General features: G+C 38.0%; 3 protein-coding genes across 3 annotated transcripts in view; 2 read left to right on the top strand and 1 right to left on the bottom strand.

Moving 5' to 3' along the window:
* The first annotated feature begins 14,839 nt into the window (after nucleotides 1–14,839).
* On the top strand, nucleotides 14,840–52,989 carry CENPF (centromere protein F). Its single transcript, XM_018085369.3, has 19 exons — nucleotides 14,840–15,022; nucleotides 16,293–16,489; nucleotides 18,717–18,832; nucleotides 20,930–21,021; nucleotides 23,817–24,084; nucleotides 25,614–25,816; nucleotides 28,495–28,620; nucleotides 29,376–29,504; nucleotides 31,104–31,226; nucleotides 35,219–35,354; nucleotides 36,268–39,713; nucleotides 41,215–43,512; nucleotides 44,067–44,207; nucleotides 45,266–45,442; nucleotides 46,150–46,311; nucleotides 47,480–47,666; nucleotides 48,365–48,841; nucleotides 49,763–49,953; nucleotides 52,521–52,989. Exons 1-19 carry the CDS (start codon nucleotides 14,861–14,863, stop codon nucleotides 52,728–52,730), a joined length of 8,841 nt encoding a protein of 2,946 aa, XP_017940858.2. The 5' UTR covers nucleotides 14,840–14,860; the 3' UTR covers nucleotides 52,731–52,989.
* Nucleotides 52,990–55,625: 2,636 nt separating this feature from the next.
* Nucleotides 55,626–89,755, bottom strand: LOC108641755 (spermatogenesis-associated protein 7 homolog). The gene is made up of 10 exons (XM_018084974.1): nucleotides 89,695–89,755; nucleotides 84,776–84,868; nucleotides 81,864–81,911; nucleotides 70,235–70,356; nucleotides 68,337–68,845; nucleotides 68,184–68,244; nucleotides 66,889–66,953; nucleotides 66,201–66,272; nucleotides 65,672–65,729; nucleotides 55,626–55,850 (listed from the first exon to the last, which is right to left on the bottom strand). The coding sequence occupies exons 1-10, from the start codon at nucleotides 89,753–89,755 to the stop codon at nucleotides 55,725–55,727; spliced, it is 1,215 nt and encodes a 404-aa protein (XP_017940463.1). The 3' UTR covers nucleotides 55,626–55,724.
* A 37,035-nt stretch (nucleotides 89,756–126,790) lies between these two features.
* The window catches only part of KCNK2 (potassium two pore domain channel subfamily K member 2), a 107,725-nt gene continuing 104,982 nt past the window's right edge, over nucleotides 126,791–129,533 (top strand). Inside the window, exons 1-2 of the mRNA XM_018085389.2 lie at nucleotides 126,791–126,818; nucleotides 127,502–127,694. Coding sequence (XP_017940878.1) covers nucleotides 127,661–127,694 — 34 coding nt within the window. The 5' untranslated portion in view covers nucleotides 126,791–126,818; nucleotides 127,502–127,660. The remainder of the gene's footprint in view (nucleotides 126,819–127,501; nucleotides 127,695–129,533) is intronic.

The following is a 129,533-nucleotide window of genomic DNA, read 5'->3' as shown; positions in this document are numbered from 1 at the left end:
TTCTTTTCTCTTTCTCCTTCTTATTTTTTTTTCCCTTTCTTTTTTTTTTAACTCTTCCCCCCTCCCCAAGGAAGGGGGAGGGCTGAAACCCACCCCGCGGAGGAGGGAAAAGGAGGGAGGAAGAGGAGGGCGCAGGCTCCTGCCAATCCGAGCGGGTGCCGGCGGCAGCCCTCCCGAGGAGGGCAGAGCTGCCAGGTGCGGGGTGCCGGCCCTTCCCGCCTCCCTGCCGGGGGGAGCCGGCCCCTTTCCCGGCCCTTTCCCGGCCCCTTCCCCGCCCTCCTGCCGGGACCCGCCGTGGAGCTCTGGGCACGTGTCGTCCCGGCCCGAGCGGGAGCGGGAACACCCCCAGACAGACCGGAGTGGGAAGGGACACGCAGGGACCTGAGGCGGGCTCTACACGCGTGGGCCTGGAATATCCTGAGATCCTCCTTCCAGACCTCCTGTATGAAGGCGCGGGGCCGCCCTGCTTCTCTGTGTCCTCTCCTCTGCCCTTCCATAACCCCCTGTTTCATCTCCTACAGCCTTGCGCGACAGCATCGTTTCTCTCCATCCCTCCCTGTCTTTGCTTCTCCTCTTCCCATTTCACCCCTTTCGGTGTCCTTCTTACTGTGTGACCCTCGCTTCTAGACGGGTGGTTATCCCTGCTCTTCTGGCTGCACAGAGGGCAAAACACTCGTGATGGAAAAACACCCGTGGTGGTGCCGACCTGAAGTTGACTTGAAACGTGGCAGTTGATAACTGCATGAAATGCCCGGGATACTTGGTGCTTGGCTGATGTGAGAAAGCCCATCTGATGTCTGCTGTAAAAGAGAGGAGCAGGAAACACACCACGCTGTAGGAGTACTGTCGGGAAGGTTGCAACTACCAACAGGCGTTGAACATAACACACCAAATCAAGTAGATTTAAGAAAAATGTGAATATTAGAAATTATGCTCTTGTGCATCGTAGCTGATGGGCAATTTGCAAAGTTATTTTTGCCTTAATTTACATTTATTTAAAATTATCCACATTCCAAAAATAATCCACAATCCAAAAATAATCCACATTCCAGAAAGTGTATACAAATACCTCTGGTACCAGTGGGCATCTACAGAAATGTCAAAGGGAGGTATCCCTCTAAAACATCTGTGACACCAGAACTTAAGGACTCTAATAAACACATAAAATTATGAAAAATAGTGCTAAATGAGAATTGATACAATTTTTGTGTTGCTGTTACTGTTTGTTACTTGTACACCTCACTGAAGGAGTAAGTGAGCAGATCCATTGGAGTCAGGATTATTCAGATTATTAATGGGAAAAGGATCAGGAGCTGAGAGAGGGAGAAATAGCACAGATTCTTGATTTTGATAGATAAGTAATTGTATTTAAATACTGTACATGGAATCACAGGCCTATGCCTTACCTCTGGCATAATATTATAATTACATTTTGAAGCAATCCTTTTCATCTGAGACTCTCAAACATTTTACAAACACCACACCTTAATGAAGTAATTATCTGCATTTTACATATGCTACACTGAGGCATTAAGAAGTGACACGATTTAAGATTTAAACTTGAATTGTACTTGACCACATGTAGATAAAGAGCTTTGAGTAACAATCTGGAAGAAATATCAGGTGTCAGAATGAGATGATGAGATGCATCATAGAGCCACTGTGCTCTGACTTGATAACAGAAAACAGATTACCTGTACTGAGTAGAAAGTTGCAAAAGAGGGTAGCACACATCAAAACTAGGGTTTAAATTATTTGATTTCTATCCTGTTCTCCCCATGTTAGTCCAGGTGTAAGGATGATTTTTTTTAAGACAATAAATACTGACTTTTGCATCTGTGCCTCAAGGTGGTGTGCTCCCTACCTAAAGTCTTTTAGTCACATTCCTGCTTTGGAGCTGGTTACTTTCACTTTCTTAAATCTCTCTGCATTTGAAGTAACTTTATTTAGGGACCTTTACTGCAAAGGAAGCAATGTGGCAAGAAGTGTGTACATGCTGACAGGTGGGAAAATTTCGAGGGGAAATTTTGTGTATTGGTTACCTGCAGGATTGGGTCTCCTAGAAGAAATAAAATTAACTAGAAGAAATAAAATCACACTGCTTGCCGGCAAGAGCAAGGTCGGCTCAACAAACTCTGCAAAATGAAATGCATTTCAAATTTACCAAACCAAGAGAAGCTCCCAAAACTGGGAATGATGATCATTACTTTTCTTGAGATTACTTAACGCAGTGCTCAATGTCTGTATTAAACTATCAGAGACTGTAGCAGTAGGTGCTTTAAAAAAACAAGCTTCCCAGAGATAGCCAGTTCCTGCAAAGAGGTTTCCATAAGCAAATCTGTTTTGTCGGTACTACTGCAGCTTTCTAGGACCATTGAAACCTGCAATCTTTACATACATCTTTGTTCCTCAAGAGCTGTCAGGAGTATATGAATTTAGGATTAAAACTAACAGTACATACCTGCTAATTGGGAAGTGATTTAATAAAATACTAAAACAAGGTTAGGTGTTACTCAAACTGTTTCAAGGATTGGATGTAAAAATGATACAAATTATTGATTTGGTTCCAAACTCTTTCGCTGTTTCTAATTTGTCCAGAAAACTTTGATGGTTAATCTTGTGTCAATTGTATGTAGGCACTATTATGTATTGTCTTTCTATGCTGCTAGGGAATCACTTTACAGCAATTTTTTTTTCTGAAAAGATGACACCTCTAAATTATATTTAGAGACTTTATTGACTTGCTGTAATATTCCTTCTGCTCTGTTATAATTTAATTTTTATACTGGATCCTTCTACAATATCACCAGAATTATTATAATTAATACTCTACAAAATAGAAACATCTAAAGTACAAATGGGAAATAACTTATTGACATAGAATTGTACCTCAGTTACCTTAGCTACCAGTCCTTGTTCTGATCTTGGGCATGTAGCAGCACATCTCTGTGTCTTAGTTTCTTGACTGAAAATTGAGATAATGATAGTGATCTTAAGAAGGTGCTTTTTGATTTCCAGATGAAAGCAATTTATGGGAGAGAGACATTATTTAGTTTTTTTTCCCCAAACTGGGGGTTTGACAGGCCTGAATGTTGTCTCAAACCCTTGTAAAGCTAAAGCCCAACACCATTCATCTTGACCAAATGGTTAACTATCAGCAGACAAAAACTGACTTTATCTGTGTCAAAATATAGAAGACATTTATTATGAAGCTGTGCAATGAATTTTAAAGTGTCCTGGCACCTTGCTAGCAAAACCTGTATTAAACATATTTTGAATGTGCTTAAGAGTCTTGTTATAACATGGAAAAATCTCAGTCCTTGTTGGTTGGTGAAACCATGTCATAACCTGTTTCGTATAAAACTGTCTTTAAACTGTGCTTAAGCAACAGCTGGTGGTTTCTCCTGTGAACAGTAGATGATGTTTAATTAGCCTTACAGTCATCTACATTACAATCAAATCAAAGAATGCAGTTGCAACACATTCCCGATTTGTATTGTAAATGTGACCCTAACTGTGTTCCTAAAATCTCTGTCATGTGCTACAGCTGGATACACTGACCTGATTGTAATGTAAGCAGAAACTTAGTGCACTAGCAGAAATTCCCATTTCTAAAATCATACTAGTTCTTTACAAATAGATACATTTATTGTTTGAAGCTTACTACCCAAAAAAAAAAAAAGTTTACTTCTCTAGTATGCTATGCTCTCATTAATTATTCTGTTTAATAGTGCTTCTCAAAATCATCTCTTAGAAAAGGAATTTGGATTACACAATTTTGGAAAACAAACCTGTTGCCACCAAGCATGAGCTAACATGTTATAGTACTCTACGGCTTATCACAAGTAAGCCAGCACCCAGTTTTGTAGTCCAGAAAAAGTCTTGGTTGATTATCTGTGCAAATAAACTACGCTGTGTTGAATATTCTAGTTTGCTTAGAGTTGTATTCTGCCTGAGGACTTATTTAATACCTGTGTCTCTTTTCAGCTCTCCAGTAAGGGTTCTAAAATGAAAAACTTTTTAGCATTTTTGAGTAAAGTAGTGAACTTTTGATTCCATGGTTCCAAGTACTCAGAATGGGTTTTGGATGAGTAATATAGCTCACTATGCAAGTGTTACTGCTGTCCAAGCTAGGGTAGTCCAATGACAGAATGAATAACATTTTTACAGTTTTCATGGACTACAAATTTGGATACTTTTGAATGTACCATTTAGGTATTAGGTCTTCAGATTTCTGGAAACAGCGGTCTTCTAAACAAAAAACAAAAAACAAAACAAACAAACAAAAACCCAAACAAACAAAAAAGAGAAACCAATGAACCAAATCCCTACCTTTTAGCATAAGTTAATTTTTCAGCATGCCTTGAAGTCAGTATACACCACTGATTTGTTGGTGCTTTAGTGGCTGTCTACTTCTGATGATCTTTATGCATCTCAGCATAGATTTACGTGTCCGACTGCGGGCACCCAGTTGAAAATATTTTGTTGCCACTTAGAGATAAATGGTTTCTTGAGAAAGCAAAGAGCTAGTGTCATAATCTAAAATGTGTTTTGGGTAGTCACAAACCTGTGTAACTTGAATTGATAATGTTTTCTTATCTCTGTGAAATGGGTCTAAGACCATGCTTGGATATGAGAGTACTCTGAAACTCTGGATTTCGAGGTTTTCTGAAATTGATAGTCAAATCTGCTGTAAAAGAATAAAACTTCAGCTAAATGTACCTCAGCTTTTTGGACTCTCTATATCATTTCTAAAAGAGCTCTGATTCTCATTCTCACTTTTGGTCAAAATTAATGGGAAACTCACTCTTAGTTAGAGCAATTCGGGAATGCTGAGGAGCATATATATAAATATTATTTTCTATTCTGACTGTCATTTACATGATACACTAAATACTCTGGAAAGACTTAAAACACGTACAAACTTTTTCCTGAAAAGGATTAATACAAAAAATTGTATAGGGAAGACCAATAAAACTGTTGGCATTTAAACTTGGAAGAGGTGAGGAGATCAAGTGATAACCAAAGTCATTAAGATGTAGAATGCAGTTGTTTTCTCCTTCTATACTTATTTAGTCTATTGGATCATTTCAGTTAGTTGTTCATAAACTATAGCTGTTTGAGGCAGGTTTCCCACTGCAATTAGTTGGGTGACTGAAAACTCACTCTAGAGCTTGCCTGTAAAAATGACAGAAGTAATGTTGAGGTGGTTAGGATGAGTGTAAGATAAGGAGGTGTACTTTTGTCTTATCTAGTCAAACACTTCTCAGAGAAACACTGGAAGATTTTGAGACAGCATAAAGATAGGTAGAGGCTAATAAGTGATTGGCTTAGTTTGTCATGAATAGTATAGGAGACATTCTTAATTGTTTCACTGACTGATAAAAAATTGGCCAGTAGGTGAACACAATACAAAACAAGTATAGATTCTCAGATAATACCTACATAAAAGTAACATACACATATAAATATATGTACATATCACAAATATATGTCTATAATAAATAAATACATGTATAATAAATAACAGTGGAATTTCCTCCCAATGAATTCATAGTTGTTGGAAGACCAATATGTCAGCTTAAACACTGGGTTACCAGCTGCAGACACATTGTGTATTTAAAGCCATGTAAGTGGCCACATTGAGTCAGATGGCAAGCAGTCGTATATCAGGGGCTGATATGGCTAAAGACTTAACCTTTTAACAGCAATAATGATGAGTGGAAAGGCTTGTCTAAGTCTTGCACTGAGAATGGAATTGAAAGCTGAACAGCAGACACCTGCAGATAAGCTATCTGATACATGAAAGAATTCAGAGTGCCAAACATCTCCTTTGGTTTTGTCTGGAGACTCCTGTCAAGCATGAGGGAAAGGTATTCTCTCAAGGATGATCTAGTAGTGTGCCCAAGCAGGTGGAACACCATGTGGAAAGGTATCCAGTACCTGAGAAAATTAGCTGTGCTGGAGGTAATCTATAAGGATTAAAATAATGAACAGTCCCCTGTAGATCCATATGAGGTCCAGTGTACACAATCCATGTGATGGAAGTTTGTATGGAACTGCCTTTCTCCACCTCTGGGAAAAAAAAAAACAAAGAAACAAAAACCAAAACAAACAAAAAAACCTCCCAACCCACAAACGATTGTCCACAGTTTGTTTTCTCCCGATTGGAGGCCAGAGTAGACCAGTTATGGTGGTCAGTATGGCCAAGGCTGAGATGATGTTTCAGGGAGTCCTTGTATCTTCTCTTTGGGGCTCCTCTCTTGTGGCAGCCAGTGGCAAGTTCACCATAAAGCAAGATCTTAGAGAGGCAGTGGTCCTTCATCCTGGAGACGTGCCCTGCCCAGCACAGCTGTGTTCTCAGCAACATGGCCTCAATACTTGTGACTGCTGCTTGTTCTCGAACAGAGGTATTAGTCACATAATCTGACCAGTGGATGTTTAGGATTGTACGGAGACAGCGTTGATGGAAGCGTTCTAGGAGCCACAGATGGTGGCAGTAGATGACCCATGATTCAGATCCGTATAAGAGAGTAGACAGCACTATGGCTCTGTAAACACTGATCTTGGTACTTTTCTTCAGGTGTTTATTTCGCCAAACTCTTTTATGAAGTTTTCCGAAAGCACTGTATGCCTTTGCTAACCTGTTGTCTATCTCTCCATCAATCTTACCATCCGAGGAGATGAGGCTACCAAGGTAATTAAACTGCTGGACTGATTTGAGCTCTGCTTTGCCAATGCTGATATGGGGATGAAGGAAGACTTCCTGAGGTGCAGGTTGATAGAGAACTTCTGTTTTCTTTAAACTGACTTCCAGCCCAAAGAACTCAGCAGCGTCTGCAAAGCAGGATGTTAAACGCTGCAGAGCTGCTTCTGTGTGGGCAACAAGGGCGGCGTCATCAGCATAAACCATAAAGATGGTTTAAGGTCTTGGTGTGGGCCTTCAGTTGCCTTAGGTTGAATAGGCTTCCATCAGTACAGTATTGAATGTAGATACCGTCCTGATCATCAAGGTCTGCTGTGGCCCTTTGGAGCATCATCATGCTGAAAAAGATTGTGAATAGGGTTGGTGTGAGAACGCAGCCTTGTTTCACACCATTAGTTATTAGAAAGGGCTCAGAAAGTGAATTGCCATATCTGACTTGGCCGTGCTGATCCTCATGGAGTGAGATGATCATTTTAAGGAACTTGGGGGGACAACCTAAACGTTCCAAAATCTGCCACAGACCTTTTCTGCTCACAGTATCAAAGGCCTTGGTGAGGTCGACAAAGGTTACATAGAAACCTTTGTTCTGTTCCCTACACTTCTCTTGCAGTTGTCTGAGGACAAATACCACGTCTGTGGTGCTCCTGTTGGCTCTGAAACCACACTGACTTTCAGGAAGGATTCCTTCTGCTATAGTGGGTATTAGTCTGTTCAAGAGTATTCTTGCCAGGATTTTGCCAGCAATGGAGAGCAGAGTAATACCACGATAGTTTGAGCAATCTGATTTAATTCCTTTCTTCTTATACAAAGTGATGATGACTGCATCACGTAGGTCTGATGGTAGTTCACCGAGCTCCCAACAGCGCACCACAAACTCGTGAAATTTGGTGTGGAGCGCAAGGCCCCCATGTTTCCAGACTTCAGGTGGAATTCCATCGACCCCAGCTGCCTTGCCGATTTTCACCTGCTGTATGGCCTTGAGGGTTTCTCCTAAAGTGGGGGCAGTATCCAATTCATACTTTACTGGTTGTTGTGTGATGGACTGAATTGCTGAGTCTTGGACTACACGGTTGGTACTGAAAAGAGTCTGAAAGTGTTCAGACCATCGATTCAGAATGGAGGTTTTATCTGTTAGAAGGGTTTGACCATCAGCGCTGAGTAGAGGGCTTTGAACCTGGTATGTAGGCCCGTATGCTGTTTTCAAGGCCTCATAGAAACCTTTGTGATCACCTGTATCTGCGCATAATTGAGTTTTTTCAGCTAGATCGATCCACCACTTGTTCTGGATGTCACGGAGTTTCTGCTGGAGCTTGCTGCATGCGAGATGAAAGGCCATTTTTCTTGCATGACGGGATGGCAGCGCAAGGTGTGCTTGGTGGGCGGTTCTCCTGGAACAGGCTCCCCAGGGAATGGTCACGGCCCCAGGACTGCCAGAGCTCAAGGAATGTTTGGAAAACGCTTTCAGGCACAGGGTGGGATTGTTGGGGTGTCTGTGCAGGGCCAGGGCTTGGACTGAATGATCCTGGTGGGTCCCTTCCAGCTCAGGATATTCTGTGATTCTGTGAAAGGAGAAAACTGCCCCATTGATGAGCTTTGAATGTGGATTATGAGTTAAACTTGTACTGTGTCAGTGCTGACAGAAGGGAAAAGCCAATTCATATTGGATAAACGAGGAGCTCAATATACAAATGTGTATGGATACACAAGGATCTCAATATACAAATATATCTGGATACACCTGGATCTCAATATACAAATGTATATGGATACACATGGATCTCAATATACAAATGTATATGGATACACATGGATCTCAATATACAAATGTATGTCTTTATGCACCTTAATATTTTAATTTTGAAACTATTTGTTACTTGTTCAGAAGCAACAGCAAAGGATCAGACAGTCTTGTGGAAACTTGGAATCCCAGAATGGTTTGGGTTGGAAGGGAAATTGCAAATCAACTTCGATGGCAAAAAGCTGAAACTTGCATTCTTATGTGCATCCCAGACCATAACAAAGTACAAGCTCAAACCTTTAATATATGTAGTTCAAAGGAATGGGATGTTCAAGTTGCAGAATAGGCATAGCAAGAGTAGCCATGATAAATGATCAAAAACCTAGAATAGAGAGGCAAACAAAGAAGCAAAACTCAGACTTCTGAAGGCAATCATGCAGATGGCAGCAATGAACCACTGGGAGAGTTGTCCTGTGAGGAAAAGAGAAATTGAAAAGTAGTTAAAAAAAAAAAAGTAGTTAATAAAGTAGTTGAAGGTGATAGAGGGAGAAAATCATTGAATGTAAACCAAAATAAAAACAAATCTAGAGAGCCCTGACAAGAAATAGAAGTAACCTGACTTACCAGTGGGCATTTTCTACATTTCCCATTTTAAAAAAGTGGCGGTAAAGATGGAAAGAGTCAGAGGCGGCTACGAAAGGTACATTCCTTTTAGTTTAGATGTAGTACACTTGTGTGTTAGCTGCTTTTCTCTCTAGTTAGAACAAACTGATAGTCACAATAGATGTACTTGTGTGTAGTGAAGGGTACAAATCCTAACAAAAATGGGGGCCAAAGAAGATTCAAGCTATGGACTCATGGAAGTCAGAGAGGAATGGGCCATAAAGGAAATAGGTTCCCATGTTACCAAATGCCCCCTGAAACCTGATAACTCATTGCCCACAAGATATAACAATATTTGATAGTATCATGAATGTATTTTTTTTGTGCTAACATATGTAGTGTGAAACATTTGCTTGGTATCACTATTTCTAGTTGGCAGCAGAACTATAAAGAGGGGGAAATTACCATTAAAAAAAAAAAGAAAATGTTCCAATCTTATTTACAGTTCAGTAACTTGTAATTTGAAGCCCTAGACAACATGGACATGATGTGTCATATCATAATGTAATTGCTATAATTATTTATCATTTTCTTCACTGCACATCAATTGTTTAAGCATTATGCTAATGGCTGTATTCATAATGTTTGAAAATAGAGCGTTAGGAACAGGAAAGAAAAATATAAATACTTTTTCATTACTATAACTGTTGCTATAGCTGCAAACCATTCTTCGGGTCAAGACAATATGCATGCACTTAAATAACAAACATTTTTTTTTGTATGTAAGCTTTCTTCCTCCACCTTTACAATATACTAAGAAGTGTTAAACAAGTAACATTCACATTTTAAACCAACATTTACTAACATCACCTGACGAGTCTATCTGTGTAACTGCTCAGCAGTTTTAAATTCAGAGGTTAACACTTCTGCAGAAGTTTGTAGATTATTAAAATAATCACAATAATGCTACACTGTATGCAAAGTCAGAGAACGTTTTCCTGTGATGAAGATTATTCAGAGTAATTGCCCTAAATACGTGAGAGGCGTAAAGGAAAGCAGACGCTGTAAGATAGCTTTATACTTGCAAAACACACTGGTTATAAAACACAGGAATGCATGTACTGTGGGAAGGTTTCTTACCATCATTTATGACAGATAGGTTTTAGGGATTACAGCTCAGGAATTTAGGGTCTTGTTGCATAATGTTTTAATTCATCTAAGCTGGTGCCGCCACAGCCCCCTCCACTCTCCTGCATATCCCTCTTCCACCCACTGAGCTGGGACTGACATTTATCTGACCACACAATGCAGCAGTTTGCAGATGAAAAATGCATACCTGCTGATGCTACGTGGAAGGTATTGCTTGATATAATACCCCTGGCCTGTTTAACCATCTCACCTGGCAGTTCAAATCAGCACCAAAATTGTCATAAGGGAGCAGTGGTAGCACACAGGTGGGAGACAGGAGGGAAATTGGGAATGTGGCAAAATTGCCTTGAGGCGTTTTAAACTGCCAGGAACTGTACCTGTGCGTTCCTGTCCAGCACCTGCATGTGCTGTGTCACCTTAGACAAGCCAGGTAACTTCAGTCACCTTCTCAGTACTAGGACACCTCCCCACTGGTGTTTAGTAGGCTGGACTAGCCAATGCAATCCCAAACAATAGAGCAGCTGTAGGTATTTTATGCCTAATATGTTCATCCAGGTGCCTGTAGCACTGGAGTCAACATCAGCACTTTGGTAGCAGTTTCCATTAGTAGGTACGAAATACTGTAATCCTGACTAGAGCAACACCTCATTTCCTTTGGGAACAAAGTTATAATTTATAATTTGTGATATGCTGTGGTCCCTGGTTTGGTTAATAAACTATGAAAAAAAGACTGTGAGGTAACTTCAACCTCTTTTGACAGCAAAAGACGGTTAAGAAATCTAAGGTGTAAGGTTCTCTATGCACCCTAAGGCACCCTCCTTTACATTCATTCTATACACCAAACAAGGTATGTGTTCTGTGAAAAACTGCGTGAAGAATAGGAAATCTAAGGGTGTATTAGCAATCAAATGTACTGTTTTACAACAGTAGCCCACTAGGCTTTATTTGTTCAGACTTAACCTTGCAGCTCCAGTACTGACACCTAAACTGCCATCTTCTTAGTTACCTACCCACATTGGCAGAGGTGGAGAATGTTGTATTCCAGAGGCAAGAGGCATCACTTAGTATGGGGTGGGGTTTGGGTGAGGCTAAGGAAAATGATCCGTCTTTCTTCTCTTTCACACCCAGCCTGGCAGTGTCTGTCTCTAGTGCCTCGACAGGGAAGCTGGGAAGCTAAAACCCCATCAGACACAGAGTGCCTGGCCTATTTATCTTTCCCCTGGGTGAAAGGAATTGCTCCAGCTCCTTAGGAACTCTTTGATGTGTGTGCATGTGTATACATATTTATATATATACACATACATGAAATAGATTTTACCTGATGGATTCTGAGTCTGGCTGGGAAGAATATGGGGGAAAAGCTCCATCTGGTTTCTGCTTCTTGTAGTATCCAAGCAGGGTGAGATTTTCTCATTGGACATTCTTTTCCTTTCTTTCCCTTCTGGTTTTGTTCCATAAGCTGTAGCAATACAAATTCAACCTTTAGTGGCTTTTGTATTCTACTTACTGTTCTGGCCCTTTACCAAAAGTTATAGTAAGGAACGCAGGTGATTTTTAACATTTGGCAAAAACTGAATGGAATTTCAAGGACAGAGAAAAGCCACCACAAAACTGAGGTAGTTTTCTCTGCTCAAAATCATGGGGAACTCTAAAGCAGGGAGTTGTGAGAGCCTCTTGGAAAGACCTCAAGGATTCTATCCAGTAGAGAGCAATGAAAATAATTACAAGTGTTAGGCAAATTGATGGTTGCTATTAACACCCCTTATAACTTGCTATTAATTTTTCAGAATATTTGACCTTATTTTGTATCTTATACCTCAATCATACACTTACTAGTACTTTTATTCTTATATTTACATCTGATAATGAATATCTTGATACTTATGAAGCTATTGTACAAAATAAGGTTGATATGGCACAAGAAAAAACAAGTTTCTGTACTCTTCATGAGTTCTTTTATCTTTCATAATAATTAGTTAATTGCTGCAATAGTTAATTGCCAAATATGAAAGGATGAATTTGTAAATCATTACCTACAGAAACCTGGTACAAACCTGACAATTCTCAGAAATCACCTTTAGAACAAGTGTTTTCTCATATTTAAGTTTACAACAGTGGTCAGGTTCCTTTTTATTTTAGCCTCAGTTATCCAGATATTAATCAGACTGCATCTTAAAAAGCTCTGCATGCACCAGCTGATTTCCATTTTTCATGCCTTTTAAGAACTCTGAAGGCTGTCTCTACCCATTTTTCCCCTTCTAAAGAATATGACACTGATCTTGGAAGTTGAAGCTGTTTCACTGAAGCCTCCCCTGAGAGATTAATCATGATGAACTAGTTTAAATGCTAGGGCTCCCTGTCGGTCAATGATCCCAGTACAGAAGCTGAAAACTCTTCAGCTTCTACAATTGATTAAGTAACATTTGTTACTGTCAAATGAGAAACACTTACTGAGTATAACATGTGAGCATTTAATTCTTACAGAACATTTGCTGTTTGTCAAGTGCGGGATCCCCTTCTGTTCAGACTGGTCCTCAGCTTTCACAAATTATTTGGCAGTACTTGGTGAGGAATTTCCATTCTTCTACTAGTTCCTGCTCCACTGCTGTTCTGTGAACAGCCTGCACAAAGTTCACCATGGAATTTTCTAGCTTGCTTGGCTTTTTTTTTGTTTGGTTTTGTTTTGGTTTTTTTTAATTGTCGTTTGTGAAGAGGTATTTATGATGGATCAGTTCCATCATTCCGATGGCTTGTTTTGTTCTGGAGATAGTTTGGAGATTTTATAACAATGTGCTAGTGAGTTTGTTGTAACGTATTTATTTATAACCAGAGCTCTCACCAGCCGACTGGTGAGCTGTTTGACTTATCAGGGAATATTTGTTTAACTCAGTTTCCTAAATATGATTAAAAGAACAGTGTTTGAGTAAATAGTCTCAGAATAATTACGAGAAGCAGGACATTTAATTAGGTGGAATGATAATCAGATCATAGAATCACAATTCACGGATTCTGATGGAAAGGATCACCGTGCTTAAAATCTGACCCCTCGAGCCCCCCCTGAGAGGCGGTCAGGGGGCAGGGAGAGGAATGCCAGAGGCTTTGAAAAACAAGCCACAGATACCCAGGGAAGTTCATAGGAGGCTTAGAATCCTTCAGCCTTCGCTGTTGCCATTTCGATTCTATGCTCCGTGTTAGAACACACTTACAAAAAGTGTTCTGATTTTGTATGTTTATATTTCTGGGTAGAAAATGTGCAATATTGGGCTGAGTTACCTCCCCCGCCCCAAAAAACTAAAACCCAAAACAAACCCAATCCCCCGGAGCAGCTGGGGCAGACACTTCGGGATCCTTCCGCAGATCTTTCCCAGTGAACGGGTGATAACCGGGGCAGCCCAGGGACGCGTTTCGTTCTCTGTGGGATCGGGAAAGTGGGTTTGGATAAAGGCCTGACGCTACCGTTACACCCCGACAGCCGCTGCGCTTTCCTCTTCCCCATCCCAATCCCGCTCCATCCTTCCCGCTCCATCCTCCCGCTCCATCCTTCCCGCTCCATCCTTCCCGCTCCATCCTTCCCGCTCCATCCTCCTCTTCCCGCTCCATCCTTCCCGCTCCATCCTTCCCGCCCGCCACTCGCTCCGCCCAACTGTGGGCACCGCCCCTCGGGGCCGCCCGCCCAACTGCGGGCAAAAAAGCCTCCGGGGCCGCCCCGCCCCTGCGCCGCCGCCTCCAATGGAGTTTGAACGCTTCCGAACCAGCCAGTCGTGAGGGCCAGCGGCCCAGCGGCGCGCTCTCATTGTGGTAAGGCGAAGGGGGCGTGGCGAGCGGCGTCGCAGTCGGGCCAATCAGCGCTCTGAGGGCCGCGTGGGGGGGCGGCAAAATTCGGGGCGGTGGCGGCGGGTTTGAGGTGCGGCGGGAACCGGGACCGGGGACGCTTGACTGACAGGGACACGGGACAGGGACACGACGGACACCGACAGGGACGGCGACACGAGCCGCCGGAGCTTGGGTCACTGCCGCCAGGCTCCGGACGGCATTTAACAGTGAGTGAGTGAGTGGGCGAGCGAGCGACCGCTCGGGGACGGCTGGGGGTGACAGGCAGCCCCCCGGTCCTGGATGGGGCCGGTCCGCTTGTCCGTCGTCGTCTCTAGTTTTAGTTACTCTGAGGTGCCCCGGTTTCATCCGCGTTGCTTTGAAAGGCTTCTGGGAATAAAGAAGCTTCGCTGACGCCTCTCACAGAGCCGCGAGTTTTCGCAAGGCTGAGATGCCACCGAAGTACAGCGTGAGCGGCGCTGGCTCTGCGACATCGATATAAGACGTGGAGAGAAGCTCTCTGAAATACAGCTGTCAAACGCAGCTGTAAGGGTATAAACCCCGCTGTTGCAGGTTGGGGGTTGATTAAAGCGAGGCTTCAAAATCCCCCCCGCCTGCGTACAAGTGTGTCAAAATAGGACTTAATATTTATAAGTTGGTGCTTTATTTAAAGCACTAATATTTAAAGTTTAGATCAGGAAGCCTGCACGATTATGGAATGCTGCATTCTAATCGCTGCTAAGCTTAAAAGTTCAGTTAATTTAAAAGCAAAGCTTATTTAATATTTTTTAAGGTCTAATTGTAGCTGTCTTTGTGTTTCAGGCATAGTTGTTGGAAACAAGAATCTGGTCAATATGAGCTGGGCTGTGGAGGAATGGAAAGAAGGCCTCTCCCCCAGAGTCCTTCAGAAGATCCATGAGCTGGAAAGTCAAGTCGATAAGCTTAAAAAGGAGCGCCAGCAAAGACAATACCAGTTAGAGACTTTGGAGGCAGCTTTGCAAAAACAGAAACAAAAGGTAACCTAAAATGCTATTCTGCATGCCAAATGCAGTTATAAAGATTTATTACCTGGTTGTTGTTAGGGGATGGGTTAGTGTTTTGTTTCTTCCCACTGACTGATGGGAAAGGTAACACAGAAATATTAACTGTTTATCTTCATTTTACCTCATACTCATCATATTCTCCCCTTTGCTTAGTTCTCATTGATTGTTAATAGAATTCCTTCTTCCTATCTGGCATGGTTGTCCACCTCCACGTGTTTACGTGTACTTTGAGGTTTTCCTACAGCTCTTTATGACTGGGAAAATAAATTTTTTATTGTTATACCTATTAAAAACCTTGATAACGAGTGGGCCTGCTTTAGCTAACAGACCTGCAGAGTTGGCAGTGTCTTCCTGTTTCACCTTGACCACAGATACCTATAATCTTTTACTTGGTTTATGTAATTCCCTGGTTTTTTCCCTGTAGAGACTGGGGTTTTGTAATTTGGTGTTACTTTTCATTTTTAGGGCTATAATTTTACACCTTGTCTGATTCTACCCTGTCAGCCCTCTAACCAGGAAACCAGAGACCCTCTTGGTCAGGGTTCTACCATGCTTCAGACAAGTGTGACCCATTTGGTTCAGTTTTTGTTTTGTAATATTTGACTACAGCTCAGAGGCAATTTAGAAAGGTTGCCTTTTATTTAGTTTAGGTTGCTACAACTTTCTAGCAAATGTCTTAAACATTGTAGTTTCCTTTTGAGTTTCTTCCCCATGACTTTCCAGGTACTTACTTCAACCATTCCAAGGAACTGTTGTGTTCTCCAAACAAAAAGAAGCTTTAAAACTCTCAGAAGCAGCAGCTAATATTCACTATTTTTCAGTCAAAAGAATTAACATTGTGCCAAAAATGAAGCCTGCCCCTCACATGCTTCTCCAGAGAGGAGAAGGACATCTTTACTGCCAGGCTCCATCTTCAAAGCTGTGACTCTTGACTCACTATACAAGGACTGTACAATGATTATTAGTTTTTACGGACTAATGGGCTTTTTGATGAGTTTGTCTCTAATCAGTAAATAAAAATTTTTAAAGTCACTGAGTTGAATTTTAGGAAATGTGCTTTTTTTTCCATACCTGAAAATAGTTAAACAAAGTGTATATCTGAAGGTTTTTAGAGCTGTCAGGATTTTGAAATGTTAGGAAGAAAATAACACTATGTAAACTTTGTGTTACTAGAATAATCGTAATTGCACAGAAGGATGGAGAGGACTTTATAATCTCAAAGATGTCTTTATATTCCAACTAGGTTGAAAATGAAAAAAATGAGTCTGCAATACTAAAAAGAGAAAACCAGAGCTTGATGGAATTGTGTGATAATCTTGAGAAAGCAAAGCAGAAAATTTCACATGATCTTCAAGTAAAAGAATCTCAGGTCAACATTCAGTCAGGTCAGCTGAATTCCAGCAAGAAAGACATTGAAAGGCTAGAACAAGAACTGAAAAGGTGAGGACCTATGTACAGTGGTTATTTTGACATGTTTTGATTGTTTAGTATGTCTTTCATGGTCTTTTAGTTTCCCTTCATATCATACTTCATTCAGATTTTGTGACTGAAATCTCAAAATATTTTTTATACAGACACATGCATATACAGACTTCTACACAAGCCTTTGTACCACTTGAAGCAGTTAGTACCTGTAGTTCCTGTTTAATTCAAGAGAATTCTGCAGTGTCATGTGAAAATAGAGCCATTCATTCTGTGGGTTTTTTTTTTTTTTTTTTTTAACAAACAAAAAAGCTAGCACAGCTGAGATACTTGGTAAAAATAACCTGCAAAGAACTTGGAGTTGTGAGGAAAGTACATGGACAATTCACTCTGTAAGGTGAAGTCTACCAATAAAACATGAGCACTGAAGGAAGGAGGCATGAACATCTATTGGAGTCTAAGAGGAAGCTGCCAAAAGTAATGGGCCTGTGCCTGAGTCACAGAATCCAGTTGCTTTGGTAAAGTGGTGCCTAATTTATAACACCTCAACTTGTAAACACTGCTATTGCTGAGGTAGTGTCTTGTGTACTGTCTGTAGAGGTGGAATGCAATTCATACAACAAAAGACTTCTGTAATGCAGACACATCTACCATCCCTTGCACTTTCACACAGTGAAGGGAGTGCTCTCATCTGTTAAACTTGCTCTCATACTAGAGGCACCCTCCATTCTTGAATAAAAGGATTTCTGAAACAGTGTGTGTCATAAGGCTGAGTGTCCTGCCTATGCAGTAAACCATTGTCCTAGTACTAGTAATGCAGAATTATTGCCACAGGGAGGGGTAAGTCTGGGATACCAGCTTTCTTGATGGCTTGGGGTATTTATATCTGTTTGGTGGGTTTTGGTTTTCTGGTTTGTTTGCATTTTTTTCAGGGCCTGAAGTATGTCTGCTTCCTTTAACTTTTGCATGGCATGCCTCATACATGTCCTAATAGAAGCAAATAAAGTGGAAGCTGTGTTGGTCTTTCTGTTTGGGTTTCTCTTTGCCCCTTTTTGGGAAAACTAAGGATAGTTGAAATGTTTGATTGCTGTGAGAAATAATACAACAAAATAATTTGTGTCACGTGGAAACACCAACTTTGTGCAAGGAGTTGCTGGATCCATCAACGAAGAATCTAGTGAGATTCAACAGAGTTGCTAGAACCACACTAACGTTTTCTGTATCTCCTGTCAAATGGTTGGCCAAAGAGATTGTGAGTTAAAGATGCAGGTTCCACTTATCTATTCCCAAAATTAAGTCCAGTTTGCTGAGTTCTCTCCTTCCTGTTATATTACTTTACAGAGCTGTCCACTACAAAAGATCAGTGGTTACTACATGTGGCTTGTTATTGGCAGTTGTTTCTGGTTCTGTATTTGGCTGCATTTTGTTTTATGCTGATACCTGATAATTTACCACTTCATACCAACTGACAATCTACTGGGAGAGGAGTTCTTGGTGGTGTGCTGTAAAAGAGGGGAAAATGGAAAGGCAAGTTGTGGAGTCCCTAATGCAAGGGGCTACAGCCTAGAACTATTGTCTTATCAGCCTCTGCTCACTGAGGAGGACGAAAGTTACTATGTAGCCTCTAAAATAGTTATATGGTTTCGTTGGGTGGGCTTGTAACTCTTCATGCTCACAAAAGTCCCTGGAGTGCTTGGTCTGCTGTGTTGTTTACGGTGGTGATGTAAATGGAATACATGAAAACTACGCTGTCAAGTGGAGAGTTATTGCCTTCTGTTTCCATGAAGTATGCATAGTTTTCTCAGTGTGCAGTATTGGAACATAGCATATAAGCATATACATTGTGTGTTTCCTACCATAAAGATGTTTACTGAAGAGTAAGCGTTTCAATGATCTCAGTGTTTACAGTGCTTTGGGTCAGGGTTAGTTTAGCTGGACTGCAGCTTCATACAGTGAGACCTGAAGCAGTTCCAGCTGATTTTCATCTACTTGGGCTTTGGTTTTGTTTTTTAACTTTGACTTCTATATAGTTGATCACATATGTTGAAACTCTAAATAAAATATATTCTTCATATTCCTGTGTTACATGACCTAAAAATTTTCAGTGGATGTATTTTGACTTGATCTTTAAACTAAGTTCTTAGAATTGTATAATGTATTAGTGTATTTTAAGCTCTTAAAAAAAACCACAATTGACCTTTTAGTTTCCAATATTAATTTGTGCTTCTGCTTCTATCCTAAACAGATACAAATGTGAGCTAGAGAGGAGTCAGCAAACATCGATTGCAGGAGATGTATCAGTCAGTGGCACTCCACAGCAAAGTTTTACTGCTCCTTTAACACCAGTTCAAAGTAATAATGGTAAATGATTCCTTTCTTCATCTAGTACAAATAGTTAACTGTCAGTTTTCTTGGAAGGTGGAGTATTTTGAGCAGTACACTTGTACTGAGTTGCCTAGGCTCTGTTATACAGGTTATTATGAGAGTGTCTAATTTGTAGCACACAGGTTTCAATTTTAAAAATTATTAGTGCAGATTGAACACATCACAAATATTACATCTTTTCACTGCTACATTGATGGACATGGAATAATAGGAACATCCATCAACAGACTGCAACAATCTTTTGAATGCCTGTTCCTAGCATCAGCTCTTCCCTTCATGTAGTGGGGAGCAAGTTTCTTTCTTCATGTACCACAAGTACTTTAACTAAAATGCAGTCAACAGTCATATGTCTTATTCCCTTGGAAATTTATATTTTATTTGGGCTATTATTGTGCATGATAACCTGCACAATTTATACACTACACATTTCAAAGCATCACTTCTATCTTAAAATTAGCGACATCAAATAGATTTAAAATACTTGAACTTTGAACTTTGATGTGTTCAATATTGCACATGCTGTTTACCTCTTTCTGGACTGTGAACAAATGTTCTGTGAGTTTGGCATCTCAGTCTTACTCCATTGGGGAATCTGATGTACTCTCTTCCATTCTTATTCTTTTTACTTTCTTTATACATACCTGAAAAGGAGTGCAGTTAGTGGCAATGTCAAGTATTCCACTAAGCATGGCATTCCTGAAGTGGGGATTAGATTAAAATTATTTAAATAACTATTTAAAATTGTATTCCTGGGGAGATTTTTTGTCCTCTGAAAGCTGGAGTTTTAAATTCATTAAGATCATTGAATCCTAGAATATTTCAAGTTGGAAGGGACCCATAAGGGTAAAAAAACCTGTCTGGATTGATTAAAAAACTGGCTGGATGACCAGGCCCAGAGAGTAGAGGTGAATGGAGTTAAATCCAGCTGGTCACTAGTGTTGTTCCCCAATGTTCAGTATTGGAGTGAGTTCTGTTTAATACCTTTATCAAGACCTGGGTGAGAGAATCGAATTCACCCTCAGCAAGTTTACAGATGACACTGAATTGGACAGGAATGCTGATCTGCTTGAGGGCAAGAAGGCCCTGCAGAGGGATCTGGACAGGCTGGATCGATGGGCTGAGGCCAGTTGGATAAAATTCAACAAGACCGAGTGCCGGGTCCTAAACTTGGGTCATAACAACCTCAGGCAGCACTACAGGCTGGGGAAGAGTGTCTGGAAAGCTGCCTGGCAGAAAAGGACCTGGGGGTGCTTGTTGACAGCTGAACGAGAGCCAACAGTGTGCCCAGGTGGCCAAGAAGACCAAGGGCTTGTGGCCAGCAGGACTAGGGAAGGGATTGTCCCCTGGTACTTGGCACTGGTGAGACCACACCTCAAATCCTGTGTTCAGTTTTGGGCCTCTCACTTCAAGACATTGAGGTGTTGGAGTGTGTCCAGAGAAGGGCAATGGAGCTGGGGAAGGGTCTGGAGCACAAATCTGATGAGGAACAGCTGAGGAACCTGAGGGTGTTTAGCCTGGCAAAAAGGAGGCTTTGGGAGTGACCTTATAGCTCTTTTTAGGATCAATCCTAAACAAATTCTTTGTCCAATTCTCCTTATATTTTAAAAATCAAGGAAATCAATTTGGAATCTCAAGGAAAAGATACAGCCTTATTTTCTTGTAATTTCTTAGCAATATTGATGCTTTTGAGCTGCTGATAGGAAAACTTCAGAAGAAAAGAAGAAATCTATATGTGTGTTTATATATATAACATAACACCTCTGTGTTATATACATTTTTTTTTTTAATGTGTGTCTGCATTTTTTAGAAAGGTATTAAAAAAATGAAATTCTGACCTTGGACCCCTACTTTTATCAGTTGTGTTTTCATTCTAATAGTAACTTTCAGATATCCCACCAGTGTAGTTTGAGGTCCTAAATTACCGAACATAATGTATATACAGTTAATTTCTTCCTCATGATCTGACACTTCTGATAGCTATTCTTTTTTATAATTCCTGTGATAGCAGTAGGCTAGAAAAGATTACCTATGTACTAAAGCAGATTTTGAGAAGTAAACATCATGTCTTGGTAGGTGCTAAGTTTGAAGAGCTAGAAGAAAAATACAAGAAAAAAGTACAAGAAAATAAAGAGCTAGAATTACAGCTGAGAACCATCCAGCTTAAGGTAAGTACCTCTTACGAGTGGTATGTGTGATATCTAAGAAAGTAACTACTGAGTAAACTTGAAAAATGAAGTGGAAAACTAGTGAAATATATTCTACATGGCCTAAACTATAATTAAAAAAACAAAAAAAGAAAAAGAGAGAGAATTAATCTGTGTGTACTGTCATTTGGAAGGAATCTTGGAGAATTCAAAAAAGCCAGCATCTTTGAATAGTAAAGAAGGACATTAAAAATGAGAACTCATCCTTCAAAAACTGGAAGTCTCATGCAATCAAGGACAAGAGAAAACAGGGTCACTTATGCCAAGTTAAATACGATAGCGTAATAAAATTGCCTTGAAAACTTGAAAGAAATAATTCATACCTAGAAAATAGAAACACATAAATCATTCAAGCACATAGGTAGGAGGAACTGTATTAGCTAATCTCCGAGAACAAGATGAATAAGTTCTGAAAGCCCTCAACGAAAAAGCCATTGCAGAAAATGGGAAATAATTTTTTTATTTGGCATTTACTATGTAAAGGTTTAAAAACTTTTCTTCACTGGGGTTAAATCTGTGGCATAGCTTCAAATTGAAAAGTCAGAAGTAGTTTTAAATTAGATCGATAAAATGAATAGTAATTAAAAAAAAATCACCAGATACAGAGAATATTTACTCATTAATTGATAGGACACTGCAGTGTGGGACTACTGAATCACTGTGATTTGCAACTTACCTCATTCTTCTCTTGACACTGGAAGGGGGCAAGGATGATGATATTAAAAAAAAAAAAATAACAAAAATAATTTACAGTGCTGATTCCTGGAAATGTAGTTTAGTCAGGCCAACATTTTGTCCTGGACAAATTGTTAGAAACATGAACCAATATGTTTATTGGTGCTTGAGTAGGTGTGGTGTATGGAGAAAAGATCAACCGTTCACTGGTAAAGGGAAATCATGCCTTATATATTTTCAGGCCTTTTGAGTTTTTTTAAGAATAAATCAGAGCATGTATGAGTTAAGTGTGATTCAGTATAATATTGTTGGATATCCACAAAACATTGATAAAAGGGAAAAATTTTGATAAGGGGAGATCTTGCAAATTTAAAGATTGAGCTCAGTGGCAATAAATGATCAGTTTTTAAAGCTGGGGAACGATCAACAGAGGAGCCTGAAAAGGCTTGGTAAAGAGAACTGTGCTACTCAGCATATTCATCAGCGTTCTGAAAAAGAGTTGAATAATATGGTTAAAGACCACACAGTATTTTGCAACACTAAATAATTGCAATAATTAAGATGGCAAGTAAAATTTGGCTTAAAAAAAAAAAGTAAAGTAATGCATATGGAAAATATAATTTGAAAAATGAATACTTGATACATTCAGATTCCAAATCTAACTACATGATTCCAGGAAACATTTCAGTAGTCATTGTGGCCAGTTCTCTGAATACTTCAGTATTGTGTTCAGCAATAATGAGAAAGAATTTTTTTAGGGAAAGCATTAAGAACTAATGAGAAAATATTCTTTGTCCATATGTAACCAAATGGCCCTCACATCTTGAATATTCCTTGCCAATTTGTTCCTCTCCAAACACATGGTACAAATGGATGGTACGAAGAGGAGTGAGGATCAAGAGAGGAACAGGGAATGGTCATTTTCCTAATTTTCATAAGGCATAAAGTACCTGCTCTACATGCTCAGAACAAATCCTATTTTATAACATGGCAGAACTCTTTGTCAAAGAGTATTGTAAAAAGGCCAAAATACAAATAGGTCCAAAAAAGAAAGCACACATGAAGTATTTCAGTAAAAATGTGTATCAATTTCCTCATTAATTTCCTGGATTCAAAGTTTTGTCTCAGAAACTCCGTAAATTTAAATGGCATATAAGGGAAATGATTACTGCATGCATGGTTAGGTTTTTATGCTCTTTATCTGTTAATAAGTTACTTTACAGGATTGGACACAGCATTCTGGACAATATAATGTAGATTTCTGGTCTTGGCACAGTTTTTCCTAGATAACACTATATTCTGTCATTGCACTGAGAAGTCACACTGGGTATTACATGGTTTAGGGATTTAGTTTAAGAAAAAAGTAATTCAAATAAGAGGCATTTGAAAATCCAGTAAAAATTCAATAGGGTCTTTACTGTTTGAGGTTTTGTTGGTTTGGTGGTTTTTTTGTTCTTTTTTTTTTTTTTGCATTTAAGAAGGAGAAAAAACCCTACTGTTTTGGCTCTGTTTAATTTTTGTATGGGAAGAGGTTGCAAGCTGGTACCTGGCGTATTTTATTCTTGCAGTTTTGGGGTACTCTGTGTTTATAAGTTTAAATAAATGAATCTGTTTTGAATTTACCTGTGTTTGCCCAGAAGAAATAAATGTGGGTAAGATATCAGATATGTTAGTTCAGACTTCACTTTTTTGCATCTTACTTGTGTCAGTACTTGCTTGCAAAAACATAGGCTTCAATTTTGAAAAATTTAGGATGTGAACAATGGGATATCTCTTGAAAAAGACAAAAATCTGTGTTATAAAGATATATTATAAAGATATACAGGTAAAACTACTTTTCTGGAGATCCTGGTTTGTGTTTACAAGTATCAGCTATCCTTGGATACTTGGGCTAAAGTTATTTAATTTATATAGCATAAAAAATAATTACGTGAATCAGTAGTTTGCATTGGTGGATGTGACAGTGCAACAACGTGAAATGATGATGACCTATTAGCTACTTAATAATAAATTAGTTATTTAGTTATATGTTAAATATAGAAACATATGTAAAGGTGCATCCTTTTCTTTTTTGGACACAGAAAATAAATCAGCCTCATTCTCAAAGCTCTCTGAGTCACAGAGAGATTGCTCGGCATCAGGCTTCCTCATCTGTGTTTTCATGGCAACAGGAAAAGACACCATCTAGAAATCGAGAAACACCTGCAAGGGGAAGTTCTGCAGCATCCTCTTTTCTAGGGGAAAAGGAAACGAATTCTAGTATAATATCAGAGAAGAATGAGTTTGACAACAGCTTTTTTGAGAATTGTAATTCTTCGCTCGTGATTCAGCTAAAAGCACAGAACCAAGGTATCTGATTTATTTCTTCAAGACCCAGTGGCAGTCTCCCATATGGTTTCATGAAAGCTGGTGTGTGGATAGAAGCGAGGTATTGAAATGAGTGCTTTAGCAAGGAAAAGAGAAAGATACTTGTTGTTGCCTTTGGCAGCTGGCCCTGTTGGCTGCTGATGTGTTTATTGTCAATGATCAGCCAGTGCTCAGAGCTTATCTACAAGCTGTGGTATCTTCTACGTAAGGGGTGTGAGAACTAGAAGGGAGCAGTTTGTATTTTTGGGGTTAGTAGGGGACATCATCTAAAAGGAAAAATATCCTTCTCCATTAATCCCACTGCTCATGGAGCAATTCTCTTAAAACAGAGTTAGAACACTTTTCAGAATATCATTACATTTTGCTGTTAAGTTCTATCACATTGCTTCCTTAATTTTGTATACTGTTGAGATTTATGGCTAAGCAATAATTATATTAAAAATTCAGTGTTTGAACATGCTTAATGCATAACTGAGTTGATTCATAAGGGATGCTACTGGAAGCACAAAATGAAGTATGATGCAAAAAGTACAACGAAAAAGCAAGATATGGTCTTGTATTGCACATATAGACATGAAGGAATTCTCATTCCTGATATCTGATAGTTGTAAGAGAGAAAATAGTTGTTTTCTTGTGGATTAGGTGAACATTTGCTTAAGCCTACTATTTAGACTCTTTGAACAGCTTTTACACTAACTGTTTCTGTACTCTCCAAACTGTTCATTCAAATACCTACACGTACAATAATTTAGGTGACATTTTCAACTTGGAAGCTATATAAACTCAGAAACAGGAAGACAGGAATTTTTTTAACAAAGGAAAATTAATTACGAAAAACCCGAAAATAATTCCGTATAATGCTCCATGTAGCTGACTTATGATTTCTACTGTAAATTATGTTATGGCTTTTGGAAGATAAGATAAACTCTTGCTGATATATATTGTGACAAGACTACTTGGTTTAGCTTTGAGACATGAAAAAGATTGAAATATGAGATAATGCATTTATAGATGCCCAATATTTGAAAAGTTTTCTGGAAGCAAAGACTCACAGTTGCCCCAAACAAATGTTTGTAGTGGATATCTTTCCTTTTAAAAATAATAAAAAAATATAATAGTTATGTCAAATGACATGTTTCTGCATGTTTAAAACCAGGAACAAAACCAAAAGAAACCACACCAGCAGAGGAACAAATTGTCTTTGTCTTTGCAGCATTTGTTCCTAAACTTGCATGTTACTGTGTTCTCACAAAGTGGGAATTATTGATTTAGAGTCAGCTGTCTTTAAATCTTTATAGTTTTAGTCATCCATGTAGTAGTAGAAGGCAGTTAAAACTTTTGTTTTAACTTGCTGAACATTTTAGAGGGTGTCTACCTGTGTCAGGAACTTGGGTACTTATCAAATATACTAAATATTTTAGAAGGTGTAAGACGCTTGGAAATTTGAGTACGTGGAAGACATACCTTCCAAAGCAGGAAGTATCTTTAATTTTTACTGTTTTAAAATTCAGAGCTAAATTCCACTATTAAAGACCTTGAACAACAACTGCAAGCTCAAGAAAAAGTGAACAGATCCCATGTGAATAAACATCAAGAGACTGAACTGGAGCTGGACAGAATGAAGTTAGAATTAACAGAGAAGGATAAAGCTCTGAACAAAACCAGAGATAAACTGACTCAAATGAGAACACAACTGGATCAAGCTACCACACAGGTAAAATGCTGCATTACACATCTGACTGTCCTTACAATACATTGCCAGTATTCATGTGTGTCAGTTTTCAGCCATTTTAGTAAGAACCAAGGTTCTCAAGACTTAAGTTTCTTGAGCATTTGCTGAGGATCAAGTTTGGAGAAGTATATGCTCGTTTGATATGTATTACCTGTAAAAACATTAATACTTGTAAGTAGTTGCCCATTTTCTGGAAGGTTCTTACATGACCTCAAGAAATATTTTTTATACTCAGGTAAGACTGACTTGAATTCTGAAAATATTTTCTGATCAAGTTACATAGAGCAACAATGACATCTGGTGGCAAGTTCTGGCCTGAAAGAGACTGTCATGCGACTTCGGTGAAAATCAGAATCTTTTGCTTTTACTACAGGATGTTGTGGGGGCATAGTCTTTGTATTGTAAATTGCTTGTGTTAAATAAAGTCTAGGTAAAAATGCAATGCAAGATTGAGAATAGATGCAGTTTCTAAATGGAATTTCACAACTTAATTCTAAGCAGTTTGGATTAATAGTGAAAAACCAATAGGATAGTACAATTTGCTAAGTCAAAAATTTACAGAGCATATATATATAAAAAGATATCTGTGTATGAAAATCTGATATGGTTCAGGTTTTTACTCATAATCATGCAAAGAGGAGGAGAATGCCAGTGCTTAAAATAATTTAATTCAAACTGCAGAAGGTAACAAGTAAGAAGTTTTCTCTTTTTGTTGATTAATTAAGTTGCATTACCTACCTAAAGTCCTTTTTCACAGCACTTGACAAATTTGAAATTAGTACACAGATGTCATAATTCCCCGAATCTCCGTATTTCCATCTATCTTTTTAGGGTTTTTTTCCCACTAGTTTGGTTCTTCTACAGGATAGGGAAAAAGATGTTTCTGTGTGTATCTTCTCTGGGTATAATAATTGTTATCCATGTTTGCCAGCAAGTTTCTTCATGCTACCAAAGTATGTTGGTAAGCTTCTTCTTCACACAACTCCTGTATTGGTCCTTAAAAAGAAAACCTTTGCATGTTTGCATGTAAACCTTGATCACTCTGCCTTTTCAGAGAGACATCAACATTTGACTATTTTTTAGCTCTGTGAGGAACTGGTTTATGGGAAGTCTTGGCTGGGAGTAAGATAAAATCATACTCTTGACATAGTCCATTGACTTCATAAAGGCACTGTCATCACGGTGAGCTTGTGAGAAGACAGCTGACTCAATCTGACATCTCAATTTCTCTGAAAAAGTCTTTATTTTCTTTATTTAATTTAATTCCCCAGATGACTTGATTCAACTTCTTAAAGGATTAGCATATTATGTATTTAGTTTTGCCTTGTTCGTTTTCTACAGGTTTAAGAGAGCTGAATTGTTTTACTAAGGAACCAAAGGAGATTAAATCCAGCAAAAGGGAAGGGGCAGGGTTATGGAGCTAGAAACATGCCTGGAGAAGGACAAGGAAGAGTGGCATTGCCACCATTTGAGTTGAGATGCAGTCCATCCCTAAGGTGCAGCGCAGCATCTTGCCCCAGAAGGTTCCTTTGGTCCTGCCATCTGAAGATGACTCCTTACTGTTCTGTTTCTTCTTTCTTGCATTGGAATTGGATCTCTGCCTGCATCCCCTGGACTTTGGATGTAGAACTGCACTGAGATTTTGGATTTTAGTTTCCTGCCTTGTAGCCTGAATTTAATACTGGCTTGCCTCTTGTGCACTTGTCTGTCACTGGTGCTGTTCACAGACCTTGACCACAGCACCACCTCTGTGTTATCAAGTATTTTCACTTCTTTTGAGGTCTGCAGCCTTTCTGCAGTCAAGTTTCCATGTTATCTTACAGGAGCTCATGATCCCTGCAGTCTGTGTCTAATAACCTGACATCCCAATACTACTACCTGGTTCTTATTGTCTTATGACTGCTGTTTCACTAACTCATTAAACAGCTCTTGTGGCTGGAAAAAGAGAGTCCCATTAACCCTTTGCCATTTTTCTTACTCTCGGGGGGGAAAAAAGTACATATTTTGCCTTAACAGATTGAATTTGGAATAAAAATAAATTTTTCTTTTCAGGCAGTTAGGTGGGGAATGCTTCACTCTGTTGGGTGACATAATATTAACGTAATCAAGTGAGTTAGATAAGAAGCTGACATACTTTTAACATGGAGGTTGCCTAGAAGATAGGCTACTGACTTTTATTTTTTTAATTAAAGTTTAAATTTTGAAAAACACTCTTTTGTTGTTGTACACTAAGATAGTTGCCTCTTTTTTCCCTATCCAAATCAACATGCTGAATCACTCTGAAATTCAGTGGAATGTCGAGTTATTTTCCATCTAAACATGTAGTTGCTTAGCAGTTAGCAGTCATTCTTTATTTGTCAGCAAACTGAGATACTGAAAATATAGTCTATTTTTAGTGCCAGATACAGTATATTTCCATAAACTGTCAAAGACAGTGTTTTTCTGAAGGTGTTTTTATTATTGTGTCTGTATATATATATTTTTTTTTTCTCACTAACATAAGCAAATATGAGCTTAATACTTTGCTAAGAATTAATATGGTACCAGCTAAAGTTATGCTGGTTATATGAATGCTAAAACATTCAGTAGCTGAAAGCAGTCTTTTTTATATGACTTTTTTACATCTTTAACACTTTTGTTTGATAACTAAATTATTATAGGTCCAAATGATGGAGCAAAAGGTGAAAAGATTGTCAGAAGAACTGAACTGCCAAAGACAAAATGCTGAGAGTGTTCGTCAGTCTTTAGAACAGAAAATAAAGGCAAAGGAAAAGGAATACCAACAGGTAAGGCAAGGAGAGCTTTTTAATTTTGACTTCCCTAGGAGACTAAATCACTTGTTTTATCTTGTTTTACATCCTAATAAACCTCTGAAATCTGTGCAGCATCAAAACTATAAGATCCAAAGGCATAGGAACAGACCTCATGAGAAATTGCAAGTACAGCTGTTTAACCTAATGGATGTCTACTTGTCATGTTTAAGATCCACATGTATTATATCATCCTTCTATAGATTTCAGAAATTCTGTTTTGGGAACACTAATTTTTGTGCAACTTTTGCGGCTGCCCTTGTAAGATTATCTTGTTTCTAAGATTATCTTGTTGCTCAGTTCTATGCTAGGTAATATGACTATTTTCTTTTCATGAGAAAAAAAAAAAATCAACCTTCCAGTATGGTACGTAATAGCAGAAGACGAACTTGTCCACATGTATTGTAATGTAATTCTTATAAGAAATGTATCTTTAATATGAAAAATTTGAATGCTATTACTTTCACTGGTTTTAGACTTTTTTTTTCCCTTTCTGTGATAGGACTGTTGCATAATGAAGTTCTTAAGCAGATGACATAAGTTGGGTTAAGGCCATTCTTGCCTATGTGACATTTGCAGCTGCTTTTAACTGTTGTTTGCTGTGTAAGACAAGTGTCTCTGAGCAGGCAGTACCTCCTAATAAAAATCAGTTGTTATTGCTCCAGTAACCAAAAGAGAGACTTTTTGTGGTCATGTGTTTATTTCTTTGCTACCATACCACTGTTTTCTAGGAACTCTCTTCTCAGCAACGTTCCTTACAAACACTGGATCAACAGTGCAACCAGATAAGAAGCAAACTGAATCAGGAGCTACAGCAAGCCAAAAATGACTTCAACATTCTGCAGGCAGAATTTGACAAAGTAGGATTTTTTTTAATATTAAAACCTGCTACTAGAGATGGTATTTAGTTGTCTCAACATTACTGCCTTCATTTAATTATACCTAAAGGAAAAAGTAATTAATGTGCAGTCTTGTATTAACGTTTTTACAGTTTGTACTAGCTGTTTTGTATTTACCATTTCTCACTGAAATATTATGTATTAAATGTGAATTATAGCTTTTAAAATTTGGGCCTAGTCCACTTTTTACAGGGAAGGAGATGTGAATGCAGACAGTGCAGGTAAAATAAATCTGTTTGAGAGAGAAGCAGCTAAGGCTGATCACAAGACAAACTTTATGTAAAAAACATGCAGAGGAGCAGCTTGATGATAGAGCTGCTGATTGACAGGTCTGTTGCCTTTGGAAAAACAACCCCTTTTCATATACTCCAGCCCATGCACTCCTGGTACTTCTATTTTAGCAATGCCACCCCTCATGTGATCCTGCAGAGAACTGATAGAAGACATAAAAGAGCAAGGAAAATATTATATGTAAATTAGCACATGTGTATACATATAGATAGCCCAAGTGTTTGCAATTAATTTAACTCCTTGAAGTGGTTCTCCACAAAATTAGATGAGTGTCAGGGCTTGTGTAAGGAGGAATGTCAGTAAGAAGGAGGTCATCCACAGCTTTGGCAGCAACTAGCTATTAGAACACATTAGTTGTCAAAAACTCACAAATTGCAGGAAGTTAGAAAGCAGCACAAGCCATGAGAGTGGGTGACCAGAAAAGAGGAGTGTTTTAAAATCCTCAAAAAACTCGAGAGCACCTCTCAAGCAGCACAGCTAAATGAATTTCTAAAAGAGACCACAAGTTCTTGAAATTTATATTGAGAAGCCCCACTAACAGACAGCCTGAACTGAAACAGCATTTCCAAAACTGCCTACAGCTTTCTTGCAGGCTTGTTTTATTTTAGAAATATAGGCATGGGAATACATTCAGTCAAATGTTTTCAGTGGAGGCTTCTTTATGTGCACATTCTTTTGTATATGCTTACCAAAGGAAGCATGATTTCATGAAGAGGAAAATAGGTACCTTCTAGTTCTTTCTTCAAGTAAGGTAATTTATTACCTAATGACCTCAGAGTAGACTTTTTTTTTACTTTTTTGGCCCAATAACAGCATTTCCCACCTTGTTAATTTGGAGCATTATAGGACTATTTTGAAAGAGCTAAAACCTGTTCATTTTTTATAAAATCTGTGTCAATGGAACAATAAGTGCAGTTATGATCCTAGCTTTGTAATATGCTGTGTGAATCAGAAAGGCCATTCTCACTTGTATCCTACAGATATCAATGTGGTGATCTAGCTGCAAGTTGGATATATTAATCTGATTCCAGACAGTTTAGAAATACATGTATTTTAGAGACATACCACCTTTTTTGGTCAGAGGCGAAGGAGTGAGTGGAAAGGCAATAAGCAACTATTTTCTGAACAACAGTAGAGCAACCTTTGTTTCATGTTGGGATAAAATGTAGTTTCATTTTGTAATAGAATGTTGGAGTTCAAGAATGGGAGTTTAAAGAAAAAAGTTATATATGCCTGTGAATACAGTGTCCATTTTCAATATTGTTACAGGTAATGGCAGTGAAACAACACCTGGAACACGATACCAGTGATCTCACCCAGAAGCTGTGCAGAGCAGAGCAGGCTCTGTTAGCAGCCCAGGCTAAGGAAACTGATCTGACAAAAACCTTTGAGGTAACAATGCAGAGGAGTATTTGACAGAATTAATGCATTGAATTGGCAATTTGTAAACACTTAATACTATTGAGCATTTACTCTCATAGCATATTTTTCCATAAGCAATCTTTAAACACTTTTACGGATTATCTTAATAATATATCTTAATTGTAACACAAAATGAGGCCTTCACTAACTTTGTGGAAATCAGTGCAGTTTTTGGCATTGGCTGCATGCTTAGGATTCATTGCTGTAATGCTGCTGATATGGTTCTAATTCACGTTGGACTTATCTTTTACCAAATATAGGTTGTGTTTCAAGAGATTCTTGCTTTTGGTTCTTAAATAAAAAAATGTCAATGCTTGTTTGATTTTAAAACTAAATTCTAGAATCATTGACTACTGCTTTGATTCATACTGCCAAACTCGATGATTTTGTACAAAGACTCACTATATCCTCTTCAAAAAAAAAAATAAAATGCATCTTTCTTAGAAGAGACACTGTCTAAAAAATATATAGTGCTGGAAAAAATTTTCCCGCAAATGAAGATAAATTCAGACAGGTTTCTGGATGCTGCCACACAGCTCATATTCACACATGCAGATACCTTTTCGCTTTAAAGTCTCCTTTGTCTTCTCAGTTACATTGTTTTGTTTTGGTGGCAACTAGAGCAGCTAGACTTGACATTGTTACAGTTTTGCCATTAGAGACCTCTCAATGCAAATTTTATCCTTTATTTGGAGAATCAGTAGTAAATAACAAAAAGAACTCAATACCTATGTAATCCATGTCGCAGTTTGTTTTATGTAAACACTCTCATTTTTCTTGTTGGCTGCTGTCATCAGCAGATACAATATAATCTGGCATAGTTTCTGCCAAAAATTTACCTGTCAAAATTCTCTGCAAAAATATAAAGTAAAATAGTGGGATTTGTTCAGATCATCACAAATGTTAGTAGAGGTTTAGTATACTGTGAAATTTTAGGTACATTCTTGCTGGTGGTTTGCAATGTCTGGGAGCAATCCCAGCTGTTGGAATCTGACTATTGTTACAACAGCACTTTGCATGGCTTTGGCCCAGTTCACTAGCACTCTTTCATACAATTCCCAGGCACAGTTTAGGAGTTCACATGAGCCTGGGAATCTTCCCAGCAAGTGGTTTGATTAGAGCCACCTGTTTTGGGAGATAAAAGACTTTATGGTACAGATATGGGCTGTTCCATGCCACTTGGCCTCGATGCCAGATAAAGGTCCTTAAAACCTATTTAGTAAATAAATCTAACCAGTACCTTCAGTGGTAAGGCTAATCAAGACAATTTTGTTCTTCCAATGCGGAGGAGGAAAGCCTTTGTCAAGCTTCTGTATATTCTTAGTATAATCTTTCATATTTTTAGACAAATGAGCAAAAAAAAAAGAAGGTAGTTTATGTCAGATATTGTGGGCTTATACCCTTTCTATATTTGATAGTGGGTCTTTGAGATCCTATTGTCAGAGAGCATCTAATTTGTGGAAAGATCTTCTTTACTGCAAATTCTTAGGAGTGCTTCATTTTATCTACCAGTCTTGTATCCATCTTACTAGGCTGTAACTATAGTTACATTTTTTTCTTTGTATTTGTTTATCTTGGTCAGACAATTGAACAGCTGGTGACAGTGATGTTGTATTAGTACATGACCAACAAATTTCTAAAGAAGCTTAATCAGGGGAGATTGTAATAATTTAAGAGATCAGTAACACTACCATTCTCTATCTTAAGATTTGCACATGAAAAAGCACAGTATGTGTCTTCTTCACTCTCATAAATAAGTATACTGCAAAAAATTACATTGAATTGCTTCAAAGTCTTGGAGATTTTGTTGAGAGCAGGCTTTTTTATAGCTGAAGAAAACAAGAGTGAGATTGGTACTTTTTCCCCTTTATTAAAGGAGAAATCGTTGCAGTCTTACACTACTTGTCTAACTCTCCAGCGGAGAATACAGTTGTTTTCTGCTGGTTGATCCACTGCCGTGTTTAGTCCTTATTGTATAACAAGACTGGTGTTCCAAAAAAGCTGCAAAGCAGGTACATGTGAGAGATATACAGGATACTCTTTTGAGAGCATATAGGATATTCTTAGTCTAAGGACTACTGAGCTTTGCAATGGTGATATCTCTTCTGACATCATAGTGTGTGGTTTACATTTCGATGGTGCAAGCAAGCCCATAACTATTCCCGGAAAAATTGGTCGGTCAGTCCATGAACTGCTCATAAGCCTGCTCCATGGAGAGTTTCTCCAGAGTAATAGTACCACCTGTGCATAGGTTCTGGAATTTGCTTTGGGTTTTGCCCTTTTAAGGGACAATTGCAGAATGGCTAGCTTGAGTAATGCAATGTACAAGTAGAATTGATAACTGAATTGAAAGCAAATCAATTGCTTTGGAAATAGCTTTGGAAAGTGTAAACAGCTAGTTGCTCTCAGATACTTAATCCACCAAGTTATGTTGAGTGCTATTTATTGGTGAGACCCCATCTAGAATGCTATGTCAGCTCTGGGGTCCCCTGCACAGGAAGGACGTTGACTTGTTGGAGTGAATCCAGAGGAGGGCCACCAAGTTGATTAGAGGGATGGTGTACCTCTACTATGAGGAAAGACTGGGAGAACTGGGATTGTTCTGCCTGGAGGAGAGAAAGCTGTGGGATGACTTAATTGCAGCCTTCTAGTACCTGAAGGGAGCCTACAACAAGACAAAGAAAAGAGGGACTATTTGCAAGGGCATATAGTGACAGGATAAGGGGGAATGGTTTCAAACAGAAAGAGGGTAGGTTTAGACTTGATATTAGGAAAAAATTCTTTATCTAGTCTAGTGAAACATGTCCCTGCCCATGACAGGGGGTTTGGAACTAGATGATCTTTCTGGTCCTTTCCAATCCAAGCCATTCTATGATTACTGGGAATGTTTGTACCAAATCAAAATAATTGGGCATTTCAGCCATTTTAATTTCTTCAGCTTGTTTTTTTTTTCTTTCTATAGATCACCCTAGATTTTCTGATGAATGGGCGTGTTCAATTCATGCACTCATATTACATCTGTGTATGGTACTTTGAACACAAGGAGTTTGGATGCTTGTAGTTCTTTGAAAAATTAGGATTGGTAGAAAAGGTTATTAAAATTTATATGTAACTGGGTTTTTCTTTTTTAAACTGTGAGTAGGGAAGGCTATGAGTAGAAGGGAAGGTAACTGTTAGTGACAGTGACAATTTTAATCATGTTCTGAGGGTGATTTATTTATGTTGTTGCAAAACCAAGCCTGCCAAGCTTTTAAATTTTTTCATCCAGACCTTTCCATTTCTTGAGCTTGGCTTTTCGGAATTGGTGCCCATCTGCTAGTAGTAAATGGATGAATAATTGACGATATGTTTCCAATTGGGCCATGCCAGTTCCATACCCCATCTGTTGTCCAGAGCACATGAACTTAGAGAAAAAGGATGAGTTTCCTTAAAAGAACTTTTATTTGGCTTCCTAGATACAATTTAGTTACATAGTTTTTTGTTATTGTTTGTTATTTTGTTATTGTTTGGCTGTTTTTTTTTAAATCAAGTTATTTGAAAGAAAATGCTGTTAATGGCAAAGCATCCATCTGAAAGTGTAAGCACTTCTACATAAAATATTTTGTGCTAATTTTGATACTGTTGCAGGGATTTGTTTACTTAGTTTTCTTCAGGACTGTAGCCCAACTTCATCAGCTCAGATTTTGTAGGATCTATCCTGACCTATCTGTTTGGGGCAGGTCACCTGTTAGTTCTATGCCAACAAGGGGCATGCTGACTATGTCAACTGGCAGCATCTCTTAGGTGCTGTCAATTAGTTAAGAATAAGTTCAGCTTAAGTTCCCAAGCAATGCTTAAGAACCCAGGCATAGCTGCCCAAAGACTTACTAAGATTTAATGGAATATCTTTATTTAAGTGAACTGAATTCTTTGATCTCCTTGGCAATTTAGATGAAATATGGTCTTATTTGGTTTTGGTTTAGGAAGTGAAGCAGGAGAAAAATCGTCTTAACTGTCAACTTGAAAAGAAATTGCAAGAGATCCACCAGCTTGAAGAGGAACTAAATACAATCAAGCAGTCTCTAAAGAAAAGCCAGAATTTTGCAGAAGAGATGAAAAGTGAGTTACAATTTTAAATATGCAGAACTCTTTTTGTATGTTTCCTGCAATAGTGTAAGTTACATTGTGAATTAAGTGAAAAGTTTCTGCTGTGGGATATGATTAGTGTTTTTAAAGAACATTGAGTTTGTTGTAAATGGAAAGGAATTTATTGTCTATCAACATGTACAGTTCCGGAAGATACAAAATTTTGAAAATAATCAAAGTGTACTGAACTTATCAGCTACTTGAATTTCATAAAATCTATTTAAAATAGAAAATTTCTGGTTTGTAATTCCTTTGTGTTTCACAGAGTTGAAAAGAATTAGGGAAATGCTACATAACCACTGATATTTCAGTCTTGCTTGCAGTGTTTATTTTTAGTTGAGAACACAGTTTTTCAGGAGTTGTTGAAATACACCTTGTAGTTCCAGGGAACTACTTAAAAGAGGATAGATTCCCTGCTTTTTTCTGTGCATTGGTCAAACTTCATGTACGATTTCAAAATGAAGCTTTTGTATTTGATTCTGTTCCCCTTAATGACTGACCCAACTTTTCTTTCTGGGTAGAATTAGACATTATTTGGCAGAAGTGGAATATAAGGCAGACCCACACGAATGTCACATATTGAAGTGAGATCTGCCCTGTTAAAAAAAAACCAAACAAACAAACCAAAAACCACCTACAAAATGAGTACTACTTTTTATAAAAATTTGATGAAAGTGAGACACAGAAACAATGTCTGAGTACATAGTGTCTGATAGCCTAAGGTGATATAAATATCCTTTATCCAGTGATATAACTTGAGAGTAATGCTTTGCAGTAGAATGAAAATTGAAAATAGTTAAAGTAAGTAGTAATACTTAATCTAGAAAATTATCTGCAGAATTGCCAGTATTGACTGGCAAAGATTTGATGATGTTTTCATTTACAGATAAGAACACTTTTCAGGAAGCAGAGCTGAAGTTACTGGAAGAGAAATTTAAAAAGCAAGAGAGTTCCCTTTCACTGGAGAAGCTGAAAATAGCTTTAGCTGACATGGAAAAGCAATGTGATTCTATGCAGGACCTACTCAAGGAAAAAGATAATCATATTAAAGAACAAGACAGTAAAATACGTAAAATGGAGGAAGAAGCAGAAGCTTTGCAGAGGATCATTGGATTCAAGCAGAGAGAATGTGACGAATTGCAAAAAGAGGCTGCTGCTTTTTCTCAGTGGAAAAATGAAACTGATCATCTTATAGATAAACTTAAGTCTGAAAAGGAAGGTATGCTGGCTCAAATTAGTGACTTGGAGAGTTCCCTTCAAAGTCAGCAAATCAAAAATCATGAGCATAGTGAGACATTCAGAATGATGCAAACTGAAAGTGACAGGAAAACCGCAGAGATTAAAGAACTTAAGGATATGCTGGAATGTAAAAGTGCAGAATTAGAAGAAAAAAAAAAAGCTTTCAATGAACTTGAGTGGAAAGCAGAATGTTCTGATAAAAAGTACTGTAAAGAGATGGAAAATATGTCCTGTAAAATATTCCAACTTACCAACCAAGTTGCTGAAGTAGAAGAAAAGTTACAGTTAGCAACAAGTGAAGGACTGCAAAGGGAGCAATGTTATCATGACCTGCTTGGTGAATATGAAAAAATCTGTTGTCTTGTAAAAGCAAAAGATACTTCAGAAATGACAGAAGATGGACAAGTTAATTTACAAAGTGGTCAGGATAAGACTCTTTCAGGCAATACGCAACTTGCAGCAAATAACTCCAACCCTGATGATCACAGATGTGCAGGAGCTCTTCTAGAAGCAGGAAAAGCTAAGGATCTGGCCAATTTACGAGAGCAGATCTCTTCTCTTGAGATTTCCTTAGTGGCTCAAAAGCAGCTGAATTCAAATCAGCAACAGCAGTATGAAGACTTACTGCAAATAAAGGGTGAAACAGAACAAAGATTACATGCAGTAGAAGAGATGCACAGAAGCTTTGTGATGGACACTGAACAGCACATCAGTAACTTGCAGGCGGATATTTCAGCACGTCAGAAATCAGTTGAAAAAACTTTAGACATTCTTAAGGAAAAGGACATGCAACTGCAAACTCTGAATGAAAGATTCAAAAACAGACAAGCTGAGCTTCAGGATTTAAAGATCAATAATAAACTGCTTGAGGATTCAGTAAGACACCTGGAGCTCATGTCTGGAAAATGGGATTCAGAGAAGAAGGATTTGTCTTCAATGATTTGCTCCTATAGCAAAAAAATTGACGAACTTACTAAAGAAAATGCAACCCTTAGGGATTTAAACAGTGCTTTAAAGCAAGAACAAATAACTTTACTGGAGACAAATAAAAATATTTATAACAGTTTAAAGGAAAGAGAAGAAATAATTTCTGAAATGTCCGCAAAACACGAGGAGGAAAGGCAACATATTGAATCAAGAACTGAAGAAATCAAAACAGAGCTTGAAGCTTTGCAGGCAAAGTATAAATTGGTAGAAGAAGAAAATGGAAATGTTATGAGCGTTCTGAGAGAGGAGGCAACTGAATTTGAGCAAAAGAAAGCAAAACTAGAACAAGAGAAACAGATACTTAGTGAGAATAAAGATATCTTACGTAAACTAATAGCCTCAGAAGAAATAAAAAAGGATTTGGTTCAAGAACTTCAGCAACTGCAGTCAGAATTTTCCAATGTCCAACATGTGCCTTCTATGGAGCTTGACTGTTTAAGTCAGGAAACGTTAAATGCCAGGGCAACACAAAATACAATGCAAGAGAAATGTGGCCTTGTATTTCAAGACAAGGAGCAATTGGGGAAGGAACTACAAACAAAACATGAACCTCTAATGTGTGAGGTTAGTTGTGAACAGAGACTCTGTTCAGAACGGTTGAGAAAGTCCATGGAAGAAAAGGACATTGAGCTGAATAAATACCAAGTTAAACTTGAGCTTCTTCAAATGGATTTTGAGGACAGTGAACTCTCCCTAGAGAACTACAGGTTAGAAGTGATGCAACTGGAGACTGCTTTAAAAGGCATGGAAGTAGAACTTGAGAAAAGCATGAGAGAGAAAGACAGACTGCAGCAAGAACTACTGTCTGTTAAAGAACTGAAAACTTCAGATTCTTCACTTACTGTATTAGAGGAGGATGACAACTCATTGAGGTATAATTATAATAATGTTTCCCAGAATTCTGGCAAAAGAGGAATGGATGAAAGTTATTCATCAGTCTTGCTGGCATCCTCTTTGCAGGAAACAATAAACCATCTGAGTGAGCTTGAGAAAATGTGTGAGATGTTGCAGAGTGAGACCACTGCTTTAGCCTCTGGATTTAGAGACACAAAAAACAATGGCATCACAAGTATTAATAAAGTAGAAGAGGAGAAAGAGAACATAATGAATACGGATAAAAATTTAAAAGCAGAGAAAGCTATTCTTCCTGATGAACTTATGGATCAAAGTGATCACAGTGATCTGAGAATGTATTCTGATAATAAGGAAATATCCTTCAGACTTAAAGAATGCAGTACTCCTGACTACAAAGATTTAAAGTTGTCCAGGAAAGCAGTTAAGATAGGCTTTGCTGAAATAAGAGAGAGGCTCTCAACTTTCCAGAATGAACATATAAAATTATATGAACAGCACTGCAGTATGAGCTCAAAGATATGCGAGCTACAGTCTTGTATTGAAATACTGAAGGCAGAAAATTCTGCATTGTCAACAAGTCTGAGCAATGCTCATATAGATTCTGTGAGAGTGTCACTATCCTCTAGCCGAGATGACACACTGTCTAAATTAGATGAAACTAAGTCCACATCATCTTCCTCAGATCTTTCTGTAAATCCCTATTTTATAGAAGTCACCAAGGTGGTTGATTCTCATAACAGTGCTGCCTGCAAATGGACGGAGGAAATGAATCAGCTGGAGAGTTCTGCAGAAGTAATTTCAGAAGGTACAACAAAAGCTTTGGTTGAAAATTGTCATAATGATCACAAATTGGACTCTGTTACAGAGCTCAGGAGTATTACTCCTAGAAAATCTAACCTTGAAAATAGAATTGAAGAACTTCAGATGCTGTGTCAGACATATGAGAAGGCCATCAAGGTGCTTGAAGATCAATTTCATGTTCAAGAGAACATGAAAAATGAGGAAATACAAGAGCTGAAAGAAGTCATACTTTCTGAAAGGAAAGAGATAGATCACCTCAAACAACAAAATCTATCTGACAAGGAAGAATGGCAGCAGAAACTGAATAATGTGACTATGGAGATGGAGTGCAAACTGGCAGCAGAAAGAAAACAAACTGAGAATCTGTCTTTGGAGCTGGAAGCAGCAAGACTGCAACTACAAGTTCTTGATTTAAGTTCTCATTCGCTGTTGTGTGCAGATATTGAAAATGTAAGTAATTGCTGTCATGCAAATCAGTTTTATGTAAGTCTTTTGATTTATGGTCAGCTGAATTTAAATTTTGCAATTAAACCCATTTAAAATTTTGTCCCACAGAAGCAGCACTATTCTTTAGAGAAAGTACAAAAATAATCCATACCTTGAGTTCTTGTTTATGTATCACAGGCTCATGAGGTAAAAAATTACAACAAAACCAACAAGTTTATTCTATTAATGTTGTGTAATAATTTGCACTACTCTCTTGGTTTTTCTTCAGGTCTATGTCAGTATGGATCTGGCTGTGTTAGTAGGTGTCATGCACTGTGTCTATCTGTACTGTGTGTACCTGTACTGTGCTTAAACACTTAGACTTTTCATTTAAAGTCATTTAAATGACTTTAATGGTCATTTAAAGATGCACACACTTCCCATGTCCCTTCATGGAACAAGCAGACTAGGACTGCAACCACACCTCTAATTCTTTCAGTGTTGTCAGCAGTAGAACAGAATGAGCTGGTAGCAAAACAGTTAAATTTCATTTCAACCTGAATTTCCTCAAAACACATAAGGGAACAAAAATGTGGGAGTCAGCACTGTCTTTTTTTTTTTTTTTTTTTCAGTGCTGTGGGTGGCATGCAACCAGTGAGCTAGATTTTGCTGCTCCTTGTAAGGAGTGACAGAATCAAAATTTATTCAGAATGGTGATAAAACAATCTAGTGTTATTAGATAATTCCCCTTAAATATAAATGGAACATCTTGAATCTCTACATTTTGGGCAACTGTGAAAAACTGAGCAACTGTTCCTTGCAGAGAAGAAAATCTTTAACTTATATGTGTTGCTTGCAATTCACATGGAGCACCCACACTGATACACAGACACTAGAAGGAAGAAATACTCTTCCTTACCTTCTATAGCTGGAGGTTTCTAAAGATGGAGTGTGCAATTTAGATCTTTGAGATGCTGCCTTTAGACACAGTTCTTTTCTGGAGTCCTCAAGTTTTGAAGTTACACATTTTTGTTTCAAATGAGAGCATCAGGTGGCGCCAAATACAAGCCCAGCTCTGACAGCTGGGCTTTGGAAAAGGTATTGTTTGAGGATTTGGGCTTGTGTCCCTTGAAGATTCTCTGGTGTCCAGTAGAAGGTGAACAGTAAATTTTCCCCCCTTATTGATACTAGCAGTTTTTCACATTGTCATGCAGACACCTATTGTCCCAAAATACAGAGATATGTGGTACCTTTGCACTTAAACTTTTTGTAAATTTGGCTGAAATTTCTCCCTCAGTATCTTTAACCCTTTTAGCCAAAGATGCATGTGTGTATAAATAAGTGTAAATCCTTTCCACAAGAAAACAGATTGTTAAGTAGAGAAGAATGCTATCTATTTATTTCACATGAGCAGGAGCTTTACTAGTTGAAGAAAACTTTTTAAAGTCACCTTGTTTTTTTCTTATATGTATTCTTTTTTCCTCTCCCTTTTTCGTTTTAATGGATTGATTCTTAATCCTTGCAGAATGCAGAACGAGAAAACAACAGTTCTTATCGATTGAGAGTGCCTATTGAAAACTCATCTCTGAAAAGCAATAATCTTAAAACAATACCCATTGAGAAAATGGCTGCAGGAGATGCCTCTGTGTGTGAAAATGTAACCAAGACCACTGAAGTAAGATTAATGGAAGATTATACTGAGAAAATTTCTGGAGAACAAGAGTGTATAAATATGTCAGGAAAAATAAACAGCTCTTCGGTCCATGGCAATGCATTGTCATTTTCCAGCAGTAGTTTTTTGGGTGCTGGGGATTTCTACGAAAATCAAATAACCACTGAAATGCTTCAGGAAGAGGCAAACCAACAGACTGCAGAAAATTTGAAGCTGATCTATGAGACAGAGGAAAGCCACAAACGTGTTGATTTAATAATAAAAGTTGAGCAATTAAACTCAGAGCTGAACTTTCAGAATGCACAATTAATTTCAAATAGCTCAGCTTTTGCAGAACTGGAGGAAGCTACTGCAGTTGTTAAGGAGGAAAACTGTGACATAAAGGAAAAACACAAATCAGTTTCTGTCAATAAGCAGCAATTATCTCTTCAAGTAGTCTCGTTAGAAAAAGAACCTGTGAGTGTAAAGTCTGAGGTGGAGCTCTACAAAGTTAGATCGTCTAATGCAGCAGACATGCTCGATGATGTAGAAATGACAAAGAGAGATTGTCATGAACAATTTCTTGCAGTTGAAAACGAATGTAGGAGTCCAAAATCTGATCAAGTTAATACTGAGAGCCATGCCTTGTTCACAGAGCATGACATCGAAATGCTTCAGGCAAAATGTCAGCAATTAGAAAGGGAGAGGGAGGTTAATCTGAAAACTATTTCTAGCTTTCAAGAGCACCTTGTTTCAGTCACAGCTGAAAGAAACCATATTGGCCAAGAACTGAGTATTTTGTCTGAAAATAAAAAAGAACTGGATCACAAGTATCAAAAGCTCCAAGAGAAATTAAAAGAGCTAGAGTCAACTAAGGTAGATTCAACTGAATTCATTAGAAGATTAGAGGATGAAGTGAGGACACAAGCAAATCTGCTTGAGACTGCAAAATCTGATGTAAATCAATTATCAAATGAAAAATATCATCTTCTTCAGAAGCTGCAAAGTTTAGAAAATGATGCTGTGTCTTTTGCCTTAGAAAAAGAAAAATTCCAAAATGAAGCAGCAGATTTGAAGAAGCAGAAAGAGCTGATGGCAACAGAATTGGAAATGATGCAGAGTAAATTAAGTTCATCAGAAATAGAAAATTCAAAGCTTTCCAGATCTTTGGAAAGCTTGTTAAGGGAAAAAGGTGAACTTACTTCAGGATTCAGTGTAGCACAGAAAGAAGTAGATGAATTGCGATGTGGAATTGAGAAGCTGAAAGTAAAAATTGAATCTGATGAGAAGAAAAAACGCCATATTACTGAAAAGCTGAAAGAGAGTGAACGGAAAGCTGACTCTCTTCTGGATAAAATAGAGAGGCTTGAAAGAGAATTGGAGATGTCAGAGAAAAATCTAGAAGATGCAATTATTCAGGTGGAGACTGCTAAAGCAGAGGCAGAAACATTAGCAACAGAGATGGAAGAGACAACTGAAAAGCTGAAGTGTTCAAACTTACAAATTGATGTCCTCACCTCAGAGAAACAATGTCTGGCTAAAGATTTAAAAGAAATGCAAGAAAAATTCCTTGAACTAGAGTCTGCAAATTTGACTACAGCAAAACTGTTAGAAGAAAAGGAGGAAGAAAAGATGCAAATCAAGGATGAGTTTGAAAATACTGTGATATTGCTGAGATCTGAGCTCAAAGATATGACTGAGAAATTAGAGTTTTCATGCAAGGAGGAAGCAGATGCTAAAGCAAAAGAACAAGTCTTGGTTAAGCAGGTGGCTCGTCTTGAGCAAGATAAAACAATATTATTACAGCAATGTCAGGAAATAAAAGATGAAAACATCAAATTGGATCAAATGAAGGAAGTACTTGTTCAAGAATTGATGGACTGTAAACAAAAGCTCAATGAAAATGTACAGGAAAATGGTGCTCTTCAAAAGCAGGTGAAAGAAACAGAAGAGCTGTCTTTACAGCTGACACACATGCACCATGAGCTTGAATGTTGGCACCAGGATAAAAAAGGGCTGCAGAATTTGATTGCTGAGTTGAAGCTGAAGGAGCAACATTTTTCTGATAACGAAACTTTTCCAGATATCCTGAACATTCTAAAAATGTCTTATAAGGACCTTGAGAAGGAACTGGAATCTACACTTTGTGAAAAGAACACTTTATGTAAAAAGGTAATACCCTTTCCATTAGGGTAGTGTTCCCCTTTTAGGAGTGAGGATAAAGTGTCCTCTGGGTTTACCATTTCCTCAATAAATTATATCCTAAAATAATTTTAGCCTCAGACTTTTACAATAAACTTCCTATTTTTAGAATTACATTTTCCATACAATCATGGCTTTTCATTGAAGTTAACAGAGCTGGAAAGCATGGCATTATTTTGCATGGGATGAATGGAAAGGTGGCTTGAAAGTAGGTGTACAAATTTAAGCAATGAAATAATGCAGGATAGTTTCCTCTTTCCTGTAGAAGCAAAAGAGTTAAAACAAATTGGTATTGGGAGACTGTTTTTGTATCAAGAATAAATATTTTGGGATCTCAAAAGAAAGCGAAAAAACAATTGGACACTTGCCATGTGAAAACATTACCTTGTTGTGACTCTTGCTTGGAACTGGACTGACCATGGGAATAAAATAACCCATCTTTAAAACTGCTTGTTGCATATAAGTAAATTCCTTGGAGATCATGACGCATGTATTAAAAATAATTCTGGAAAATTTAATTTCAGGTAAATGAACTGACTGAAAGTCATACTGAGCTGCAAGTCAAGCTAAGTAATACTGAACAGATGATTTCCAAATTACAGGAAGAAAGAAATAAGCTTGCTGAAGAAATACGATGTGTTCAAGAACATTCAGAAAAGAACAAAGTAAGTTACTCTGTCTTTAGTATTTTTGTGTTCGAGGCCAGATGCTCAAGTACAGTATTTGTGCGGAGTCTGGCCAAGGAAGCTCTGATAATGTATGGTATTAGGGGTTCTTGCTTCCAAATTTAAAAAAATCCAGTGTTCTCTTCTGAGATAGAATGGTTAGTTAACAGGTTTTTTCCCCAATTCCTTCTATCAAAACCATGTTTTCTTGGCGTAAAGGCCACAGGTGGATATCTAGAAATTTTTCAATGTCAAGAAATTATCTTTACTACAGCCATTCAATCCTCAGACTGAGGATGTCAGATTAAAAAAATGTAACATTTCATAAAACTACTTTCACTGTTTCAGTAGGGCTAAAGTACTTTCAGGATAAAGTCAAGAAAGAAACAGTTTTAGAGCCTTTATTTTTAATTAATTTATATTTAGTTCTTGAAGTCTGTTTTATCATCTAGACAACTATAGGTCTTATTTGTGAACAATATTATTTCTTTAAATCAGTTTATGTGGTCTTCTCACCTACTAACATTATTTTACAAAATTTTATAACCAGAGGCTTGTTTCTATCGTGGTGTTAAGGATTTTGAGTGGGAAAAGAAAAGAGATTTCTGCAAATTCTAGAAATCCAATATGGAAATACAAGCAAGCTGTCCCAAAAGTACAGTTACAAAAGTGGATCAAAATGAAAATGCTTAGAAAGTTTTGTCTTCTTAAAGAGGGTGAGGAAAGTGACCCTTAATCTCTCAAGTCACTTTTAGAAGGAACAATGGTTGGAGAGGTTAAGCTCTAATTTAGGCAGTGCTGCTTGATTTAAGCGTTGGCCAACTTGCACTCGATTACCTTTAAGAAAACTTTGCTTTGCCTCCTGTTCTACCTTTTGTGTTCAGATGTTCCATTCTTTGATTACATTATGTTTAGCCACTGTTAAATACTTTTTTCTTACCAAGTTGTTTTTGGCAATTGAAAAACGCTTCAGATGTAAAGTCACATAGTTTAATGGGTCAACTGTTTTTCCGTTGAGATGATTCCAAATACCAAGGAATGTGCTGTTATGTTTACAGATCCAGCTGCATCTAACTATGTCAGAAAAAAATGAACTGACTAAGAATTTGGAGATGGTCCAGAATGAACTGCAGGAAAAAGAAAGTGAAATGAAAAGAGAAATATCAGAGTACAAAGACAGACTACTTCAAGCAGAGAAAGAGCATCAAGGTCATCTGACAGAAGCAAACCGAAAGGTAAATCAGAAAATGGGAAGTGGGATGCTGTGAGATTTTGATTCAGTTCTATATATTTTACAAAATTTTGCTGATCCTATTTAAAAAGAAATTGTTTTGGTAACAATATTTCCAAACTCTACATATACTTATATTGAAACTAAGTAAGTGTTAAAATAACTCTTTTCCATATAGTAAGCAGTGAAAGGTGAATTTATATCACAATTTAGCAAGTATTTAGTCTATATATAAATTTATCTGGGACTATAAACTTGAGAATGTTTTGGTAGGAATGGGAAGAAACCTTGACCACTTCTGGATAGAAGAGCAAATTTGTTGGAAATGCATTTCTCAGCCATGCTATATGCAAAGAGTCGCCAACTTTTCTGCAGAAATGTCTATGAACTTTGAGGCCAGTAAGACACAGGAAAATAATTTCCTATAATTATTTCTTAATAATTTTCATTCTTGTTAATATAAAGTAGATGTAAGAGCAAGTTACAGTAAAATATAAGGACATTTTAATGGCAGAGTTCTTAGAGGCAAGATTCTAGTATTCAAAATGTATACTTAAGATAAATTGCTTTTTCAGTTTAAAACTCCTCAAAACCTATTAAATTTGCAGTGGAATTCCTGTGAGTTTGTGATATGCTCTTAGGTGCATCTCTAAAATACAACTCAATGTCCTTTCTAGTACCATAGTAATTAAGCATGTTTTCTTTCTTTAGAATGAAGTAGAAATTGAGGCCTGTCACAAGAAGATTAGTTCACTGGAGCACTTCATCAGCTCACAAAAAGTGGAAATTGAACATTTGAAGTCAAATAAAGAGCAACTAAATAATTCCCTTAAAGAAGCTAATCAAGCCTTAGGAGAACTCCTAAAAATTAAGGTAAGAAAAAAACCATAAGCATGGCCAATTACATGAGATCCAAGGCTGTGTAGTAAAATTACTTTACTGTGTAGTAAAATAAACATAGGTTTTTTGAGTGCTGCAGAACTTTGGCTTGACTTTGATACAGCATTTTTCTTATTTACTGGGTTGGGGTTTTTTTGTTGTGCTTCAGTCTGTGATTGATATCTGGCTCCAGTTCTGTACTCCCACTTAAGGAATGAGTATCTCTCTAAAGGCACTCTTGAAGAAACGTAGTCAATTCAATTTACTTTCAAGTAAACACTGAATTACAATATTACAATATGTTCATTTTGCTCAACAGTTCCTTATCCTTAGGGCCCTCCACTATAGTGTTAATTTGTTTAATAACAACCTTGCAATGATAAAATACTGTAGGATGTGTGCCAGTGACAGAAAACAGTACCCATGGTTGTGTAAAAGTACCATAGGAGGCTTCCAGCTGTGCTCAAGGTATGGTGTTTGCACACAGGTTGGTACCAGACCAGATAAGCAGGGAGCAGCCCAGGAGAGTGGGAGAAAGAGGAAAGGAATGATCTGCTGCTGCTGGGAGTAGTATTTTTGAGCTGGAACGTAAAGTGCAAAGCAGGTCTGAGTTATCTTGCCTCTGTGATAATAAGGTGCATTTGGGATGAAAAGAATGAAGGAGATTTGAACTTAGGAGAGAGCACTTTAAAATTTGGAGTATTGGTTTGAAATCTGTTACCTGGAAAGTAGCACTCTATTATACCATGTCAGTGAGGTGATATCAGTTATTGCTCTCTACAACTACCTGAAAGGAGGTTGTAGCAAGGTGGGAGTCAGCCTCTTCTAAGTAAATAGCAGCAGGACAAGAGGAAATGGCCTCAAGCTGTGCCAGGGGAGGTTCAGGTTTGACATTGCAAAGAATTTCTTCACTGAAAGGGTTGTCAGGCATTGGAATGGGCTGCCCAGGGATGTGATGAAGTCACCATACCCGGAGGTGTTCAGGAGATGACTGGACGAGGCACATAGTGCTGTGGTTAGTTGATAGGGTGGTTAAAGGTTGAACTCTATGATCTTGGAGGTCTTTTCCAACCTTAATGATTCTATGATTCCATTTGACATTGTAATGTTTAAATGGAAGAATTATGTTTCTAGTGAAATAACTAAATTTCTTATTTTTTAGGCTGATAATAGTAACGTTTTAGTTCAGCTAAAGAAGGAAAATGAATTTGCCCAAAGTGAAGTGCAGCTGTGGATGAAATCCTGTAAGCAGATGGAACAGGAAAAGGAAATGTTGCAAAAGCAACTAGTTGAATGTGATGAACTACTAAAGAAGAAAAATTTTACTATGTCAAAGGATAAGAAAGAAGGTAACTGAATCTAGATTCGGTCTTAGTGCTTTCTTAGCAGTGCATTTGTTTGTAAATCTTTCATGTTCCCTAAAAGGTCCACTTGCATGTGCAGCTCTAATACAGAGCATGATTCTTAAGTAGGATAAAAAAGTACAACTTCAAATTTGTCAAACATTTTCAAAATCTAGTTAATATGTTTTTCTCTTAAGGTGAGAGAGACAAATCTGGATTATGAATAAATATTCTAAGTATTACAGTTTTGTGGTTAAAAGTAATTTACAGAAGGAGTGGAGTACTTTTCTTAATAATTAAAGTTTGTACGCGAGTTCTTTCATCATTTTCCAGCGAGCTTTTCCCTCTGATTGTCATGCTTTGTTCTTTATATTCTGGCTCATCTCATGAGATGCACTGTATTGTAAATGATACTTAAAGAAAGTTTGGGGTAGAAACTTTTGTGTTCAGAAGGTACAAAATGACAGGGAAAATGTTTGCCCATGCACTGGTCAAGGATTCTGTTCAGAATTTGCATGTTTTCTCTATTTAACAAGTAAATTATTATGTCTATCATTACTGAATTTGTTATGCAATCATTTTTTTATAGTTGCACTGTTACAGAACATGTGTAATTAAAAGGTGTGTGACCATTGCATCATAAATTCCTACATATGCGTCTTTTTTTTGTTAGTTATGTGAATAATAATGGTTTTCTTTGAAAGGTGATGCTGATGTTGCTGTTGCAGAAGAAATTAAGTTAAAACTGGAAGAATTACAGGAATCTACAGAAGTGAAGACAAGAGAAGCAAATGAGAACTTGGAGAAATACTGCTCTCTAATTGTTAAATATTATAAACTAGAGGAAGAAAATGAGATGCTAAAAACACAAGTGAATTTGCTGAGTGCTCAGCTGAAACAGCCAACAAGTGATGCTGTCAGCACTCCTTTGCTGAATTCTGATCACTCATTAACTGTAAGCAATCAGTCTGTCAAAGAGATAAGGTCAGATGAAGATACTACTAAGCTTTCAAATAAAAGGCAGAGATGCGAAGACAACAGGAAAGACAACAGAGAGCCAAGATCTCCTGCTCCAGAGACTTCATCAAAAAAGAAAAGGAAGTGTGATATCTCTCAAAATCTGCTGGGTCAGGAGAACACTGACAGCAAGCTAGATGGGCTTCCAGAAGTAGTGCAAAAAGGTATTTATAGTGTTTTATAACAGCAAACGTTCTCTGAGTACAGCAGGTGTGCTTTTCTCCTTTGTTTGTTGAATTAGTTTCACTCTATGTTAATTTGCAATACATTAAACCGATTAAAATTCCCTGAGTCAAAACCGTCTTGCCCACAGCAGTAATATATTATCATCTTCATGAGAGTTCACTTTCAATCTGCTCTGAATGCAATGAAATTAGGTAGACTGATATGCCATATAAGGGTTCACTGTAGCAGAAAGTAGTTGAGAAGATTGTACAAATCAGGGCTTGAAAAATACATTGTATGTTCAACTACCTAGTAAGTAGCCCTTTATAATAAATGTAATTGCAGTCATTGAAGGACAAGCCATAGGGATACTGAATTGCCTCAGCTTTGGTGATCACTCCCAGAAGTTAGGATTTCTAAGGCTAAACATTGCATTTCATTTTCTTACCAGCATTACTATTTTTCTTACAATATGCCTATTCTGAGAACATGTGAACCAGTTAATGTTTGACTTTTAGGCTAGGCAGAGGGATAACAGACAATCTATAACACTCTAGTTCTGCAAGAGAAAAATATTAAAAACCAAGGGTATCATGTCATGGTATCATGAACTAACAAGTACATGTCTTCAGACTGAAATTGTTCTCCACATAATAACATACCTGTAAAGAAAAAGACCAAACACTTGTTTGAAATTTTTTTCTGTTGTAATTCTATGGTTGTATTCCATGGTTTCCAAGTTTTGCATATTAATTTTGGAATACACATGATCTATTCAGCAATCTTTTTGATGCATTTTCTTCAGTAGAACAAATGACTTATTTTAATCAGCTGGTTTTATCTCTGTTGTGAAAAAGGAAATCCGTTTGAGAAAGTTTAATTTATTTAGCTGGTTTTAATAGAAGCTGTTTATTTTTCAGGATTTGCTGACATCCCCACTGGCAAGTCTAGCCCTTACATCTTACGTAGAACAACGCTACACCTCAGAACCAGTCCCCATCTTACTTCGGGTGAGAAACAGCCTTTACCTAAACAAGACTTACAGAGGTGCAGACCAGATCATCTTGGTGAGCGCTCCTGTCCAACACCTGGTGGCAGCAAACCACAAAAGGTAACTTGAAAAATTTTATCTGGATATGAAAGTCGTGGGGAAAACTTAATGCATTCACTAAATGTATTCATCTTTCCAGGTAAGTTTGAGGATAATATTATAATTCTTTATGTTTCTCAACAATACAGTGAAGATCATAAATACTGAATCAGTAAAACATGACATAGGTCTTGTCCGTGCTAGCAATCTGCAAATTGATTGTGTGGTGTTATTTGTGACCTCAAAGGGAGAAACCACTGGGAAATGTAAATTCAATTCAGGTATATTTTCAATTTCTTATAATGGATACTAAAGAGCAGATATTCCTTATACTGTGGTTTCTTAGGTTTCAGAGAAAGTAAACACCAAAAGGATTAACCTCTGGGAGTTTGAGTTTAAAGTTTTCTGCAAACCAGTTTTCTTGGAATTCCAAGTTACAGGTGCTGTAAAATAACTACAGATATTTGAGACACTGTTAAACATGTAAATAGGGAACATTTAGATAGTAAAGAAACTATCATATAGAATGTTTTTTGTTGGAAGGGACCTTAAAGATCATGTAGTTCCAACTTCCCTGCTGTGGACAGGGAAGTCTTCTACTAGATCAACTTGCTCATGCTTACAGATTTTGATGTTATCAAAATGGATAAATACTACACAGTTAGATTTTGAAAGCGGATTTTTATTAAAAAAAGGTTAGTAACTAAAGTTTACATTAACTTTTCAAGTGTTTTCAGTAATAGACACACTGCTGAATGTTTCATAGAACATCAGAATAAGGCATTCTTTCTAAGCTGATGCAAGCGCTTTGCAGATTATAGAAAAGTGTTCCAGCCTTAGGACAGAATTAAACTTTTGTTGTCTCCGAAATCTCCTCCAAAGTTTTTAAGCATGCTGTCTCAAGCTGAGCAATAAGAGAATAGCTATTAGATATTGATAGTTCTTTATCTGAGAGCTACATAGAAATATGTCAGTATATAAAAATTCTTCCAGTTTGCCAGGTTACACAAAAGCATTCTCTTGGCAATCAGTGGAATCTGGTGCACAACTTTTTGGTTTTCTCTTGATTTTTTCATTCCTGTTTGTTTTGGTTTTTTTTAAATGCAGTTATTTTGTATTAGCACATAAAGTGTTTTGGCAAGATACCAAAAGTAAGTAAAGGCAAGTGACACATAGTTTGATGGATGTATAGATTTTGAGGCCAGAAAGCATCATTGGGAAGACAAGTCAGGTCAGAGACATAATGTTTTTGGAACTATAGCCATATGAAATCTGTATTTTGCAGTGAGAGTGAATCCACTGAATTTGGGTATGTTGTTTCAAGGGATAATTACCCTACTTGCCAAAATTTGCTGCTTCTTACAGACATTGCCTGGAGGTCTGTGTTTTATTACTGTTTCATTAAGTGATGCCAATAAACTTTATTTACACTCATTTATGTATGTTTCCCTGTAATGTTAGAAAGAAATGATGTTGCTTGTAAACAATCTCAGTAGTGCAAAAAGGAAGGAAGCCTTGGTCACAGAAAGTTGTGTAGTAATTACCTGCCGGCAGGATGTAAGCTTGTTTTAGGCTCTTGCTGATCATATTCAAGGTTACAACAAATAACAAGCAATCCATAATAATTTTTTTCTAATTTAACTGGGGGAGGAATTTCCCAGGCAGTCCTCCTCTTTGTCTAAGCTTGTATTGTCTAGGTCTAAGGACAGGCTACTCCTTACCTTCAACTAGATAGGAAAAATAAAGATTTCAGGGTTGTTTTTTTCTTCCCTCAAGTCAGAGATGCAAAAAAGTCATCAGTTCCAGGAATTTATGTCCTTCTCTCTTGGATGTTGCTGGACACGTGTGTTTATTTTCTTTCAAGATGACGTACATCTGGGAATTTCTGGAGGAATGCTCATAATTTCATTTATTGAAACATGCTGTTTCGTGCTTTATGTTAATACAGTAAATGGTGTCTCTTATTTTAAAAGTGAAATAAACCTTGTTTCCTTCTCTTTGACAGGTGCTTGTATGTACTTCATTTTAAATATCCAGTTTCAAACTGTTGCAAATTTCTCAAGGTGTTTAAAATGTGCCTGTCATTTTCATAAGCGAATTTATTCACTTTTCTATGTGAATTTTCTATGTGAATTGACTGCTTTGACTGCACATCAGTTAAAATGTGAAAGCAGTGGTTTCTGTCCAGATGTCAGCAAAAAAGTGAGGCCTATGTTTTATTTTTGCAGTGTATGTACAGAAAATTGAGATACAGATCTTGGTACACAATACTAGGTACCTTAGTAAACAGATTAGAAGTACTGTGTGTTCCTGGGGTATCTTTTTTTCTGCTTCTAGCAAATAGCTTACTAGCTGTGTAACAGATATTCCACCTTGCACCACACCAAAACAACTGTTAACAAGTCTCACCGTATTGTATATTGAGAGTGATAAATGTCTTAAAGTTTTTTTTTCTGTTTTCAGTATGTCTGTGTTTTTTTCCAAATCCCCAATATTTGGGCTTTTGCAGCAAGTCTTTTGACCCACTGCAGAAAGCTAATATGGTTTTCCATTAGCAGTAAACAATGATATTTTTGTTTGTGTTACAGGAAAATGATGAGCAGCAGTCCCAAGCAGTAACAGCTTTTCCACCAAAGAATTCTACTTCAAGGTCACCACTTTGCCTGTGTAAACAATCCACAAAACCTCTCTCTGATAATACTAGTGAGAGTCACATGATGCACAAAGCCAAAAATTCTCTAAATGAACAAGGATTATCTGAGCAAGATGAGCAAAAAGAAAATTGTAAAGTGCAGTAAATCTGTGTAGACTTAAGCACAACTGAGAATAACTGATGATTAAAAACCAGTTTGTAAAATAAATATCAGAACTATATGGAAGGCACCATTTTCTCTTATCCAATGATTAACGATATATGGGATCTGTAAAGCTTTTTTTTGAATATTTGCTAATACCAATAGTCAATCAAACTTGTGAAATAGTAATGAACTATAATTGTAGAATTATAATTGTAGAACTTTCTGTAAATAGTTCTTTATAAATCTGTTAAAAAATTAAACCATGGAAAAAGCAGACCACATGTTGCCATTGTTGTCATTCTTTCTGAGTACCAATGGTTGATTTACAAATGCAAAATAAACTCATTTAAGTATCTCTAAAAATATTAGCTTCCAGGAAAAATGACGCAAACACCATTGGATGATTTAAAATGAAGCAGTGACATAATTTCTAAATGCAAGACAAAATATAAAAACAGATGTAAGATGCATCCAGTGCACAGGTCTAGTGTGCTGTGTCTTGGTATCTCTTGTTCCTGATGGATTAATATTATGCAAAGGGGGATGAGACATGGTCCAAACAAAGCCAAAGAATATTCCTTGAAACTAAGTCTGTTTTCCCTGAAACCAAGCATCTGGCAAACCATCTCTTTGTACTTCCCAGTACGTACTGGCTTTGACCATAGCTGAAGTTCTTACAACATTAATCTTCACTTATGCAAAATGGCCCTTGGCCAGCCAGCAATCCTCTGCAAACTGGGGGGGAGTACTTTGTTCTTGGCCAGAAAGGACACTGTAACAACACATTTGTGCTTGTTCCATGAACATCAGCTGTCTCCTTCTCTGCAGGTCACCCTTCACTCCAACAATGCTTAACATCAAATATGCCACTTTATATGAAAATCACTGGAGGCTTGTACCTGATGTAATGAGAGTGGATGTCTTGGAAAAATGGTCAGGTGTCACAAAATATCTGCATAGAATGCCCTAAGTTAGCTCCTTTACATTTAAGAAAAATCATATTTGAGATACCAAAAGACAGTAACTTACCTGGAAATAGCATTTAAATAACTCCATCTAGTTCATGAAAGTGCACTTGAATTTAGGATGATTCATTACAGATACGCTCACCCCAGCAAACTTCTACTTGTGGATTTCAAAGGTCTAACTGGTCTAACTGCTCAGTAGCACAGAGCAATTTTATGCTATAAAAAAGAGTGACATCAACTACATCAGTCGTTATCCAACTGAACAAGGAATTACTTTCTGATAATTCATATTTCTTATGCTCACCTACCCTGGCCAGGTATTAGGAAAATCAAGCTCCTCTACATGAGCAGTAGTGCCCTAAGACTCCAAGATGCACAGCAGAGAGGCATTTTCATGTTGTTATTCTGTCAGAAAGACATTTCTCCTTTCAACAAAAGTGGGTAATAATGTTTTCTACTCTTTGAAAAGGATTCTTTAACTTTAAATAAAAGATAATACCTTTGTTTTAAGTTGAACTTTCAAAGTGTAACAATTGCTTCTGTGATGAGACCTTCTACTTGAAGGTGAGTTAATTTTATGCTCAAAGCAGTGTTTTTCTCTTTTTACACACACATACACACTGTTATTCTGCTTTGTTTGCAGCATTGTCTGTTAGAATACAGTCAGTTTATGAGAACAAATAATCTACTCATTAGTCTAACTGAAAAAACTTTAAAGAAATTGAGCATTTGTATCAAATGAGTAACAAATCAGACAAACAAAAATACTTTGTATGGTTCAAAAGAACAAAATCTTATATGACCTCTCCTTTACTAACTAAGGTTATCTATAGTTGGTGTAGGATCAGTAAACCTTGTGGCTTTTTCCTAAACATCTCGAATTGTTTTTAACTTAAGTATTAGGTAATTAAAACAATCCTTGTGGCACTATGCCTAGAGGCATCTTCCAGAGAGACTGAAAGGGGCCCATCTTAAAGGATGCATTTTATTGCCTCATCTTCTGTCAGGATACTGACAAAGCTGCTTGTAAAAATTAAATTATTTCAGACAGGTTTTATGTGGTGAACTTCTTTAGGGATCATCTGTGGAATTAGCAATTTTTTAAAAAATTAAGTCTCAAGGTAGAAGCCGGTATGTGAAAAGGCACTGGTAGCGGACAACAGAATAAACCCAAACAAAACTAGTATGTTTTATTTATCCCAATCATTGTTTTTCTATTTTAATCTAATGCCTTGAAAAGTGTCCCACTTGGAGAAGAGTGTGGAAAAAACATCTATCTTTAGAAAGCTGTCTAATCTTAACCAGACAAATTTAAACAACTATGTTATAATGAAAGAAGCGACTATCATCAGTAAAAGAAAGGATTGAGGCTTTAGTCATTACATATTTTCCTACTTGGCTGCACTTGTATTTTATAAGTGTTTAGATTTTATTAAGTGTGAAATGTTTGCATTTTGAAAGATTGTAGTGCCTGGGTTTTTTTCAGTAACTAGTATGTATTGTGGTACTAGCTAGTCTTAGCTTTTTCACATATAAGCCAATATAGGTTAAGATTTTAAAGAGATCTTAGATTATTGCCTAAATCTCTTGAAAGTGGGACTTAATATTCTACATCCTCTTGCAAACTGATGAGATTCCAGGTTGCAATTCACATAGGGAAGCTGTATTGAAAACTTAATTTCCAACCTATCTGTATATCAAGCATGCAGAGGAAAAAAATCCAAGTGCTTTATCAGGATTTCTCATAGGATTGTCAACTATCTGTAATGAATGAAAGGACACTTGTATCTGGCTTTCTATTCTGATTGTGAAAACCCCTGTAAAAATGTCTTTGGTGCTCTGGTATTGTTCTCAGCATGCTAACCTGGTTGTTGCCATAGTGATACTGTGTTACATCACGGGCAGATGCATTAGGTGGATCTCTTCGTTTTCCTGTTTACCCAAGGTTTACATTGTAATTGGTGTAAAAACTAGTTCGCTGTCCCAACTGATTTTGAATGCTCTCTGAAATGCCCAAAACTGTGAGTTAAAAGCACGTCGCAGGAATGTTGGCATCCTTTTGCCATGTGCCCTCACAGCTGATGTAAAGGTGTGGTCGGTTTGTGATGTTCAACTCTTTCTTCAGGCCTTGAACTATTCTTGTCATTTTTACCTAGTAATGAAAGAAAAACATAAAAGGAGATTTGTTTGTCTGCTGCTTGTCCATGACTATTATGAAGGGCCAACTGCTGTCTCATGTGTCAGAATTCAAAATGTTCCCAGGTCATGTCCTGCCCCGACTTCTGGAGTCCTCTTGGCTCAGGAATAATCAGGAGTTCTCCAGACCTTGAGTGCAGAAACAATACAGCAGTGGCAGGGCTCAGATAGCCCTGTGCTTCCTGTGGCATAGCTACAATCTAAATAACTACCATTTGGGTAGAGTTTGTACAAATTTTTTAAAAATTTGTAGGACAAATGCCATTTATTGAACGTGGTCCTGTGCTACCTTCTCGAGCCTCAGCTTCCAGCAGATGCTCTGCACTGCACTGCAGTTCCACCCTTGGGTGCAGTGCTGCCATCACCAATGTCTGCTGGCTCACAGCAGGACCACTCAGAAGGGTCTGACAGTCCAGTAACAGCCAGCGGGAGGGAGAGATGAAGCTGAAAGAAGAATCACACTCTGGCTATCCAACTTACTAATTTTGTTGATGTGCCCTACAGTTGATATGGGGAACAATCCACAGTGGTGGACAATCTGAACACTGTACAGTAGGGAAAGCAGTGCCACTCCATGGCCCAGGTGCCAGAGAACACTCTGTACTTGTCCCAGAGCTAGTTTCCTTGTTCCTCCTATTTGAGATTTCAGCTGTCTAACCTTTAAAATGATTCCATCTCCCTCTGCTTTTGCTGTCTTATCCTAAATAGCCACAAATTACAAAAGGCTGCCAGTAATTTTTTGCAGAAAACAATTGAAAACAGCTGTTTGAACTTCTTAATGATGTTGACAACTGAATGCAAGGTGGACTATGGTGAAAGCAGACTGCAATAGCAGTACTCAAAAGCAATGTGAATTTGCTTTATATGTGGACTGGTCTGTGTATATTTCTTGTGACAGAAGATGATCTCTGTATGTATATGTGCGTGTGCATGTGCTTTGACACACTTGTAGGCACACCTAAGCACTTATTTCAGTGTAGAGTTCAGAAAGTATGGAACTCAGAAAAACAGGATATTGCTATAAAATAACTAAATCTGCTTAGCTTTTTGCATGGTTTTATTTGTCTGCCTGGAAGCTTTTTTAACAGCAGAAAAATCATGATCTCTATTGACAATTCAGCTGTTGAAACACTTCAGTGAAAGCTCTGATGATAGATGGGTGCACAGAAAAATCAACAGCTTTCTGTTATTTTGCTTTTCTGCTACTCTGCTTCATAAATTAGACAGATGAAAGCTCAGTGAGAGTCTGCTCTGTACTAGGCAGTGTTTCAGGGTTCCTTTATTTAGGCAGCCTGCTGAGTACCACATAAAATCAGTGTAAATACACTTGATCTTGTGAAAGAAGATTGACTTTTCATCAAGACTGTGTACCCACATCAGATTTTTTATGTTTTAGAGGCAAAACAGGGAAGTGGGAAATTATTAATTGTGCTTGGGGACTTGAATTTCTTTCTTTCTTTTTTTTTTTTTTTTTTTTTTTAAGTATAGAGAAAGGGAAATGTTCTGTGTTCTTTTGACCCCAAGTTGAAAAATACTCTGTTTTCAGCACTCTTGTTGGTATTTAAAGACATGCATGGCTTTAGGCACTGCCTGGCACTGATGGGTGGAAGATTTTAGTTCTCCTGATGGGAGCATAGTTTGGATTAAATTAATTTTAGATTAACTTAATTAACTTGGATTCTAATCATAGAGGCTAAAAGTAGTAAAGGAGATGACCATTTGGATTTTTGTTTCTTGTCAATATCTTGTGAGCAATTACAGAGGGAAAGAAGATGTTTTGTATTCCTGAATCTTCTACTTGCTCAACTGCTTATTTAACTTGGTTAGCTGCTCTTCTACCTCTCTTTTTATATGAATGTTTTTTGTCTGGCTTTTGATATTATCTTCAGATCAACAAATCTACTGCTGAGACAGGCAGCTACCCATGAAAGTATTGGTTTATATCAAAGAGTCTAAATAACAATGTCCCATTAACTGCACATCCCCTTACACAGTGGTGTCAGTATGTGTAGGAAGGGTACTAAATTATTTGTTCAGGTGTCTCAATCCCCTTTGCTAACGTCTTTGACAAAGCAGCATGCTTGTGTTGTAATCATCATTTTAATGTGCTAAAATGACATGGGAAAAAATGAAAGGTCAGTGAACCAACTGCAGGGAAGACAATATAGCCTTAAATGCTCTGCCAGAGCTTCTAAAATGTAGGTTAGTTGGCGGATTGAGTTCACGTTGTGTTTGGCTACAGCTTAGAACTAAAAACTGGGGAAAATAGTCTTTTTTTTGCTCTAATCCTGATACACACAGTCAACCTAACCTGTTGTAGGACTGGTGCTGGAATAGCCATATTCCATAGCCAGATAACTGGTAAAGGGTTGTTCCCTGCTCTGATGAAGGCTAGCAGAGGAGAGCAAGCATTAATGAAGATTTTTTTTCCCCACTTGTTTCTTATCCCATACCTCTTCATCAGCAAAGAAAAGTGGGGGATTTTGCAGTCATTTTAAAGGCATTTCTCCTGGTTTCAGTCACCACAGTTGCTATTTCTGCATTGCTGTCTAGGGTACATTGAAAAAAATGTTGATGGGAATGTAAGAGATTACTGGCTTGCTGTAGCAGGCAGGAGGATTCCACAAATTCACATTGTCCCTGTGGTACACTGGAGATACTTCTATAAATTCAGTAATGCAGCTATGATTATTCTTCTCCTTGCCTCCCAATTAACCAGTACTGCACATATTGTTCCCTGTCAAATATCTTATTTTGTCAGATGCCAGAGAGCAGTGTTGTTCTCTTTTCAAATTGCTGGTTTGATTTCTGGCAGTACTTGATTGCTTTAAAATGTGCTTTCTGCATCCATTTTCCTCAATACTTAATTAACTGGAGAAAACGACTGAAATGAGGTTTCAGTTAAGTAGGTGTTTCACTTTTGTCCCCACTATCTCATTCATTTATTTCCTCTAACTCACTCAAGTAGTCTCAGAGACTTTCTTTTTCCTTTGCAAGAAATTTTGCAGTCCAGATTACCTCTCTTTTAGCTAAACCCTCCTGGAAAATCCCATTCTGGAAAGAAGCACAGAGGCAAGACTGCAGAAGAGGTGGACTCCAGTAAACTACCCTGGAGCAGAGCTCCATAAAACACACTGCATAAAGTAGCAGCAAATTTACCTTCTCTTTGTAAGAATAATGTGGAACACTGCCACATTAAACCTTAGGACTGCATGTAGTCCAAGGTTATGCCTGCCTACCACGTGCACAGGTTCCTCAGAGGTAAGACACCAACTTGAACATCCAGAATTCATTGGAGCAAAACAGGCCTTTTTTCCATGTTCTTCTGTGATCCTGTGTGTTTTTGTATTTCAGCCTTTAAAAGAGCCAAGACAATTGTAGCTAAATACGTGAGTGATCCAGTGTAATCATAATGGTGATGAAATTTGCAGTCCATAGTTGGGATTGCAGATAGTTAAGTAAGCAGGCAAACAGTTCACCTATCTTGAAAAATACATGACTAGATTCTCAGCGGCAGATGATTGCAGAATGCACTGAGAGTGCCTGACCAAGTGCCTTGACTTAGTCAAGACTGAGAAAATTATTAATATTACTGTAAGAATGAATCAAATGGAAAACGAATTATGGATTATTTAATTAGGATTGCTAGAGCATCCTCACTCAACTTTGTTTTATTAGGAGATGATAATCATGACGGCCTTTTTGTTCTGTAGGAGAAGACCTGTCGGTATTCATGACATGGAATGGAGTCTAGAAGCTGTCATATAGAAAGGGAAAAAGGATGGGCAGACTATGAGGAACTTACTGGGAAAATTTTAAAACTCTGGTTCAATTTGAAGATCATTACAATGGCCATTCAATCTTAAGCACTTTAACAGAAAATTAGTTGCTCTTGTTGAAACTTATTAAAGACAATGTACACTCTCCATGAGCTGGAAACACATAATGTCCAGTGCTTCAAAAGAAATCACTTTTGTAGCTCAACATATCAGTGTTCAGAAAATATGGAGCAATAAGAACTCCTTGTGATAGGGATCCAAAGGATTCCTCCACGCACACGTGTCAAACTGACTGATAAGATTTGCAGTCTTCAGTATCTTATTATTTTGAGAAGTTTATGGCCATGATAGACATTAAGAAATACCCAAGAATAATGAAAAGAGCAACTTTAAAACCTATTCTATGCCTCTAAAAGGATTCTTACAATAATTTCTGGACTGATACAGAAGTTACTAAAACCTATTCCCAAGGCTACTCTTTGTAAATATTATAAGGTAATTTTTTATCTTCTGTGTTCTGTTTTGCTGAGTTGACTGCTAAAGTGAACCTTCAACAAAAGGGAAAAATCTAGTACAGCAGTCAAGGCTATGGAAGGCTGTGAGGACTGTGAGAGTTTGTGGCCAGGCCTGCACAGTGCTGAGCCAGCAGATTCAATCCTGTGTTGTAACTATCAGTTAATCGTGTTGTAACTATGAAAGTTTCCCCTCTAGATCTCATTTTGAAGCTTGGTGACATATAACTAATTAAAGTTTGGGGTTAGGCTTGGTTTTAGTGGCTGAAGTAATCAAAGGTGTCAGCTATGCAGATGTGAAGAGTCTACTGTACACACGTCCACCGGTAGTGAGATGGACCATGTTTACGTGATACTCATCCAAGTTTCCGGTTGTCTCCATGTATGGAAACTCTGGTTTCCATAGGCAGATACCTGTGTACTTGAAAAATGGCTATTTGCCACTGCAAGCACACCTCTGAATGTGCATATGAAACGGGGAGAGCTACACAGTATATACGGCCAGAGCAGGCAGTGAAATTAGTACATCCAATTGAAAATCAGAAGAATTTTAAGAAACTGAAATTAAACTATTCATGCTGGAATTTCTAAAAAATATTAGCTGTGTTGCTTTGCCAAAACAGAAGATTCCTACTTTAAGTCCCATGCTGAAGAGAACTTGTTTCACAGGACACTTCCCTTTCTGCCTGTGATGGGGCCAGCGGGTTAGTATTGGTTTGGAAGAAAGTTTCCACATACCAGATCACTGACCTTTTCTGTTGTGAGAAGAATAAACTTGGGTCCTGTGCTCATCTCAGAGCAGTCATTTTCATTTTTACTGGTTTACTTTTAAGACTTTCCCATGTGCAGTATCTAATTACGGTACATTACAAAATTCTGTATTTAAATGGTAGCAGTGCACAGAGCTGAAAGGGACTGTTGGTAAGTTGCTTATTCACTTTGATGATTAAACCACTAATTATTGCATTAGCATCCCAAACCACACTTGTTTCTGATGTATCTCCTCCTAAAGCAGTCCCACGAGACATGATGGGCTAAATAGAAAGGGTACGGCGCTTGAAGAAGGGAAGGGCAAAGAACATGTAGGAGATAGTGCCAGGGATTAAGCAGAGGTTGCTTTCTCCTGTGTCTGCTTCAGTGTGACTCAAGATAGTGCTGGGGTGTGGCACATCAAAAAAGGACTTTTTGGCCTTAGAAATGTTAAAATAGACCTTTCGACCAAAGGCTATGAAAGGCCCTATGACACTTCCTGCCAGATCTTATCGCTGAGGCTATACTCACACAGTAATCAAAGGAAATAATTTTGTTTGGTTAAATAAAATGGGCTTTCAGCTTCCACACCACTATGGTGTTCAGCTGCCTGTGGTGTTCTGTGTTCCTGTCCTGAAATGTTTGGTAACACTGCTGGATGCCATTTATCAGCTGTCTTCCATCCTCCCCTCACCTTAGATAAAACTTTTGGTGTCATTACACTGTACTGTTTTAAGCATGAACACTTTATGATCCTCCTAAAACAAAGACAAACCAAGTGTAAGATACTACTTTGTGTCTTCAGAAGCTTTTGGCTTTACATGATAAAATTCCAGGAAATAAATTAGTTGAACCGGTTTGCTCATTGGAAGACTGATGGGCACTGGATCCCTCACCCCTTCAAGTACTGTTTAGTTTCCCATCAATTTCCTGAAATTATTCACTTACAGACCCATTTCAGTGGCTATTTCAAGCCCAGGAGGGACACTTTTTCCACTTTCCTGGATTACAAGAGCTACTCTTTTACCTGTACCTCTTAGCAAGAACCAACAATTTTTTTTTCTTCTTAAGGAAATATTTTTAATTGAATTGATGCTTCTCGAACTGTATCTGAGTATGGATCAGTTTCTGTAGCAGAAATGTCCTCCTTGCACTTCTAAGGTATAAAATGGCCTGATGTTGGATTTGAGCAAGTGGCTAGATAAGAAAAACCCCAACTTTCACAAGCTTTCCTGAGTGGAGACCATTTCAGTACTACAGAAAAGGGGGGAACCTCTTTGCTCTGTGAAAATTTGTTAGAAAAACTCTCCAGTTCCTCAATTAGTGTGCTAATTAATTGTAGTTCTAAAACATAAAAGAATGTTTGAACATCCAGGGCTGGGCAGGTGAAAAGAAGCCTCAGCTGAAGATTTCTAAGTAGACCACTGAATGCAGCTTGCAGAGGTAGTGACACAGCGTGAACAGCAGAAATAAATCTTGGTGGAAGGACTGGCGCATGCTTTCTCCTGGACATGCTATTTGAAATTGCATGTTCTGAGGCAAAAAAAAATTGCTCCTCTGACACCTTGATGAATCAGATTGAAAATTACCTTGGGCTGGAGTCCAGTGATAGAACTGCCCTCTGTGCCCCACTTTACACCAGTAATTATAACGTGCAGGTATGTAGAGAACAGGATCTAAGGTGAAGATACCAGTCATTTAAAAAGGCTCTTATATTTGAGGCACTGTCTTTCTTTCCTCCATCCTATATTCTTTCTTCACTCTCTTCCTCTTTGCTATGCAGTTATCTATTTTTTCCCCTAACAGAATTAGGCAATTAATTGCATTCTTCTTTCCCTCAGTCACTATGTAATATCCCATTGAGTGTGTAACCTTCTCCTTGGAAGAGCAATGGTGATATTCTCTTTCTAAAAGCTGGAGAAGAGGCTGCAGGTACTGAAGCCATGAATCCCCTGGTAAGTGGTGAGGATTGCTCAGCTGTGATGTGGGGCCAAACATGGATGGTGGGTCAAGCCATGCGTTTGGATGGGGTTAAGCACCCTCATGATGTACGAGCTGGTAGTAGACCAAACTGGAGGTTGTTTTAGGGAACAGATCTCAGACACTGTGCTGGAGCAAATGCCAGCAGGAACTTGGAGAGGGGTGTGTTGGTTTTGGATAGTAAGCACACAGAAGAAGAGCAGAGTCCAGAGAAGGAAGTACCCAAATAACAAGTTGGCAGGTATCCAGGATGGGTAAAAAAAGACACTGCAAAGACCTTGACAGATGTTTCCATCTTGTTATTTTGTCTGTCTGGTCCAGAAAACAGTGATAGTAAACAAAAAGAGTTTGGTTTGAAGACAACAAATGAAAAGCGAAAAAAATATTTTTGTAGGACAAAAGTCCACTCTCTGTGGAATTCATTTCCATCCACTGGCCAATTCACTTTTAAAAGCCTGAAAGCAATTCAGCTTCCATTACTTCTCTTGTGGGAACTATGCCTGTTCTAATAAATGTCACTGCTCACAAGCTTCTCCTGTGTAAGTTATGTTTACACTTCTTATTTAATCTTTTCAAAAAACAATTCTTTCTCCTGTGTGCTGTATTCTTCTAATACAGAGAGGCAGTTTGGTTCTTTTTCCTTTCTTCATTGCATGGCTAAACATGCAAAAATCTTTAAATCAATTAGTGGCCAATTACTTTTATTCCTCTTTTTCGAGTTTCTTTAAAGTCTTCAGTCAGTATTTTTAGAGGGGAAAACACCAGGCTTAAGCTCTACTCAGGTTCAGAACAATGCATTCCTAGATATCAAACATTTTCCAGTAGGACATAGTAGAAATCTGCTACTCTTAACAAACTCCTCCTTCTGGAAGGAACCACACACCTTCAATTTTCTATTAAAGGTTTCTCAGCTCTATCTCTAAGGCAACAGTTGACCTTACAAATCTGCTCAGCATCCTCTAGTCAGATGTAAACTACTTATCCTCTCAAACTGAGGTGCAGCTGCTGATTTTTTTCCACAAACCAACTTAAATTGCAGCTCAGGTCATTCCTCAAACACTTTTTCACCTACTGACTGTCATTCAGTCCAGCAACTAAACAGTTACCAAAACTCCATCTCTCCCCTAATTGCAGCACTTCGAAAGACAAAATAACATTCTGCATTCTAATTATTTTATAATTCCTCTGATTGTTATTTACTCAATGTGCAAATCATGCGTGTAACTCCCACATGCCTAGTGTTAAAGAAAATACAATACTAAATGCTTACAAATTTGCAGGAACAAATAGGCAAAGGTAGCTCATTTAAAAGCCACACTATGCCAGTCCCTCAGAAATGTTCCCATCTGAATCTGCTGAAGTTATACGAGCTTTGGAGAGCATGTCCAAGCCCTTGACCATGAATTCTTTGGGTCATCAGACTCCATGATATGCCTTTTTGTATACAGGCCTTTAAAGTCTAAAGTCTGGAGCATCAAATCCTTCTCAAGGCTGGAATTAGCAGTCTCACTCCCTGTGGGAGATAGGAGAAGCGTTGGAAGAAAGAGCCCCATGACCCAAGCCCTGTGCACTGGGCAGGGACCCCTCAACAAGCAGCTGGCAGGCAATGCAAGTGGAAGGCTGTGACTGAACTCTTGTACTCTCTGTGGAGCTCACAGTTCTGCTGCAGGCCCTTAGGAAGGTGTTTTTATTTCATTTTCTTTCCTTTAATACAGAGACTTTAAAGAAGAAGGAATTCATATTATCAGTTATTGAGAAGGAGGAAAACCCAGTGCCTTTTAAATGAGTGCTGCAACCTCAGTTTGCACTGCTGGTGTCTCCCACTTTGCTCCTACTATCTAACCTAGAGGAATTAGTTCAAAAGCTGAGCTGAGTTATCTGTTCAGGAGGCAGAGTGTTGGATTTGGGTTTCCTCAGTCTGGGGAAGGCACTGGAAGCTGCCTACCCCATTTCATGGCCAAATGCTTCAACCAATCTGGGATAACAGCAAAGATAAAGATAATGACAACACCACTAATGCCACCTTCTCTGTGGATGAGTTTTAAAAGAAAAACAGTGTGTTCCTTACAATTTTTCAAAGAGTTTATGAGCCCTGCTCTCAGGAGAGGGCTCTAAACCCTGGATTAAAACAGGCAAAGTTGCTTCCACTCATCCTAGATAAGATGCCAGACTTGCAGAGGAGAGAGACAGACTGTGGCTGTATATTTGTGTCTGGTATTTCCTATTGCCCCTTCACAGGCCTCTTCCCTCTCAGCATGGGAGATGTTCAGATAAGCATTTTGAGGTGTATAATTCTCAGCAGGCACCACGTGGGGAGACTTCATATTGGACTTAGAGTATTAAGTGGTGACAAAACTCCTAAACACAAGCTATTGAAACACAAGGTCTTCTTACTTGATCTAGCCACAACCTACAAGCCTTTCTTGCTCCAAAAAATGGCAGTCATAGCAAAAAAGTGCAGCAACAAGCATTCTTCATGAACAGGTTTTGTGTAATGAAAGCCATTCTGCATGCTAACTACATTATCTGTCTTTTAGAAAACTTATTAGAGTAATACACAAAAATGTACAGAAAAATCTCTCTTTACCAGTGCTCCATGGAAAACGCCCTTACTGATGCTTTTGCAGAGGGAGTTTTTTCTTGCCTTTTATTAAATTGCACACTAGTCAATCTGCCATAAATTGTTGCTCAGCATTGATGTACAACATTTCTACTGGAGGTGACAGAAGATTTAATACTAGACATTTTTTGCTCACCTCATCAAGGTTATGCCTCTTACTTTTAATGTGCATTTGAAATACATCTTCTAATGCCCTTAAAAGAAAAAAAAAAGAGGAACATCAGTGCAAAAACTCCAACAGTTCAAAGGCTGTAAACTTTTAAAATGAAAAATAACTACTCAGCCTGTCTTTCAGATCACTTAGAATGCATCCCAGCTTTTAACTTTTGCTCCATCCCCTCCCTATCCCTACTGTACTTGTAAGTAACTAAAATATTAAGGATTTTAAGGTTGTTGGATATTGCCATTCCAAGTGCACGCAGTTTGGAAGGAACTATGCTAGGGACAGACTTTCATGTACATAATTCCGATTTCTTCTTCCACATTTAATAAAAATGTTAGAGTATTGGTGCTCTCCATCACAGGGTGGTAGTTCTCTGTATTTAAGGTGGGGCCTAAGTCTTTAGACTTTTCTCTCATTAAAACCACCAATTCTTTACACTGATTGAATAATTGGTCAAAATTTTATTACTCAAAGGAATAAACATGAAAGGCAAAGCACTTACTCTCTGTGATAACAACTTCTAATCAAAATATCATTAGTGAGATCCTGAAGAAAGCGAAGATACTCTTCTTCTCTATAAAAATACAGAAGTTGTCAGCATCTTTCTCTAACATATACTGAATGCAAGTGAGGTTTACAATACCATCCAAAGAAGCAGAAATTTTAGAGTAATTAAACTAGCTCAAATAAAGAGTTTTGCCAACCTATCCAAAAGTGATGAATCTGTTAACTAGTCTGCATTTTTTTACTGTTCAGGTTTATAAGTTTTAAAATGACAAATTTTGACAGCTCTGTTGGTCAACTCCCAGTTACTTTAATCCATTAATTTCATTAAACAAGAATATCTATGCCTTTTGTGAACAAACAGTTAAAAATAGTTCCAATTAACAAAGTGTAGGTATTAGAAGATAAATTACTATTAATATTGTTTATTTATTATTTATCTTTACCATATTTATTTTGCCTACAGTAAGAGGAGTGGCATGACTAAGAAAAGGTCTTCCAACTTTCTGATTTCCCAAGGAAGTAACTGAATCCCGCATTCCCAGCAGACTCCCTCTACTCACTGCATACAGCTATTGCTAATTGGCTCTTGTGCCTTGTTTTCAATTTTCCACCAAACTCCTACTTTAATATTTTGATATGAAACTTAGAAACAGTTAAAAGTGACTAACAAATATTTAACTTACTTTTCTTCAAATTGTAATCCTGGAAAAAGTGGCATTTCAGAATTTTGAATCCACAATTCACAGTTCTGCCACAAAAAGGAAAAGGAGGTAAATGTAGATAATTCGTTTAATTATCTTTGTATTAACATTATGTATTTCCACTCAGAGTACCCGGGGAAATGATCTGATTTCACAACATATCAAAATCACAACATCATCACATGGCAGCTCATGTGAAATAAATGTCTTGAGAGTCAATCACTCACATAAATAACGAACAAGTATTATTATTAGGTTCGTTCATGTGAGAATGAATTGTCCATTTCCAGAAATGGAAACCAGTTTGAACAATCTGAGAGAAATGATACAAATGCTATGAAGGAAATAAGAAATTCTGACAAAATTGAAAAACTTTGCAGACTTCGTACTTTTTCTTTAGAAGGAAATGCAAAATACATTTGTATCTTTGAAAGAGGACTTAGAAAATCAGATTAATATCAAAATTATCTTTTGCTGTGGCTCATCAAATGAGGATAGGAGCTTCTCTTGATAATATTGTTAAATGAAGGTTTTGGTGGTTTCGAGCACGGAATCAAATAGTGCTATCTAGCATAGGGCTATCAACATTCATGTCTGTGGTGCCTTGGCAGAGCTGTGTAGAAATTCAACATGGATTCTGTAAAGGGGTGTGCAGGCCAAGGAATCATACAAAATTTCTCTATCTTCGGCTATTGCCTTAGTTACTGTTAAGCAGCCCTTATTTTTAAGAGCACTAAATTTATGAAATCAATTCATCTCAAAAATCCAGATGACTAATGGAGTACAACTTCCAGACAAAGTCTTGTACAAATACTACAGTAGTGACCACAGACTGAGAGAATAGCACTTTGTCTGGACATTTATGGGCTCCAAGTTATTATTTGTATGGACTCAAAGGCTGTAAACCAACCAAAAAGTAAGAGGTCAGTCAAGTAGGGATGAGCTCTGCTTTCAGAAGATTAGATTTGTGTTGGGATACAGTGTTTTTCATATTGCATAATGCCTCATTTGTGTTTCTCAGAGAGCCCAGTCACTCTAGCTGTTCCTATTTTATTCACAGTGTCTGTTGACCCTATCTAGCCCTGCATGATAAGTTTCTCAATTGCAATCTTAGTCACTTCTCATAAGATTATTTAATTTTTTGGTTTTGCTTTTTACATATATTCAGCAAAGCCAATGAATCCATTATCCATTTCATTTCCACATAACCAGGACACTTTTGTGTATGAACAGTATGCTTCACTCTTTTTACTTTGTAACACACTGAGTACACCAACCTCAACTGGCTGCTGAGAGAAGTGAACAGAATGGGGTCTCACGTGTGAATCTTCTAAAAATCTGAAAGATTGAAAGCATGGTGAGAAACAGTTATGATTCAAATGAGGTGTTTGAAAGCAGAATTACTTAACTTTAAGCACTGATGTAAGTACCTGTGCAACTCGCTTTTCTTTTCGTTACTGATGTCTGATGATTTAAATGGTGGTCTGCTAGGGGAGGAGCTCCTTTTTCTTGAAGGAGGATTATAATACCTATACTTCATAAGAAAAGATTGATGTGATGTCTTTAAGATCCGAGGGCTAAAACATTGCTTCTTTTCTGTAAAATAGGCTGAATGTCTGTCCAGGAGGTCCCCAGAGTATGTTTTATGAACAGAGTTTTGAAATGCCTTCTTCGTGTTGCGACTGCCCAAATGCGTGCGAGAACGCAGAAGCAGTGAAGCAGATGATCTGTCTGTACTGGAGTTGTGAACAGGAGTCTGAGACAAAGCACATGGAGCACCATTTGGGATAGACCTTCTTGCAGCAGGAGCTGGCATCAGAGTCCTTGAAGTGAACTTCTGAAATGATACAGAGGGAGGCTGCTCTCTCTTTGTTCTGGAAGAGTTGTTCCAACCAGATGTCAAATATGGGTGACCATTTTCCAACGGTGACCTCCTCATCTGTAAGTTAAAGAATAAAACTGACAGAAAAAAATCACAAAAGAATTCGCTGAAGACTGTGTCTCCTACAAATTAATTCACACAGGAGGAATTTTAAGAAACTGTTTTCAAGCTGAGTCAATTGGTCTAAATGATTTATTTTGTTTTGGGAACTGCAGTTAGGAGTAAAGCAAACCTGCCACTGTGCTTGAGCTAGTTAACCAGTCCTCTTCCTAGTTTCTTTTTCTTTGCTCCTCTTTACAAGGTTGAGATTTCTAATGACAAATAGTCTTATGAAATTACAGAAATCCTATTTTGATTGCCAGGGCTCATGGGGGGAGAATAGGACACTTTTTTCTGCCTTGCACATTGTGGGTTCCCATCTATGAAATTCATGACTCAATGTCAGTCTCACAGTCCTTCTTCAATGGCACCTTCTATTCTCTCTCTCTGTGTGCCTGTGCAGGTGCCAACATGGCTCCATCTCAGGAGTTTGAAGTCAAACAGAGCCACTGTTTTCCTCACAAATACCTTAGGTGAAATTGTGGCCTACTATTTTGCTACTTTTCTCACTGGTAGCAAGATTTTACAAATCAAAATAATGCACATTTGAATTGGATGACATTGTTTATTAACAGTATAATTTGTAATCCAGTGGTAAACCAGTCTAAATATAGTCTGCTGAGGAATTTTTGTCCCAGAGAGACTCTGGACTATGGCAGAATGAAATGTTTTGCAAGAATTTGTATAGTGAGATGAGGTCCTCTGATAGAATTTGGTGAAGAAAGGTCTGCTCTCACTAGTATAAGGTTGTACAGTTTGTGGTATCTAGCAGAATACATAGAATTAGGAATAACTACTTCAGGATCTTGCTTTTATCAGTAAATAACATTCTGAAATTCAGAGGATACTGTAAAACAATGTACAATTATTGCATTGCATTCAGTAGGAAAAAAAACTATTGGGATTTCATTCTTTCGAAAATATTGTGTACAGAAATCATCCTAATAAGAATGTTGTCACACAAAACAGCAAATCATTTCAGTAAATTCACTCAATGTAGGTTTTTCCCTGGGCTCCCACGTAATACTCTGGCCTTGTGAGTGTCATGCGCACATGGCACTTTCAGAGCAGGGACACATTTTAGTCATGTACACATAGTCATAGCATGAGTATCTGTCATTGTAGGCCATGAAGGGATTGCAACAGTGCCATGGGAGGACAGCTGCCACTTGGCAAGACTGAGAGTCAAATATTATCTATGCTTCACTAGACTATAAAAAGCCACATTGAATAAACCTGCATGAAACTTGTGTTACAGGCACTCCCCAGCACCACAGAGTACAGCTAATTAAGGGGAAAATGGTCTTATTCATGTGACTCAGCATTACCTGTTAGAATATCACATACCTTCTGCTGGCTTGGAGAAACACTTCTGGAGTTGAATGGTGTGGCAGGAAGACTCCGTACAAGATCCCTCTTATATTTTTCAAGGGTTTGAATTAGTCTGTCTCTTTTCTGTTGATCCTTGTCTGTACATGCAAATATGAAAAAAACAACCCTTTCCAGTTTAATCAATGATCGAGTCACAGAGTATCACTCTTCATTCTTCTTTTCGCCAGTAAAAACTCTTCTGTCTCCTCCTCTTAATACCAAGTAGCAGACAGAGAATGCAATCATACTACTTTTTACATTTGGCTCTTGCTAATTCCATGCTCAGCACACATCTGAATTTGAAATCAGTGTGAGCCAGGACTCCTGAGCTATTGGAGGGATAAAAGAGCATGGCAATGTTGTTTCCACCCCTTGCACATTCTTTCCCTTATCCTAGAAAGAAGCTGAGGCAGGTAAAACAGAAGAGCTGAGGCAGTCGAGTGAGAATTCAAGTCTACATATAAAGAGTTGGGTGACCAAAGTCAGGCTGCCACTGTGTTCTGTGCAGACTGCAATGTCACGAAAGTCTGCTTTCTGTATTGGTTAAACTCAGGCTGAGAAGAGTAGGGTGACACTTCTGCTAGCCCCTCACACACTAAAAGAACAGAACAGGCTTAGTCTTTTGGGACTGGGACAAAAGAAGTGGTGGATGACTCATCCCCAAAGTGTTCAAGGCCAAGTTGGATGAGACTCCGAGCAACTTTGTCTATTGGAAAGTGTCCCTACCCATGACAGGGGAGTTGGAACTAGATGATCTTTAAGGTCTCCTCCAATCCAACCCATTCGTGATTCTACGATCTTCTGATCTTCCTGAAAATATGCAAGTGAGAGAAGAAATAAGAACACCTATTCTTTTAAGCATTATTGCTATAGAGGATATTACAAGATTTAATATGGAATATATTATATATTACGTATTATAAAATAATAATAAGGAAACACGGAGATAAGAAGGGGAAATGAGTTACCCAAGACCACAGAAGCCCATAGGGGCATATTCATGTATGATGAAAAGCATTTCATAATTATCCAGCTTTTGACAGAATCTTACTTTTAGCAATGCAAATAGGAATGATGCATGATCAAAATTTTCAGCTCTTTTACCTGCCATGTTCCTTCCATACACAGCTCTGAGAAAAAGGATATGAATTTTGATGTGCAAAAACACATTTCTCTTTGTAGATAGTGTTTAAAAAATAATAGCCCCTGCAGCTCTAGCTGAAACTAAGGACTCACACACAAAATATCATAAAGTGGGGTCCACTGAGGTCCCGCCAACTGCATATGGCTCTTTTGAGTAGAAAATGCAGCTCTGTCATAATTTCCTTGCCCTATGGAAGTCTAACATGTCAATATTGACATTGCACATGTCAATACTGCCAGGCAGGCCAGCAGAGAGCTGTGCTCTCCTCCTTCCCCTGTGGGTACAGCTGCAGAGACTCCTCAAATATGTAATTCTAGAGGGCTGGAAGGGCTTCAGGAGGGCTTTTAAAATATGACTTCTGGTAGTGTGTTGATACTTTGATTAATACTGACTTATTCCTGACAAAATGCACAACTGGTTCATGATTAGCCCAGGCCCCCTTACACTGCTATTGGAACAACAGACTAGAATTTACAATGTGCTGCAAATTTTTTGCTAATAAGAAGCAACAACTCCTCCTCTGAAGTGGTGTAATTGCAGGGCATCACACTAGTAACATCACAGAATAATGCTTGAAACCTGGCAAAACAGCATTTACTAATGATGTTTTTTTTTGAAGGGAGAAATGCATTAAGCTGTATTTAGTATTGCACATTTCTGAATTAACAGAAGGGTTACAGAGTTTTCGATAGTCTTAACATACTATTTGTTTTGGAAAAGAAACAGCTGAAACTTTTTTTTTAAAGAAACCAAGATGCTTATTTGCTGTACTTAATGGTTGTCTCTGAAGTTTGCGAGGGGTCTTGCATGGGGCACGCCACATCTTGATAATTCCCCTCTAAGGTGGCCTCAAGTCTGTGTCCTATTCATTGAAAAAACCATATTTCACTAACAGCTAAAACCAGTATATAGTCTCCTGAGGCATGTAATCTGGCTTTCCAGTCTTGCATAGACATGAGTTCATAGCATCATCCTATTAAGAAAAACATGTTGACAATGCTAAATCCTATTTGGATGACTGGGAAGCAGGATTATACAACTCACTGGAACAAATAACAAAATGTACTTGCTCAATCGTGTTCATACAGAGATTAATACCTTCCCCATTTATCTAGGTTTGCATGGTGGCCAATCCAAGTACTCCTCTGTTCTGATTAAAGACTTTGCATTTTGCAGTCATATGAAAAATAACAGACAAGGCAGCTTGATGCGGTGTCTGTGCAACAATGCCACCAAGTCAGGATACCAGGCTTCTTTCATGACAGTGCCAATGACCCGGGAAGCCCTGAGGAAAAGTGACAGCCATGCCTCTCTGCCCCTCTCTCTGTGCACAGGTGAGGCAGGACAACAACTGTCTATCCAAGGCATGGCAGAGCCTTCAGCAAGCCTTGCCAAGGACAAGAAAATAAAATGTTCCAGGTCAAAGAGCCACAGGTTTTAAACAGCCTTTGTCTAGTATTTCACTGATATTTTTACTATAAATATGGGTTATAAACATGCCACATGGCAGTAAGCCTATTCAAATAAGTACTATTCCACTCCATTATAGTTTCATGTTTTGAGTAGTTAGCAAAAGCTCCTGGGCCGAATGTCTCATACCAACTCTCCTTTCCCTTACCTAACAGATGCCTGGTTTCACTGACTGTTGGGTTTTGCTGTGCCACAGCCAGGTGAGACTGTCTGAAGGGTCTTGCAGCACATCTTGGTTTGCTGACATGTCTGCTAAGGGATTTATTTATCTCACCATCTTCTAGCCCTGCCCTCTCCAGTTTCTCTTTTCTCACTGCTGTTTTTCTCATTCATGTTTTCCTCTATGCCCCTTGTAAGATGAAACATAGGTAGGTATTCTTCCCGAGCATGCCAAGGCAGTGGAAGGATTAAAGAAAAGGTTTATTTCAGATGCAAGGATCACTTTTTTATGATGTGGCACAGCACATTGGGACTTCAGGGGCAAAAGGTGAGACCTCACTCCCTCAGGGCCCCTTTATCCTCTCTGTTTCTCTCCTGTCTTCCCAAGACCTCTGTGTGTGTCTGTTAGGACTCCCTCTCTCACATATCAGAGAGAGAGGCTGAGAATTTCTCTTGCCATGCGGGGTGGGAAAAGCACTGAAACTGTCTTTAAGAAAGAGTTACCACTTAGGAACTCGGTTTTCTCTAGGAAGGCTTTCTGCCTAAGTTTCCATTACAAATTTTTCTGAAATTGTACCTATTCCTATACCCATTCTCATGATTCCAGGGCTCCTGACTCTCACCTGCTCCCAATACTCACAGCATGTAGTGTTTCTGGCTACTTCCTTTCCAAGGCCTCTCCTCTCCTGCACTTCTTTCCCTAATGTGACCTCGCCCCAGAATCACCTGTCATGCTCCCCATGCATGAATGAAGGGGCTAAGAATGGAAGTCATTCCTGAATTTTCAGGTCACATTCATGGCTCTCACACGTACTCCTTGCAGTTCTGTTTGACAGGCAGCTGTGACCACACCACTGAGAGCAGCCTGGCCCAGCCACATGGACTGCTCATTGTCAAGAGCTACACGAGGAGAAAAAAATCACCTGACCATTCTGTCGTTGTCCAAACGCTTTTTAATAACAACTAGAAATGACCAAGGGACAAAATAGAAAATAAAATGCAAACTTTGCATGATAGCTGTCTGAAGTTTTTTCCTTTTCTTTTAGAAAAGCAAAAACTAGCCCTCCCTTGCCTTTAAATCTCATGTCTTAGCTGAAGTGTTTAAAACTGGATGCAGTTTACGGTTAAAACCATAGCTGGGAATAATTACTTGGGGGGGGGAAGTGGCAAGGTTTGACCTATAAAAGCATATAATGATTCAGAGTGCCAATTGAATCCTCTCAGGACATGATTGTTTTTACTCCTGCAGCAGCCAGTATCTCTTGACTACCTTTTTGATGCTTCCCAGGGAATAGAATCATGTAGTGTGGCCAGTGCAGCAGTTATGTAGGCAAATGTGTTCAAGAGCCTTTCTGTTAAACTCGTTTATTTGCTAATTTATCGTCCTGTCTACTGTGGCAGGAATTAATTTATCAGTGCTAGAGTACAATTTCACTGGTACTTGTACTGGTATCTGATAGTTGTCAATGTGACAGAAGTACAGAAAATAAAAGGGATTTAGTTGTAATCTGGTCCCTGTAAAACACAGAAAGATCAGATACAATAGCCCTCACTCTGTTTTCCTGGCAGTTCTTGTTGCTTGACATTTGATAAAACATCTTGTCTGTCCTGTGCTGCTGTGTCAAAGTCTTGTGTACAAAATGAGCAAACACAAACTTACTCGAGGTAGTAGAAGCAGTTTAGCAGATTATATTGGCCACCCCAAACAAAAAACTAAAAAACTTTTTCTTTTCTTTTTTTTTTTTTTCCTAGTGCCTTTCAGTTCTACTCGTCTTTATCTTAAGTAGGAAGAACAATCAGCAAACACCTTAGTCTGCTTCCACAGCTGCCTCCTAAAACAGAAGGCTATTTTCAGGTCTAAGACAGAACATTATGGCCCAAGTATGAACATGGGATATAAAGCTGGAACAGGCTTTCCCAAAGTTGTTTACCAGATGTTACAAAACTCAGTGATTATAGTTAGAAATAGAATCCACACCTTGGCTCTTGCCTTCATTTTTGGCTCAGAGTGGGAGTTCTGGTTTAATTCCTACCAAGTGTTTTAAAAGTTGGCTGATGTTTAACTCCTGATGACTTTTGAAACAACAGGGAACTTTTGAAGGACTGTGGGGAAAAACGAGGAGCAAAAGTGGTGAACTCCAGACTGATATCAGTCCTGAGCATAACAACTGAAAGGCTGTTACAAGACTCATTTGAGGTAAATAATGTCAGAAACACCATTCAAAAAGGTTAAAAACATAACCATGCTAAGTTGGTAAGAAAAAAGAGAGATTTTGACTGTGGTTGAATGAGACAAATGTGTTGATTTAAAAAACTTCTGTAAACTCCCTGGTTTTGTTCTGCATGGCATTTTGACTAAAAAATTAGAACACTAGAAAATTACACTTGTTTACAAAATGGCTAACTGACAGATCTGTGAATCTAATTAGCAGTAAGGCAGGTGTTTCTAATGCAAGAATAATTTTTGATATTATAATATTAAATTATTTCTTTCAGTTATCTGAAAGAAAACATATAATCATTTCTCATAAAGCTTGAACAACTACAGTTGGGGAACTCATGAATAATAAAGTGGTGGTTTACTCTGACAAAGTGATGTGCATTGCTTAATGATGGAGATGTAGGGAAGCATATATTTTTCAACAGGGATAATGGAAAATCTCTGTTGTGAAAATGCAGGCCCTTACTTACAGAAGGCAAGTCTTATTTGGGAATCAGTGTTGCTGAAAGGCATCCATACCTTCTTCTAGACATATAGCTGCCTGTATTTTCCTACAGTGACAGTGGAGACAAAACTAGTGTGGTATCATTGCCTATCAAGGGTGGAAATCTCAAGTGTAAGTACAGGGAGCCTTTACTGCTGTTTCCTTTGACAGGTGGATGGTTGCTGCCAGAATTATACATCCTGCTCTAAAACTTTACTGCTCAAGAAGCATTTACAAATTGGGAAGGATGCAGAGAGGATCCATAAGAATGCTGAACTCTGGAAAACACTCTTCACAGAGTCAGATTTAAGGAGTTGAATGTATTTAGTTGTGCAAAAGGATGGTTAAAAAGTAACTTTATTCCAGCTTATGAGCACCTAAAGACAGGACAGAAATTAAACAGAAAATAAATGCGTCCTAAAGGAGAGATATTAGTTCCTCTGGGTAAGGTAAGTTAGCATTTGGAACACTAATGAAAAGTGTGATGTAACTAAATAAGGTTTGGACATAGTTCTGAACCCTTCCCCCTCAACTCTAAAACAGCAATGAATGGAGAGAAGACTTAGGGAAAAAACAGGCTATATAACCACAGCATTTTATTCTTTCTGTGTCTACGAAACTCAGAGATACATGTCAGTCATCAGAGATCACCTATGAACTTCTCTGAAACTTTATTTTTTCTCAATTTTTGCTGCTATTGTTAACTGATACAATTTCAGATTTTTTGGCCAATGTAATACAAAGGATACAAAGACAGTTACTTGTGATGTTCACATCTATGGGCCACATGCTGCAGTCTGCACTGGTAATAGTTTATCTGGTGGGAGGACTGCTTATTTTGGCATTTCAGGGCAAACAAGACCATTATTTCATCAGAAACCAGTGGTGAGGCTCAAGTCCTTAGATTTGATTTCAGATACTCTTTACCATGCTATCTGTCCTTATGAAAAGCCTGTGTTGGCACATTAAACTACAGCACGTGGTGCTTTTTAAGCCTCAAGCTCTGATTCAGCATTATTTGTTTTCATCAATATATTAATGCTGCAATGATGTGAAGTGAGTGTATAACAACAATTTTAAAGGGGAAGAAAAGTCTCTGAAACACCAAATAAAGCCAGAAAACGTTACTAAGTGACACTGCCTGTTGTTCTTTGTCACGTTGTTTTCTAATCACATGCCAAATTCTGCACATTTTGAAACTGTGAGTGCTCATGCTGACATTAACAGGAATTTCCCCAGGAGGAAGGCAAGATGTAATCAGTTCTCCATAGCTGACCACCCATTCCAGCATTTTTTAACTGCTTGAAGCCTTTGACCATAACCTACATCTGCTCTGACTGGTTCTGCCCTTCCAACAAATTCGTGGTTGTCAGTGGTGCTGACAGCACTTGACACAATTCTTTGTAGACCACACCAAAATAAGGAGAGGACACATTCTCTTTTATTTGAGCAAAGACAAGATTTGACATTTGTTTTGCTTATGCAAGGGAGATAGCCTGCTTTTCTTAAGGTTTTAGTGAGTATAAGTAAGGAATTCTAGAAGCTGGTGTACAAAAGAAATGTCAAGATGCTTCACCCCTGTTTACAGTACTGACTGATTGCTGATGTATGCTACTTTTCCTTTGACAGCAGAATGCAAAGTTAACACAGTCAGTGCACAATGGTTATGACAACACTCCTTTTCTCTACATCCTTCAGTAGCTCCCACTACCCTCTTCCTCCCTTTTCACAAATACTCTTAAACAGCACTGATTCTAAAATGGATGGGAAGGATGGTTTGGTGATTAAAACACTGTGGTAGGACTTGGAAAACTATCATTTAATTCGGAGCTCTACAACAGGTTCCAGTGTGATCACAGGTATGTTAATTAATCTCTGGTGTCTTAATTTCCTCCCTGTAAAAGGGGATGATGGCAAGCTGGTGTATAACTTTGAACAGATACTCTCCGAAGATATCTTGAAATGTGCAGTGGCTACTATGAAGGAACTCAGATCCCAAATGAAGCTGCCCACACAGCGTAGGATTTGAAGTGTGAGAAGAAGAATTTATGAACCAGATCAGTGGTTTAACCATCGATAGCTGAATGACGCAGTGTAGTCATACATTCGATATTCCCTTCACTGCAGCTCCCTTCTAACAGTGATATAAGCATATATTTTTTACAGACTCCAAAACTTATTGTTAAAAACCAGCTCATTAATGCTCCATAAACCTGCAATGATAGGAAATTGATGTTGGCCTATAGAAACACATTAATTTTCGCTTGATTGCTAAATGATCCATTCAATTGCCTAAGATTCGTGACAACTAAGGTTCTACATTTGTAAGGATAAAATTATGTTTATATAATTGACTGTATAGATTATTCACAGAAACTGTAGAGAAAATGCTGCAATTTTTTATGTCTTTGAACTCTGGAGAAACAGCTTGTTCTTTTTCACAGGTGTTACGGTCTTGAAAATCACAGTGCAACTTCATTTTAAACTGGCTAAAATCCGAATGGAAATTATTGCTTTGACTGATGTCTGTCTCATGCAGAGAATTAGAAAGAGAAAAACACAGGTTATAAAAAGTCCACTTTGTGCCATATCTAACTACTTAAGGACTCTGCTGGTACACAGAAAAATGAAATTCCTCTTAAAGAAAGCTACTATTCCTTTTTCCAATTACTAAAGCACGTGTTTCTGCACACACTTGTTTGTGTGTCTGGGTTTCATATTTATAAAAATGAGTCACAGCACATGAAGCGATTATATGATCAACACTCTGCAAAAGGTGAAGGAGAAACAGACACATGGCCTCATGTACTCATGTATAATATTACTTGTAATTCCTTTTGGGTAAATGTATACCCTGTACTCCTAAAAGTGCAAGGGAATTGTGTAAAACATACAGGGGTCTGAATAGCTCATCTTGCCATTGTTAGTAGTTTCATGTGTGTTTTCTCCTCATTTTCTGCCAGCTCGTTTGGGACAGCTTCATACACACACCAGCCTAGGTTTCTGCTCCCCCTACTGAGCTGATCAGCCTCAGGAGATCTGACTCAAGCTCGGGCTCTGTGAATCTGGGGCAGAGCATCATAGTACCATGGGAATAATGGTTAGAAGAGCCTTACGCTTCCAAGGTCCAAAAATGTAATTTAACTGCTTAAAATTACTTGTTAATTATTAATTCCTAATAATTAACACATTTGGAGGACTCCTGGATGCCACGGTTAAGTTTAAGTGTCAGGCTCAATGCTGTATAAATAAAATACCTGAATTCAAACAAAGTTACTTTGACTTTTCTCCTTTGTTCAAATAGAAACAATGGCTCGTAACATTTTTTTTTTCTCCAGAACTTTCACATTTCCATTGCAACAGGAATTCTTTTTGATTGCTGGGACACTCTTCTGAAACCTAGTCACTGGCACGTTCAGCTGCATACCTTATGCTCTTTCCAGACTCATTAGATGATCTTTCTAGGAAGTGTGGCTTCTGCTGAGAGTAAGAAATGTAAACATCCTCCTAGGCAGACACTTGGGATAGCCAAGGAATCCTTGTTTTCACAGTAGTTTCATAAATCATGCAGTTCTCATGACTCCTAAAGCATCTCTGCTTAAATTTTATCTCCACAAGAACACTTAGGATGATGAACTATATCACCCATATGCCTGATCTTGAAACATCTCTGCCTAATCTGCACTTTGTGTCTACAGTTCTTAACCTGCAGTGCAACACTACAGATACTTGTGAAATGGTGCACTTAATTTATAGGAAATAACAGCAAATTATTTACAGTGTTTTATCTGCAGTACATTTATTCTTAAAATGAAACAAAGCATTGCACATTGTATTTTCTTCTGCCTTTTCAGAACTAATCCTTGTAGCTATTTGAGTTTTTCTCTTTAATTTTATAGATTTTTGAATGTCTCCATCACTACCGAGTGACCTGAATTTTCTTTTTAGCCTACCACTGAAACGTGTGGTATCCAACACGGATCACACATTTGGAAAAATCCAACACAGATCACACATTTGGAAAACAAAGTTACACCTCTCTAAGTGTATGGATTGAGAAGAGGTAAGAAAATATATGGCATCAGAATGTGTATCTGTCAAAGTTCTGATAACTGTCAAGGTTCTAAAAGAACACCACATTTAGTAACTAGCAATAGCAATAGTGGGAGATGGTTGTGGGAGAAAATTGTACACGAAAAGAAGAAAACACTGTGGTCTTGTACTAGACAGAAAATTAGATTTGTCCTCCCATTATTCTAGTAGGCTGGCAAAAAACCTTAATTTATTTTGTTTATGCAAATTATATTTGTTTATGCAAATGATAACCAGAGGCCTATTTTTGTAGGCATATTATACTGCTCAAATGAATTTGCACATCAACCCCAACAGCAGCAATTGTATCTCCATTGTGCTACTGCCCTACTTAATGCTTCAGAAGACGTAAGTTCTGATGCACATTTTCATTGTGCATTTAAATTTTGAGTTTTTTTCAAGGGATAAAACTTATTTTACCGAGACAGACATTTCTGGAGCTAACCTGTCAGAAAAAAGACTTAGATCATACACAGAACCTTTTACTGAAGATAAATATAAAATGACAAAGGTGATTTGCATTTCCCTGGTGGGCTACTGACAAAAATTGTATTGGGTCCTCATTTTCTCTGACTGAGAGTTAGAAAGTGACTCTCACTTTCTAACTGACTGTTATGGCTTCTATGACCTCCAGGCACCTCGTACTCAGCGTGGGCTTCTAAATTAACAGAAGCTGCACAAAACAATACAGTCCTGCTTAGTTCTGTAAGATAAATACCTTCCTAAGAAAGCATTTTAGAAACACAGATAATGTTTCCCTCTGATATATTGTCTAGGAACTTGTTATTGTGGCTAACTCAGCTGAATTAATTCTATGTCCTCTTCATATTTTCAAGGAGGTGAGATTCTACTCCTCACGCACATTTGTACCAGTATCATCTCTCTGTCAAATTAATGTTCTTAGAAAACTTCCCATGGCCTTTCTTTCTGTTATTAGAGCACTGTTTTAATAAAGTGACTAATACAAAATACTGATTTTGAAATTATTGTATAAAAGAGCACTGAAAAAAGAAAAACACAGTTGAGTATGAGGAGTCAAAAGACAAAGGTAAGGGAGTTTTGATTGTAATGTGTTATGATCTTGAACTTGTTCTCTTGCTCTTGTCTAATGAAGATCTCATGTGATACATTTTTCTGAATCTTTGTGGGCAAGGGTTACGTTTGCCTTCTTGACTTGGGAGTATTTTGCTGGAGCAACTGCATCTCACCATTGCCTTTGAGCTATCTTTGTTTCCAAGTCCATTGCACCTTGCTCAGAGCAATAGCCGACCGCAGGTCTCTGGTACGTGGTTCCCACTATGCATACACTGTGGCAAAACAAGCTTTCATTTTTCCACCTTTTTGAATTTCATTTTAAAATGGGGCTTTCCGTGCAGCAAGTGTGCTACCTTGCATGTAACTATCAAACAGATAAGTAACATATGCCTCACAACCTGGTGAATGAAGAAAACTAAACGCATTCCAAAGTGAATGCTATGTTTCCAGGGAAAGTGTTGAAAGGGTTCCTTTTAATCTTTCTTCCTTTCAAGAAAGGAAGGGCAGGAGAGACCCTGCCTACACATTGGGTCCTGCAAGCTCCAGCCAAGAGGTGGCGTTAAGGCACAGTTCTCTTACCAAAACCCCATTTTTTCCTCAAAACCTGTTTGAGCGGTAGTATGCCTGATGTCCAGAGATACACGAATCAGTTAAGGAAATGAAAAATACAGTATGGAATATCAAGGAATTCAAAGGGTCAGCAGTCTGAGTTTAGACTGGAAAACTGAAGCAATTTATGCCTTCAACAACCTTGCCTATCAGCGAGTTAGCTGATAACTCTGCAGGTCAGAATGTGTCTGTGCAAACAGGAACCAAGTGCTAGATACAGCTATTAAGTTAGACAATAGAAACTAGGTACTACTGTCTTAACCACGATGAAGCATATTTTTGGCACATACATGCCTTTTCAGAACACCATCATAAAAGAAGACAAGTGTTTCCAAACCAAACAAGTGGAGCCAGACCTATTTTCAAAACAAAACAAAATGAAGCTACTCACATTTAACACTGGTATGCAAACTCTTCGGTGCAGATGAATCAACAGCAGCTGTATTAACAAAAAGTAGGTTCAGTCCAATGAAACACTAGCATAATAAAAAATTATATCAAAATGTGTAGAGATGAAACTGATCATCCCTAAGGTGTTGAATTCCCTCTGGGAATATGATACTAAACTGCATAATATTAGCATTATTAATACTATACATCTACAGACGACCAAATCCTATTGTTTCCCTATTGATGTATACCATTTTCTTCCTATTTTCTTCTATTATCTTTGCCAATGGTCAGGTCTCAAAAGCTAGCATAGCTTAAATGTTGTCAGGTTAGTTGAGTTATACCAACTACAAGTATAATTGCAATGATATTAGATGAGGAATTGACCCCTTGTCTGGATCTGTGTAAAAACAAAACGTAAGTGCCTCAGCAGCGCTGTTACTGGTTCAGTATCAAATCTGTGTCTGAATTTTGTGGCTTTCAACCATCTCTACTTAGGTATAGAAATTAGACCCAGTACAGCTGCATTTATTAAACTTTATTTTAATTTACAATTTAAGAAAAGCTTTTCGTAATGGCACCTACTGCTGCCCAGAAAGTTGGCATTTCATGGATGAGTAGTACAGCTGCTATCAGGCAGGGGAAACTGCCAACTGATGCTCTGAGTGTGATTCAAATTGTCTTGAGGCTCAAGGTCATCAGTTTGTCATCATCTTTCTATCAAAAGGAGTTATTTGAATACACAATTACATAGGCAGTTTTGAACACCAAGTTTTCTGTTATTTGGTCATTTGGTTTTCATTGTAAAAGATTAAATGAAGTAAGCTTCAAGGAATCAAGCCCTGTCACTACTGCTGCACAGTCTTCATTAAGTCATGTGTCCATACAGAAGATGGTAAGGATGTTAATGGAACTCTATGTCAGATTGCATATCCCTGTATATAACTCAGGTACATGAGGAAATACTATTTTTGACTCTGGAGGGAAAAGCAATCACCTAGAAGCTCAATATTCCAGTTGCATTTGTAGGACACTGACTGAATTTCCATCTCTCACTTTTGTGATTTCTGTCAAATGTCACAGCAAACCAGAGTTTGTACAAGTGCTCCAAAGTTTCAGACATGCAGGGCTCGCTGCCATCTAGAGTGAGACCAAATAGGTTGTATTTTAAAAAGCAGTTGTATTCCAAAAATTAGAGAATATTTAGAAGGATACTGGAGAAGGCCTTTAGACAACCCTGACCAGATTTTTCAGAGGAAAGAAATTCTATAATCTCCTGTAAAGATGTACAGAACATGTGTCAAATCAGCATTTCAGAGCCTCAGGTAAGTACCTTGACATTCTTGCAATATCACAGGTTTTTATATGTATGCAGGAGTTAGCTCTACAAGGAAAACCTGTGTGAATGATGGACACTATAATATTGTGAAACACGTAAGAATTAGAAATTTTAGCCACTGAAAACTTTGATTAGCACCTACTGTGAGAAACTCCTTCCAGATTGAATTAATTCTGCTGCAGAGAAGCAGGACTGACATTTGAGAAAAAGAAAATTGAAACCTGTTTTGGAACAAAGCATTTGGCTCCTTTTATGCTAAGAATCTTTTGTGTGTATTTTCTTCTGAGCTTTAGGAATGTAATAGACAAAAAGACTGCAAAACATCTCTGTTAATTTTATTTTTTGATCTTTACTCCCTCATTTAGACATCACCTGTTGAGAATAAAATAAATTTCAATTCTATATGACAGTCTTTGCTGCTCTCAATTAGTCCTGGTGGTTCTGTATATTTATAAGCAATGCACTAGAAGATGAATTCTGCAGTCCCTGGAGTTCTCTGTTTCTATGATATTGGCCATGCAAAAGCAAAATCACTTAAGTACAAAAGTACAGAGCAGCAATCCAGCCTCCAGCTCCCAGTATGAGTGGGATGGTCATGAACCTTAGCATGGTGGAGGTCATCAATCTTTCAAAGAGTGGTTCTGATACCATGATAAAAAGATGTACTGTATTTGAGTCAGGTCATTTTAAGATGATGCATTTGGCACTGCAAATTGATGAAAAGGATTGATCTTCTGGCAAAAAACCAAAGCACCAACCTCATTTATTGTTCAACACCTATGTGTTATTATAAAGCTCCCTGCATGTGATCAGTGAATTGTTTGGTTAGAAAGCCTTGTGAGCCCAAGGGCTGGAAGTCTTGCAGTAACCTAATTACAGCTATGACCATTCAACTCCAGTTGTTTCATCTGCACCTGAAGCACCAGGAAGTTTACACAGCTCTAGGCAACTGACAAAGGACATTTTTTTTTAAAAATCCAAATTCTGTTTCTAGTGGTTTTCAGCTATTTGCAGGAGGGAGAGTATTTGAAGAGGCCTCAAGAACATAACTATATGTGGTTAATGGAACTTCCCTCTAGGTTACTTAGGACTAATACCATAATTTTCTAAACATCAAAAGATGTAACCTCACTGTTACTCTTCAATGGTTTCTTCCAATTAAACAAATACCTGCCCTACTGTTCTCATTTTACCCTTCCTTTTAGTCATCGGCCATATACATCTAAACAGAAATTATGAATAAAATAACACGGGGAAATTAAGCAATATTTCCCTTCCTAACACAAACCTGTCATTTTGACTCTATAAACTTTACATCTATAAACAGTTGGGGTTGCTTCTCCCCAGACAAAGTTACAGTTTCAATTGAGTGTTCTACATATCTCTTAAGGCACATCATGTTATACCTCACTTTTAAATTCTCCTACGCCTGTTGAGTTAGCGACGGAGAGAGGGAGGAAAGAAAGGGGAAGAAATTCAGAAGCCAGCCAAAAATAGGGACAACCAACATATCTTTGACTGTGATTTTATCTTTTACTTACAAAGATACTGTGGTAATTAAAGACTTGACGCACCTTTGGCAGACATCAGTTTCTTGAAATGAGCAGCCATGTGATCTTGAATGATGTACTGGCTGGAGAGTTTGCAGGAAGGTCCGGGAGAAAAAGCTGCGAGCCAGAAAAAGCTGAGTTTACTCAGTGGGGCAAGCAATGCTTCAGGTAATAATGGATCTGAAAATATTATAATATTTATCCTCTCCTACTTGCAATAAAATCAAGTCAACATGCATTCTTATATTTCAAAAAGTAAGAATAGCACAGAATGTAACATGAAAAAATGGTAAATTATTCTCAGTTTTCATTTTTTTGAATACCTGAGAATTATGGTTTGCAATAAGTAATGTATGAGCCTTTGATATTTTTGAACTCAAGAGAATAACAGAGGATCTCACATTTTAATATCTGATATAAATAAATAAATAAATATATATAAATAAATAAAAAAAATAAATCATTTTCTTTTTGAAAGATTTAATACCAGAGAGTCTTAAATAATAGTAGAGAGCATTAATGTTATTATTAATGCTAGATATTAATATTAGAGGATATTACAAAGTACTGCAAAAAACTGCACATTAATGTCTCACCTCTTGGTCATACCAGACCTAACTCTGGCACTCTACAGTTAGGAAAATGGACTGGATACAGACAAATACAGAATTCAGGCCAGAAAAGGAACCAGAACATGGAGCTGAAATGTGTTACACACAGACTGACCATAACACTCCTCTGAATCTCTAAATTGCAAGACTTCTCAGACTCAGAAGAATTTGTCTCTGTGTCTGACCTAAGTTCATTAACCCAGGAAAAAAAGTCAAGAAGTAGATAAACATTTACTTGTTTTAAATTTTAATGTGGCAGTGTGGCTGAGATAGATAATTTTCTTTCAATCTGTTTCCAAACAAAAATATTATTTCTTTCTCCAATCCTCTCAATTCCTAAACAGATAGGATTTGTAGATGGAAAGTTGCTAGCACATAATATTAAAAAATCAACAGAATACAGGAGATCAGAAACCTAATGTGCCTTTGGCTTTCCATCCATGGACCCAGAATGACCCTTACACTTGAGATAATCAGGTCATCCAACCTATTCAGATTTGGTTCTCTGAACCAAAAAAGTAACTGTTTGTTTCATTGTTCATGTCCCCAATGTACCATTTCAGTTAATAACTTAGTTTCATAGTTTTTAAAGTGTTTTGAAAAAATAGAAGACCTTGGGTTGAGAGTCTGGAAATCAGTCCTTCTAATCTCAGTTTGGCTGCATACTTGCTGTGTGCTTTCTCTTACCTAAATCTCTTTCCTACTAAGTGAGCCATTGCTACAAACTGTTTTTCACTGCCAAGGAGTTTGACTGCATTCAATTTATTGTGTTATCTTTTGAACTTTAAGAAAGAGCAGGACAGAACACCTGATGCTAGGTCTGTTGCTTCATTTAGTATTACTTCTTCATGTGCTCCTACAAGTAACTCAAAGCCTGCCAGAAGGGCACTGACATAAAGACTTGATTTCAGCAGTTTGTCCAGGAGCAGCAGGACATCCCAACATGACCAGCTGTAGAAAGGTACTGTTACTTCAGCTCCAGGACCATCCCTTTGATTGCTCATCACACCTGTTGGCACAGCCAGAGCATTCACATTGTGATGTAAGGAGGTGCAGAGACATCGACAGAAATAACGATTCTACGTTTGCTATAAAGCAATGGAGAACTTGGTGCGATATTATGACCAAACTGCATTTACCTTTTGTCTCAATTAAATTGAACATGAGTAGTACAGGTACCACAATGGAATCTAACATTTGAAGCAGACAAATACAAAGCTCACAGACTTTCTAATGATTAGCATTTACCATACGTCCAATTTCATTCAGGGAAACCACTCATGGGTGTCCATACTATGCTATAGAAATAAAATAGTTAAAATCAGTACTATTCTGTTTCAAAGCTTTTATGTGCTTGAGACCAGTAGTTGTTCGCTCCAAAACTTCTAAAACTTAATTTTTTTTTCATTAATTTTGCCAATTGTTCTGTAGCCTCCTGCTGGCAAAAGCAACTGGAACAAGCTCTTCAGTAATATACAGCACCATTCCTAGCTGGTGGAAAGTGGGGCAGCCCTCCTGAGTTCAAGGAATGGCAGTGCCCTAAATCACAGCAGCTAGAGGCTCTTGTCACTAAGGGAAAGAAAATAGATTTTGGTAAATGCCCCAAATCCTTCCCTGATTGGCAGTGACAAGCTGATTTAAATATATGCAGTGAAAAAGACAGCATGACAGAAGAACGAAGTGATAATCTAAACAATATCCAGAGATTAAAAAGGGATGGAAAATCCATTTATAAAAAGAACATTCTTCTCAAAATGAATAACCGCCCCAAATTTGAAATGCTAAAGATATACAAGGCACTAGTAGTTTAATCTAATTTTTGTCTCTCATAAAATCTAACTCTATCCTGTGTCCAGAAAATTACTAACATTGTGCAATAAGCAGCATTGTGGTTATTCCTATGTAAGGGAAAAAAAAAAAGCAAATTATTTTCTTTACCAGAGACTTTCTGTTGAACTTTGGTAAGTCATTTTGTGTTCTCGTGTCTTAATCTCTCTGAAAAGAGAACCTGAAAAAATACATCCCTTTCTCAAAGAAAAGGCTTTAAGGATAAAAAAAATGAAATGGTGAAACTTAAGGGGTTCCCAATTAAGTATCTCCCACTGTTAGAGAGGGTGATCTTATTTGAACTCGCTGGAAATTTCATATTTTTAGACAAATTTTTCTTATGCTTTCTTTGAGTAACTTCAAATTGAGGGAAATGGGAAATAGAAATTTTCTGGGAATTTTAAGTAGCCCTGTTATAAGGCTGATGGTGCAAACACACATCAGGTCGAATTGAAACAGCCCTTTGTGTGCTGTTATGACAGGCAATATTCTTAAGCCCATATTTGCACAGAATCCAAGTTTTGTATTTTCTGCTGCCTTACAAAGATCTCATTTACCTGCAACATTCAGCAAAATGCTTGATCTAAGCTTTCAACGTTTCAGAGTTTCAGCATTTTCTATATACAAGCACAGTTCTACATACAGAAAGTTGCCTGCTTCTGAAAATCTTTCCAAACTCTGATGACTATTGTCCGTTCAAGATATTCACATCTTGCTTCTACGTATGAGGAAAGATCTCCAGGAAACCAAGACCCAAGAGTGAGCAATAAAGAAGAGTGACAACTCTCTCAGTAGTGACTCTTTTTTATTTCCTACTTTGAAATTACTTTCTTAGCAATTTATTATGGTCCTGAATGTGTAGTTGTATGGTGACTAATTTACCTAGTTTCCACTGATTGAATTGCAAGAGATTACTTCTACAAATCATGTCCCGAAAATATATCATGTCTAGAGGTACAACATCATATCATAAATCTAGTCGTAGCAGTATTAAAGTTTTACTGATACACAATGACAGTGATAAAACACATCTTTTCCTGAAAAACAAAATATGCTTTTGAAAAACACGAGAGGTGACTTTGCTCCTCATCAGACTGCTGATTCAAAGCCGCTACTTTTTGCCTTACGGGAGTAAAAGCCTGTTCTCGCTAACATGCCAATTATTTTACTCTTTTAAAGACGAGTATAACTGCAGTGCTGTTATACTGCAAATAGTTTATAACATTCCGAATTGCTAATTCCTACGAGTGGAAGCGTTACAACATGGAGACAAAGCCATATGTACTTATAACCAAATAAAATATGGACTTATAACCAAATAAAAAACTGTTCAGGGATACTGAAGCCTCAAAAGCGTGGAAATATCCAATTCTTATCTACCCTTCACAGTATTGGAAGTGGGAACCATCTCTGCAACATCCTTGGATTTGCCTGTAGTAAACTGGCACTGCAAGGAAAGAGCTATCTTGTATATTACTGAGACATTAGCAATTAGCTAACAGCTAAGACATTAGCAATTATCATTAGCAGTAATTCACAGTTATGGTCCTGCAATCTGTTTGTGTCTGGCTACTTCCTCATCTTGTATTTAGACCCTAAATTTGGAGGGGAGAGGGGCCATCTCTTTGCTCAGTGTTTGTCTCATGCTTAACAGGGTAGAACACCTGCCCACCATGCAGGTAACAGAGTAACCACTGTGAAAGTCTCGAAGCAAAGTGACCCAGTGACTGGCTGACAAATGTTTTGCAACTCCTCTTACTTCGGTTCAGTTGCACAGTCATCTCAAGCTGCTCCCCTCCTGGTTAAGAATTTCTGCCTATTTTCAGCTACAGGAAGAACTGGCAGGCATTGAGCTCTGGCTTATGCTTTAAGCATCGAACAGAGGTTTCTCTGCTTCTGTTCCCTTCAGAAAATACATATATATCACTTCTAGAGGAAACCAACATGACAGGCTGCTGAGGTGAGGACGCAGTAGGTGTCCTCCTCATGGTCCTTTGGGGTTCTATTGAAAAGGTGGGAAGAGGAGGATGGTAGGACAATACCCTCTAGGCTCTGAAATGCAGAGGTGCCTATTTGAAGAGAGTGAAATGCCTCTGAGTGCAGCTGGGCTTCATCAAGGGACAGAAGAAGGCCAACAAGGACAAAAATGGTGGGCGGTGGTACCAGGTAGTAGTGGTGGTGTGTTTGCCAGCATTTAATTAAGGACTGAAACTATATTGGACCTGAAGAAGGTATAGTGGAACAGCATTTCTGAAAAGGGAAGTTTCAGGCAGAACAGATTTCCAGCAGTTCTTTTACAGGTGCTTGACAAAGATCCTGACAAGGAAAGCTGCTTGGCTAAACTAGAGAGCTAAGATTTTTGTAATAGCAGCTATTAGAAAGACTTATCTACTTTATACTGTTTCAATAATAAAATACATATTTTTAATAATCTCTTTATAGTCAAGCTGTTAGTTCAAAATTGGAGCACTTAGGCACCTTTCAAGTAATAATTTGAATACTTACGGCTACTTTTGAGACTCATGTGTCCTCTGAAAGGTCCCATCAAGGAGTAGGTAGGCACCATGGCTATCTGGGAGCCTTGGTAGGGAAGGAAAATGTATTTGTTACGTATCAATAATAGCACGGTCCTATGGGGATTAGAGAACAGTCACCTCCTGGCCAGAATGCCACACTACAACTGATACAGGTATGAACGGGCTGGCACTTTTGAGTTTACTTTCCCTGCCAGATCACTTCTGTTTGTTTTAATCCCTACCAATTAGTGGGACCCTTTTGACCAGATATTTTGAGAGAAAATACTCTACTACAACAGCATTAACAGGGCAATTTTCTACAGGCCACAAAAATGAGCCATGGCATTGTGCAAAGGTCACATATTTTGCAATCTGAAAGATCATCTCTGCTAAACATAAATCTTCAAGGCAAAAGAAGGAGTGGCTCAGTATGTTACTGTGCTGCTCATACCCAAGGGAAGCAGTGGGGAAAAAAAGCACAACGTTGAATATTTTCTAAAGATACCCTACAAAATAGGATAGGGTCACATAATAGTAGCCAAACCTAGAAAAGCCAGACTCAACACAACAAAGAAAGCAAACAAGCCCTCTCTCATTTCAAATTAAGGGCAAGTTGCAAGAAGACAAATTCCCATACACAGAATTCCACCAATTTTACGAAGATATGTCCCACTGCTAATAGATGAATTCATCTCACATGAGTAACAGGGTAAATTTTACAGCCAACAGGTAAAATTTAACAGCTGAAAAACCCTAGTCTCGATTTCCAAAGCCACACGGGTTCACAGGATTCAAACAGACACAGATTCATAGGAATGAAGATTTCAGTCCCTACCAATCCAATGGTATGGTTTTCAACACAATCATGTTCCTAACTCCCACTAAAATCAAGAATAAGGTGGTACCTTAATTTGCAAGTCTGATCATGGAGACTAAATGTCAGTCCTCATTTTTAACTTACTTTTAACTTAGTGAAATGATTCGTCTATATGCAAAAGTGCCAGCAATAATTTGAACTATAATTTAAATAAACTTTCATCGGTTTAAAAACTTATTTTGATTCATCTTAAACCTAATACTGGTTAATATGAAGCCAGCTAGTCACCACTGTAATGGGTGTACATAACCTTCACCAGATAAATCTTACCACTTTAAACCCCACACTTGGAAGTCCATGCTTCTTAAACAGATAAGTACAGATAAGTTCAACTGGCATACAGGAACCTAAAGTTCAGTAGCTTTATGCTCCAAAGGGTTGTCTGGCAGCAGAAGTTGCTTGATTGTGAACTTAGATTTGCCCGATTAGATCTGACAGTTGTAAAGGAAATATCTCCTAAGAGATGATCCTGAATGTCAAAGGACATACCGAGTGCCATCAGAACTAGAAAAATCAATACAATTCTTCCTTTGGTTTCAAGGCAATGTTGTAATTTGGGGGAGAAACCAGGAGTGTCTGACTCTCAAACAGTGAAATCTTTACTTTTGTTCTCATACATGTATTTCAGAATAACTTTTGGTTTCAAAGACACTGCTGCAAGTTCACAAACCATGTGTTTATACCTATAACCAAAACCTGAGAGCATAGACTTTAGAACTGATTACAGGTTTTGGATCTTCATTTGGTGACACTTGAAAAAGAGGTTGTTTTTTCAGAGTGCACTTCCAACTCATTCTGAAACTCAGGCCTCACCACTGGGAGCTTAGGTTTTGACAAAATCACCTGTCTGGGAGAGACTTCATAAAGATAAAGGATGCAGGTAACAGAGAGCATTATAACAATGTTCTGAGAAAACAGAATCTGGAATGATTATGAGCAGTGCTTTTTTTTTGTATCAGATTCTACCACCTTAGACTCAAAATAAAAACACTATGAAATAAATGGGAGCTGAGTAAACTTTATTGCTTTTCTTCTGTGCTCATATTTCTAATTGTCATGGGTCCTTAAGTTAATAAAATCATCAAAAGGTCAGATTTTTTCTTTTTTTTTTTTTTTTGGTGTCTTTTGAAAACATCCTTCTGTAGTCACAACAGGATATGGGCAAAGGAAGTTACTGCTCTCAAATCCAAGGTAACACATCAAAACATTTGGTTATTTTTTTAAATGTTATTTATTTATATAGATTCCTTAAGCAGTTTTAGTCATGTTTTGGAAAATAGTGGAAGTTAATCATAGCTTCATATATACTGGCTAAAGAATCACAGAATCACAGAATACACCAAGTTGGAAGGGACCCACAAGTTCCTCCCATCACTGAGTCCAACCCTTAGCCCTACACAGGACCATCCCCAAAAGTCACACTGTGTGCCCAAGAGTATTGTCCAAACACTTCCTGAACTCTGTCAGGCTTGGTGCTGTGATCACTTCCCTGGGGAGCCTGTTCCAGTGCCCAACCACCCTCTGGGTGAAGAACGTCTTTCTAATATCCAACCTAAACCTCTCCTGACACAACTTCAGGCCATTCCCTCAAGTCCTGTCCCTGGTCACCACAGAGAATGTAAAAATTTAAAGATTTAAAAGCAAACTAGTCTAACTTCATCTCACTGTATATTACTAATAATAATTTGGATTCTTTAATTTATTTTGAAATATAAATTATTCCTGGCTTAATCTTTATTTCTTTTAGCTTTTTCTTTTTATTTTTATGTCAAACATCTGTGAAAGGCATGACAGATAGAAGGATATTATATTGAAAAGAGCTCTTAATCATGTGCAACTTTAGAACAGAGAGTAATTCTTTATCTTCTTGTGTCCAATCCTTCCATTTTAGCTCAACAATTACCCCACTATGATTTGAAGTAGAAAAACATCAGTGGGAAACTGCTCTGAGAACAGATGAAGTGGAACAAACATGTATCAAAAATTGTAATTGTTTGAGCAAAGTACATTTAATTTAATAAGTGTGTGCTATGTGTAACACATGATGCAGGCACTAAACAGTTGTTATGATGGAACAAAGTCACAATAATGGCAGATCTTTAACTACCTAGTCCGTTACAGGAGCATTTTTTACAGCAGTTGACTCAAGCAATAATGTTGCTGCTGTTGTTTGAACTCTGGTGACTTCCTGAAGTCTCAATCAGATCACTGTCCCAAGCTCTGTACAAATAGTCAAGCACTCATTAACAGACCCAAAAAGTTTATAACTTTTGCAAACCAGATAACTAGCATTTGGGGGGAGGGAGGGGAAAAGCATTGTCTTCATTTTAGAGACCAAAAAAGGTTGTTTTGTCCATTGTAATACGATGAAAAGATTTAATGGCAGAGAAGTGCAACTTGATTTTCTGATCAGATCAGAGCCTGAACCTCAGGACATCTACTTTCAACTTTATCAAAATATCTAATATGTGGAATTTTCATTCTAATGAGAAGAAGCGATGCTTAGTTTCCGTTGCTGATTTAATTTCACTGGATTATAATAAATAAATTCAATTGGTTAGTGTTATACTTTGCTTTTTTACATCAATGCACAGTTCTTTTAACAGGAAATCCAGTCTGTAAATGATATGGAAAAAAACCAGGTCTTTCTTATGCCAGAGAGATAGATACTAAAATACTTCATGGGGAACTGTACCCATTGAATATAAACCACAGCACACCTAAAAAGGTGAAGTAAAGTGCCAAATGGAAGTTAGAGAGAAAAGAGATGCTTTTTTGCATTTTAAGTAATAACAATGCACAGATACAATCTGACATTGCTACTGGCATTCACAGAAGACATAAGACAGACTTTTTTTGAATATTTTGAATGATATACAGTGGAATAGATTAAAGCATACAGCTAAGCAGTATGCTTAGTGAGAGGATCATTCTCCAAAAACAAGGGGTTTGATTCTGTAGCTTTGTACTTGCCTCCAGTAAGCTGCTTGGAGCAGCATCAGCTCCAAGATTTGAGGGCTTTTGTGTGTTGAAAGATTTGGTTCCCAGTACAAAAGTTAGTGACAAACGATGTTTTTAAGAAGGTTCTAATGTCAGTCTAGTCTCCTGTGCTGTTATTCACCATTGAAAAAATATCCTCATTCACACGGTCAAACTTTAGGATTTATCACCACATACTATAGTGGGTTGAAAATTGGCCATACCTGAGGCTGTTCCCATTGACGTGATTATGGAAAATTTAGAATGGTTCTGAAACACAAACAGTTTTGATCATACATATTAAGCAATGGAATTTATGCTTGAAATAGGGCTTTTCTATTAATAGAGTAAGTTAGGGTAAAAAGGAATGGATCTTCATCCACACAGGAATACAGAACTATAGTGCCTCAGATATGCATATGGGATTTGGTGTTCAGACCTGATTAATAGATATGCATTATTTGTCAGCATCCTAAAATCCGAATTAATTTCCCAGTGGACTGGCATACTCTGGGTCCATATCTCAATACCTGCAGAAGCCTGAGTCCCTTGTCAGGCATCAGGTATGGAACCACTATTTGCAAACTTAATCCAGAATATAAAAACAAATCCAACTGGACTATTGTTTCTGCAGTACTTTAAAGCTGGACAAAACATTTGTAGAAAAACAGGATTTTTGTGGGCATAATTTGTTAGTTTGCCAAAACAGAAATATTTTGCAGCAAAGAAAAAGATTTCACTGAAATTCACAAATAAGGCCTGCAAGGAATCCTGCCAGCTGCAGGAAAGCAGGGGCTCCCAGGACTTACGGCTTCAAAGCAGTCATACCATATGGCCTCCCCTCTGTTTGCCAATCCAACACCTGCTTGTTTCCAGATACAACAACTTTGTGGAAGTAGCAGGGCCATCCTCTCACTCTTGTGAACCCAAAAGCTGCACGTCACATTTGGCCTTCCCATTGAGCAGGAAGAAACCTGAGACCTTTAAGAACTCATCTTATGCCCAGACTCTGAGTTCTGAAGCCCTGGGAGACCCTCCCCTGGGCTTCTTGGGACTCACTCAAATAGCTAAAAAATGTGAAAGCCCTGGGATTTGGGAACCTACCAGACAGAGCCTCCAGATTCAATTAATACACATTCTAATAAGGCACTATTTATTTTCCTTAATTTTGGACCTTCCTATGGAATAGTTCTGTCCAACTCAACTGCCTCTACTAGAGCTTCTCATACTTGTATGGGATGAACACTCTGATATTTGTATTTGTGGTATTTAATGATATCTTCAACAACATGATTAACTATTAGGAGCTGGAGGCAAATTAAGGAACTGTTAGAGTTTACATAAGCGATACCCTAGAGAGCCCCTATGAAGATAAGCATGAACCCAAACCCAGACCATTCTCCAGCTGATCAGCCAGATCCAGTTTTAGCAGTGTACTTGTCAGCTGCAAGGCCCCCTCAAGGGAGCAAAGAAACTCCTTTTCAAATGCCTTTGCTGTCACTGGGTGGTATCCACTTGTAGCTACAGAGAAAACATGGAGAGGCAATGAGAGACAGATGAAAGCAGGAAAGATCAAGGCAGTCCTTCACTGAATTTCTTTGATGTAAAAGGGAGATGTTACAGTTTGAGTATATGTACAGGCAGAAAAATAAGAACAGAAGACAAATAATAAGAAAACCATAAAAGCACGTGGAAAAATTATGGCTCTGCTCTTTATTCTTTATCTCTTGTCATTGACAAAACAGAACATGGCTTAACTAACGGTGTATTTAAGGAGGTTGTCTTTCTTTTTATAAGACCTCAGACATTTTCACTCACTTCTGCATGTCATTTCTGGGTAGCTGCATATAGATCAATTATTTCTTCTCATCCAGGACAGATTCATAATTTCCTAGTAAGACTTTCAAGATTCTGAAATAAATAGAAGGAGCACTATAATTGTATCAGTCCTTTTATCTCAATTAAACAGCTGAGGGCTGCTCAAATACTGATTAGCCTATACTCTTGCCCTGCAGGATAAAGAATCACTCTTATTGGGCTTCTCATGGGCCAGAGCTCATCTACAAATTGTTATAATTTACATGGCATCCAAATGAAAGAACTTGACAGCAAGGAGTCTATTCATTAATATAAACTGTAGTTGATGAAGAACAAATTACATAATTGCCTGAGAAAGTAACTGAGCTACCTCTCAAGTATGCACCCATGCTGTGGAAGCTCATGGATTTCAGTGGGCAACACAGTGAAGTACTTATTTTAATAAAGGCAGGAACTTTTTTGGGGGTTTCTAAAATAAGCACACTGTAAGTGAAGCACTTCACATTTATCAACAAGAAATATGGCCCCATCCTGGGCAGGTAAAAGCAAGCTGTAAATAAATCTATTCTGTCTCTGCTGATGGATATGAACCGGCTACTGGCACTTTATTTCAGTTATTTTAGACTCCTTTGAAAATTCAAGCCCTGAAATCACTTCTACCCACCCTATTCCTTCCAAAAACCTTCTCTTTACCAGAGAGAACACCAACTTTCGCAGGATGGATGCAATACAGTCTCTCCCTTCTACCAATGCCCAAGAATCACCTTGGACATGGTCTACACCTCAGAGTATCCCTTTCTCTACTGACTGGGAGGTTTGTGGCAGCATCCAGCCAAGGATGTGCAGCCTACTCCAGCAGCATGCTCTGCTCTCCCCCAGAGCAAGCAAATGTTTTCTCTCTGTTCCCTGTGAAGAAGGTCGAGTGCTGAGACAGTGGAAATTTCCTTGAACTTCAAATTGCTATGAAGGGTTCTGCTGTCGTGACTCTGCAGCAATGCACTGTCAGACTTCAGGAATATATTTATAATTAGTGCCTAACTTAGAGCATCAAAGACCATGATGTGTACCTTTTCCCCTTCCAATCTGTCTTGTCTAGTTAAAGCAGAGGTTGAAAGTTTCTCAGGGCAATAGTTGTCCTTCACTCTGTGCAGACATGTGCCTCACAAAATGAGTCTTGATCTGCCACATTTAAAAACTAACACAGCAGAGCCAGCAAGTCACGAGAAACAAGCTAAGTACAAATAAGCATTGAAACATGAGATGGGTGCTGTTGGAAAACTCTGAGGCTTGTGTGTCCACCACACTGGTTAGCCAAAGATTGAAGGGCATTTTCCCCCAGTGGGCTGAGAAAGGAAAAATGGAGGGGGGAGACTGTTATGGGAAAGTATTGTGATCTTGTCCTGTTCTCCTGCTTTCCTAAGTATCTGCTTATGCCCAGCATTGGAGACATATTTGACTAAATGAACTTCTAGTCAGACTCAGGGCAACACTGGTAAAGTGTTTTGCCACTTTACAGCCTTCATATAAATCGTACTATATACTTACAAGTTATAAATTCGAAAAAAACCTGTTCAGACTCAGTTTCTTCTGTCAGTATAGTTTGGCTGACAGTTTGTCTGCATTGTTTTGGCAAGATAAAGCCACAGGCTGCATCAGGGCCAATGACCTACAAATAGAACAAACCCTAACTCTACCAGTCTTGCACGTTTTATTTACTACTTGGTCTCCTCTTGCCTATAAAGGCTGAAACTGGAGCTAATGCCCAGTGGGAAAAAAAGAAAAAGACAGAGCAAATGCACTCTTAATTAACAGGCCTTCGCATAACATATTCTGTTAATTTTATCCTAGTGCTTAGATGCCAAGGAATGTCAAGACAAGTGTGAACTACATTAATTTAAAATTAAGAATGTACCTTAAAAAAAATAAATTGAAACTATGAAAGAGTACAGAAAAGAATATTTAACCTGAGCAATTGGTAATTACTGTCTCTCTTCCCCTGAGTTTTAGATATTTTTTCCTTTACTGGACTTGATTTCCTCTGTTCATGCACATGCTTTGACTTCTTCTACATGATGTGACATTGAAATGTTATTACCTGACAAAGCAAGAAATTTTGAAACCAGCTTCTGTTCTATACAGTGAGGAATTGCTGAATTTTCCCTCTTTTTGTCAGGTATAATGCATTATCAGACATAAAAAGTGTTCAGAACAGTTGCTGAAACTACAGTGTTATATGAATGAACTCCATGAATAAGTCTATCATTTATTTTATTAGGACTTCAACAAGAGAATAATTCCATCCCATTAAATTGTCATGCTATTTACTATTATACTATTATTTCTATTTTCCATTTTTCAACCCACAGAACTGTAAACCATCACTGATGTGCCATGTGGTAGGTCAAAGGTGACCATCTTGAACATAAGATCTTTGCAAGGAACTGCAGTTCACATTTGAAACCTGCTGGCTCACAGCAGTCAGCTACGAGTTTCCACAGTCCACAAAGGTAATACTGCCTCTTCCTGCAGCAGCTGCACCAGATAGAAATAACAGACTGATGGTTGAAGAGCAGAAAAAAAAGATTGGGAACTTCTTCTTTTCTTTATGTCATGTCAGGGGCATGCTGTGCACTTGGCAGGGCTGCCAGGAAGCTTTACTGCAGCACCTTCAGCACTGGGGAGGCATAATCAGTGTCAGGTGTCACAAAGCAAGTCACAATCAGCCACAACTGTGGCCACAACAGTGACACGGGAGGGCAAAGCACTGGATGAGAGAAAACTGGAAATTTCTCCAGAGTAGGCAAAAAGCTCCCGGTGGCCAAAAGCCAATAAAGCAGCTCTGCTCCAGCTAGTCATAAAGCCTCTAGCATAAGGATAGCAGGAACAGCGATGTGTCTGTTCCTAAATGCCAAAAAATAAAACCCCATATGAGGATGTACGAAGCATGATTCAGGGGATAACTACAGAGCCAGTATAAGTCACTGAGGATATGAATACTGCTCCAGAAGCTGAGCTTTCTGTAACTTTTTAGTGACATATGTAAAAAAAGTGATTGTTCCTTTGTATCAGAACTGCAGTCCATCTAGTTCAGCATCCTGCCATCAGCAAGTATATACATATAACCCAGTCTGTTCTTGTCCTTCTGAATAAAGGAAGCAATTTATTATTCTTCACAGTAAATTTGTTAGAATTTGTTACAGAGTAGTTGATACAATAGTGTCATCTTTAAACACAATTAAAATGATGAGAAATAAGATCTTTGCATTTATCAGTACTTTTTAGTATTAGCAAACATTTCAGCACCTGCCTTGAAAGCATTTAAATTCCTCTAAATTGGCAAGTAATATTAACTCAACATTTTCAAATTTTCCAAATACTCCTGCAAACTGTATACTGTGACACTTCAACTAATGAGTCCAAATTAACAACTTCAAAGTTTTAAATTAAAGACCTAAAGACAGCCACTGATATCTAAATGTGCTGAGATAAATTTAAACCCATGATTTATAGCCAAATTCTCTAAAGTTACAGTCACAAAGTTAATGTGGTATTGGAGGACATGGAAAAATATGCCATCAGATATTAATGATAAATTCAGCCAAGGCTGAGACCAGCAAAATTTTGGGAGAATTATAAGTGGTAAAGTTATCATCATATGTTTGTGAGATTTTGGCTTGACTAATCAGATATTGCTGGATGAAAAGAATGATATTATAATACTTCTTTCCTATGTGACAAGCAAAAAAGCTTTCAGCAGGAATTCACTTCCCATGCAGAATGGGGCCAAACAGTTGTAAATAACTAAAAGAGTTAAGACTTTCTCATTATCTTAATGGATCAGGCTGCTAGCACCAGCCAGATCTTGAAGTCTTTATCTATCTATCTGCACCTGTATATTCCTTGTCATGTCCTAACCAAGATCTTAGGTCTCCACATTTTTGGGAACTGACAGCTCCTTGTACATGAGTGAGCAGGTTTCTATAACTTCAGCTACATAACTGTTTCATTTATTTAGATGGTAACTTCTTTATTTTGTTGCAATTTCTTAATATTTTCATATTATGTTAATCAAAAAATCACCAGGACACCTTTTTGCATGTTTTCCTTTCATTGTAAGTCATACAAAAATAGGGTAAAAACCCCCATAAAATCCTTTTCCTATTTTTATCATTTACAAAATTGGCCCAATAAAACACTTAACAAATGTATAATGATTATAATGGGCTAGTACGTTTTACTTGTGATTTTCAATCGCCATTGTAAATTTGGTTCCAGCTCTGATCCCCACTAAAGTCCATAATGATGTTGACATTAACCTCAATAAGGTCACAATTTGATCCTCTAGAACTCATTGGTGTTTTCAAGAAGGTATGAAAAAATATGGGCAGGTATGTATGTGTTTGTGTAGCAACAGAGAGGCCACACCTGTCTTGTATACAAAAACTATGTACTCAACTAGTTTCTTCAAACAACATCAGAGCTCAGCTGAAAGAGACTTTGTTGACTGCTAAAGACTTCATAAAATGAACTCTCCAAAAAGTGTAGCAGGACTGGACTGCTGCAAATAAACTTTCCATTTTGTGAAAAAAGGCACTTTTTGCTGGCAGAATTGAAAATTGAAAAAAAAAAATGTACCTAATTACAATTAATCCTTCTGAAGCAGGTCTGAGTATCTTCTAATGCATGAACATTTGCAACAGAGTACTACCTAACCTACTGCAACAAAACACTGGCTGACTTCATCATGGAAACTCAGTTCTTCTTCTCAGTAAATTACCTACAGTGTAGTTGGACAATTTTCTTATTTTTTTTTGCTCTTTCTTATCAAATCAAATGGTGAAAGACACAGTTTAGATCAGAATACAAGCAGAGCATTCAGTAGGAGAAAATTACTGTTTAAAACTACAGCACCATGTAGCTAACAGGCTTTACTGACAGGATTTTTTAAAATTATTTTTGTTGTGCAAGCAAGAGCATTCCTGTTACAAGGGGAAATTAGTTAACAGAGCGAGATCATACAGCATAGTAGGGGAGCCCTGTTGTTACTAGCAGAAAGAACGTCAGAACTGAAAGGAGGAGGTATTAAATGCAATTCCCTGCTGCTTGCTCTCTTAAGGCACCAGCAGCTCTCCACTGGAGGCCTGCTAGCCGCAGTGAAAGTCTGCCCTAAGAGACCTTCTCCACCATAAAGCCAGAAGCACCAGCAACACACCAGACTACAAAGCTCTTATTAAATTTAAGCACAATCCTAGATGTCTTAAGTGAAGGAGGATCCTCAGCTGTGGTGTTCTAAGCAGGGCTCTACACGACCATGGAGCAATTGAGGTGGGAAGGGACCTCTGGAGGTCATCTGGTCCAGCCCCCTGCTCAAGCAAGGCCACCCAGAGCTGGTGACCCAGAGCCATGCCCAGACGGCTTTTCAACGTCTCATAGGATGGACACTCCACCGGGCAACCTGTGCCTGGGCTCTGTCACCCTCAAAGGAGAAAGGGATTCCCGATATTCCCCGTGTCTCAATGCGTGCCCATGGCCTCTGGTCCTGCCACTGGGCACGGCTGAGGAAAGCTCGAATCCCGGCCCCCGCCCGGCCCTCCCCGCAGCCCCGGGGGGACCTCCCTTCTCCTCGCTGCCCGCGGGGGCCGCGTTACCTCGCAGACGGACCGAAGGAGGGAGGAGGGGTCCCGCCGTAGGGTTTTCCCGCGGCCCAGCCCCGCACAGCAGCGCCCTCCGGCCGCGGGCCGCCCGGCAAACCGCGGCTTGGCCCGGGGAGGAGCCCCAAGGGGACGGGCCCGGGCTCCGCTGCCCCTGCCTGCCCCGGGGCGTGCCCGCCACGGCCGCTGCCCCGCGGCCATCCACACACACCCTCACATCCATCCATCCATCCATCCATCCATCCATCCATCCTTCGTCTCCCCCTCCCCGGGGGGCCCTTCCCGAGGCCGCTCTCCGCCCAGCAGCAGCGGCGTTCGCGGGGGCACTTTGGAGCCGCTTTAGGCGGCTGCTATTTATAGCTCTGCCGTGCTATTTTTAGAGCCGAGCGCGGGTCTCGGCAGCGAAGGCTGGCGAAGCGTGTGCGGCTGAGAGCCGGCGCATCACCCCCAGCGCTCCCACACACGGGCAGAGCGGTGGAAGCTGTTCGGCTCAGCAGATTGAACACGGGTTTAATCGGTGTGGGGTTGGGGCTGCTCAGGTGGGAGCAGGGCTGAAGCCTTCACCAGAAGGGCAGTACTGTCAGTCAGCGGGTCCTGTGCCTCGGTGCCCTTCCAAATTGGGTGTCTCTTTGAAGGTGTCACTAAAAAAATAAGATCTGGAAAGCAGGAATGTTCCCCACATGTTTGATGTTTAGAGTGTTATTGGAGCTGACAGAAAAACATAATTCTGTGCTGTCAATAAGATGCTATTGACTGAGATGAACACATGATATGTATGTATCAGTCATAAAACTGCTTCATTATCATTGTTTAGTCATTAGCACTGTCTTAGAAACAGGCATTATTATGGGAATTCATTATCTTTTTTGAGAATGTGCATTCATGCTGAAGGGTATGTCCTCTCTTTCCTTGGTACGTTAAATTCACATTAAACTTAAAGAGAGCCACGTGTGTGTAATGAAATGGCGTATAGCCCAGGGCACACACATTCTATAGCCACTGTCTGTTATCTGCATTAAGTGACCAGAGGACAAATTAAACTTCGTATGAGCACTACTGTATTTTCTGCAGTTTTAAAAAAATGTGTTTATGAAGAACTCTGTGTCTCCTCCCTTTCTGATTATGCAGCTCCCAAAGAAGCTGCTAAGAAGCTGCATCACAGTGCACAGCTGAAACTGAAGAAACTGCAGTGGAAGAATGCAGGCCATGGTATGAGGCAAAATGGTTGTACCATAAGCAAAGCAACTGCATAGGCTCGTGTAAATTTGAAATAAATTCTTCTTGGCATTATCGGCAGGGACTAAATCTAGCATTTTCAGAGTCCAGATAGTGTTTTAGCACTTCACCTGAAGGACTATTTTAATTAACTGGCAGTTGTAGTATACTATTATTCATTGTGCCCCAGCCAATACAGAGAACAGCTTTGTTTTAGCCAGTGGTTTTCACCTACCAGAGAGTAAGAGGTGAGGAAGGGCACTCTGAGTAGAACATACTGATCATTGGTGCTCCTCGTGTACACCTAAAGACATTTAAACAACAGTACTATTCTCCAGAAAATAGTATCAGTTGCAGAACACGAATTGTTTGCAGGGTCTTGCAGTGTTAAGTTTTCAGTAGACAGTGACACTGCTGTTTCAGTCATCCTAGTAAAGTCCTCTCTCTGAAGGCTGTCTTGAATCCAAGTGGCATATAGGGCAAGAATAGATCTAGAATAAAGCAACAGTTGTATAGGAGGGACATTAAACTTCCAGCTTCAGAGAATTGTTTAATGCTTTCATTCACTTCAAAAAATATGCCCAGGTGGGCAGTGTAAGACAGACTTTCTTTACCTAAAAGTCTTCAGATTAATTAAATCAGGCAACTAAGCATTTTTGTCTTCTAACTACTTGTCTTCTAGCAGATCCCTACAGATGATAAATGTTCTGAAGGGCAAGCCATGTTTTCAATTTCACCTAGGTAGTTAATTTGCATAGAAATAACTGAGTAGTCCTTTAATTATCCCATAGTTCTGTTGATGATAGACAAGAGCTACGGCTCGTACTCCCTCAGTTATGTTGGTGTAGCAAGAATAACAAGTGACTTAAAAGAAAGCATTCTTGTTATTGAAGTCAGGACACGCATGTCCAAATTCACACAGGGAACAGATGTCATAAGTAAGAAGATACCATTTATACACAGTCGCTGTTTGGGGTTGAACCGTGCTCAAGAGAAAGTTGCATAGATCACAAGCCTGCAATCAAGAAAAGTTGCTCTTAATGTGCTGTTTCTTTTACAAACAAGGTTTTTACATCCTTTAAACACCTACTTTTCTCCCATCAGTCATTGTTTTGATTAAAGAGAAGGAAACCAAAACAAACACCTTATGTGGAAGATATAGAGCTATTCTGAAGAACTTCCTTTACGAATGCTCCTCTTGGGACCTGTCTCTCACATAGAGTGGATCTCTTGTCTCAACTATCCTTCTCTGTGAACACGTAAGTTCAGATGATTTTATTGCATTTTAATCTAATAGGCAGGTTTGCAGCTTGTATTTAATTAGCATATTTTATACTGGCACTCTTGAAAAGGGGGAAAAAAAGGTTTGTTGAAAGAAAACAATTAAAGAAATTAAGAATGCTGAGGAATAAGCAAGAGAGAAACGAGATCAAAGAGAAAGTTGCTGGTTATCCTCATAAAGACAGAAAAAGCTGTTTACTGATCTTTCTTCTTGTGCTTTAACTAGACTTAGCAGCTTCTCTTCATGCTGACCACTATGGAGTTTTGCTTACAGCCCTGCTCTTGTTAAACTCAGTAGCAAGATTCTGCATGAATAAGGCAATCTCAGTCTTAGTGTATATGTAGCTTCTGATTTGATGTGTTTCTGAGCAATGTCAGTCTCACACCTGAAGGAAGAAATACAACTCTTTCAAAGTGATTAAGTCAAAGTTATACTCAGTGTTTGGGTTTGCAAATGCTGTTCAAAATTAAGCAACTCTTATTTCAATTCACAAGCGGGAATAAAAAGCTTTGAACTTTAAACTTGATAATTACGACATTCCAGTTATGTTGTTATTTTCACTTTTTCTGATACAATTTGGTCAGGAGACAACATAGGAAGAAGCAATGATAAATATGATTCTGGTTTTGTAACCTTTATTTAAGTGAGTAATAGCGCTGAGATTGGGGGGACTGCTACTGTTACAGGTATCACAGTGATGGGAACTTTTTGTTTCTTAAAGATTTAATTAATTAGTAAAATTACAAGGAAGATGTATAAAAATTTAGTGTCATTGGACTTCTCAAGAGGCATAGCAACTAAACAAACAGTTGAATGATCTAGCAGCAGCAGGAGACCTGCTAATGCAAATACTTAGTGGTGTGACTCATAAAAAACAAGCTGAAAGAAAAACATTAACCAGCTTGCCCTTTCTTCCTCCCTCCTTCCCTCCCCTCTTCTTCCTTCTTCCCCTGTCCTCTACCTTAAAAGCACAAGCAGAACAATACCACAGAATTTTTCTTTACTTACATATGGTACACCCACAAGAATTGGTAAGGGAGGCAAATTGAGGTGTCGTTCCATTTTAAAATGTAAACTGATTTATGTCAGTCTCCCTCCTGCTGAATCACTGAAAGAGGTCTAAAGAGTTTTTCTATCTGTCTTAATACATTTGTTAGTTACCATCTTGGTGTATAGGGCTAGTCCAACCACGGCAAAAAATGCTGGAGTAAAAAAGGCTATCAAGACTAAGACTTCAAATGTAGTTGCGATGAGAAAATTCCTTAGAGGCTTTAGAGCCTAGTTTTCCAAGCCATAAATATCAGACATAACTGTATATTCCCAATCTTTGGCAATCTTAATGTATCCTTGGGATTTCCACATCAATTAATATTATGCTTTGGTTCTCTGCTTTCTTTCTCTCTGTTTTTCTTTCAGTGGATATTGTTTTAAGTTGGGTGTACCGTAATGTGTTTGGAGTTTTTCTGCAGTTTTCTGTGGCTTTATTATTCTAAATTTTCTTTCCAGGAAGCTGCAGTCACATGAGTTTAACCAACATACTTCTTACATTGCGAGGGGGTCACATTAGCAAAGAATCACATTCGAATCAATGTGAGATTTGAGCTATTAGAATTGAAAAGTATTATTAACTGTAGTTGCCATCTACAGCTATCACTTAGGGATGAGACCATTCTCTTAAACGTTTCTCTAAAGCACACATTTACCTTCTTTAGAGAACACACCAACTGTCAATACTTACACTACCCTCTGAACAGTAGAGGAAATCGTGCATGTTGCAACTTCAAGCACATCATAAAGACTGCAGAATTTAGATGCTGCTGAGATTATTCCAGCATCTTCTTTTTTATATGAAATGTAAAAATCTGCGTTCTCACTCATAACCAAGCTAAACTGATGAGTACTTAGAAATGTACTTACATCTGTTCATTTGATCTCCAGACTACATCTTAATAGCACAGCTACAAATTACTCTTGTTTTTGCTGAAATTTAAAAAGTAAAATCTACTCTTTGTGTTTCTCATCTAATATATAAATAGCCTGATTTGTTTCTTGGAAACCTTAATTCTCGCTGCAATAAACTGGTAAAGGAACATGTTTCTAAAATACATGTTTCCAACCACTGGAAGGAAGTCTATCTTACTAATATATTTATCATTAATTTGCAGTAATGATCCAGAAACTCAAACCAGAAGGAAGGATAAAAATATAGAGGCAAGCCTTAAATAACTTGTTGACAGAGGAGCTTTAGAAGTAAATTTAACCCCAGTCTCAGCTACAGTGACCACTTGCTACTCTCTTTTTACATGGCATTGTGTTCTGTGTTGTTTACTGTTTCACTGTGCATCTGTAGAGCAGACACTGCCCCCAGATCCTTCATAGGAAAGTATATGGCTGAATGCTACTCCATAGGAGAAGGCAGGATTTGGGAGTTGGTGCAAGAAGCCTGTCTGAAGGTACCTTTACTCATGATATGGACTCTATAAGCAGGGCTTGTAGATTCTACAGGTTTTGAAGTTCATGAAGCTAATTAGGCATTACAGTGATAAAGTACCTCAGCCTGAATGAATCCATCCACCAGCCATATGGAGCACTGCAATAATTTTTCTGTGCAGTGGCACTCAAAATAGAAATTTTCAGTCTGATAAAGGAGATTATCTTTACGACTTGTGTCAAGTTGGGCTTGGAGTGGAGGATTTAATATCTTCACCTGAGACCCTGCTAAGCATTGCTTTTCTGTGTTCATTGAATAAGACACATCTGTACAGCGAAAGGAAGGATGAACATAGATTCAGTCTATTTTAGAAAAAAGCAAAATGAAATATAGGTTTATAGTTTGAGCTTCATTTTTCCAAAAGAAAACTCAAGATCCAGGGATTCCAAGGCCTGCACTTTCAAAGGAAAATGAGCAGCATAGGTACTGATGGACATGCATGAGTTTTAATTAATAATATTAACAAGAATTCAAATTATTGCTGTCATTGACAAGTTTAAAATTAATTAGATGAATCTGTTTTATAATATTTTCAACAAATCTCAATCTGGATGCAGATGGATGATCCCCGTTGAAGTGGAGTGCAGGGATATCTGCTGAAGTATTTAATTTATGTTAGAAGGGCATATTCCATGGCATTGCCATGTCGTGTGTTACCTCTGCTGTAACAGTATGTTGCCTAAATCACTGTGAAAGCACTGTTCACTGCATTGTGCAAGAGACTTGGTGATTGCTTCCCAGCAATGATGAGAATGAGTTATGAGCCTCTCTGCCTCTTCCTAAAATAACAGGGAATGAATTTCATGTGGGCAAACACTTGACTCATTCTTCTTGGAACTGATAGCTTACCACACAGGACTTGGAGGCTGCTCAGTGAACCAGTCCATGGTTCACAGGAAGAAGAAGCCTCCAGAGGAGCTCAGACACTCAAAGAATAACATTCTCAGCCAAAAATAACCCTGAGCACTGAAAACAAATTGAAAAAAGTGTTGGTCTACTTGCAAATCTGTTGCAGCAACATGTACCTCTAGTCATATCTGAGAGATGAATGGTACATCCATCTTTGTCTCTTTGCTCTTCTGTTTCCAACCAAAGCTTCTTCCCAACCAAATCAGCACTACATAGGATATACATAGGCTTGTAATCCTTACTCACATGAGCTGTGAGTAAGGATTACACCACAGCTTCTGGTGGTGAAGACCCTGGTGTGAAGGTAAGAATGACTGCCTTGGGGCAACTGCAACGATACAATTATAGCTGCACAGCAACTGAGAAAAGCAGGATATCTGAGGAAGGGTTGGAACTGTAACAGTGGCAGTGTGAGAGAGGGACAGTCCCATGTGTGACTTACAATGAGGGTGGGTGGGCACCATTCCTTGTGGGTCCTGAATGAATGTGCAAAGGATGCAATTCACCATGTTGTGTTGTGGCTTTCGGCAATGGTTTGTATGGATGTGTGTGAACAGGGATGTGGGGGTGAGATGTATTCAGAATAGTAGAAGTAATACATCTCTCGTATCTGTTCTCACCCACGGTTGAACTGGAAGTCACCTTTTCTCCTATATCCTCTACAGATGCTATATGTTTTTTTCCCAGTTCTGTAGCTGATTGTGGGGAAAGGCTTGGCCAAGTTTTTCAATCTATGTGTTTTGTCTTGACTGACAGACCTTCTGCAGACTCTTTGGCACAAAGTAGAAAATGGCTCACTGACAGCAGAAGGAATATGTCCTTCTTGGAGATGTGAATCCTTCCTTGGATGAAGGAGCTGTTGTGTACTGCCAGCTAGCATTCTTGCTGATTGTTAAGTTTCCAAATTAAAAAATGATTTAACTCTACATGAGGCAATATGTGATATAAGATGTTGCTGTGGCATGAATCTTTATGGACTATTGTATAGATAGGGTGTCAAAACCAAACCTAACCACACATCTCTTTCCTTCCTTTTTGTTCCTTTCCCTACTCCCTGTACAACCATTCCTTCCCAGCAGTGACAAAACATTCATTCCTCTCTTACAGGTTTAAATAGGGGGCTGAAGAGAGTGATCAACCTGACAAGAGCAAGGGAAAGGGTCTGGAGCTGTTTGGTGGTAGTGGGAAGTAAAGGAGAATTGATCACTCCTCAAAGTAATTCCCTTCTGAATGACTTCTGAAAATATATAATTCCAGTAGTGACAGCACAGAAAGAATAGTCTTTCCCATCCCCGGGAAAATTTCAGGTACACTTACTCCAAGAAGTAAACTTAACATCCTCGTTTGTAAGCTGACAAATCAGCCTTCATTCCAGAAATGGCATGAATCTCCAAGGAAAGATTAGCATTTCTGTTCCAGAGTACTAATGGCCTGAGGCTGATCTCTGTAAGCTGTCTACAACTGAGGCTTCTCTGCACTGGGAAATTATATTCATGTTGGAACAGGAATGTAGGAAATGAATGTGGTAACAAACACAGTGCTAAACACAACTGTCTGTATTTGGAATTGGACTCTCCTTTGTACTAAATACTGCTTACCTACACAGGAAGCTATAAAGGGATCTTGAAGTGGATGAAATTATCAGAATCAAGGCTTTGAACAAGACATGGAATATCCCAACTTGAAAGACATGTTTTAATGCAACTTACTGATGTAAAAGGAGCATAAAACAAGTAATTTAAAGGAGATTTATTATTATCTGAAATGGTCATAGCAGATTCATGCTGAAGTTAAGTTTGTATTTGATAACAGAGATTAGCAAAATGAAAACCCCTGTGAGCATCTTTACAAAATAAATGAGGATCAGGTTTTTATATTGATATGTTAAATATGATTAGCAGGGTTATGTTACCTGAAGACATTTGTATTAAAAAAAGTAGGAAACATCCAACACCATTAACCCGTTCTTGCAGAGGGTCAGATGGTGTCATTTAAAAATGGCAGGTCCAGATTGACATGAAAATTCCATTTGCTAAATATCTTTAAGGAGCACAATGTCTCTGTTCTGCCCAACTGTTAGTTTTGTTAGGACCTGTGCATCACTAGGAATGCTTCCTGCTACAATATGTTATCTTTGAACAAAAATAGGTTGCATTTTCCTTATCTGAGAATGGGGATATGTAAGTACCTGTAATGGGTTTGAACAAATCATAAGACTGGCAATATTAGACAGTAACTACTTAATCCTGCATTTATTTTATTAATTTTTTCTTTGTTATTAAGGTGGTAAAAGTAATTGAAATGTTAATCTATTTGCTAAGCTATTATGTCTACTCTATGTTCAATTCATGTTGCAGTGCTGTGGGTTAAAGACAGATTCACTACTAGAAAAATACTAAATTCTTGGATCTCTGTAGTTTTGACTTAAGGGATTGAGTTGCATTAATTGTACTTGCTGTCTGCCCACAGGGTGTAAAGAAATGATCAAATGGTTGGCAAGCCTTATACAATTTTGATATTGTTGCATCCTAAAAACAATAGATCTGCAAAAGCAGGAATTTCTCCAGAAGTTAGACTATAGGGTAACTATTTTTACAGGCATTGTAATGCAGGTGTAAAAAAGCTAGTGAGAGTGTGACCTTGGTAGGAATATACTTGGTACTTTCTGATTCAGATCGTAGGTGCTTTTTATTGAACTTGGATAGAGTTATATGAAATATTTTTAAAATTAAGAGATATACATAGTACAAGGTGGAAGGTACTGGTGTTATTTTAGGTCTGTTTTCATGCATCATAGAAAATGAGACAGTGTTTTGGATATCGTCCTGAGAAGAAGAGCCAAGAAATTTTGTTTTTAAATCCTGATATTGACATTTACTCAGAGCCAGAGAGGATGCGGCAGCTCCTGAGGCACAGTTCCCCCACTTTTGCTAGAGGATCGCTAATTTACCCCTAGTTACCTTATTTTCAAAATTTAGAAACAATACTTGTATTATGAAAGTTAACTAGATAGTGTATGACAAATTGCTTTGAAGATTGAGTGTTGAAGAAATTACATACTTTTAAATAGGGCTCAGTATTTAATAACCTATCAGATAGCTGGCTCCTGCTCCCTCTATCTTGCAACAATTTTGCAATTTATTTTAATGACAGTAGGATTACCTCCACAGTTTCTACAGTTTTCATCTACATTTTATTTGAAGACTGCAGTGCCTTGTCTAAATGACTTCTTATGTTGTCTCCATCTAACACTAAAAGTCCTATGATGATTCATGAAACAAAAAAGCTCCCTAGGCCATAACATCCTTAGCAGTTTAGATATTTTATCATGTATCTAAGTTCCAGCATTAAGTTGGATGCACATTTTCTCTACTTTCATCATTCTTCATCCACTATTTAAAAAGAAAGCCGATTGTTTGGTCAGCTGAATACTCCAGTACATAGATGTGATCAAAATGAAATCATGACAAATAAACAGCATAGGAAAAGCTTAATTGTACAATTGCACACAGGAGAATCAAATGTGTGCTCACTTACTGTACTTGGACAGGGGAGAACTATTGTTTTGTAAGAATAATTTCCCTGCTACGGGAAAATAAAGTTAAAATTTCCAACATATCTCTTAATCTGAAAATTCAGGGGAATTTAGAGTTGCGTGTGAAATTTGTGGCTTAAACCCAGCCCTGGAGAAAGTAGAAATATTGATGAAGTAAGTCAAGGTAAAATGGTGACAGATGTAATGTTATTGTGATAGACCTGTGAGGGTCTGCCAAGAGAGATGATTTTTGTTTATGCTGTTGTTGTACTCTGTTCCATGTGCGTACTTGTGTCAATTCTCAAAGACAGGTACTTCGGTACTAAACTGATTGTATCTTTAGACTGGGTGGATATGGAAATAGTACCTTAAGTCCAGGGTTGCTCAAACCTCTGAAACAGAATTTGGTCTGTAATAAGTAAATTGTATTGAACTTAGAATCTGTTGTTGACTTTCACTTAAATCAACAAACATGAAGAAGAAACAATTAAATACATTTCTTGCTAACTACACAGAAGATGTATGTGCTCTACTACATCTCATTCTGTTATTTTTGTCCTCTGGTTAATAAATATAATAAACATGCCCAACTTAAATACATTACTACAGGATGCTAATATACTGAGGATATTGAATATAATAGTTGTCCTGGAGAAATTGTCCAACAGAACAAATAAAAAAATACATCAATAAGTTGATATGATTTGATGAGATTATTCTGTCTTAAATTTCTAAGGACAACAATTATCACTCTAATTACTTTCTCTGAAGTCCTAAATAGCAAGGTAGAAGAACAAAGGATGACCACCAGAGTCACAGATTAGTAGCTGATTTAGACTAGTTATAGTGAGTTTTGCTCTAGTTTATTTTAAACAGTTGATTATATGGCATAGGTATGCCTAAGGGACTCTTTCCTAAGAGAAATAATAATAGAAATGAGTAATATATTTGTGCTTTATAGAGGAATATATTCATGAACATAATTTATCTGACCTTGGTCAAGTTTGGTTACCTATCAACCGACTTCTCTTATTTTATGATAAATTTATTTCATGAGAAATGGATAATTTAATTCATAGCAAGCCTGTTATTTTTTAAGTGAAACAAACAAAACCCCCAAATTCAGAGAGCTTTCAAGCACACAAAAGTGTTGAACTAATCACTCAGAATTATTTTGTGTTCTTTTATAAAGGTTTCAACACTGCAATTTAAATCAGCAGGCTACATGTTCAACATGATTTTCAGGGAGATTCCAACTGAGCCTTGATCTGTAAAAGTGTATACTTTAAATAGATGCTCATTTTTGTAGTGCAAGTGCTCAAGGATCAAATGAAAGAGTGAAATCAAGGTGCATGTGAAGGTCTATTTTTAGTTTTGCATTTTGCATAGCCAGGTTGGTTACCAATAGGGTGTGTGAACTCTGGAGTAAGAATTGAAATGCAGACCACAACCATATATTTCTTGAAATAGCACATGGTTTCATAGATACTTTTACTTCTGCATGAAAAATGCTCTGTGGATTTCTTCAGTAAATAAAAGAGCAGGATATTGATGCTTTGAGTCTTCAGAGTCTTCACACATCCTTGCAAGACCAGTGCAAAAAATCCACTTACTCTTCCTGTCATTTTTCTGTTATCAATCATATTCATATCAAAGGAGTTGAATCAGAGCCTCTTATGCATATACATAGAGCAGATAGCTCTGAAACTAGCTGCCTTGAAATACAAAGTTGTTCTTTGCAGGGAACAACTCTAATCTTGTCTGTGTTGATGATATACCCATATAAATAGTATTTCCTGAGTTTTCCAGTGGTTTTTCCTTTAACTCGACAGGCTTGGTTGGTTTTGGGGTTTTAGGCTGTCATCATGTTCCATTTCCAAAATATGACTGAAAGAGGCCTGTGCTCTAATCTCTATATGACTGCAGGATTGTTATATTCCAAACATTCACCATCCTAACTGCAATATATATAAAATATGATCTATAGAAAATTTATGCAGAAGTTCACAAATATTAGTCATTTTGAGGAATGACACTTGCTTTATACCAACAACCATTATGTGCCAAATAACTTTGTGTCACCTCTACCTGTACACTTGTATTGGTAAATGTTATTTGTATCAAACATAATTGCAGAGCAGTGTAGATGAGTCCTTGTATGGCCTCATATCACTTTAAGTTTACTGCTTGAAGGCTGTGCATCAAAGCATTTTGTGCATCATTAGCTTGTTCCTTGCCAGATGACATGGTACCCACACAAATATTACCATCTGGTAACTTCTGCTTAAAGCAGCTGTTGTCAGAGTATTCCAGAATTTTAATCGTTCTCTAGATTTCTAAATGCCAAAGTGAAGATACCTTTGATGTCATTGAAAACGAAGGAGCTTCTTGGATTACAGGCCCACACTACAGTGTGCTGATCTTCTCCTTCAACTGTATCTATGCACAGAAGGGCCGTGTTCCAGATATAAGGTCCTAGATGACAGCTGACTTGCTTTAGGATAACTTCCTGTGGGAACATTTTCCAGGTCATACAGAAGGAAGCAAGGAGTAGAGAATGCAAGAGAAGGGGTGGCTTTGGCTCTTGAGTTTTAAGGTAGGATGCAGTTATAAGCATGCCAAATGTTTATTTTGGTGTGAAGCTTGTTAATGACCGTGCGTTGATAAAAGCAGCTACTTCTAGGTTTTGGGATATTTGGGTCAGATAACAATTAAACACTGTAACAACTTGGGCTAAAAAGAAATGAATCTGCTAAACAGCTTTGCAGATAGGAAAATCTAAAAGAACCAAAATTCAATGTGGTTTATTTCACAGGGATTTATATATAATTTCAGAAGGACACAGTAGTAGAAAGATATTGATCAAAAAAGGGGCAGGAATAGGTCTTCCATTGCTGACATATAACAGGTGTAAAAATTTATCCTCCATTTCCTTGAGTCACCATAAATTTTACATTTAAAGATGCAGGAATTATTTGTAGAGATTTCTGTGTGATATAATAGCAAGAAGCAGTATTGAATTGGCTGCAGACACTGGACATATTTATTGCTTTACCAACACAAATGTGAATTTTTGTTCAGTGAATTCAGTATTGGTACCTTGTTCTCCAGTCAGTGGAGTTTTGCCATCAATGCAGCACATAATTACTATAACCCATAGTTGTAACTATAGAAAATAACTATATGTTGCTGAAGATTATGATTCCTTCTGGTGATTTTTGGAGTAGGAAAAACTGGGAGACTTATTGCTATAGCAGTGGGCAAAATGTAGCCCTCTACAGATGAATCCCATTGGCATGGGATTTCTATGAAATACAGTAGGATGTAGGTTAGAAATTAGGGAGTACTCTCTTTAAAAGTTCAACACAAAAATGTTCAAATATCAATTATCAAGTATTAATTATCATCTGATTTTATTCATTCCCAAGACAAAAAAATAAATAAACAAAAGCCCACCCTGCTGCAAAATTCTATAACATTTTATTTCCCTAAACCTTAAAAATTTGTATGCTGTTATTTTCCCCATCTCCTTCTTATACTGGGCAGAATTTTATTACTATTTGCCATGTATCCCTTAAAAAACCTATCAGTTCCAAAGACTGGGGTCCTCTACTAGAAACTGCAGATACTAAAACTGTTCCTAGAGACTGCTCTTTGGGAATGTTTTCCAGTATAGGCACTGATGTATAAAGATATTACAAAGAGAGAGAAGGGTTTTACTGTGATTCTTGTGTTCTGAAGGTTCTCAAAGATCTCATTTCCTGCTGAATTCTTATGATTAAGTTTTTTCCACATTGGTGGCAGCTGAATTTGTGTGAGCTTGATATCTATCTGTCCCATGGAGTCTAGGAAACAGGTGGAGTACTTGCCTCTGCAAAGGTCTTATAGTTGTAGATACGTCATTGTTGGTGTCTTCTGCCATTGGCACTACATCTTTTTTGCTACCTGCAGTAATCTCCATGCTCACTTCTGGCAGGGTAGCTGGATATCCTTTCACCTGAAACTGCCACTTCTACCCGAGTGATTAAGGGACTGGATCGCAGTCCTAGTTTTTCGCACAGTTATTGTTGCTGGTTTGGTTTATGTTAGAATAGAAGTCAATAGTGAGTCAAATTTGTCCCGTGTTAAATGGCTTCATACAACCAGCACAGGAGGTTAATTTGGATGAATATGCTGAAACATAGTATATATGAGGACAGATACTTTCTTCATTACACTTAGGTTTAATGTATATGCTTTTTTTTTGTATGCTTCTCAGTCCAGGCAAGAGAGTGGGTTTCTGCAAAGCATTTTGTTTTTCCTTTTCTCTGACTTCTCTGAAGGCAGAGGCACTCTCAAGACACCCACACCCTTTTATGCATATCTATTGCTGTTCATCAATCAGAGAGCCACAGTCAGATCATCAAGGCACTTTGCAACCTTTGTAATGTGCAGTTGCTGGTGATTTTTTTCCCCTTCCAGCATATGATTGCTCAGCCCCTACTTTATCATAGATTTAATAAGATATTTTTCTCAACCATTCAAGTGCTCTTGCTGAAGTATAATTATAGCAATTATATTAAGGAAGGTTATGATCTGAAAAAAAAATGTACAAAGCGTTATTGTGAAACGAGGTAATATTAGCTGCAAAAATTACATGAAGCTTGGAATTTGACCAAGATAAAACAGATTAAAGAAGATCAGTTTCTGTAGTACCAGTATATTTTCTGAAAATCATAGAAGTGTTGAAAGAATTGGAAGTATTACAACAGTGCTGATTTGGAAAAGACAAAGGAATTAGATTATTTTGTTCTTACACTTGAGTAGATCAAGAGCAATTCCATTCAAGCAAATATAATTCCACCAGTAGAAAACCAAATGAAATAGGAGGAGAATTTACCTAGAGAATCTTATCCTTTGAAAGCATTATGCACAAGTCAAGTCTGACATTTTCTAATTTCTGCATTGAAAAAAGCGAAACAAATATGCCTCCTGTTTGTTTATTTTTGTGCCCCAAACAACACAGGAAGGCGTGTGGATGCCAAATGTCATTTTAGTATAAATTACACATATGCATACATTCTGCTGGTACAGAATTCATGGCACTTTGTAGGACACTCTGCAGCCTCTTACTCCTCCAGTTTGACAGACTAAACTTCAGATGGAATAGTCATCAGGAAAAAGGGAGACTGCAAAGCCATGACATTTCCTCAGTACATCGCTTCTCTGAACAAAACTCTGAACAGGCAGAACACAAACAACAAGCTGGAGCTCTCTAGAACCATTTGACATGATTGAGTTTACGCTTCGTACATCAGTAGCAGTCTGCCTTGTGCATTAGAAAGAGACCATGAGAGTCGTCTGATTTTATCAAGCCTACTTGTGTAACATTTATATTTCTGTGAGATTTAGAGGAGACAGGGACTTTCTGAATCACATTAGATTATTGACTGATCAAGTCAGATATCCTGCTTCCTACAATGGCTGTGTTCTAATACTTCACAGTTGCAAGTAGTAACTACTCAGATGTGGCCAACCTAAAGACAGAAAGTAACTTTTGTCACAACTTCAAGGATTTAAACAAACTATCCATATTCATTGACTGATAGTTAATATTGTCTTAAAACTGGCTTCAAGTACTGCCTGATTTTATATAGTTCTATTATTACAAAATATGATGCTATAGAAAAGTGTCTTTTTATAAAGTAAAAAAGCATCTATATTTTTTGAACTGCAGGTTAGAAATATGTAAGTCTTCTTCTGCCCCCCTCTTTCATAAGCAAGACAATAAGACCTTAACTAAGTGTATCTCGAAAATGAGAGAAGGAGAAACTGTAGCTTGCTCTGCAACACTACTGATGGAACTGTTTCTGGTATTAAATTTTGTTCAGTTGTAAATCTGTATTGGCTTGAGCTCTCAGCCACCAGCTATAGATTTAATCAAAGTTTGGAGCTGGATGAATAATTCAGTATGATCTGTTCTCTTTGAGCTTGTGAAATCCATCTTCAGGTTTCATCTCCCTCATATGTTTATCCAGATACTACCTGAATTCTTTCAAAGCTGTTCTTGTATCCTTTCAGTATAATGGCTCCAATAACATGATCAGTCTCTCGGTTTTTCAAGGACTTCTGCTTAAATAGCAACAAATAAAAGATGTTGTGCAATGGTAAACCTGCAAAATCAGCCCTGATGTTTTAGTCCTCAAGTTAGATGGGTACATAGGTGATATTCTAACAAGGGTGAAGTGAATGGCACAGTTCCCATGGACTTGTAAAAGAGAGTGGTTTCAGATTAGGTCCCAGTTCCTGCATGTGAGAATGTGAAATTCAGAGCTGAGAATGGGGTTTTGAAATGTGTTTTCTGTGTTCAGCTCTATGAAATGTCTCTTGTCAGTTTAAAGAAAAAGAATGCATGGATAACTGAAATTGTTAAATTGGAAATATTTGTATGAATGCTTATTCAACCCTTTTATATCCGTTTTATGCAAGACCTTCAGGTTGGCCTGATCAAAATATAACATTCTTACTTTAAAGAGGTCAGATTAAGCTTTCTATTTTGAATGACCTGGTGTAAAATAATAACAGATGATTCATTCCCCCTTCCAAAAGCATGGCCTGCTTAGATGCAATTTAAATTTGGTGGAAAATGCTGTTATTTAGGGGTGGGGATGGTCATTCACAAATTTAGAGTGTCTTTGCTGGAGAAGCTGTTCTATAGCAGTCCTATCCTTTGCCTAGATGATCATCCTGTATTTGATGGTTTTTGTATTTTAGGCTTATTTTTCTTGTTCTGCTAGACCTCCATTGCATCGTGGGTTCAAGTTGCGGTACCTCATGTCTTTCATTCCCCATAAAAACCAAGGTGCAGTATTCAATACAACTGATTTCTAATAGCTAAGTAATGTTTCTCTTTCTTTTTTTTTTGTTTTTGTTTTCTGTTTCTATGTACCTTTCTCCCACAACCCACTCTTTTCAGTGAACACATTTACCTACTGACATCAAGAAAACAAAATTATACATTTTTAAAACAATAAAGGTGTGACAGTAAATGGTGTTGTGTTGAAATAGGCATAATGTGGGGATATCATGGACAGCAGGTTGATGTTCTTAATTATTCATTTTCATGCTTTTAGGTGCTTGGATTTTTAATGTAATGTAATTGGTACCATTTTATCATATTGTTACATTTAGTACCTTCAGGTGGATTTAGTAATATGTGTGATGATTTGGTTTTTTTCTTCTGATAACTGGCAACATTTGGAAGAAATGCAGAAACAACATGTAAAATGACAGGTTGGTGAGAAGAAAGGTCAGAGATATGTAATTTCCATTTCAAGGGGAAGGTATAGGCTAAAAAAAGTCGGCAAACAGTTTTTGTCTTGCTACTGTAAAGCTTTCCATCAATGTGGGAACATTTATTTCTGTGGCAAAAGTTAATGGTTGGGGTTAAGGCTGGATTTGGGCTGCTCCTGTCCTGATAACGAGGGGTGGCAAGAAAATTGAGTTGAGTTTGGTTACCTTCTTTGCCCTGTCAGCTTATTCCTCAACCTTCCCTGGGACAATTGAAACAATCTTAGCTTTTAAAGGTTTTGGGACAGAAAAAAAGCATGAAAGTTTCTGTGATTTTCCTGTTCCTGTCTTCAGCTTGCTTTTCCAAATTGCTGCAGTCCATGTAATAGATATGCATTCCAGTCCTATATTCATCCTTGCCTCTATTTCTTTCTTCCCATCCAGTCTGATTGTTGCTGGCCTTGAAACGTAAGTTTATGTGTCACAGGAGTAGGAGGACACTTCTGTATCCTTATAGGAGTTTTTCTTGACTGTAGAACTAACATGACAGGAGGAAGCAGGAACAGAATGCATTTTTAGCACCACTCTTCCCTCACCTGGTGAATTGGTGAAGAATAAATTCTCTTCCTCAAGTATACCAGTTACCACCATCTCGCTATATGGTTGTAGGAGGAAACATGCTTTCAACAGCATATTTATAGAACCCAAATATCCATAAAGCCCAGTTGTCTATAAGTCCACGGAAGAGCAATACAGTTCACAGCAACTTTGAAGAACCTTGTCCTTTTGGGTATTTTGAATACAGATTTAAGCACATTCACTTTTTAGCAGTGATTCTCTATACTTTGTACAGAAATGACTGGAAATACTTCTGTTTAATCCTTTTGCCTTGTGGGCCAAGATTATATTATGTTTCAGATCATGATCTGAAAATATCTAATGCCCTCTGTTTAAGTGCGATGGAGAACATTTTGATTTTCATGGATGTTGAATGCTAGTAAGGATTTAGCAGCTCAGTTCTTATTTATCTTCAAACTGTTAAATCTGACATATGTACTCCATGGGAAGTAGAAATCATTTTGTTCCTCATGGTTATGAAATCATTAGAAAGGCTGAAGTACATCTGTAGTGGCTGTCCATTAACATAATTATTGTATTTAACAATAGGCAACTTACATCTTGGATTTTCTTTATGCTGTTACTGGGAGAGTTGCTAGTGTTGACCTTTTCAAAGGACTATGGCACTTTTTCCTTCCTTCAAATGAAGGCAATTGGAGGTGTTCACAGCACCCACACCATCTGGAATACACTGCCCAGCAGCACTGAAAGAGAAATGTAGCTATCAGATTACCTCTTGGCTCAACCCATTTATGTGTTGATGTTTCTCTGGTAAGATTTTTCACCTCTCTGCTGTAGCAATGTAGAATTGAGACTTATGGCAGAAGTGCTGAGTGGGTGATGGGGATGAAGCAAGTTATGAAGCCAGTCTTGCTCCATGGATACTACTGAGATGGCAGTCAGACTCATCAGAAGGGCTCATTATAATTTCCTAATGTCACATTTCCATCATCAAACAAAACAGCTTAATTGAATGCAAATGACATGTGCAAGATGTTTGAGTGTCTGGTATCACCTATTTTACATATAAATATTTAAATGTTATCTTATGGGGTATTGTTTTTCTGTTTTTCTAAGACAGAACAGCCATCCATCTGCCTCAGCTATACAAAAACACCCATATTTTCTAAAACTGAAGTGTGCTCTTGTATAATTGAAACAAATTCTAGTCAGTTTCTGAAAAGTGACAGTAAATAACTCCATTTTCATGCTAGGGATATTGAGTTATGCTGTCTCTTCCCAGTGATACAGTCTCGCAGTCTTCAAATTAATCCTGTCTCTACAGACCTGTTGGGCATAGCAAGTTACTGCAGATCTAACTGCAGACAGCATCCATCTGACTCTGTTTATCCAGGAGAAGCAGAATCCAGCTCTTAAAATCCACCCTTGGTGAGGCTGAAATTGGCAGTCTGTGTGCATGTATGAAGAGATCATCTGCTTAAGGAAAGGCTGTTTCTCTCTTCTTTGGAGGAGGATGATCTTATAAGAAAAAATGAATGCAGTACATAGCTGAAAGCTGCTGTGCCAGATTAAAACATGACAGAATGGGATTGTTGGTTTCCCGAATTTCTCCCTTTTCATACTCCATTCTCCTCCAAATTGGCAGCATTTTCATGAACACTCATTCCTTCCCCTAAGTGTTGGCTAGGAGGCCATTTCTGAGGCTGATGCAGTATCATTCAAGATGAGAGTGCTTTTCTTAGAAACACAAGTTGTCATAATCCTATCCTTTCCCCTAAAAGCCAAATACATTCTTATCCCACACTATTCCCTGTAAAATGGCCACAGTGGTTCATTTTTCCTTCCCAGATCCTTTTATGGCCACAGCATAGATGTTATTTTAACAGCAACCTGGTGACTGCCATATACTTACCTCACTGTTACATAGATTTTCTGTGGAGATATGGGGCATCTTATTCTTGGGGGGAACTCCAGCTTAGAAAGGTAAGACAACATTAATTGCATAGTCTGCCTTGTTTCATTAGGCTTCAACCTTCTCTGACTCATCTGTTGTTTGCTTTTTGCCTTGTGAAATAATGAATCTGTACTTTCCTTTGGTTTTCACTGAATTTTGAAGTATTAATAAAACTCTCCTTTTGGTTGCTTTTTTTTTTTGTTTTTAATCCATCATGGCTTTTAGAACTCGTTTTGTTTCCTAGTCCTCCTGATTCTGTTATTTCACTCTTGTGCTGTTTCTCCATAATTATTCTTGTGCTATTTTTCCATATCAGCCTTAGTCTTGTGACTTTTTCACACTTCTAAAATGATTTCTTATCTTAAATATTAGTAAAGAGAAATTTTATTAAGAACTACTACAAAATATTAACTTCTTTTGCAACTTTCATATCAAGTACATAGTTCTGAATATCCTTCTACATAAAAATAGTCACATAAATGCCTGTACTCATTTGGATCTTTTAAATTCTTGTCACACTGAGTGAAAAGAATTTTCTTTTCAGTTTTGGGTTCATCATCTTTTGCTTTCACTGCAGCTGTGGTTGTGTGTCAGTGTAGTATTATATTCCTATTGTGTAATAATACTTTTTGTGCCAACATGTGTACATAGATGTATATACCTTTAAAAATATGATTTTGCATCTCAAATTTGCAATTCAGTTCCTGTGGTTCTGTTTCTCATTTCTTAGATGAAAACAGTCATCATTTCAAATAGTTTAGTTATACCTGATATCAGTGGTACCCCTAGTACAGTTCTACCCGTGATGCTGTTGAAGGTACAGGGGTTCACACTTTTACCTAGATCACTATTTTTTAGGCATTGCATGACTTTTCTGTAACTGATGTGTAGTTCATGGGCTGAAGTACAATGCAGGAGCAGTTTTATCCCTAATACTTGCAGTTCAGGCACAGTTAAGATGCTTTATTTTGCCCAAGTATTTGTATCTGTACAATAGAATAGAGTCAATATTGCCTCAGTAAAATGATATGAGATTGAATAGAGAAGCATTATGGAACCTGTATACAGAGGATTGGTTAGACAGGGTCCATATGTCTTTGAAAGGAGGTGAATTTTTAATTAGAAAAATAGTTAATATTTCTAACTCCTAAGAGTTGTATGTGGGAATTTGTGCTTTGTCATTGATTTCAAAAGGAATTAAATTAATCTGATAAGATTTTATAAGAAAAATATTTACTTTGAATATTTTGTTGATAACATAATTATATCACTCAGTTGCAGACTTTATCCCTACAGATGGCATATCTGGTATAAATATATAAAAAATTACACCTTTAGGAAAGTTGTATCTTCATAAGGCAAGATAGTTGATGTCTTTATTTAAATAAGGAAAACAGTCCACATTTAAACCATGACAGCCACAGATTCAGTCAAAGAGTGCAGTATTGTTTTATTTACCCAAGCTCATTTAGAGCTTGCGTTATGAAATGCTAAACTTGCCCATTTCGAGGGTTAGCAGGTTTACAGCATAACTATTGGACAATTTTCAGGCATTGTGGCTGACGTGAGAACTGATGGCTAGAAGCTAAGAGGTGGCAAACAACAACTTACTAAAAGTTGATTCACTGTAAGGCAGTATATGAGCACTCTTCACTGTATTTCAGCACAAAGTCAGACAGTTTGGTTAAAATCAACACCAGCAATTCCTGAAACTCATCTGTTTGTGTTGAAGCAGGAAAAGGATATAAATACCTTCAGGTACAAGAGAGAGAGAGGCTTTAGGAAGATGTGGAGGACTGATTGTTTTTTTATCTCCTCTGAAACAGACTGAGAGCGCTCATGGGATGAAACTGAGCCAGCAACTTTGCTGTGTGCTTGGGTGTCTCTGTGCACTGGCTTTGAACCTGGACTATGTTTGGAGCTGGCCCATTTTCTCACATACTGGGAATTGAGGCCAGTTACTCCAGCTGAGGAAGTAACTGGATGTCTTTTAGTAACTGGATGTATTTTTAGTAACTAGCTGGTGTTAATTGTCTTGTGATGTGAGAAGGGACCAGCAAGTATTTCCCCTTCAACTTTTTTGGTAACTTTCCACGCCTTAGGTGTGAGGCAAGCATCTGAACTTTGTTGAACTTTGTCAGCAGGAAGATCTCTTATTACCTTCTTTAGAGAAGGGCAATTTGAGTAATTTGTTGTATTTGTTACAGTACGTCAACAGGTTTATGTCTTATGGTAGAAATCCAAAAAGGCATTTGAAACTTCAAATGTTTTCTGTCTTGTATCAGCCAGTATGACACAGTAAAATTTTCTCTGATACATAAGAGAAAATGGTTCTGGGGTCTGTTCCAGCAGTAGATGTATTTTGCTCAAAAGCCTAGATTGCTGTGCACATGCATTGCGTGTTTGTGGGACACCAGTCAAAACTGGCTGTATTTTCGTATTAGGATATTTCATCAAGACAAACTTGGAATCAATTCATGGAGGTTTTCATGAAAAGTGAGAGAAAGGTAAAGCAATTTTGAGGGGTTAAGAGTATTATTGAACTCTACTGAAACTAAGAATTCGGACTTTTGATGCAGTATATTCACAACTGCAAATTGCTATTAACACAGGAAAAAAACTACAGATAAAATGGACAAAAATACAGAGTAAAGCAAAAAAATATGCCCAAACCATTTCATAAAACAGATAAACTTCTGGAACTAATTATTGGTTTTGTTGTTTTTTTTTTTCTTTTAAACCTAAAATTCATCTATATAGAGGCAGTCTAGGAGATTCCTAGAGCGTATAGAGGATAATTTCCTGCTCCAGCTGGTAAATGAGCCTACCAGGGATGGGGCCCTGCTAGACCTTCTGTTCACAAACAGAGAGGGCTGGTGGGAGATGTGGTGGTCGGAGGCCGTCTGGGGCACTGTGACCATGAAATAATAGAGTTTTCAATACTCAGGGATGCAAGGAGGGCCATCAATAAAACCTCTATGCTGGACTTCCAGAGGGTAGATTTCGGCTTCTTCAGAAGACTAATTCAGTGTACCTTGAGAAACAACCCTTGAAAACAAAGGGGTCCAGGAGGGATGGACATGCTTCAAGAAGGAAGTCTTGAACGCACAGGAGCAGGCAGTCCCAGTGTGCTGAAAGGCAAGCTGGCGAAGAAGACGACTGGTCTGACTGAACAGGGAGATTTTGAAGGAAATTAGGGTAAAGAAGAGAGCCTACCGATTATGGAAAAAAGCACTGGCTACTCAGGAAGAGTATAGTTAGGAATATAGTTAGGTCATGTAGAAAGAAAATTAGAGAGAAGAAGGCACAACTTGAACTTAATCTCACCACTTCCGTGAAGGATAACAGTGTTGGGCCCAGTTCTGTTTTAATACCTTTATTGATGACTTAGATGAGGGGTCTGAGTCCACCATCAGTGAATTTGCAGATGACACTAAGTTGGGGGGGAGTGTCAATCACCTGGAAGGCAGGAGGGCTCTACAGAGGGACCTGGACAGGCTGGAGAGTTGGGGTGATTCCAACGGGATGAGATTTGAGGCCAAGTGCCAGGTCCTCCACTTTGGCCACAACAACCCCCCTGCAGCGCTACAGGCTGGGGACAGAGAGGCTGGAGAGCAGCCAGGCAGAAAGGGACCTGGGAGTTTGGATTGACAGGAAGCTGAACATGAGCCAGCAGTGTGCCCCGGTGGCCAAGAAGGCCAATGGCATCCTGGCCTGGATCAGGAAAAGTGTGGCCAGCAGGACCAGGGAAGTGATCCTTCCCCTGTACTCTGCATTGGTGAGACCACACCTTGAGAACTGTGTCCAGTTCTGGGCCCCTCAGTTCAGGAAGGATATTGAGGTGCTGGAGCAGGTCCAGAGAAGAGCAACAAGGCTGGTAAAGGGACTTGAGCACAAGTCCTATGAGGAGAGGCTGAGGGAGCTGGGGTTGTTCAGCCTGGAGAAGAGGAGGCTCAGGGGTGACCTCATCACTCCCTACAGCTCCCTGAAAGGAGGTTGTGGCCAGGTGGGGGTCGGTCTCTTCTCCCAGACAGCTATCAGTAAGACAAGAGGGCACCGTCTTAAGCTGTGCCAGGAGAGGTTTAGGTTAGATATTAGGAAGAATTTCTTTACAGAAAGGGTAATCAGGTATTGGAATGGGCTGCCCAGGGAAGTGGTGGATTCTCTGTCCCTGGAGGTTTTTAAGATGAGACTGCATATGGCACTGAGTGCCATGGCCTAGTAACGATGGCGGTGTTGGATCAAGAGTTGGACTTGATTATCTCAGAGGTCCCTTCCAACCCAGCTGATTCTATGATTCTATGATTCCAAGATCTTCTGGGCCATCAGAGATGGCAGAAGAGAGAGCAGAGACTAAAGAGATCCTGAAAAAAACATTTCTGGGGACAAGGTTGGAGAGAAGAGGTTAGGAAAAAGAAAGGAAGGAAATAATAAGGACAAAATGGAAATTAATATAAGATCTACTAGCTGTAATAGTTTTTCCAGTCTCTAGAAAATTCAAATTATTACAATTGAAGATTGTAAAGAGATGATATCAGAGTTATGGCTGCATAATCTTAGAATACAAATGAGATTTGCATTATTTTATCAAAGAAAAGATAATTTGATCTACCCTAATTCTCAGTGGACAACCCAGCAGAGATTCCTTAGGAATTCCAAGAAAAGCTGTCAATTAATTTCTGGTGCATAGAGTCAAACTCTTCTCGTATTCTGGATTTACACTCAAAGATTTTCATTAAATGACTCATATTAAGTGAATTGATTTCATACATTCCTAATTATTGTCGGTACCCAAGTGCAGGCACACTAGATTTACAGGGAGTTGTGGCAGTTGCTCATGGAAAATGAGTTACACAACTTAATAGAAATGAGAAATGAGAACAGGTAATTAGTGTGCTTGTGTAATAACCAAATGATCAAAAATGGCTTAAGTAAAGAGAATTGATAATTTGAAAGCATTTTCATAAGCATACGCACCAGACAAATAGTTTTACCTGTAGAAAAAAAAGCCAACCAATCAAAACAGAATTAGAGGAGAAAGACATGCTATGTGGAAAATCTCTCATGATAATTTAGGCTTTCAGCTCACAGTGCCAGGCTTGCTTTGACCATCTTTGATGATTCTTTTAGTTGCAAGAACTTCTTACTTATTTTTTACCTAAAATTCCTGCGTCTTGGTTTTCTGTGGGGTTGATTTTTTTGGTTCTTAGGTGGTAGAATGTACATGTTTGTTTTCTCAGAGAGACAGAAGGCTGGAACAAAAGATTTGTATCACTTGGAGCAGAAGAGCGTTGCCTATCAGAACTGCAAGCAGTTGCTTACAGAGTAGCTGGGATCCTGTACCTAAAATACACAAAATCAGAAAAATTATCTGATTTAAAAAACTCCTTGCACTACTGATTAGTAGCAAATTATACGTAACTAAAAATCTGCTGCAAAGCAGATTTTCCTTTAATTTGCATGTGCATCTCCATCATAGCTGTCAGGCTCTTGGTAAATTTTAAAGTTAACAAAAAATACTATGTATTCTTATTTTGTTTGGTCTTTGTCAACTGCAATTCATATTTCCAAATTTTAACAACAAGAAAAAGACTAACAATCAAAGAAACCCCCTCCTGGTGATCTAAAATGTTTACCTGACTTCAGGGTTTTAAGGAAAATATTAACTATTTTTAGAGCTTCTTGTGGAAAGTTGTGAGTTAGATATGTGAAACTATTGAAGTGTTATCACAGGGACTCATATATGGCACTCCTCTCTATTAAGGGATTCTGTGAAAATCTTAAGAAATGACATCATACGACTGGCCATGAGCACTATGGTTTAGTGCTTCTGTTTCCTGAGTCTGAGCCTGGATTACCAACCTGTGAAATTCATGAGAAGAGTTCCTTTTTTGGTTGTATAAGAGTCGGAATGAGTTCTATGTAACACAGCCTTCGGAAACAGGGAGGTTTTCAGATTTCTGTTTTTGTGTGGTTTTTTTGTGGTTTTTGTTTGTTTGTTTGTTTGTTTTGTTTTGTTTTGTTTTGTTGGCTAGAGGAGTTAATCTGTTGGCCATAAAAGAATTCAGAGAATGAATAGTGTATTGGAAATGAAGCATGCACAATTGTTTGGCTACAAATTTAAGTCCCAGAGGTCAAGCTAGACTTTCTTTTGCTGATGAAGATATTCCTTTGTTTGCGGATGCATATATTTAAAAATGGATCATAGAATTTAAGAGAGAGATAGTTGCATTCATTCTCTTAATCCCTCACTATATCTTCAAATATTTATAATGATATGTCAGAAATTTAAGAATAAGGTCATATGACTGCCATATCACCACATTACTTAAAATAGTATTCTTTGTCTACTTGGTTAGGTGACTGCTGTGATAATTGTGTTTTACAAATATTATGACTAACAGACCAGATTTTCTGTGTAAGATTCCTATGTGATATAATTTTCTAGAATATGGAATAGCTACAACATATGATTTTCTTTTAAGGAATTCAATGAAAATATCATGCCTCAAATTAATGACATCTGAACTTAGCAAATCTGTGTGCAACTGAAGGTAGGGAACTAAATAAATTAGGATCCTTTTTCAAAATGCGTATCTGAGATATTCATAATCCTGCAGCCCATGGGAAGGAGGGATGGAGACGACAAATTTCTAAAAAATGTTACAGAAAATAAAATCAAACTCTAAAGATTATGTTATTCCCTCCTTAAGATCAATAATCCCTCATCAATTTCCTAATCAATAACTATTGATACAGTTGAGAAAAGATGCCTAATAGCCTCTTTTGTGACTGCTCCTTAGGAAACTCATAAATAAGAAAAGAAATTGTAGCAATGTAAATCTTCCTTCTTTAAACAATGGAACAAATTGTATACTTTGAGGCACAACTGACCCTAAAACATCCTGGGGGTCTTTCATTGGCAATTAGACTCCATGCTGCACATGCATGTTTCATGTGAATGATGCTTAAGAAAGGAAGGATTAATGGTAACACTAATTTTCATGTATTAATTCAGAGTAAAGAAGCTATGTTCTCTTTAAACCTTCTGGAACATTTCAGAGACAATTATTCAATCTTTTAAGAGAATCAGGTAATTTTGGTTCAGGTTTCTAAGCACCTCCTTACGCATTCAATCACCTGCCCTTTGTAAAGTAATGTGAAAATTTACAACATGATAAAAATGCCGTGTATCATAATTAGCATCTTACTAGTTTACTTTTATTTGTGCATTTAGTATTTTGGACAGGAAATACGGAGAGAGAACATATGTGTACTTCGGAAGAGAATATGTTATGACGAAATGACTTGTTCAGAAGACTCCGTAAAGACAGCAATAAAGGAAATGCTTTATGTTAGACAAAAGCATGGTGACTTCTGAATCTTACATCACCAAATGAGGAACCCACAAGCAAGACATAATTTTTACTGTAAGTACCACTACTAAAGACAAACACTTTATTTAGTTAAGCTTTACAGGTTTTAATCAGTTTCCATTACTTGCAATGGTGGACTAGAATGGAGAATTAGATTAATTGATGAAGAATTAAATTAGAGAAAATGCCTCAATGACATACATATCCCTTTTAAATAAGGGTGTCTTAGTTAATGGCCTTTTTTTGAAATGTTGGTTTTGTAGTAAGGTCTTTTTAGGCACAACACTTGCGTATTTATTGAAGATTTGCAATATCTGAACGATATAATTTACAAAAATTAGGTCAGTTATCCAATATGTTATTACTGAGAATGCTTATTTGGAAAGCCAGAGATACCCTTAACTTTTCTCCAAGCACAAGTATCACTTCTATACTGTGAATATTTATTTACATATAACAATGTGATGATTCATTTGGAGCTCGGAAATTAAGAAACTATTAAATAGAATGATTTTTCCAAAAACTGCCACCTAAAACAATGCTTTCGCTTAAACACATTAGTGTAAATAGTCCCTAATGCAGTCAGATATTGGAAGTCTTTGTGCTTTTATTTGGAAATTATCAGCAGGCATGTAAGTTTTGACCAGAAAGTTCTCTCAGGCCCTGATGAAATCTCAGTTAAAACCTTAGAAAGAAAAAATTGATGCTTCAGTGCTTAGCTCACGTTAAAGAGGAAAATCTCTTTGCAGAACTCTATCAGACAAGGGACATGATTTGCCCTGTAGGTTTCTGAATTAGAGATGAGTCTTTTAAGCTACTAGGAAAAGGAGCTGGGTTCAGAATATTTCCCTCGCTTTTGTGTTGGTCTTTTTTTTTTTTACTTTTTTTTTCCCACCCAGAAATAATTTGGAAAATATCTGCTTTGTTCCAATGTGATGAGCTTTTTGTTTGTAAGGAGGAATTTTCTCCTCCTGCTTGGTTGTCTGTAGTCCTCACAGAGCATAAGGATAAACATAATCATGAGTAATAGTGTTGGATTGGCCATAAACAATTTACTACCTTCGTAATGGAACCTTTAGTGCCATGTAACAGAACTTTATTCTCTGATGCAGTTCTGTTGTTTGCAGAGTTCTGTTTCTCCTTTGAATCACTGTCTACTGTTCAACATTTCTGAAAGTGAATTAGAATTTGTCTTTGTGTTAGGTACTTTATCATGCTGAAATGATATATTCCAAAATATGCTGTTTATTGAAGGATCACTTTTCCTTGAATTAATTGAATCCTTTGTCTTATACTACTTTCACTGCTTTAAGATGTGTACCATGAATGTCGATGTTCAATCTGGAATTACTGACTAGAAAGCCCCAGCCTACTGGTGATATCTCCTTGTTTTACTTTCATTCCTGCTCTGCTCTCTAAGACTTATCAGTGATTACATGCTTTTCTCTAGAATTAATTTAACATGGCTTTCTGAAGCAATGTCAGACACTTTGGATAACTTGCCAACCATTAGCATTACAGCTGAAGAATGAGTAGTTTTGTATCTTGAGGAAGCTGATGAACTCAATTACCTATTTTTAAATACTAAAAACAAACACCACCATCACTGCCACCAAATTACTTTTTATCAGTTTTAATCCCATGATTCTAAAGAGTATGGAAAAGAGCTGAGGTAAGTTATACTGAGGTACCAAGATTGCTGTAGTACCCAAGTGCAGCTGTTCCATAGCCTGCAGCACCACTACAAAATCACGACAAATGAAGAATACATTTGCAAAGTTTGAAGGAGACCTCAGGCAGGCGGAATGTAATTATCTAGCTAGAATTTAAGTAAGGCCCCAGGACCACCTAGGATGGAAGGTGCTGCTCACTGTTAGTAGGGTGCCAGGCAGG

Source organism: Manacus vitellinus, unplaced genomic scaffold (assembly GCF_001715985.3).
Source record: "Manacus vitellinus isolate BGI_N305 unplaced genomic scaffold, ASM171598v3 scaffold_8_pilon, whole genome shotgun sequence".
In the NCBI taxonomy this organism is placed as follows: domain Eukaryota; kingdom Metazoa; phylum Chordata; class Aves; order Passeriformes; family Pipridae; genus Manacus; species Manacus vitellinus.
This window is presented reverse-complemented; position numbering and strand designations above follow the sequence as displayed.

Excerpts from the sequence above, each read along its gene's own strand:
- CENPF (XM_018085369.3), top strand. The coding sequence starts at position 14,861 with ATGAGCTGGGCTGTGGAGGAATGGAAAGAAGGCCTCTCCCCCAGAGTC. Across the intron at positions 16,490-18,716 it reads CTAGAACAAGAACTGAAAAG|ATACAAATGTGAGCTAGAGA; the intron begins GTGAGGACCTAT and ends TATCCTAAACAG. Across the intron at positions 25,817-28,494 it reads TGGATCAAGCTACCACACAG|GTCCAAATGATGGAGCAAAA; the intron begins GTAAAATGCTGC and ends AAATTATTATAG.
- LOC108641755 (XM_018084974.1), bottom strand. The coding sequence starts at position 89,755 with ATGGTGCCTACCTACTCCTTGATGGGACCTTTCAGAGGACACATGAGT. Across the intron at positions 84,869-89,694 it reads CATGAGTCTCAAAAGTAGCC|CTTTTTCTCCCGGACCTTCC; the intron begins GTAAGTATTCAA and ends TCTGGCTCGCAG. Across the intron at positions 70,357-81,863 it reads TTTGCATACCAGTGTTAAAT|ACAAGGATCAACAGAAAAGA; the intron begins GTGAGTAGCTTC and ends TTGCATGTACAG.